Below are 123,981 nucleotides of genomic sequence, written 5' to 3'. Positions count from 1 at the left end.
TTATTTTTTATGAAAATTAGATTAACTTAACTTTAATTGAATCACCTTCAATTAAGGAATTTGATTAAGATTATATTTATTGTGTAAGCTCTATTAAATAGTCTTTTGTATTGTAAACTCATCCATTGAATAAAGGCAAATGTAGCACTTAAGGATTTATCGTGCGGAGGTAGAACCACATAAAATCATAGACCGAAGCACATAAAATCTTTTGAATTATTTATTTTATTCTGCTATTTATTTATTTTCACAATAGGATAAAATTCATTATTCATGGTTCTCCAATTTTGTGCACTCCTTTCATCGCATGTATGTATGCGCCAGATCTGTTCGGTAGTGACGGGAAGAGATGAAAATCAGACGAAATTGCAAACACCCACTAGATGAAAATCAAACGAACAAGACGAAAATCAGACGAACGAGCAGAGACGAAAATCAAACGTTCGAAATCACAACTAAAAAGTCAGACGGAAATCAGCACTGATGTTGTATTTGGTAGCGACTGATGGGCAGAGGAAATGGTCTGGTAAGAATTAAGAAAGAGAACATTAAATTGTATTAAAAAAAAGAAAAAGAAAGTGTGGTGGCCGTTCAAGACACCCCCACCTCTATTTTTTTAAACACGAAAATCTGGTTTTTTATATTTTGGAAATTAGTTTTTGTTTTTTTGGGTTGTTTATTGATGTTTTTATTTTAAGAATAGAATACAAAAGATAGAAAATAAAGAGTTTAACCGCAAAAAAAAAAAAAAAAAAAAAAAAAAAGCTAAAAAAAAAACCATAAGTCTGTTTTTTTTAAAAAAAAACCATAGGTTCACAAGTTGATCAACGTTCAGGACACCCTAACTCTGTTTTTTTTTTTTTTTTATAATTGTGTTTTATACTTTGGATAGTGTTTTACGCTTTTTAAGGAGTACGTATATTTTTTTTTTATTGATGTTTTTATTTTAAGAATATAATACAAAAGACAGTGGACAAAGAGTTTAAAACAATCAATCAGTTTGTGAGGCATTATGTATTAGTAGAACTATATTTATCTTTAGAGTTATCATATATGAATAACTTATTTTGTGTAAGCATGAGTGTTTTGGATCACCACTATTTAACTCATACCTGTTCTAAAAAAGTCTTGGCATTTTGAATTGTTTGTTGACACAAAAAAAGTCAAGACAAACCTTAAAATTATTTCAATATTGGACCTTGGACATATAATAGTTCCCAATCAAAATATATATGAATAATAAATATTAAGGTAAAGTCCACTTAACTTCCTCAAATTACCACCACAATGACGGAATAAGATCTTCTCCATTTCAAAATTCCTCAATTTCCTCTATTTAGTGCATTTTGAAGGGTATTGCATTTAATGCACTACCATTATTAAAATTTTTGGACAACACTACCCTTCAAAATGCACTAAATGGAGGAAATTAAGGGATTTTGAAATAGAGAGGATTATTTTCCCACAATGACAATCTACTTTTCAAACTACCAATTGCGACAATTTACCTCCCAAACTACCAAAACAATGACAATGTACCCCCAATTTTAATAAAATGACAAAATTACCCTTATTAAAATTAAAAAAAAAAAACTAAAATTTAATTTGTTTCCAAACTTTTAAGGGTATTTTTGTCTTATTGAAAATTTTATAGGGATAATTTTGTTATTTTGCAAGCATTAGGGGGTACATTGTCATTGTTTTGGTAGTTTAGGAAGTAATAGGGGTGTCAAAAAATACCGGGGAACCGGAACCGGAACCGAAAAACCGGGAAACCCGGTTCCGGTTCCGGTTGGAAAAAATCAAAAACCAGGTACCCAGTTTCGGTATCCGGTTTTAGGTACCCGGTTTTTACCGGGTTATTGGGAACTGAGATAATTTTATATATATTTTTATATTTTATGTTTTTTTTAAGGTTTACTCCCTCTGCCTTCTTTTTTTCTTCTTCATTTCTCACACACGCCGTCGCCCATTCCATTCTGCCTCTGCCCTCTTTTCTAGTTTTCTCATTTTTCTCTTCCAACACCCGGCCTCTCTCTCTGACTCTCCTCCGTGCAGATCTACCCCTTGAGCTGTAGGCAGTTGGGGAAGGGACATTTTTGACAGTGGAAGAGAAAGTTTGGTTGGTCTAACAAATGCTGACCCTTTTGGTTAGAACGTTTGGTTGGTCCTCCCCTGCCTTGTACACTCTGCCTCTGATCCCTCTCATAGAGAACACAGAATCTACCAGTCAATCCAAACAAAATCCTATAACCCATCTTTCACCTTCTCATCATTGGTGGTACACATTTTCATCATCCAAGATATGAACTACACGTGTCCATTTCTGCCTGGGAAAGACATGGGGGCATATACATAAGTCAGGCTGCAGAATAATGAAAAAGAATTCTCAACTTTCTCATACTTGAAAAGCTTTCTTTATTTAGTCTAGATTTCCATGACCCCATTTGATGATCATTGGGGGTATTCATAGAGCAATGCATTATGTGGAAAGAGCTCAAAGAAGATTTCCTGCAGGTAAGTCAATCTCAGCCTTACTGCTTTTCCTTCTTATCCTCTTCTTTTTCATGCTTTTAAAAACCGGTTACTGGATCGGGTAAAACCAGAACCGGCCGATAACCGGGGTACCTCGGATCCGGTCCATAGTTTTGGCCAAAAACCGAAAATCGGATTGAGTTGACAAACCTAGGGGTAAATTGTCGTAATTGATAGTTTGATGGTAGATTGTCATTGGGGTAGTAGTTTGAGGAGGTTACTTATCCCCAAAGTTGAAACTTTTATAACAAGTGATAATTTAACATAGTATGAAAGCAAAAGTATTTAGTTTGAACCTTGATTCCGTCATTTATTCTCATTTTAATTAAATATTCATTGTGTTAAATATCACATATTAAAAGAGAGTTTGAATCCAAATGAGAGAGGGTGTTAAAATAATGATTAAGTGAAATTTAATAAATTTAATCACCTATTAAAATTGGTAATTTAACATGTAATAAATACTAATGCGGCGTATTTCTTTTGAAAACGTAGTTGATAAAATTTAAGGAATTTTATATAGTATAATACTCTAAAAATTGTAGGGATCCTAATTCAACAAATTAAAAATCTGCTAGAGGACATTCTGTAAAATTATCCTTTCTTATTTTTCAGAGATGTTCATTAACATTCAATTCTTTATATATATATATATATTATTTTTGGGGCTTTCTTGTTCTTGGGCATGTTTATGGTAAGGCCCATAATTATCCCAGACCCATATCCGCAAAAAAAAAAAAAATGATATCCATTTTTGTTTTCCTCAAAAAAAAAAAAAAAAAAAAAAAAAAAAAAGAGGGTGGTATCCATCTTTGTTTTCCTCCAATGGCTGTTTGTTTGGCAGTTCACATTTTTTGCAAGCATATTGATTGGTAGACACTACAGCTGACGATCTCTTTGACAGGCAACAGTTTGGATTGAGGTTAGATGCAATACCTATTATATATTTGGACCCTTCATTTAAGATAAACTCCCAGATTGTGACAGTAAATAAAAAGAAAAAAACAAAAAGTGGTTCGAGGGTGGCCAAATTAACCCCTTAGCCATGAGGGGGACTCGGTCATCCCCATTGTCCAATTTTGAGGTGGCCAAACCACCCTTGTGGTTAAAGGGGTGGTTCGGTCACCCCAACAGTTACACATTATACTGCAAGTCACTTTTTTTTTTCTTTTCTTTTTTTTTTATTCATTTAAATGGACAGTCCAAATAAAAAATATTGCACCAAATCTTAACCCTTATAGTTTTACCTCATATGGTTTAATGATTGTATGGGTAAAGATGCTCTTAGCTACAGTTTTGTGCGCACTATCCCTTACAGGAATAGCAACTCTGTAGGTGTAAGTTTAATATCCCAAACCCGTTTTATATTGAGAATTTATTCCAACACCAATGGAAGAAAATGGTTATTGCACTACTCGTTATCATACTATCGATAGACGTGACGTGTTTTAAATGATTTATCATACTAATTACCTTTAAAAAAAAAAAAAAAAACTGCCATTTAAAACACACAACGTCAATCAATATAAAATGAGTGTGAATAATAACAATAGTCTTTTGTTCTTTTATCGTTTTGTAGATAAGCAAATAGCTGATGACCTTAAAACTGAAAGTAAATAAATAAATACATACCCTACCGCTTGCCAATTTACCAAATATCATTTTCCTAATAGCTCGCAACTGAGATTGGGCTTGGGCCCGACGTCGGGTTGGCGATTGTGGATGTTGAAATTCAAGCTAAACCAGAGAACACACTAGCTTACTAGATTGGTGTTTGGGTTGCCTTAGGGCCGAAGGAAATAGGAATCAAATTAATAGCAAACATATGTAGATTATATGAGATTGAGGTGTTACAAGTACTTTATTTGTGAGGTAGACGATATTTTTTGGGAGCAGAAAATTTGTATTGATATTATATGATATTCTTTTAATAGTTAACATTCTATTGTATAATTTGTATTGATTAATTGGTTTTATAATTTTTGTTTTTCTACTATCAAGTAAATTCATTACCGTTCATTTTGTTTAATTAATTTGAGTACATTTTATACAACTCATTTGTCTAAAAACAAATAATTAATAAACAAACTGGATAAATACAAGAAATACGACATTAGTGCATTACCAAAATCAAAGGCATTTAAACAAACAAAAAAAAAAAAAAAAAAAAAAGCGGCATTTATGAAAGCTTCACTATTTCTGCAAAATAATGGGGTGGTTTTTTTTTTTTTTTTTTTTAGAAAATGTAAATCTTACAAATTCAATAGTAAATTTCTATTTATAAAAGAATGAAAACAAACTGTTTTTTTTTTTTCACCGAACATGTAAAGAAATATGTGACTAAGAATACAACGCTAAAAGGAAAAACATATAAGCTAAAAACATATAATTTATAAAGACTTTAATTTCTCAGTTTCAAACATTCTACAGAGTTGTTTTTGTTTTTGCACTAGTTGACTTTAAGATAGAGGTTGTAGTAATTATTTTCTAAACGCATCATGCATCTCAAAAAATCTAGTTCACTAGAAGATGGCTCCTAAAGTGACATTTCTTTGGATGTTATCATGCATCCTTTTTTCTTAATTAGCTGTCTTTTATTTGTCCAGTAGTTCTCCTTTTTCTCTGATCTGGTACGAAAATTCCACATGATACAAAACTGTCCAATCTTAAAACACGCCTTCTATCTTTGAAATGCCAGCAAATTATTAGTTGTAAAGAATGGTGTGACAAGTCTCAGTTGATTGAAGAAAAAGTTGTGGAGGACCACCCCCAATAATGTTAGCCAAAATAGAAAAATTTCTATCCTCAGAGGTTAGGAAACTCATACAAATTTTCTTAATTAGTTGTTTCTTTTATTTGTCTAGTAGTTCTCATTATTCTCTAATCTGGTATGAAAATTCCACATGATACAAAAATGTCCAATCTTAAAACACGCTTTCTATCTTTGAAATGCCAGCAAATTATTAGTTGTAATGAATGATGTGACAAGTCTCAATTGATTGAAGAAAAAGTTGTGGAGGACCACCCCCAATAATGTTAGCCAAAATGGAAAAATTTCTATCCTCATAGGTTAGGAAACTCATACAGATTTTCTTAATTAGTTGTTTCTTTTATTTGTCTAGTAGTTCTCCTTCTTCTCTGATCTGGTATGAAAATTCCACATGATACAAAAATGTCCAATCTTAAAACACGCTTTCTATCTTTGAAATGCCAGAAATTATTAGTTGTAATGAATGGTGTGACAAGTCTTAGTTGATTGAAGAAAAAGTTGTGGAGGACCACCCCCAATAATGTTAGCCAAAATGGAAAAATTTCTATCCTCAGAGGTTAGGAAACTCATACAGATTTTCATAATTAGTTGTTTCTTTTATTTGTCCAGTAGTTCTCCTTTTTCTCTGATCTGGAATGAAAATTCCACATGATACAAAAATGTCCAATCTTAAAACACGCTTTCTATCTTTGAAATGCTAGAAATTATTAGTTGTAATGAATGGTGTGACAAGTCTTAGTTGATTGAAGAAAAAGTTGTGGAGGACCACCCCCAATAATGTTAGCCAAAATGGAAAAATTTCTATCCTCAGAGGTTAGGAAACTCATACAAATTTTTTTAATTAGTTGTTTCTTTTATTTGTCCGGTAGTTCTCCTTTTTCTCTGATCTGGTATGAAAATTCCACATGATACACAAATGTCCAATCTTAAAACACGCTTTCTATCTTTGAAATGCCAGCAAATTATTAGTTGTAATGAATGGTGTGACAAGTCTCAGTTGATTGAAGAAAAAGTTGTGGAGGACCACCCCCAATAATGTTAGCCAAAATGGAAAAATTTCTATCCTCAGAGGTTAGGAAACTCATACAGATTTTCTTAATTAGTTGTTTCTTTTATTTGTCCAATAGTTCTCCTTTTTCTCTGATCTGGTATGAAAATTCCATATGATACAAAAATGTCCAATCTTAAAACACGCTTTCTATCTTTGAAATGTCAGCAAATTATTATTTGTAATGAATGGTGTGACAAGTCTCAGTTTATTGAAGAAAAAGTTGTGGATGACCACCCCCAATAATGTTAGCCAAAATGGAAAAATTTCTATCCTCAGAGGTTAGGAAACTCATACAGATTTTCTTAATTAGTTGTTTCTTTTATTTGTCCAATAGTTTTCATTTTTCTCTGATCTAGTATGAAAATTCCACATGATACAAAAATGTCCAATCTTAAAACACGCTTTCTATCTTTGAAATGTCAGCAAATTATTATTTGTAATGAATGGTGTGACAAGTCTCAGTTTATTGAAGAAAAAGTTGTGGAGGACCACCCCCAATAATGTTAGCCAAAATGGAAAAATTTCTATCCTCAGAGGTTAGGAAACTCATATAGATTTTCTTAATTAGTTGTTTCTTTTATTTGTCCAATAGTTCTCATTTTTCTCTGATCTGGTATGAAAATTCCACATGATACAAAAATGTCCAAAACATGCTTTCTATCTTTGAAATGCCAGCAAATTATTAGTTGTAATGAATGGTGTGACAAGTCTCAGTTGATTGAAGAAAAAGTTGTGGAAGACCACCCCCAATAATATTATCCAAAATGGAAAAATTTCTATCCTTTGAGATTAGGAAACTCATACAGATTTCTTAATTAGCTATTTCTTTTATTTGTCCAGTAGTTCTCCTTTTTCTCAGATATGGTATGAAAATTCCACATGATACAAATATGTCCAATCTTAAAACACGTTTTCTATCGTTGAAATGCCAGCAAATTATTAGTTGTAATGAATTGTGTGACAAGTCTCAGTTGATTGAAGAAAAAGTTGTGAAAGACCACCCCCAATAATGTTAGCCAAAACGAAAAAATTTCTATCTTTTCTAAATGCTAGATACTCTCTAGGGTTTGAAGGAAAATAGGAAAAAAAACTCAATTTTGAGACTTCTTATTGATAAAAACTCATATATAATCAAAAGCTACGTTCTAGGGTCTATAAAGTATACATTTATAGGCCTCTAACCCTAAACCTAATAAAAGTACAAAATTAAGTCGAACTATAATTCTACGATACCCGTCCGGACAGAACATAACCCTGTTCAGACAGTTACTTAAATTAATGAAAAAAATTGGGAAATTACATAGGCGTTTAGACGGTCTCTGGACAAGGACTTCAGATGAGGCTCTCGGGTTTAGACCCGTCGAGACGGTTGCAGACGAGGCTCTCCGATACCAACTGATGCAGCGTGACTTAGTGGCTGTAAAGAAGAACATTAATAAAGAACAGATAGATATTTCTAGATCTTGATACGATCAAAGAATCTGAGAAATTTTCTTTAAATGCTAGATAGTACTCTAGGTTTTGAAGGAAAATAATGAAGAAACTCAACTCTGAGTAATCTTATTGATAAAAACTTATTCACAAACAAATACTCTGTTCTAGGGTCTATAAAACATGTATTTATAGGCCTCCAAATCCTAAACCTAATAATAATACGAAATAAAGTCGGTTTTAACAAATCTACGATGGCCATCCAGACGGGACATACCCTTGTTCGGACGGGCACCAAAGAAATAAATTAATGTAAAGCTAAAACATAGATGTGTCCAAACATGAGGAATCCAGGTTCGGACATGTGTTTCAGGGAGCTCTTTGCAACCCGTTTTGACCTAGTAAACATTGGAATTAGTCAAATCTTAGGAAATATGACTTTGTAGATATTTGAATTAGCTTTCCAATGCCATCAAACATGCTCCAATCCGATATCCGAAACTCAAGTTATAATCTTTATAATAAAGCTGGTCGAGTATCCGTTCTGCCCTACATCACAATCTCAGATTTTATTGGGACCATAAGATTTAAGAATCAATTCAAATGTGAAAGCTAACATGCAATTCTCAAAGTAACTTTGTGGTTTGGTTTAGACGTACATCCAAGTGGAATGAATTATGTTTTCTTTTCTACTTTTAGCGTCACTAGTTGATTGAAGCAAAAGGCCTCCAAAGGATCAACACTGATCGTTGGGATAATGTTTAAAAATAAAATTAATTAAAAATAAAAATTAATTAATTAATTCCTAACCTCCTAGATAAATGCACACGCCTTGACTAACCAGGCAACATCAAATATTTTTTTTTTTTTTTTTACCCATTTCTAGAGTTTTGCACTACTATCCATTATAGGAATATCACTATGTAGGTGCAAGTTTAATATCCCGAACCCTTTTATATTGAGTATTTATTCCAACACCTACTAAAAAAAACCAAGGTTTAGGGACACGTTCTATAATGAGGTCATTTTAATAAAACGACTACATTAGGGGTCGTTTCAATAATAAAATGATCCCTCTTAGAAAGATGGATCGTTTTACTGTAAATTAGGGGTGTAAACGAGCCGAGCTTGAGCGAGCTTCCCTTGTTCAGGCTTGGCTCGTTTAAATTTTAGTCGAGCTCAATAGGCGAGCCAAAAAAATTGAGCTCGAGTTAATAATAAGTCGAGCCGAGCAAGCTCGCGAGCTGGCTCTTATATTTAATGTTTTTGTTTTTTTAAAAAAAACTAACTTCAAGTACTCTTAAAATGGTTTAAGAATTTAGTTTGCATATGAGTATTTGCTTAACTTGGCTAGTCGAGTATGGAGTCTGAGTCAATACAGCAAGGCATTTGGTTTCAAAGAGAGAGGATATGCATCTTTTTATAGATAAGCAAACTTGGAGATTAATATTTTCTTAACAATATGGGACAAGTTAATAGGTTGCATTCAGACTGCATTGGGACAACGCCCCCTACAAAAAACTATTTTTTCAACGTCTCTCTCTCAATCCCCCTTACCAGTCACAACGCATCTTCCACCTGAACTCTCATTTCCCACTCTCTCACTCTCGCTCATCAAACAGGTAGTGATAGTGTTTGGGTCTGTATGATTCTTCAATAGTTTATGGCTTTTGCAATCTCCCTCAATAGTTTCTGCTTGATTCTTCTTTCTTTCGTTTGGGTCTGCTCTAATTTAATCGAGGTCTTTTTAATGATTGCTCTCTCTCTCTCTCTTTGATCACGAAGGGTTTAGAATTTTTCATTCTCTAACACTTAAATATAAATGCAATTTTAAGATTTTAATAATTATGAGATTTATAATTAATTATGTATTATTTAGTTTATATATATATATACACACACACGAGCTTATACGAGCTTATTCACGAGCCGAGCCGAGCTTGCTTCATTTAATATTCGAGCTAGGATTTGTGTTCATGAAGTGTTTCATTTAATATTCGAGTCGAGCACGAGCCGAGCCCGAGTTTGCTCGCGAGACGTATCGCTCACTTAATAGCCCTAACTGTAATAACGTTCCCACTCAGTTGGGGGGCGTTGTTACAGTGAAAAACACTCCCCTCCCTTGATCTATGTGCTCCAAACCACCCCCCTCTCCCTCGATCTCTCGTCCTCTCAGTTCTCTCTTTCTCTCACTCAGCTATCTTTCTTTCACATATCAGCTCTTTCACTCGGCTCTCTCTCTCTCTCACCTCTAGTAGCACCGCTCCTCCGTTCCCCGCCTTGTTTTTTAATAAAAAAAGGCTGGGTGGCTTCTGGTTTCCAAACCAGCAGCCACCCTTGAGGGAGGGGGTGGCTCATGGTGGCCAGTGCCGAGGGTGGCCTTCCGGGGTAGATTCGGGCCCGCGAGCCACCCTAGAGGTAGCCGAGGGTGGTGCCAACCACCTTTGGGGTGGCTAGCGAGCTACTCCCGGGCATATTCGTGGTGACCCGAAGGCCACCCCCAGCCTTAAGGGTAGCCCGCGAGCCACCCTAGAGGTGGCCATGGGTGGTTTGGCCACCTATGGGGTGGCTCCCGAGCCCACCCCGAAGGTGACCTCTGACGATGGGTAGCTACCCCTCTAATTTTTTTATTTAAAAATTTAATTTGAATTTGTTTTATTTTTATTTTTTTAAAAGGAAATTAATTTGATTTTATATATATATATATATTTTTGGGGAATTTTTTTTTTAATTTTTTTTTAAGATTAGGGACATTTTAACTGTACAAAACGTCCCCTTCTAAAAAGGGGACGTGCACTATACACGTACATGTATCCTTTTAAAATGGGACATGTTAGTGAAAATGTTCATTTTTTTCACTGTTTAAATGTTCATAATTTTAATTTTAGTCACTTTATTTGGAACATTTACAAATTGTCAGTATTTGAGCGTCGCTAATTAAATAAAGACGTTTTTTTTTCCCTTAAAATGTCACCTTAAAAATGTCTCTAACTCTAATTGAAGAAAATGATTATTGCACTACTCATTAACCTTCATATCTACTCTAAAACCTGAATATTAATGCATTTTGAAAACTATTTTGTTCTATAATCTTTGAAGACTATCAAATGTTGACTATAAGATATGAAAAGAATGTGAAAAATAACATGCAATTCAAAAAGTAACTTAGTGGTTTGGTCTGGAGGTAAATCAAACGGCATCAATTATGGGAGTTCCCACTTTCTTTAGGGTTTTCTTTACTATTTTTCTGTGTTTTGACTCACCACTAGCTAGGTGCACTCTTTGTTTACTTTAGGGTAAAGTCCACATACCTTCCTCAAACTACCATTCAATTGATAATGTCCCTCCCAAACTTTCAATTGTGACAATATCTCATCCAAATTACCAAAACATTGTTAATGTCTCCCACAATACTAACAATAAGATAATAATGCCCCTATAGATTTCTCAATAAGACAAAAATACCCCTATAAATTCAAAAAAAAAAAAGATTTTTTTTAAAAAATGAAAAATTTTAATTTAAAGATAATATTTTAAAAAAAATTTAAACAAAAATTTTTATTTTTTTTTTAAAACGGTTTTTATTTAAAAAAAAAAAAAACTATTTTTTTATTTAGTTTTAAAAAACAAAAAAAAATTCATTTTATTAAACGAAAATTTTATTTTTTAAAACGTAAGTTTTTATTTAAATAAAATTATAAAATGAAAATAAAAAATAATAATAAAATAAAATTAAAAATTTAAAAAAAAAAAAACGAAAATTTTCTATTTTTATTAAAATAAAATAAAAAATCGAAATTTTTTTAATTTTTTTCTTATAAAATTGATTAAAAATAAAAAATAAAATTGGCCAACGTTTGGATTTTTTTTTTTTTTTTGGTTAGTTTTAGGTTTTTTCTAGAAGTTTTAGTTTTTTTTTAAAAAAAATAAAAATTACTAAGGGTAATTTCGTATTGGGGGGAACATTAACAATTTTTGGTAGTTTGAGAGGGGCATTGAAAGTTTGAGGGGGACATTGTCAATTGAGTGGTAGTTTGAGGGAATTATGTGGACTTTCCTCTTTACTTTAAGTACGTTGATAAGTGGCACAAAAGGTAAAATTGTTTTTAATTTTTAATTTTGTTTTAATGTGATATAAAAATAAAAATCATTTAATTATTTTTATGTTTTGAGGAATGTTTTTAGACGTTTGAATCGGGATATATAATCTTTTAAGATTATTGGGAATTAATCTAAATTTCCTTCTAGAGAGGTGAAATACATTTTCTTGTCCCAGGAAAAGTTGCCTTCCTAGCTCTTTATGGTTGCTTTTGAATTATCTGAAATTAACTTTTGGGATTAAAAATTTGATTGAGTTGTCGTTACGTTTGGATGTTATTATGGTTGAAAAGTTAGACCATGTTTTAATTTTGTTATTATTATCCAAATGTATTTTTTGTTTTAATTGTGACCGTTTATAAAATTTGTATATAAAAGTGAATAACTATTTTATTTGGTTATAAATGAAAAAATAAAAATAAAAATAAAATAGTATTAGAACATTTTTATATTAATAAATAAAAAATAAAAAACCGCACTTGGTATATAATTTTCCTACCATGTCATTATTTTCTAAAAAATTATCTAACAAAGTCTTTAGTTCTTCTCTTTTTAAAGAATATCAAATGTTGTAAAAAGTGATTTAAAATATCAATATAAAATGAGTGTGAATAGTAGCATTATTCTTTTTTTTCTTTTATCATTTTGTAGATAAGCAAATAGCTGACAACCTTAAAACCGAAAAAACAAAGAAATAAATAAGTACATGCCGCTTGCCAATTTACTAGATATCATTTTCTTAATAGCCAACAACTAAAATTGGGTTTGGGCCTGGCGTTGGGTTGGCAATTGTGGACGTCGAAATTCAAGCTAAACTAGAGAACTCACTAGCTTACTAGATTTGGCGTTTGGGTTGCCTTTGGATCTGAGGAGATAGGAATCTACACTTCTACTTAACTTTTTTTTTTTTTTAATTGGAGATCGATAATATGACGAGGATTAGTATTCAATGCTAAAATAGTGAGAGAACGATAATTATTTAAAAAATGCAATTAGTCAAAAAGTGAAGTTTACTAAAATTACTTATAAAGTTGAGTTGTCTTACTATGTGGACTTAAACCATCTTCTTAATATGAGATTGAGGTGTTGCACGCACTTTATTTTGCATGACTTATATGATATTCTTTTTATAATAAGCATTCTCTTGTATAATTTGTATTGATTATTTGGTTTTATAATTTTTGTTTTTTCTACCATCGAGTAAATTTATTAGCTTTCATTTTTTTTTTAATTAATTTGAGTACATTTTATACAACTCATTTGTAAAAAATAAAATAAATTAAAAAAAAAACTGGATAAAAATAAGAAATACAGTGGCAATTTACCCAAAATAAGTGGCATTTATGAAAACGTAAATATTTCTGTAAAATAATGGTGTTTTTTTTTTTTAAAAAAAAAAAAACTGTAATAATAGAATTTTACATCTCTTGTAGATAAATGGATAAAAGATATAATTTTTTTTTTTTTACCGAAAATCTAAAGAAAGATGTGACTAGGAATACAACACGTAAAGGAAAGACTATAGCAAGCAACTGGAAGACATTTAAGTTAAAGACACAATCTACCGAGTTCTTTTTGATTTTGTCTCTAGTTGACTAATTTTATGTTATTATTTTCTAAAAATTTATAATTTTCTTACAATGTCATTATTTTTTAAGGGAGTGAAATGGTACTGTAACAAGTTTGATTGATATGAGAAAAAAAAGTAAGAATATTTTGTATAAAAAAGTAAAAAAATTTATTTTGTAGTGATTTTTTAATTTAAATAATAATAAAAAATAATTAATGTGATATAAAAAATAAACATATTAAAGTTGATTTTGAAAAAAAAAAATTTAGATTTTTAGATTCGATCAGGTCGGGCCCTTATCTAACAAAATCTAGTTGACTAGTTGACTAGAGAATGGCTCCTAAAGTGTGACATTTCTTGACGTTATTATGTATCCTCTTTTCTTAGCTGCTTCTTTTCTTTGTTTCTTATTCCTCTTTTTTTTTTTTCTTCCGACGGTATGAAAATTTCACATGATACAAAAGAGTCCAATCCTAAAACACGTTTTCTGTCTTTGAAATGTCAACAACTTATTAGTTGTATTGGTGTGACAAGTCTCATGACTTGCTAGTTGATTTCTCTTTTTCTTATTGGATCATAAAGTATAAAGTGATATTTCTTTGGATGGTGTGAAAATTCCACGAGTCAAAAGAGTGATTGATGGGTTAAGAGAGTAAAGAAAAGTTTGGGGTGTCTTCCCATGCCATTAACGTGGGGTCCTTTGCTTGTGTGGCGTGAGTGGTCGGACATTAACTCACAGGAATCTATCTATCAACAGTCCCTTTAAATGGGTTTGACACTAATCATAGTTCTGTCTGAAATTTTCAAAAATTTACCATTTCAGCGTCCTATATATCTCACATGGAGACATTCTTGTTTGGCTTCCTGCAAATTGTCATGTTCTAGTGTTTATAATTCATCAAATGGTATAAATTATTATACTTTGTTGTTTCAATGGTCTCAAAAATGTTTGTTAATACTTTTTTGGAAGGCATTCTTTTTTAATGTGTTTTTTTTTTTTTGGGAAAATGTGATATAAAGTGATATTTCTTTGTATGGTATGAAAATTTCACGTGATACAAAAAGTCCAGTTAAAGTTTCATCTATCATTATAGTCATCAATATAGATTATCCAGTAAGGATTCGATCTATTGTAAGTGGCTAATTTTATTATTGATATTTTTGTACACAAAAAAATCATATTAGAAAATGCGTGGATACTTAAAGGAGTAAAGTGTATTTTCCCTTAATTTTAAAGCTCACCCAATTTTAATTTTAATGCTCCAATACTTCGTTTAATGTCGATCGTCATTCGAACGCCCTTAGTTTTAATATTCACTACATCAGTTGGTTCATTAATTTTAAACCAATGATTCATTAAGGCTTACCAAACTTTATTTGGTTCGTGACTCATTATAGTACAAATCAAACAATTCATAACAGTTAAAACGAGAAATCAGTTAATTTCAACTGTATTTAAATTCCAAAATCTCTCAAAACAAGAAATCAATCTACAATAATATTGCAGTTAAAGTAATTTGTTTAAAATTTATAAAAAAAAATAATATTTAATTAAAAATTAAAAAATATATTGAGAGTTTGATATTTGGTTCATTCTAAAGATGGGATCCGAATCATCTCCGGTCTACAATGTACTAGAAAATATCCAATTCATCGTTAGGATTTCTTCAAAGAAATCTTAGGACCACAAATAAGACACGTGTCCTAATAATAATAAAAAAAAATCAAAATAAATTATTTAAGGATAAGAAATAATAATAATAATAATTAAATAATTAAAAAAAAAAAGAAAAAAGAAAAAAAAAAAAGAATGGATAGGGGTTGGCTTGAGCCACCCCCAATAGCCAACCAGGGGGTTCGACCACCCCCAACGATCAACCCATTATTTTTATTTTTTTATTTGGCCCTTGGAGGTGGTACGGCCGCCCCCAAGGGCCATGGGGTGGCCGAAGACACTGACAATTGAGACAGGCAAAAAAGCAGCTAAAAGAACAAAATAGGAAAAAGAAAACAACTATAGCGCACACTTTTTTTATAATCCTTGAATTGGTTATACATTGACTAAAAGGTTAATAAGTTCTAAGACTACAATATTATTGCAACTTATAAAGTTATTACATATGCCAAGTTCACATACAATTATTCTAATTCTGGAATGGCCTCCAACTCAAGGTTTAGACGTTTCGTAGGAATATTTGCATTAGTTTTTATGGAGCCTGCAGAGGCAAATGGATTAGGAGGCATAGTTAATTTATCTTCTTCTCCTTCCAACATTTGAACCACATTTTTCATGCAAGGACGATCCATTGGGTGCCATTGGATGCACCAGATTCCTACGATTGCAAGTTTCTTTGCAATTTTAGAATCTCCATCATCTTCAACATAGATTCGTATGTCTTCCTTTTGTTCTAAGAGATTATAGATCCATTCTGGAAAGTAGACTTTGCTAGTGTTCTCAACTGTAACATCAACATTTTTCCTCCCTCCAACTATTTCAAGTAACAACATTCCAAAGCTATAAACATCTGCTTTTGAAGATACATTTCCAAAATTTCTAGAGAACACTTCAGGTGCAATGTAGCCTATAGTCCCTCTAGCTGTGGTCATGGAAACTGCACTTTGATCCTTCGAACACAACTTGGCAAGACCAAAATCAGAAATTTTTGGATTGAAGTCTTGGTCTAGCAAAACATTACCAGGTTTGATATCAAAATGGAGGATTCGTTGGTTGCACCCTTGGTGAAGATATTCAATTCCTTTTGCTACGCCAATAGCAATATCTTGCAACTTATCCCAATTAAGGATACGGTTCTTGGTGGCTGTTGAAGATATGAACTTCTCTAGAGAATCATTTGGTAAGAACTCACAAACTAGAGCACGTCTAAATCCATCAGCGCAAAACCCAACCAAGCGAACCACGTTAACATGATGGATGGTACCCATTGTTCCTACTTCATTTATGAATTCTTCCCCATTTCCCATAGAAGAGTTAAGGATCTTCACTGCAACATGAATTTCATTGGAAAGCTTTCCTTTGAATACTGTTCCATATGCTCCTTCGCCTAACTTCTCACTAAATTGATTTGTAATCCTTTTAATATCCGCGTATGAATATCTTGTAGGTCTGAAATTTATGTAATCCTCCAAAAACTTTTCAACCTTCGCTTGATGTTCTTTTTCTACTTTATCATAAGAATAATAACAGTAGAGACCAAAGACACATGGCAGTAGAAATGACCCTAAGATGACACCTGCACCATAAACATTCATGTATCAATAACTTCCATGTCCACAAGAAGAAGAATTTCAAATACCCATCCAAAATAGATGACTCACCAACAATGGCTGACTTTGATAATGTACCTATCAAAGATTTAACACATTCAGCTTCTCATTAATATACATTTCAAAACATAAATAAACGGACAACTAATTAAGTTAATTGGAGAAAGGTTGATGAAATGAATTGGATAGATAGAATACCATGAGTATGTGTAGAAATAGAAATGCACTGAGGAGTTTCTGATCCATTGCTATTACTCCTCACACATCTCTTGCCTTTGATCATTTCACAGTATCTGCAATCTGGAGTGGACCACTCCAATTGGACATATTTATCATGATGGAGTATTATACCATCTGGAATTGATACAAGATTATACATCTTTGTACAAGATACGAGGGATGCGGTGATGTCAGTCGCAGGGTAAACTTGGTAGGTATGGTCGCTAAGACAAGAGATCAGATCATATTGGTAATCCATATCTTTTGATCTCGAGGAACAATTGAATAAGGCATATTTATAAAGGCCATAATCAGGGTCTTCGACTTTGAATCGGAAAGGAGAGGAAGACAAATGGAGCCACCGAAGCTTGCTTGGAAAGCAATTATCTGGATCATACAATTGAATTACCTGAGATTTGTAGTCAATATGTTTGACAAAAAGCTTCACTGAAATGGGCAGCTCGAGAACCGTATGTTTTCTATCAATGCAGGAGAGAGTAAACCCAGGATACCCACAGTCATTGGGCTGGGTGTTAAGTTGGAAAGGAAATCGGATGGCTGGGCCATGGCCTCCACACCGTGATTCATTAGCGCACACATTTTGGCCTTCTCCAACGTCGACTATGTTGAAAGCCAGAAACAAGAGCAAGTATGAGATTACCATTTCTAAGCAAATCTCTATCTCTGCTCTCAGCAATATTGCTTCTCAGCCTCTTAAATAGTTTGGATTTCTCCAGTGATTGCCTCTCACTGTGTTCAAGGAAATTTCGGGTGAACTTCTCAAGGACTTGGACGTCAATGGCTTATTTTAACTTTTAAGTCCATCTCACTCCCATTGTTACCGCAAATGCCCTCTTCTTTCTTTTTAATTTATAAAATGCCTATTTTTCAAATATCTATATGACGTAAGTGCTTACGCCTTGTAAATGTACATTATTTATAAAAGGCTTTTAGCTGTGGTTTAATGTGGAAACCCTCTCTCTCTCTTTCTCTGGCTCTCTCTCTCTAGATCTCTCTCCATGGCAAGAGGAAACATGGGACTCTCGGTCCTTATTGTTGTTGTTGTCCTACTACTTCATCAAAGTTGCAGTACTAGTGCTAAGCCTGATCATCACTGTCCTGCTTCTTCCTGCGGCAGTATTCGTAACATAAGCTATCCGTTTGGATTAACCAGCAATCCAAAAAACTGTAGCAATCCAAGGCATATTCTTTCATGCGAGAACAACCAAACAGTGTTGCAGTTATACGGTGGAAGATACTACGTACGGGAGATCGGTTACGACAACTACACAATCCGAGTTGTCGACTCAGGTCTTGTAAAGGATAATCACCCATTCATCCCTCGTTATCTTCTAGACAAAACTAATTTCAGTTCAGGGGATCTATTTCCGCTCCCCAGGACATCGAGTGTGGTATTCGTCAACTGTGAAAAGCCAGTGAATTCTTCGTATCATTTAAACATTTCTGCTTGCGTTGATGATGATGAGGATGATGGGATGTATTTTCCCAAAAGGTATAGATATGCTCTATTCCCCTATAGTATGAGTGCAGTGGAATTGGGGGACTTGTGCCAAGTAGACCAAATATCTCTCACATCTAATTTAGATGTTTGGTATGGTCGACAAGACTTACGAAGTATTTCTTGTAAGGACTTCTACAATGAATCCCTATGGAATTTTGAGCTTTCTTGGTACCGATCAGAAGGTGCGTATATAAAAAAAGAATGCATGCGCCCTAACATATGTTAACCATTAAATTTATATTTCTTTCTTTTCTTAATTCTTGGATTTCTCACTCTCATCACTAACCATTCTAAAATACCAAATGCTGACGTTATTCTTTCCTTTGTCACAGAAAGAAGCTTCGGACAACGTATACGTATACGTATACGGGAAGTATTAAGCGGTAAGCTTCGGACTAAAGGATATATGATAGAATATTTTATTTTAAACGAGAATTGAAATACAACTTCTACTTCTATCGAATCGGACAATAAGTCCTTTATTATTCCTACGAGAACTCTTTGCTTTATGAGCCAATATCCTAATTAATCCTATTGGGACCACTAGTCCCTACTTTAAGAGCAAGACTCTTTATGTAATTCTGGATTCTTCTTTGCCAACCACTTTCCACATGCCCAGCTGTGCAACTTCTTCTATAATTCTTTCCTTGACTTCTTTGACTCGAGACGTAGGGCGAGTTTAATTGGTGTAAAAAAGGACGTACGTGTTTGATAGGTTTAGTGTTGGGTTTTGCATTTTTTATTTTATTTTATATATATATATATATATATATATAATTTATTTGGGAATGATATTTTTGGTTGTTTAGGAGAACATTGATTCAATTTTTTTTTTTTTTTTTTTTTTTTAAGTTGACTCAATTTATAATTTGAGAGGAATCATTAACAATGAAGTAATAGTTTCACGAGTAGTGTATATGTACGTACTTTTTCCAATTCTAAGCTACCTAAAGTCTAGAGGTTTATAGAGTTATTTATATTTATTGTTGAGCATGGCCCAAGCCCAAAGTTGTTTATGCAATTTTATTAGGTCATAGACTTTTAAAATTATTCAAGTTACCTTTTCGATTAATTAATGATTTTTTTTTCCCTGTTGTAGGTATTTGGTGGATAATAAGACTACCAAGTAACTGCTTGCTACACAGCCTATACGGTAAGAACGTATTTATCTCTTTTGATTTTGATTATTTTTTCTTTCTTTCCCTTGCAATGTGATGTTATTACTGAACTTTGCATTAAAAAAATATATATATACAACAAATACTCTATTTTCAACTTTAAAATAAATGTTAAGTTTTCAAATTTAAAAGAAATACTGAGTTTTAATTTTGTTTCCAAACACTGATATATGTTATTCTTTTCTTTGTCAAAACAGCACTATCTCGAGGACGAATAGATTATTACGTAGGTGAAGGTGAGGCTTCAATCTCAAAAAGTTATTTGCAAGATACATGGTATTTAATAACACAATTATATAGAAATATTTGATCGATTATCCATTTTGTGCTTGGGGATCAAAATAGATGGTCTCAAACTTTTAGGTTTTATTTAGATTAATTATGAAATAATGAGGAAAATGAAAAATAGCTTAATTAAGTTGCCTTCTCCAGGCCAATGTTTGCTTGATAAGAGAGCTAAAGAGGGTTAGAGTATTTTTGAGATTCCATTAAGGAGCTTAAAATTTGGTTTTAGTGAATAAAAAATTGTGCCAAGCAAAAATTGGTAAAAAGAACTTAAGAAGCATTTCTTTGATGTACTTTTTTGCTTTTTTTTTTTTTTTTTAACTTTTTTTTTATAGATAAAAGTTTTATTTTCCAACGCAATCCCGAATACACTGTTAGTATTAATACTATACTTTCAAATTTAAAAGAAATGCTGAGTTTTAATTCTGTTTCCAAACACTGATACATGTTATATATTCTTTTCTTTGTCAAAACAGCACAATTTGGAAGATATGATCAATATTACGGTCCTTACGGAGGTGAGTCTTCAATCTCAAAAAGTTATTTGCAAGCAGAAACATAGTATTTAATGACACAATTACATAGAAATATTTGATCGATTATCCATTTTGTGCTTGAGGATCAAAATGGATGGTCTCAAACTTTTAGGTTTTATTTAGATTAATTATGAAATAATGAGGAAAATGAAAAATAGCTTAATTAAGTTGCCTTCTCCAGGCCAATGTTTGCTTGATAAGAGAGTTAAAGAGGGTTAGAGTATGTTTGAGATTCCATTAAGAAACTTAAAAATTGGTTTTATTATTTATATTTAGATTGCCAGCCTGAGGTTTTTATATGACCATCAACTGGGGTAAGAACCTTCTCTCCTTCGATCTTTTTTAATTTTTGTTTTCCTTTTTCGCATATCATTCTTTAGGATGTAAAGCATGAATTTGCCAAAATGAAAAAATAAATTAGAGCAAAGTACACATAACCTCCTCAAATTATCACCTAATTGACAATATCCCCTCAAACTTTCAATTGTGATAATGTCCTCCTTAAATTACCAAAACATTGTCAATATCCCCCCAAGACTAACAAAAAGATCAAAATGCCCCTATATATTTCTTAATAAGACAAAAATACCCTTATAAATTAAAAAAAAATTCTTATTATTTTTTTTAAAAAAAAATATTTCAAAAGAACAATTTTTTTTTAAAAAAAAAAAAGAAAAAAAATTAGTTTTTAAATGAAATTTTTTAATTTTTTTATAAGAATATTTTTTTAAGAAAAAAACGAATATTTTTTTTTTAAAACGGAAATTTTTATTTTAAAAAATTTATAAAACGAAATTTTTATAACAAAAAAAAAATAGAAATTTTATTTATTTTTTTTCTTATAAACAGGATTTTTTTTTTTATTAATTTTTAATTCTCTACCCTTTGGATTTTTTTAAAAAAAATATTAGTTTTAGGTTTTTTCTAGAAGTTTTATTATTTTTTGTTTTTATTTTATTAAGGGTAGTTTCGTCATTGGGGAGGAATATTGACAATTTTTGGTAGTTTGAAGGGGACATTGTCATAATTGAAAGTTTGAAGGGGACATTGTCAATTGGGTGGTAGTTTGAGGGGGTTATGTAGACTTTTCCCAATAAATTACTACCCATAAGAGCATTCCCAATGGAAGAGCCAAATTTTTATGTAAAATAGCTCATCAAAACTCATTTTTATCTAGTTTAGCTAATGAATTTTTAAATGCATTTACATCCTATTAGCTATATTTTTATCTATATCATTTAAATATTATTAAAAGTGAGAAAAGTTTTGGAAAAAAGAGAACATGTGAGAGAAAAAATGGGAAAAGTTTTGGGAAAAAGAGAACATGCAGAGAAAAAGTAGGAAAAGATTTGGGAAAAAGAGAAAACAGGTGAGAAACAATAAAAAATAAAATGGTTCCCTTAAAAAGTGTTGCTACATTTAGCTTTTTTTTTAGCTCTTCCAATCAAATATCAATTTTACATTTTCTTTTGGCTAATCCAATGTAGAGAGTTTTTTAAACATTTGAAGAGTCATTTTAGATAAAAGTAACATTTGGCTATTCCATTGGGAATACTCTAAAAGATAACAAGTATTGTACTTAATTACTAGGCTTTAAAAGGCAATTAGGTGAGCTTTAACTATACAAAATAATAATAATAATAATAAAATAAATAAATAAAGATTTACAGCAATGCAACATGTGTTGGCTTACAATCCATTTTGGTGATGTTCTTCCGTAGGAGTGCTCCATGCAGCAAAAATGATATTGGGGACTCCATTTGTGATTGCATTCTTGATGTATAAATGGAAGAGGAGGCATTTATCAATGTATGATGTTGTTGAAGAATTTCTACAAAGTCACAATAACCTCAAGCCAATAAGGTACTCTTATTCCGAAATTAGGAAGATTACCAAAAATTTCAAGGATAAATTGGGTGAAGGAGGCTATGGCACTGTATTTAAAGGAACGCTTCGAAGTGGTCGTCATGTGGCTATAAAGATGTTAGGTAAGTCCAAAGCTAATGGACAAGATTTTATAAGCGAAGTTACAACCATTGGAAGGATTCACCATGTTAATGTAGTGCAACTCATTGGTTTTTGTGTTGAAAGATCAAAACGGGCTCTAGTATATGAGTTAATGCCTAATGGTTCCCTGAATAAATTTATATTTTTGTCAGAAGAATGCACACTCCTAAGCTATAATCAAATGTATGATATAGCTCTAGGAGTAGCTCGTGGGATTGAATATTTACATCAAGGATGTGACATGCAGATTTTACATTTTGATATCAAGCCTCACAACATTCTTCTTGATGAGAATTTTACTCCCAAGGTTTCTGACTTTGGACTAGCAAAATTGTATCCAGTAAATGACAGCATTGTTTCTTTGACTGCTGCAAGAGGGACATTAGGATACATGGCTCCTGAGTTGTTCTACAAAAACATTGGAGGAGTTTCTTACAAAGCTGATGTTTATAGTTTTGGAATGTTATTGATGGAAATGGCTGGTAGAAGAAAGAACTTAAATGCATTTGCAGAACACTCAAGCCAAATATACTTCCCTACTTGGGTCTATGACCAATTGCACGACGGAAATGACATTGAAATGGAAAATGCCACAGAGGAGGAAAAGAAAATAAGCAAGAAGATGATCATTGTTGCATTATGGTGTATACAAATGAAGCCTAGTGATCGCCCTTCAATGACCAAAGTTGTGCACATGCTTGAAGGAGAAGTTGAATGCTTACAAATGCCTTCCAAGCCTTTCCTATCATCACTAGAGAGTACCATGACAAATGGTGGTGAGAATTTGAATGAATCAAATGAATCAAGTCAATCATCTCAATTTTAAATGCAAATTAAAATTTATGTGTAACAAATAAGAGTTTTTTTTTTTTTTTAAGATATATCTCCTTATTACATTATGTTTTCATGTTCGATTCTATTTTCTCATAATTGACCAATAAAATTGGCTTTTAAGTTTGAGAAGTTATGTTGCTATTCTTCATTCTCCACTAGTAATATGTTGCTTTGTGAATATCACATATTGGATGGGACTAGTCCTTGTCATTTGGAGATAATATTGTTGACATTCATGAACTCTTATTCTTGAATATGGAAGCCAACAAACTATTTGAGCAGTTGTTTCTTTGAAAGATTTGAAGGCATGGAATGTTAAAACAATGGTTAAATATTTAAATTTACCCTAGAGAGTTTTGGGTTTGATGTAAGTGTCAGGTGTGCATTGATTCAAGGAAAGTGCTTGATCAAATGGTAGACTATAATGTCATGTCTTGACAACAATAATTGTCATAGTATATTTGCAAAATGAAGGGCGTGGTAAGACGTGGGAGCTTCATGACTTTGACATTTTACAATATTCTATGTGTGTGGTCCATTTATAAAGGCACTTGGAACCTATTGGAATGGCCTAGTTTATTTTGTATTTGATGTTTTAGCCATTGGGCATAAGCTATATGGTTTCTGGTCAAAAAATAAAATGTGCTAACCCTTGGATTTTTCAACTCATACTTGTATTTAATTGTCGATGTGGGGGTTGGCATCAAATGATTCATTTGCAACCTTTTTACAATTCCCACATGAACATCCTCTAACATTTCGAGTTGGCGATTGTATGTACCTCCAAAATCTTTTTAAAAGTGTGCGGTTTAGGTCATTTCCATTTTTTCACCTTACAACTAGCTCACTTGATTTTTCTTTCAAAAAATTTCTGTAATACAACTAGTCACATCGGATAAGGGAATGAGGGGGTAACTGTTGAAATTGGGCCGACAAACCCACACGACCCACAAAGCCTGCATACAAAAGCCCGAAACCGATCTCTTGGCCTAGTCCTATCGTACCAAAGTAGCACTCCTATGCCAATAAAGTGTGCTCCAAGGACAACGACCATGCTTAAATCCATTACATGGAATATACTTTTAACTTATGAAATAATGGGTGCTGCAGGGTGCATAAGCCTAAGCCATCATGGGAGGTACTCACACGGAAAAGCTAGAACATGATACGAAGATAGTTACTTCGGAACCACTATAAAAGCTAAGTCCAAGCAAGGTAAAATAGACTTTAGGCTCCTAACTCAAAACTTTTGCTCAAATCAATTCTATTTCATGTCTCAAACATTACTAACTTAAGCATCAGAGTAATCCATTGCCAACACCCTCAACAGGTTTTCCTCTTTTGCAAGTCCAACTTAATCGAGTATTTGGCACAAGAAAATTGTTCTAACAAAAATGATTCACATGGTAGTAGAATTAATTTTCCAATATACATATGGCACTTTTTTCAAAGATCGATGCATCGCCAAGTTTTGAAAACTTGATTCTCCTCAAAGTCGCATGTTTCAAAGGAAAATGCTCATAAGGAATCAGTACCACCAAGAATGACTCGAAATAAAAAAGCGTCATTTTTATCATAATTAAGTATCTAAATCATAAATACCTCATGTACAATGCCATGCACACATACATTAATTCTCAAAGCACGACTAATTAAGTTTACAAGATGTCACATGTTGAAATCATGGTCTTCTTTTCCATAGAGATAGCAAAATAGAGATATAGGAATAGTAATAACAGCAACCAGTGAATAAAATTGATGCCTTTAACCTCTGCCAAATGAAGTTGCAATTTTATGACACTGAAGCTTCACTGAAAATTCCATTGCTTTTTTACTTATTGCAGTATATAGGAGGAGATGTAGAAGTGTAAGGCCAAGAACATTAATCCAGTCATAAATGTAGATCCAAAACTCGTTCAGTCATGAGACCGATGCCACTCAGATGTCCAAGTCAATATCTTTGAGCTTGAGGGGAGAAATGGAGAGAGATACAGGGAGATCCTCATATGGGGAGAAGTCTAGTGTTTGTTTTGGGCATACCTTGTTATGGAGAGAAATGAGACATTAAAGGAGCTTTTCTTGGGCTCCTCTGGGGCCTTAGTTGGAGTTGGCCTTATTTTCGGTTGTTTTAGGCCTTAGTGGAAGTGGCCTTGTGATAATTACTTAAATGTGCACAATTTTTTTTATTAAATTAAGCATTATCATCTTTATTTTGTACTAATCTTGCCTTTTACAATTGATTTTGCCAATATTGCTTAATTATTGATCTTGAGCTTAAATGATAGATTAATACAAGGAATAGTGTTGCCAAGTTAAGAACAAAAGCATTCTTCCGCAAAGCCTGATTAGTATTAGTCACATTGGTTCCCAGTAATGTCCTAGTGGGACTGGACTAAACTGTGGCTCAGCTAGTCTTAAGTGTGCGTCAGTGGTTTTTACTGTCTAGGCCCCTCATGAGTAGTGTACAACGGGTGGGTTCTACTATGATCACGCCTAGGTCGGATAGTTATAGTTGGTCTTCCCGACCTACTCTTTGGCTAAGAGGAAAACACAAAAAAAAAAAATAGAAAAAGGGCAACAAAGTTTATGTACACATATTAGACTTAATCCAAAGTTGTGCCTTAAATGAGAACAAGGGCAACAAATTTGATTTCCCCAAAATTGTCTCTTAAATGAGCCACGAAAATTAAAGACAAGGGGAGGTGCGTGGAACAAAAGACGAGGAATTTATCCCCTCATGACTCGGCGCATGACATGAAAAAGGAAGAGGCTGAAGGCCTGAACACCTGCGGAGAGAAAAGTAAAGAAGAAACAGAGCTGCAGAGAAACAAAACAAGAGTTCACCCCTCGACTGTCTGGGACCCGTTCGACTGTTCTCGCCAACGCCATCGTCCTTGGACCCTTAATCAGTGAAAAAAGTGATTCAAACGAACTGGGTACTTTGCAATTGTTCCACACGGTCCTTTCGCCGATCTGAACGAGTTTGAGGTGATTCTCCCCAAATTAGTGCATACCTATATAATTTCAACTCTGAAAGTGAATATCTTTTTGCTTTTTCCCTTCAGGCTGTAACAGCTGTAAAAGAGCTGTCATGGATATTTTATCATGGGATGGAACCCTCTCATCAGGCGATTTTCGTCTTGCTGCTTGTGCTTTTATGCAGAAATGGAAAAGCGTTATGTCAACTTTCCCTCCGTGGTCATGGGTCCCTTGTCCAAAACAACCTTGGGGTGCTTCAGCTTCTCATGATGTTAGTGTTGTCAACCGTTTTCTTAGTCTCCCTCCGTTACAATCAGTTCGTTTTCAATACTTGATGTTATTTTACTTCTCTCTCTCGCTCTTAGGTGGAAGGATACTTATCATTGGAGAACATAATTCTCAGGTCAATTGAGGTTTGTCCTTGATGTTATAATGAAGCAGTTCTAGCTATTTAATTGGTCGATTGATCTTAGCATTATTATAGTTGCTATGCACAGGAAGAACATGATGAAATAAGTTGCCCTCAGAAAGAAGAGACAAGTTGCTCCGAGAAAGAGGAGCTCATTGATATTGCCACCTTAGTATGTCTTTTAACTGATATCCTTGTCTCTGATTCCTTTGTTTGATATCAATCTTGAAGTGTATTAAAGGACACATAGATATCGCTCATGAAAGTTGCATGTTTTTCTGTTACCTGTTGATTCTTGTCTCTTTTACTACATTGATCAGATCTTGCTCTTATTGCAAGGTCCAGAGCAATTGCAGCAAAGTACCTTACTATGATCTTCATATAATATATAGTGCTTCATACAGAGTTCCAGTGCTATTTTTTCGTGCTTACTACAGTGGTATGTTCATCTCTATTTAATCAGATCATAAACAGAATGCAGAGTATATATGTACACACACACACACACATGCATAGATACACACACAACAGTATGATATATTTACACATATATGTCTATGTATGGATGACGCACGCACAAATGACAGTATGATACAAGAAATGCTTGCATATTCTTATTTATGTCCGGCAGAAACCAATTATGTCTTTGATAATGTTAAGTACATAGAGAATTTTTTCCACAAACAAGCACCTTCATAAATTTGGTCATTAGTACCACATAACATGTATGGTAAGTATGTGAGCTTATGTTTGGGCTTTGGTTGGATCTATTTCGGCCTCTTGTGGGTGCTCCTTGTGAGCTTAGGGTTTTTCTTGGGTGCTTCTTATACCCCTTGTCTATTTGTGTTGCGCCCTTTTGGGTTTTTTGATATATACATTTTTACTCATCAAAAAAAAAACATGTATGGTAATAGGATTTTGTTGTGTTTTATTTCTTGTTTTCATTGACATAATGTGCATCCCGTCTTTCAATTTTTCTCTTTTTAAGAAACACAGTATAGTTTGTTTTAACTCGACATACTTCTATAAATGATTGAAATGCATCCACATTAGTTAGATTGGCCAGATTTGTTATTTCAATCAATGAGTTTGCTGGTGGTTGTTTGCAAGTTTATTGTGTGTTCACTTTTTGGTTCTCTATTCTTGGTTGATCCATAAGGAGTTTTCAGGGAATGCTTTAAATCCCTCTTCCTTAGATCACTTTTTGATGTCTTCTTTTTGTGGTAAGTTATTTTATTTTATTTTTATATTTAAAAGAAAAGAAAAAATGTGGATACAGAATGATGCAGGACATCATTTAATTAATTGTTTCTAAGATTGTCTTGACAGGAAGGTTGAGTGGCGAAGGTTAGAAAAGAGAAATAGAATCATAGGTGGGATATAAAGAGGGGAAAAAATCATATTTTTGTTTGGGATCAATTATGTGAGAAAAAAGAGATTAGATTTCTAAGAATTGCAGCAGGAAAGAAGGAAAGAACTGCTGAGAATATCAACAAGAAAGAGAATTGAGAAAGAAGATTAGATAGGAAGAGACGAAGGAGGGAAGGGATTCCAAAGTAAAAAATTAAACAACTCAACTTTCAATTTATTGAATCACTGCCAAAAGAGTTTAAGTAACATCCTTTTGTAGCCAAGGTTACTTCTTAAGGAAGTACTCACATTTCATTGAAAAGTAAGTAGGACAGCTCATTAGATCCAAGGAATTTAATGGACAGCAGCTTCCAGGGAGAAGTATCTGACTTTCTTCACCCATAAGTTCCTTCAAAGCAAAGTACTATCATCATTAGTAACTAGCTCCTATTTGAATTCTGGGAAACTTTCATTTAAAAAATGAAATACTTTGCTCATAATTACTAGCTAAGTGTTCAACTACCCCATTATGCTAATTTGGGATTCTTCTAGGCAAAAATTTCAAAATAGGCTGCTGGGAAAGAGATATGTAATAAAAAATAAAGCAACTCAACTTTCAATTTATTGACTCACTGCCAAAAGAGTTCAAGTAACATCCTTTTGTAGCCAAAGTTACTTCTTAAGGAATTACTCACATTTCATTGAAAAGTAAGTAGGACAGCTCATTAGATCCGAGGAATTTAATGGACAGCAGCTGCCAGGGAGAAGTAACTGACTTTCTTCACCCATAAGTTCCTTCAAAGCAAAGAACTATCATCTTTAGTAACTAGCTCCTATTTGAAGTAATTCTGGGAAACTTTCATTTAAAAAATGAAATACTTTCCTCATAATTACTAGCTAAGTCTTCAACTACCCCATTATGCTAATTTGGGATTCTTCTAGGCAAAAATTTCAAAATAGGCTGCTGGGAAAGAAATATGTAATATCGAACCCACAGTGCTATGTTCTTTTGTTGGCCTAGCAAGCACACCATTGGAGGAAAAACATCGCATTGCATTGTATCTATGAATTTGCAAATCAGATAGGCAAGCAAACATCTCTTATGGATATTTAAATTCGTGTTGGTTACCCAAGCAACCTTGTAAGGATTAGCATGTGTTAAGTTTTTAAACCCTGAGCATCCTCTGGCGCAACATTGGTTCAGCTGCTCTTATCAATGACCATAGTACTAGCTGACTCTTGCATCTTACACATGTTTGAAATATGCTATTTTGTTTCCAGTCTTCTTCATCCTTTTAAGTTGATAGTACTTGCCAGAGTGCTTGAGATAGTTGCTAATCATCACTATTAGCTCCATCATCTCCTCTTTCTTCTTCTGGTTCAAAGTTTGCCATCTCTTTTTGTTGTGCTGCACTAGTAAAGTTATGTTGCAGGGAGAAAGAAGCTCCCTTAAGAGCAAGATTTAAGATCAAAATTCTTCAGAAATATGGTTAATTTTGATGTGGGGCCTAATCGGCACCCTCCGTAGGCTACATTAGCAAGTATTGACTCTTATTATTTGCGTTAGAAAGTTGTTGGCTTGGTTTATTTGTTTTATTTTATTTTAGGGGCCAAGGATGCTTCTTAGAACATCTTTGGATGCTAGTCAAATTTATGGTTGAACATTTTCAAATCTTGGGAATTGAAAATTCATGCTCCGAATTCTTAGGTGATGATCAGCCTTTTTTTTTTCCCCCATTTTTCTGATTTTATTTCAAAAAAAAATTCCTGTTATTAATTCTCATGTTGTGCATTTGTCATGATTAAAACTAACTTTGAACCATTGAAATAATGCAACACCTAGCCATCAGGCAGGAACAAGTTGTGAAATATGTATGGATGACAAGGATTACTTCGAATTCTCCATCTGCATTTCTAACTATTATGGAATCTTGGAAATCCAAGTTAGAGGGGAAGAAAGAGAGGCATTTTGCTGCCTTCATCCACTTTTATATTTATGTGAGCATGTAAATTGAATTTTGCATGGATTGAAAATTTAAACTTGAAGATGAACTCTTCTCCTTATGTGAATCCTTGCCATGCTGGAAATAAACTTTACATTGTTTTAGTTTTAGTAGACTTTCTTGTTTCTCGATCTTTTGTCTTTTTCTAGTTAGGTGTTTCTTTCTATACTTCATGTGTACTTGGGTTGCACACTTTCGCTCTTAATAAATTTTGATTACTTATATAAAAAAAAATGGTTTGACTGGACTTAGAAAACTGAAGGCAATGTTATTCTTTGTAATGCTTGGGGTTTACATGGGGTTCTGGTGTGATTTTTTATTTTTTATTTTTGCATAGTTTCTGGTTTTCTCTTTGAGCCTTGTTTTTTGTTGGTCCTCTGGGTTGGTTTGTATATAAGCTAAAGTTGCTTTAGTTTTGCTAAAGCTTTCTTTGTACATAGATACGTAGATAATGAAAAGTTACTCATTCATCAAAAAAAAAAAAAAAAGGTTTGACTGGACTTGCTTCCATCATTTGATGTATTGCATAGAGGTTTGAACCACTGAAGGAGGTTATTAATCTACTCAACTCAATTAAACCTTTATCTCAATTAAATGAATATAGGCTATTGAATGTATTAATGAATGAAATAAGCTGTCATTTTCTTCGTGAAGATTCAAGCATAATATAACTGGTATAGTGATGGTTCAGACCCATCTAGAGGAGAATTGTGAGCCTGTCTTTTTTCAAGTTCTCTCTCTCTCTCTCTCTCTCTCTCTCTCTCATGTATACAGGAAGTTTATACGATAATCCCCTAATGATTTTTTTTTTAATTAATCGAAATTTCATTAAAAGCGTAAGGTGGCCCCATGTACACAAGTATACAAGAGAAGCCACCTAGGAAGTAGGGGGCAAAAAGAACAAGAAAATTCTCTAATGAATTACAATACGAAATTCATACAATCAAGCGAATGAAGAAAGGAAACGGAGAAGACACATTGCCAACAGCAGACATCTAATCATACAATCCTCACAAAACTGAAAATTTAAGGAACAACATCATCCTATGCTCAACACTATTAAAGGTCCGATATTTCCATTCCCCATAATGAGAACACTTCTAACTCTCTAGTGATGAAACATTGAAGTAAAAGATGATTAATTGTTTGTCCCAAGTTTACGAGCAAACATAGGATTCTAAACACAATCCTGCCATTATCTGGACAGAAATCTATTCATTTGATTCAATGCGAGGTAACATATCTGATATGTCTTTAATTGCTCCTCCTTGGGAGGCATGCTTCTTGAGTGTGAGTTTCACAGAGAGAGAGAGAGAGAGAGAGGCCACCAAAATCTATGTATGTGAATATGTTGGAAGTTCAGGTCTGACTTCTGACTTGCTATCTAACTTTGATCTTGATAGATCTACCATTATGTGGCTAAAGTATAGCTAAAATATACTACATTTTGATCTAGTCTGATTGTGAAGTTGTTCTATACTGGTTATACAAAATGCAAGCATTTTTAACATCTATATCTACAATGGTGTTAATAAGCTCCAACAAAGCATTGATGTTGTTCAATTATATAGATGGAGAACCTTTAGGGTTTAATGCAATCGAAAAAGACCTTCCTGCTCACTCTGCGAAAGCATTGTTGGATTCAAAATGGACGTTCATAACCCAGGAGGTATGTTTTTTGTTCCAATTTTCTCTTAATTTGGTGTTCTTTTTGGGTTTCTGTTATGATTATTATGATCATAAGTGATAGTAATATATGTGCTTTTTATAATTTGGATTAAGACACAGAACTGCTGTTATATTTTCTCAATGGATATTATGAAACTTAAATCAAATTGTCATGCAATCTCTATCAAAGGTTGTGGGGGCACCTGGTGGTACAAGCTTTTACCTTTCCCAAGAATAGAGCATGATCTAACCTATTTATTATTAGAAAATTAGCATAAGCTTTTTGGTAGATCTCAAGTTGACATTGAATGCCACTTTTGTGCTCAGTTTTATATTACATAAAATATGCCATAGGCATATATGTCATAGGTCTGTACATTTGCTGCTTTGTGTTTTGCATGGATAAAGGTATTTATGCTGGTTCATTGAGCGGCATAATCTATATGACATAATAATGGTTGACACGTAATATAGGTTACTCCTACCATACAAATAGGACTATAGGAGTGTAACTTATAAAAAAAAAACAAATAGGACTATAGGAGTGTACGGTTCAGTTTGGATAAGGTTTGGGATAAATCTGAAACTGAATCAAATTTGGTTGGTTTCTAAGTAAACTGGAATATATTTGATCGCCAAAAAAAGCCAAAGATAAATTAAACCAAAATAAGCTTGGGTTAGATTAGTTTCGATCTTTAGATTTGGGGCCCTACCATTGTCTATTTTTTTTTTCTTACAGTTGTTGGGAGGGGTTTGAGGGTGGTGGCAGTGGCCATGGTTGTGGTAGTCATGACTAAGGCCATGAACATTGGTGGCGAACTTGTGAAGGTGATGCTGGGGATTTTCTTATATTTGTGGAAGGAAAAAGTTTTGGTCATGATGAGGCAATATATATATATATATATATATATATATATATATATATATGTTGTACATGGATGAGTTTGTAGCAGTGGACACTCTGCAATGTAGGGAGGATGAGTGCAAGTACATTTTATAAGGTGAAATAACTGTAAATGAATGCCTACGTAATGAAATATACAAGGCTTCTAAAATATGAACATCAACCTTGAGATTTTTTTTTGTCCTGGTTATGGTGCTTCTGTTTTACTTAGATTTTGTGCATCTATTCCATAGAATCTCCCATTGCTCAGATCAGATCCCTGATATTCTGATGAATCAGGACAAGACTTCTGGTAGTAATCATATTGTACATCAACTTAGTTGTTCCCAGTGAAACCAAACTACTGTCGTATATCTTCTTGTAAATATGGTTCTTGCTGTCTAATTATGTTTAATGAATCATTAGACTGAAGCATCTAGTGAAGAACCTTGTATTCATCTTGCATGTGTAGTTTTCTATGCTTAGCTTTTGTATGCAAAGCAGATGTTGAATCATCGCTTGTCAACTTTACTTGTGAGAGCTTTATGTTTCATGAAGAATTTACTATTTATACCTTTGGTGTTGACTTAAAGCGGTGAGAAAACTTTGACAACATTGACTTTCTCAATTTAGGAGCATCCATACTTGAACAGGCCATGGTTCAAATTACATCCATGTGGGACAAGTGAGTGGATGAAGCTGCTTTTTCATGTTGATGTTTCTGTGGCTAAAAATGGAGTGACAATTGAACTCTATCTGCTTTCATGGCTATCAGTCGTTGGGCAAGTGGTTGGTCTTAGAATTCCTCTTGAAATGCTGAATCAGCCATAATGACTTGTTGATAACAGTTTCTTTGATTATATCTGCACATGATTTCTTTTTTCTACGTTCCACTAAATGAACATACTGGAAACCCTCTTTATGATGAAATAGAAAAGGTATTAATTTTAGTTTTTTAATGGATGAAATTGCGGGATCATGAGAGGAGCCAGTTAATGGGTAGGATTTTCTCAAAAAAATGTCCCTAAAAATTGCATGTTATAAAGAAACAAACAAATAAAAGAAATAGGTGTAGTTTGCTAGATCTAAGGCATGAGAACGTGCTCAGTAACGTAGACATGCACCATTTCTTGCACTTGGTGATGGCAAAAGGGACTATTCATGGTGCTCAAAAGAAAAGCAAATAGGGGAAGATTAGAAAGTGCACGATGGAGGCAGTTGAATTACTTACATGGGTGGTTACAAATGAATGTGGGTCTTGGAAAATTGAGCTCTTCTATCTGGGTGTGACCATAGTAATAACTGCTTGTTAGAAGCTACACATGAGAAGCTTAGATGGTCAGAACCATAGGCACTCTCACCCTAATACTTGCCTAACCACTTTGAGAATTCTTTGAGATCACTGATTTACCATCATTGATAGCCTTTATCTGTGCTTTTAGTCACAACACAAGATATCATGGTATAAAATTCCTTCACTTTAGTTACAATTATAACCATGTTTGTAAGTATTGTGTTTCTGGAACGGACATGCTGTTGCATAAAAATAAACGATGTCACCTATTGAGTGCCTTAAAAAGAATAAACACCACAACCTTGTATTGTGTAAATATACATCCAATTCACTAAGTTGGGGGATGAAATGTACTATGTAGCTCAATCATTGGTACTCGTTACATTTCTCTTAATTAATTGTTTTATTTTTCTCCAATGAATAGACTATACAGACTACACATAAGTTTAGTAAGCCTCCGTTAGTAAAAGATTTAGTACTCTTAACATTTTTTTAATAGCTAATTTATTTAGTAGGTGTGAGTTTAAGTATGTTTTGTAAGTAGACTTTACGGCTTGCTTGAGTCAAGGGCTTTGTGGGTCCTTGTCTTTATGGGAAGTTAAGAACTAGTAGTAGGCGGTTATTGTGAACTAGAATCCCATTTAATATTGGCCCAACCCTTTATTTTGGTGCTTATGGGGCCACCACTTTAGAAATGCTATTGAATCAATTTTCTAGACTGTTAGATGGTGATATCATATGGGGCTAATTTCTCTTAAAAGTATGTTTGAGATTGTGTTGAAAATTTAAGCTTTTTTTTTTTTTATAAAAAAAAAAAAAAAAGAGTTTTGATCATTTTTAGAGTAAAACAGTCAAATAAGTATAAACTTTTTTACTAAACATGACAAATTGTTGTTTGGCACAGTTTTTTAGGCATTAAAAGTATTTTTTTACGTTCTTTAACGCAATCCCAAACAAGCTTTAAAGAGAAATTTGTATCATCATGATAATTTGAGGCAATCGGTCCACGAAAAGTCAGAGTCATTTCTTGGTCGATAATTTATTTTGTTTCATTCAATTCAAAGGTGTATATAGAGCCATGTGGTAAATATATTGTCACATTATTTAAAAATTTTAAATAATGTGACATCGTATACACAGTTTAATAAAACAAAATAAGCTATTGATTCGGAAATAGCTCATTTCCATTTAAAATGAAATAGAGCGAATTCTTGTCCACTTTCACAACCTTAGCAAGGTTTCAAATAAGAGTATTACAGAAAACTACATTTTAATTTCACAATTATCTTACAATACTAACGTGATAGTCCCAACCAACCTTTGAATCAATCTTTACTTTTTCACATCGGCATTGTAGAATGAAAATACAGTTTCTCGCATTTCTCTTTAATATCAGATACATAAAACAAACTCAAGGCAGCCTTTGCTAGAGAAATCAAAATTCTCTACAACCTTCATGATCTTTCCAAGAACCTGGACAACAAATGCAAATCAGTAGAGCATGTCTTCTTGGAGATTTATTCAAATTCAATGGCAATTTGTGTTTTATCTCATTTCCAAGCAATCAAAACGGAGCCTTGAGGTACAAGTAATAGAAAAGCCATGCAAATTAACAAATAATTGAATGGGTCCTAATCAAGAAGTATACGGAAAGTTGAGAAGATGGAGATAATAAAACTAAGTAAAACATACAAGAAATTAAGGCCAGGACTTGACTTAGAGTCAGAGCACCATTATCGTGCCCAAACATTTTGGCTATGTTTGGCAATGAAGTGGACTTAGGAAGTGTGTCGGAACTGTATCAGATTTGATTGATGTAAGAGAAAAAAGTAAGAATATTTTGTATAAAAAAATGAAAAATTTTGTTTTATAGTGATTTTTTTTATTTGAATAGTAATAAAAAGTGATTGATGTAATGTAAAAAGTAAGAATGTTGGAGTTGATTTTGAAAAGAAATTTTTGGAATTTTGGGTCCGATCCAGCCCACTCCTTTGCCAAAGACAGCCAAATTGGTAGTCTATAAGTTTGAGTTTTAGAGATCAAATTACAAATTGGTTGATAGTTTGAGGAATAAAAGTGTAATTTATCTATATGTAATTAAGTTACAATTTGAGCTTTTTATAATTACTTATAAATAATCAATGTAAAACTTAACACCCATAACACCTCGGCACATGATTCTCTCATGTTCAAATAAATTGAAAAGTATCCAGTTAATTCTATTTGAGAGGTATTTTTGTCTTTCCACTTTTTGATTGAACAAAAATACTCATCCACTATAATTAACTAGATATTCTCTAGTTCAAATGAACTAGAGAGTATGCTAATTCTAACACCTCTATGATTTACTGAATGTAAACAATTCATTTTTTCAATGTGTTTCAATGTGTGACTAACTTTTTGAGGTGCTACAGTATATATATATATATAGAGTAGACTACCATACAAACGTTGCACTGAAAATTAGTTCTTTTTATTTTATTTATTTTTTTATTTTTTACAAGTGCTAGTCCAAAGGGCTAACATCATCAAATTGTATGATAGTCATATAATAGTTTAGTAAATAACATTATTCATGTAATAATTATTGAAATCAAAATATCTTTTGTCATATTTCTTTATTATATAGGAACTATGGTTTTTTTTATTTATTTTTTTATCCCAACTTATAGATAAGCACATAAATACATATAGTTTCTGTATATGGGTGCGCATTTATGTATAGTAAAACAGAGAGTAAAAATATAAACATGTACCAAAAAAATTTGTGCTTAAAATAAAAACAGTGCTATGATATAAATAAATAAATAAATAAAAAAGAGAAGTATTTTTCTTTAATAATTTTAAAAACATTTTGAGTTACCGAAACCCTCCAAATACCAATTCAAGTCATAAAGCATGATTGAGATTTCTAATAATTTATTGTCTAGCAATTTAATCTGTATGGTTGAAAGATTTTTTTTTTTTTTCTTTTTATCATTTCTTTTTTCCATATAAAATTTATTTTTCGAAATAAATTTTAAACTATCTGTTTATCTTCTCGACAAATGAGTTTCATGTGATTTCCATTAAGATAATTTGGAGTTCTATTGTAGATTTTTTTTTTTTTTAATAGCAATAAGAAGTAATTAATGTGATATAAAGTAAAAATGAATTTTGAATTTTTTTTTAAAAGAAAAATAAAGAAAATTGTTTGACAATAATTTTAAAAAGAGGTTAACTTTTTTTTTCTTTTTTCTTTTTTTTTTTTTTTTTAAAAAAAGAAGAATTGTTTGGCACGTTAAATTGAATGGCAAAATGTTAACTTAAAAAAAGCTGCCATTTTTCAGGTCATGCAGAGCAAAAACAAATAATATAAGAAAAAAATAAAAAAAGAACTTGGAATTACACTGCCATTATTGGCTTGTTTGGAAGTGCCAATTACTATTCATAAAATAAATTCAGTTATTAAATATTTTTACTTTTTACATTACAGTAATTACTTTTTATTACTATTTAAGTAAAAAAAATTACCACAAAATAAAGTTTCTTTACATTTTCATATCAAATACTTTTACTTTTTTCTCACATCTATTAAATCTTGCTATAATTTTTGCTATAGTTTCAGGTCACTAAACAGTAACGATCCAATGGGGTTGTTTGCCAATGAAAAAAACAAGAAAAAAAAAAAGCCACGTACTATTCATCTCAAATTTCACTCTCAATATTATTACTTTTTACATCACATCAATCATCTTTTATTACTATTTAAATAAAAAAAATCACTATAAAACAAAAATATTTTTTTTCACTTTTTATATCAAATATTCTTATTTTCTTCTATACTAGCCCAAATTCCAAACAGCCCCCACAGAGACCCACCAACTTTTTCTGATTTTGAATTTTTAAAAATTAATTAATATTTTATTATTTAATTTAAGTGAAACATGTAACATCGTATGAGCTTTTGGATAAAAATGAATGGCCAGGATTAAATGTTGGAGATTTTCCAATTCTCCCAATAATGGGAGGGGATCCTAATCCTTTCTTGTAATACTTTTCCGGGTATTTCATTGGTCCACCCTCCTATTGCTTTTTTTCCTTTTTCGTGTTCTTAGGAGCAACTTTTTTTTTTCTTTGTTCTTAGGAGCAACTTGTTTGTTGGTCCGGATTACAAATCATTATGGTGGTCCATATCTTTTCCAAACAGCAATCCTCCCATCACGGAGGAGAATGGAGACTACGGTGAATGCAAGGCCAAAAGAGACACCTTTTATGTGATCTTATTTGTTTGCGCGAGTCCGCGAGATATTTGAAACTTTTGGTTACGTGAGTTGTTACGATCTTTGTGTTTGATTATACGATCGTATGTATATAAGTTTAATTTTAATTTTAATTGTGTGTATATAAGTTTTATGACACTCTCTTTCTATAAGTCGGTTTTTTAGAGTAAATTATATTCAAGATTTGTATCATCTTATATCAGAGTCAAACACCATATCGTGAGTTCAAGTCACAAAGGAGATGATGCAGGATGAAAGGAGAACAACTGAAAATAGATAAAGAATAACATAAAAGGATAAATAAACCACGTTGATCAAAGGCTCACCGATCAACAATGGAATTTTGGTAGAATCTCACTACCAAGAAGAAAAGAACAATTATGTTTCCAAGAAAACATATTTTTTCTTTAATCATAATGTAATCTCCATAGGAGTACAAAGAGTATTTAAATAGACACGGTAAAATAAACTTTAACCCTAAATTGACTGCTCATTATTAAATAACAAAAATCCTAATTTAACAGACTTTAGGCCAAACCCATAACAATAACTCTTAAATACTAATTTAAATGCAAATAACCTAATTAACTAATAAAATTCAAATAAAATATGTCAAAAATACTCTACTATAGGTACTCTCATCGCTAACCATTAATGCATACCCCATGACCCATAGCATTCCAAATTAACGCTGATCAACGTTATTCTTTTCTTTGTCACAACAGTGGACTATGTCGGATATTAGCATGTAAGATTTCTATCTCAAGGAGTAAAGGATATATGGTAGACTATCTTATTGTCAATGTTCTGCCAAATTATTAATTTGGTCAATGTTCCACTTAAACTATTAAAAATTTTCAATGTTCTTCAATCCTGCAAAAAGGAAAAAAATGACATTAAAATTATTTTAATAAGTCAAAAATACTTTTATAAATTTTAAAAATAAAAATTAAACCGCATTTGTGTAAGTGAAGAGTTTGACAGAAGCTAGATTGTGGTTATGCTTGCTATATACGAATACTCAATGCCGCGATTCTCTTATATATAAAAGTGGACGCAGCCCATTAGCTTAAGCTTTTGGGCTAGTGTGATGTCAAAATATGTATATTAATATACTCTTAGTAAAATTACATAACCGCTTTATCCAGTGGCGGCGGCAAGATTTTGGTTGATGGGGGTCAAATTTTTATTTTTTTTATTTTATGAATGAAATTAAAAAAAAAAAAAGTTAATTAAAAATATTTGAAAAAGTATAACTAATGAAATAAATAAAGAATTCAACAAAATTTATATATATATATATATATATATATATATATATATATATATATATATATATATATAAAATACAATTTATGTTGTCAAGCTCTTAGAATTTAGTCTTTATTAATTAGAATTTAGTCTTTATTAATCAGAATTTTTTTTTAAAGAAAGCATCTACTAATAGATTTGCCAAATCTATTTCAATATGAGCTCATTTAGAATTTGATTGGAGGTCAATAAAATTATTGTTATTCTTCATATTCTTAGGTAACTACAATTACATATTTTATACAATTAAAATCTGTAACAAAAACTATATATATTCATAAATAATTAATCCAATTGAGCAATATAAATATAAAAACTTAATCAATATTAACGTTTGATTATATAACTAAAATATTTTAGGAAAAGAAAATTGTCAAAAAGCAATTGATCCGAACGGTTGAGGGCTTCAAAAAAAAAAAAAAAAAAAAAAATTGACAGACTAAAAGAAAGACTTTAAAATTTTGTAGAATTCTAAATTGCAATTAGTGATTTTACTTTTTACTGTAAATGCCTTTTTGTCTCTTGTTTTTAATTTAACATCTTAGATGAGTCACTTTTAAAATGAGTCAAACATCAAACTCTCTGTATCTTTTTCTACTTTAGTTAAATATTATTATTTTATTAGTTGTAAACCAATCAAGAGAGAGAAGGGTAAAAAATAAGCTTAAAAATTATTAAACTTGAATTTTTGGAATTTTGAGAGCATCTATGACAAGAGTTAAATATAAAGTAGAGAAGTGAGATTGTTAAATTAGTGTTTTCATAAGTTTTGTTAAATTTTAAAAGAAAATCTAAATATAAAAAGCTCATTGTAAATGCTTTTTTATCTATGGAAACCTATAGAACTTTAGGGCTTTTTTTTTTTTTTTTGTATGATGTGTTGTGCTGCTACACAGGGAGTGGTTTGGATTGATTTCGAGGAAAAAAAAAAAAAAAGAAAGTTGTTTGGACTAACGTTTTCTATTTTTTATTTTTAACTATATAGACTTTTGTTTTTAGAGTTGGCCCAGTACTACACATTGTTTTTTATTTTCTAAGCCCACCAACACGTTAAAAGCAAGAAGGGACTTGGCCTTAACTGCACGCCAGCGTGGTCCACACAGTCAAACAAAGAAAACTAGAAAAGTAATTTAAACGGTGCGTTTAGTAAATGTCATCTTTTCACCATCTTCTTCACTCTTTTCATCTAACCTAACCCTAAAAGCTTGAAAAGTTGTAACTATGGCAGAAGTAAAAACACACCAGACGTCTTGGTGTTACTTGCGAGTGTTGCCTCTTGTCTGTGGCTGAGGGTGGGCAAACAGGGAGCCAATGGTTTTTTTATTGCGGTAAGAACAAATTTTAGAGGTTGAGGGGGGCATTTGACCCCTCTCAACCCCCCCTCCCTCCGCCCCTGGCTTTATCTCCCATCACGGTGCACTAGCTGTAACCCTATTCCTTTAATCCTGCACACACAAAATAAATTAGTCAATATTATAATACTACCAAGTAGTTTTAGATCCAATTATTGGAAAGCATGCATGTCTTGGGAAGTTGGCTGTGACAGTGGGTCTTCACCATTGGTCACTTTTGCCTAATTTTTTGAGATCAAGTGGATCTAGGAGATTGAGAGAGTATGCTGTAGTTTAATCAATGGTCAAGATTGAATTTTTCAAAATCTATTTTTATTTTCTCTCTCCTATTAAATGCTTCTAAAAATACTGTCAACTTTAAAATTCAATCTTGACTGGTGGGAGGCCCAAGGCGTAGGCGAGCTTGGTGTAGGGTGCGTTTGGCATTTTCATGGACAATAATTGCGATTATAATGATTATAAACCAAATTGTAGAAAATATATTGTATGATATTGCGTGTTTAAAAAATTGCGATTTGAAAAAATTGATTTATGCAAAAAATTTGTGTTTTCAAATTGCAGGTAAACGAGGTATTTTTTTGAAAACACAATTTTAAAGTCTAAACTACGATTTCTTAAAAGCCAAACTACGATTTTGCCATTCGCTTTAATTGTGTTTTTAAAATTATGTTTTCAAATAACACATTTTAAAATCATTATTTTTAATCGCACTTTTTAAAATCGTAATTTCAAACAGACCCGTAAATAGGAACGTGTTCGATAGGTTTAGTGTTGGTTTTTGCATTTCTAGTAAGCTTGCTGCCGCATGTAAGGGTCATGATGCAGCCCCTAACCATGCCCATGATTGCTTTCTCCTTGCCCACCTCGTTTAGATACAAACGAAGAGACAAATTGTATGAGCCCGTGGCCGAACTACCCTATGGCCGGAAACCTCTTTTTTTCTCTTAATTTTTTTTATGAAGGGTATTTTTATTATTGAGATAATATTGACCATTTTTAGTAGTTTGGGGGACATTGACTCAATTAATAATTTTAGGAGGATGAGGAAGGAGTGAACATTGATAATAAAATTATAGTTTGAAATCTAGAAGTTTATAGAGTTATTTATCTTTATTGTTAAGCATGGCCCTAGTGGAAAGTTGTTTATGCCATTTTACTTGGTCATAGACTTTTAAAGTTATTCGAGTCACCTTTTCGATTAATTAATGTTTCCTTTTTCTTCATGTTGTAGGGATTGCGGACATAGCAAGACTACCAATTTACTACTGTAAGAACCTTCTCTTTTGATTTTTGATTTTCTTGCAATGTGATGTTATTACTAAAGTTTACATTAAAAAATTACGATAAAAGAAATGCTAAGTTTTAATTTTATGTTTCTAAACACTGATGCATGTTATTCTTTTCTTTGTCAAAACAGTATCAAATGGACCAGATTATGATCCGCTATATTACCTAGGTGCGGTTTCAATCTCAAATGAGACAATGACATAGAAATGGTTAAATTTGTTTATGCAATTTTATTAATTAATTAATTTTTTTTCATATTTCTTGCAGATATTCCAATCAAATTACTGACATACTTGACCATAGATTACGGTAAGAACCTTCTCTCCTTTGATCTTCTTTAATATTTTCCCCTTTTAGCATATTATTCTTCACACTATAAAGCATGAATTAAACTTGCGGCCAAAATGAAAATATTAATTATTACCTTAAAATGATAACAAGTATTGTACTTAACAATGATCTAAAAGGAAAATTAAATGAGTTATAACATGTGCCGGCTTACAACTTATTTTGGTGATGTTCATCCACAGGACTATTCCAAGCACCGAAAATGATATTGGGGACTCCATTTGTGATTGCATTCTTGATATATAAATGGCAGAGGAGGCATTTATCAATGAATGATGTTGTTGAAGAATTTCTACAGAGTCACAATAACCTCATGCTAATAAGGTATTCTTATTCCGAAATTAAGAAGATTACCAAAAGTTTCAAGAACAAATTGGGCGAAGGAAGTTATGGCTCTGTACTTAAAGGAACGCTTCAAAGTGGTCGTCTTGTGGCCGTAAAGATGTTAGGCAAGTCCAAAGCTAACGGGCAAGATTTTATAAGTGAAGTTGCAACTATTGGAAGGATTCACCACGTTAATGTAGTGCAACTCATTGGTTTTTGCGTTGAAGGATCAAAACGGACTCTTGTATATGAGTTCATGTCTAATGGTTGCTTGAATAAATACATATTTTCTCCAGAAGTATGCACGCTCCTAAGCTATAATCAAATGTATGATATAGCTCTAGGAGTGGCTCGTGGGATTGAATATTTACATCAAGGATGTGACATGCAAATTTTACACTTTGATATCAAGCCTCCCAACATTCTTCTTGATAAGAATTTTACTCCTAAGGTTTCTGACTTTGGACCAGCAAAATTGTATTTAGCAAATGACAACATTGTTTCTCTGACTGCTACAAGAGGGACATTGGGATACATGGCTCCTGAGTTGTTCTACAAAAACATTGGAGGCGTTTCATACAAAGCTGATGTTTATAGTTTTGGAATTTTGTTGATGGACATGGCCGGTAGAAAAGAGAACTTAAATGTATTTGCAGAACATTCAAGCCAAATATACTTCCCTACTTGGGTCTACGACCAAATGCACGACAGAAATAACGTAGAAATTGAAGATGCCACAGAGGAAGAAAAGAAAATAGGCAAGAAGATGATCATTGTTGCATTATGGTGTATTCAGATGAAGCCTAGTGATCGCCCTTCAATGAATAAAGTTACAAATGCTTGAAGGAAAAGTTGAAAGCCTACAAATGCCTTCCAAGCCTTTCCTATCATCATTAGAGAGTATCGTAAAAGCTGGTGGTGAGAATTCAAATGAATCAAGTGAATCATTTCAACTTTAAATGCAAATTAATTTATATACGAGTCTTTTCATGTATTATATCCCCATTGAAGAAGGAAATTAGTTTTCTCATATATATTTGATAGTAGTGCAAAGATGCTTAATATTTATGTGTAACAAATAAATGTTTGTTTGATTTAAGATATGTCTCTTATTTCATAACTTTTTCATGTTTGATTGTATTTTCTCATAATTGACCAAGAAAATTGGGTTTTAAGTTTGAGAAGATATGTTTCTATTCTTCATTCTTGACTAGTAATCCTCTGCTTTGTGAATATTGCATATTGGATTGGACCAATCCTTGTCATTTGGAGATAATATTGTTGACATTCATGAACTTTTATTTTTGAATATGGAAGCCAACAAACAATTAAAAAAGTTGTTTATTTAAAAGGTTTGGAGGCATAGAATGTTAAAACAATGGTTAAATATTTAAGGTTACCCTGAAAGCTTTGGGTTTGATGTGTGTGAGGTGTGCATTGATTCAAGGAAAGTGCTTGATTGGACAGTAGATCATAATGTCATTATTGAGACTAGTGTCCTAAACTACAATTGGTTGTATGATTTTTTTGCTGTAATTGAATAAAATTAGTTATTCCATGATTTATTAATGAACATTGAGCATATGTATTACTGTTTACATGTATACCTCTGATTGCATATTATCCTTGCTTAAGGAAATTTATCATGAAAAATTCCAATGAAAAAACTACAAAAAAATAATAATTTTTTAGTTGATCCAGGACTAGCTAGACTTTAAATTTTAAATGAGCTTGTGACAAATAGGTTTAACAAATTTGTCAATAAATCCTTGCTTAAGGAAGTCTTTTTTTTCTTTATTTCTTTTTTTTATTATCATCCTATTCTTTATAGGTTTTAAATAATAATTAAAATTTGTTGAATTGTTTATTTATTTTGTTAGCTATATTTTTTAATATTTGTTAATTAATTTTTATTTATTTATTTTTCATTCATTCAAAAAAATTGTTGACCCCCGAATAGTTGGCTCTGCATGCCATTGAGATTTAAGTTAGCAACAACCTCTTTTGATTGGGGACAATTCTCACCTTAAAGATAGTATTCACACGCCCCTCAAAGTCGCATTGATTTTTTTGGTTTTCCACTCAATTTTCCTCAACAATTTTAAGGTAATAATTCACAATGGGATTAGAATCTAACATGGAGACTATCAAAACGATGAGCGATGAAGATTTCATGCATTTTGGATTTGAATCTTGTAGTAGGAGTTCCACTCCTATGCAGGTAAATTGTGCTCCAAGGATAACAATCGTGCTCATCCACGGCATGCATGGAATATACTCCTAATTTAAGGGATAATGGGTGCTTAAACGTACATAGGCTATCATGGGGTACTCCCACGCAAAATTTGAAATGTGATACGAAGACAAATACATTGGAATGAAGCAAAAGGTAAAATGAACTTCTAGTCCCTAGTTCAAAACTCTTGGTCAGAGCATTAATATTTCCTTTCCCAAACATTATTGACTTCAACATCAAAGTCATCGTTTACATTTTTGCAACTTAGTCAAGTATTTGGCATAAGGAAATTGTTCTAACAAAAACAATTCACAAGGTGGTATACTTAATTTCCCAATTATATATGTGGCATTTTTTCAAAGATGCATTGACATGTTTTGAAAACTTGATTCTCCTTGAAGTTGCATATTTCAAAGAAAAATGCTCATAAGGAATCAACCACCAAGAATGACCGGAAAACTATAAAGCATCATTTTAATTACAATTACGCATCTAAATCATCCATAACTCGTGTACAAATTACAATGCCATGCATGCATGCATCAACTCTAAAAGCACGACTAATTAAGTTTACAAGATGCAACATGTCGGAATTATTATCTTATTTTCCGTAACAATTTTAGAAGCGCAAGGCCAAAAACATTAATACTCTAGTTATAAACACATTAAATATGATAAACAAGTGATTTAATTCTCATGATGTAGTACATGCTTGAGCTGGTCTATAATAAATGAACGATTCAACATGAATTCTCTTCAAAATTTATTATTAAGTATAGGTTTTCTATCAAATTAATTGGTTCATAACCATAATGGATTTGAAATAGAGCTGGGAGTTCGGAGAAAGATAATTGTTTTTTGGACAGAGTTTTCTTTTAAATTGGGTTTGAGAAAGTTCTTCCAACTTAGTCTATAAAAACGACATGTACGTGTCATTTGCATATGAAAAACACACGTGTTTTTTTAATTGTAAAGAGAAATTTGAAAGAAATTTTATTCAAAAAGCATGTGTTTCTCAAATGCTATTTAGAAAGCATATGATTCTCAATTATTTCACTATATATATATATATATATATATATATATATATATATTGTATTTTATATTTGAAGTTATTTTTTAATATATTTATTTTGGACCTTCGACATATATATTTTGATTGGGAACTATTATATGTCCAAGGTACAATATTGAAATAATTTTAAGGTTTGTCTTGACTCTTTTTGTGTCAACAACAATTCAAAATGCCAAGACTTTTTTAGAACAGGTATGAGTTAAATAGTGGTGATCCAAAACACCTATGCTTACACAAAATAAGTTATTCATATATGATAACTCTAAAGATAAATATAGTTCTACTAATACATGATGCCTCACAAACTGGTTGATTGTTTTAAACTCTTTGTTCACTGTCTTTTGTATTATATTCTTAAAATAAAAACATCAATAAAAAAATTTACATACTCCTTAAAAAGCGTAAAAAACTATCCAAAATATAAAACACAATTTTTTTTTTTTTTTTGGTTAATCTTTTGTATTCTATTCTTAAAATAAAAACATCAATAAACAACCCAAAAAAACAAAAACTAATTTCCAAAATATAAAAAACCAAATTTTCGTGTTTAAAAAAAATAGAGGGGGGGGGGGGGGGGGGGGGTCTTGAACGGCCACCACACTTTTTTTTTTTTGCTTTTTGTTTCTTAATTTTGTTTTTATAATTAATATATATATATATATATATATATATATATATATATATATATATATATTTTATTAAAGGAAACACGTGCCGATTGGGTATGATATTGTCACAGCATTTGTAAAAAATTTAAAAGGAGGAAGTAGGAAGTTCTTCCAATCTAGTCTATAAAAACATGTGTCCTCTGCATATGATCAATATGATAATTTTTTATTTTTATTTTTTTTGGAAGAAATTAAGTATGATAAATGGGTGTGAAAAGTAGTATTACTCTCTTTTTTTTTTTTTTTTTTTTTTAAAAAATGAATAATAAATATTAAGTTGAGAAAAGTAATGTTAAATCACCACTTATCCATAAAGCTTAAACTTTTATGACAAGTAGTGATTTACCATAGTATGAAAGGAAAAGTATTTAGTTCGAGCCTTGATTCCGTCATTTATTCCCATTTCAATGAAATATTCCTTGTGTTGGATATCACATATTAAATGGAAATTTGAGCACATAAGTGAGAAAGAGTGTTAAAATAATGATTAAGTGAAGTTTGATAAATTTAATCACCTATTAAAAGTGGTAATTTAACATGTAATAAATACTAATATGGCGTATTTATTTTCAAAACGTAGTTGTTAAAATTTAAGGAATTTTATATAGTATAATTACTCTAAAAATTGTAGGGATCCTAAGTCAACAAATTAAAAATCTGATAGAGGACATTCTGTAAAATTAACCTTTCTTATCTTTTCAGAGATGTTCATTAACATTCAATTCTTTATATATATATATATATATATATATATATATATATATATTGGGGCTTTCTTGTTCTTGGGCATGTTTATGGTAAGGCCCATAATTATCCTAGACCCATATCCGTAAAAATAAAATAAATAAATAAAAGAAACAGAGGTGATATCCATTTTTGTTTTCCTCCAATGGCGGTTTGTTTGGCGGTTCGCATTTTTTGCAAGCATATTGGTAGACACTAGAGCTGACGATCTCTTTGATAGGCAACAGTTTGGATTGAGGTTAGATGCAATACCTATTATATATTTGGGCCCTTCATTTAAGATGAACTCTCAGATTGTGACAGTAAATAAAAAGAAGAAAAAGGTGTGGTTAGAGGGTGGCCAAATTAACCCCTTAGCCATGAGGGGGACTCGGTCATCCCCATTGGCCAATTTTGAGGTGGCCAAACCACCCTTCTGGTTAAAGGGGTGGTTCGGCCACCCTGATAGTTACACGTTACACTGCAAGTCACATTTTATTTTATTTTTTTGTCCATTTAAATGGACGGTCCAAATAAAAAATATTGCACCAAATCTCAACCCCTATAGTTTTACCTCATATGGTTTAATGATTGTATGGGTAAAGATGCTCTTAGCTAGAGTTTTGCGTGCACTATCCCTTACAGGAATAGCAACTCTGGAGGTCTAAGTTTAATATCCCAAACCCGTTTTATATTGAGAATTTATTCCAACACCAATTGAAGAAAATGGTTATTGCACTACTCGTTATCACACTACCGATAGACGAGACGTGTTTTAAATGACTTATCATGCTAATCACCAAAAAAAAAAAAAGCGATTTTAAATACACAACGTGAATCAATATAAAATGACTGTGAATAGTAACAATAGTTGATGACCTTAAAACTGAAAATAAATAAATAAATACATACCGTACTGCTCGCCAATTTACCATATATCATTTTCTTAATAGCCCGCAATTGAGATTGGGCTTGGGCCTGGCGTCAAGTTGGCGATTGTGGATGTTGAAATTCAACCTGAACCTGAGAACACACTAGCTTACTAGATTTGGTATTTGGGTTGCCTTTGGGCCGAAGGAAATAGGAATCAAATTAATAGCAAACATATGTAGATTATATGAGATTGAGGTGTTACAAGTACTTTATTTGTGAGGTAGACGATATTTTTTGGGAGCAGAAAATTTGTATTGATATTCTTTTATGATATTCTTTTAATAGTTAACATTCTATTGTATAATTTGTATTGATTAATTGGTTTTATAATTTTTGTTTTTCTACTATCAAGTAAATTCATTACCGTTCATTTTGTTTAATTAATTTGAGTACATTTTATACAACTCAATTGTCTAAAAACAAATAATTAATAAACAAACTGGATAAATATAAGAAATACGACAGTAGTGCATTTCCAAAATCAAAGGCATTTAAAACATAAGAAAAAAAAAAAAAAAAAAAAAAAGCGGATAAATATAAGAAAACTTCACTATTTTTGTAAAATAATTGTGTTTTTAAAATATATATATATTTCATTACCCACATGTAAATCTTACAAATTCAATAGTAAATTTATATTTATAAAAGAATGAAAACAAATTAACTGTTATTTTTTTTCACCGAACATGTAAAGAAATATGTGACTAAGAATACAACACTAAAAGGAAAAACATAAAGCTAGAAACATATAATTTATAAAGACTTTAATTTCTCAGTTTCAAACATTCTACAGAGTTGTTTTTGTTTTTGTCTCTAGTTGACTAGTTGACTAGAAGATAGAGGTTGTAGTAGTTATTTTTGAAAAGCATCATGCATCTCAAAAAATCTAGTTGACTAGAAGATGGCTCCTAAAGTGACATTTCTCTGGATGTTATCATGCACCCTTTTTTCTTAATTAGCTGTTTTTTTTTTTTTTTTTTAAATTTGTCCAGTAGTTCTCCTTTTTCTTTCGGTATGAAAATTCCACATGATACAAAAATGTTCAATCTTAAAACACGCTTTCTATCTTTGAAATGCCAGCAAATTATTAGTTGTAATGAATGGTATGACAAGTCTCAGTTGATTGAAGAAAAAGTTGTGGAGGACCACCCCCAATAATGTTAGCCAAAATTGAAAAATTTCTATCCTCAGAGGTTAGGAAACTCATACTGATTTTCTTAAGCGGCTGTTTCTTTTATTTGTCCAGTAGTTCTCCTTTTTCTCTAATCTGGTATGAAAATTCCACATGATACAAAAATGTCCAATCTTAAAACACGCTTTCTATGAAATGCCAGCAAATTATTAGTTGTAATGAATGGTGTAACAAGTCTCAGTTGATTGAAGAAAAAGTTGTGGAAGACCACCCCCAATAATGTTAGCCAAAATGGAAAATTTTCTATCCTCAGAGGTTAGGAAACTCGTACAGATTTTCTTAAGGGTTAAATACTAAATACCTCCTGGGGTTTTATTGCTTTATTCTTTTCTCCTAGGGTTTGATTTTTATTACAATAGGTCTATGTGGTTTTGATAATAGACCAAATTAGTCATTTTGTCAGTTGACCATTAGTTGACTTAACGGAAATCCACGTGTACAAATCAAATGTTGACACGCGGCATTTACTTAAATTTTATTTAAATTAAAAAAAAAAATGTATTTTTTTAAAAAGAAAAAAAAAAATTGGGGGTGGTCGTTGGCCATCAGCCACCCCCAGTGGGTACTGGGGGTGGAGCCTAGGGGGTGGCCGAAACCACCCCCAATGTTGGTTGGGGGTGGTTTCGGCCACCCCCTAGGCTCCATGGGGGTGGCCGAGCCACACCCAGTGGGTACTGAGCCACCCCCATGGGCACCAAGGGGGTGGCCGGCCACCCCCTCGCAGCCAAGGGGGTGGCCAAAACCACCCCCAACCACCATTGGGCGTGGTTTCGGCCACTCCATAGGCTCCATGGGGGTGGCTTGCCACCCCCAGTACCCACTGGGGGTGGTTTCGGCCACCCCCATCCAACCAGATGGGGGTGGCCGAATTTTTTTCTTTTTTTTTAAAAAAAAAAAATTAAGTAAATGCCACGTGTTAACATTTGATTGGTCCACGTGGATTTCCATTAAGTCAACTGACAGAGAATTAATTTGGTCTATTATCAAAACCACAGGTACCTCCTGTGATAAAAATCAAACCCTAGGGGAGAAAAAATAAAGCAACAAAACCCCGGGGGGGTATTTAGTATTTAACCATTTTCTTAATTAGCTGTTTCTTTTATTTGTCCAGTAGTTCTCCTTTTTCTCTAATCCGGTATGAAAATTCTACATGATACAAAAATGTCCAATCTTAAAACACGCTTTCTATCTTTGAAATGCTAGTAAATTATTAGTTGTAATGAATGGGGTGACAAGTCTCAGTTGATTGAAGAAAAAGTTGTGGAAGACCACCCCCAATAATGTTAGCTAAAATGGAAAATTTTCTATCCTCAGTGGTTAGGAAACTCATACAAACTTTCTTAATTAGCTGTTTCTTTTATTTGTCCAGTATTTCTCATTTTTCTTTAATCTGGTATGAAAATTCCATATGACACAAAAATGTCCAATCTTAAAACATGCTTTCTATCTTTGAAATGCCAGCAAATTATTAGTTGTAATGAATGGTGTGACAAGTCTCAGTTGATTGAAGAAAAAGTTGTTGAAGACCACCCCCAATAATGTTAGCCAAAATGGAAAAATTTCTATCCTCAGAAGTTAGGAAACTCATACAGATTTTCTTAATTAGCTGTTTCTTTTATTTGTCCAGTAATTCTCCCTTTTCTCTGGTCTGGTATGAAAATTCCACATGATACAAAAATGTCAAATCTTAAAACACGCTTTCTATCTTTGAAATGCCAGCAAATTATTAGTTGTAATGTATGGTGTGACAAGTCTCAGTTGATTGAATAAAAAGTTATGGAGGACCACCCTCAATAATGTTAGCCAAAATGGAGAAATTTCTATCCTCAAAGGTTAGGAAACTCATACAGATTTTCTTAATTAGACGTTTCTTTTATTTGTCTAGTAGTTCTCGTTTTTCTCTGATCTGGTATGAAAATTCCACATGATACAAAAATGTCCAATCTTAAAACACGCTTTCTATCTTTGAAATGCCAGTAAATTATTAGTTGTAATGAATGGTGTGACAAGTCTCAGTTGATTGAAGAAAAAGTTGTGGAGGACCACCCCCAATAATGTTACCCAAAATGAAAAAATTTCTATCCTCAAAGGTTAGGACACTTATACAGGTTTTCTTAATTAGACGTTTCTTTTATTTGTCCAGTAGTTCTCATTTTTCTCTGATCTGGTATGAAAATTCCACATGATACAAAAATGTCCAATCTTAAAACGCGCTTCTATCTTTGAAATGCCAGCAAATTATTAATTGTAATGAATGGTGTGACAAGTCTCAGTTGATTGAAGAAAAAGTTGTGGAAGACCACCCCAAATAATGTTAGCCAAAATGGAAAAATTTATATGTTCTCTAAACGCTAGATACTTTCTAGGATTTGAAGGAAAATAGGAAAAAAAAAACTCATTTCTTAGACTTTTTATTGAGAAAAACTCACATATAATCAAAAGTTACGTTCTAGGGTCTATAAAGTATGCATTTATAGGCCCCAAACCCTAAACTTTATAAACGTATGAAATTAAGTCGAACTATAATTCTACGATACCTGTCCGGACAGAACATAACGCGGTTTGGACGGTCACTTAAATTAAAGACAAAAATTGGGAAATAACATAGGCGTCTATACAGTCTCTGGACAAGGACTTCAAACGAGGCTCTCGGGTTTAGACCTGTCGGAACGGTTGCAGACGAGCTTGCAGACGAGGCTCTCTAATACCAACTGATGCAGCGTGACTTAGTGGTTGTAAAGAAGAACATTAATAAAGAACGGATAGATATTTCTAGATCTTGATACGATCAAAGAATCTAAAAAATATTCTCTAAACGCTAGATACTCTTTAGAGTTTGAAGGAAAATAATGAAGAAACTCAACTCTGAGTAATCTTATTGATAAAAACTGATTCATAAATAAACGCTCTGTTCTAGGGTCTATAAAACATGTATTTATAGACCCCTAAATCCTAAACCTATTAATAATACGAAATAAAGTCGGTTTTAACAAATCTACGATGGCCGTCCGGACGGGCACCAAAGAAATAAATTAACGTAAGCTAAAACATAGATGTGTTAGACATGAGGAATTCGGGTCTAGACATGTGTTCCAGGGAGCTCTTTGCAACCCGTTTTGACTTAGTAAACATCGGAATTAGTCAAATCTCATGAAATATGACTTTGTAGTTATTTGAATTAGCTTTCCAATGCCACCAAACATGCTCCAATCCGATGTCCGAAACTCGAGTTATAATCTTTATAATAAAGCTGATTGAGTATCCGTTCCACCCTACATCACAATCTCAGATTTTATTGGGACCATAAGATTTAAGAATCAATTCAAATGTGAAAGCTAACATGCAATTCTCAAAGTAACTTTGTGGTTTGGTTTAGACGTACATCCAAGTGGAATGAATTATGTTTTCTTTTCTACTTTTAGTGTCACTAGTTGATTGAAGCAAAAGGTCTCCGAAGGGTCAACACTTATCGTTGGGATAATGTTAAAAAAAAAAAAAAAAAAAAAAAAATTCCTAACCTCCTAGATAAAATGCACACGCCTTGACTAACCAGGCAACATCAAATTTAATTTAATTTAATTTAATTTTTTTTTTAACCCATTTCTAGAGTTTTGCACTACTATCCGTTATAGGAATATCACTATGTAGGTGCGAGTTTAATATCCCAAACCCTTTTATATTGAGTATTTATTCCAACGCCCACCAAAAAAAACTGAGGTTTAGGGACACGTTCTGTAATGAGGTCATTTTAATAAAACGATTACATTAGGGGTCATTTCAATAGTAAAATGATCCCTCTTAGAAAGAGGGGTCATTTTACTGTAACAACGTTCCCACTCAGTTGGGGGGCGTTGCTACAGTGAAAAACACCCTCCCCCCCTTGATCTACGTGCTCCAACCCACCCCCTCTCCCTCGGTCTCTCGCCCTTTCAGCTCTCTCACTCAACTATCTTTCTCTCACATATCAGCTCTCTCACTAAGCTCTCTCTCTCTCTCTCTCTCTCTCTCTCACCTCTGGCGGCATTGCTCCTCCGATCCCTTCCTTTTTTATTTTTTTATAAAAAAAGGCTGGTTGGCTTCCGGTTTCAAAACTGGCAGCCACCCTTGAGGGTGGGGGTGGCCCGCAAGCCACCCCATAGGTGGCCGGTTCGGGCCACCCCAGGGTAGATTCGGGGTGGCCCGCAAGCCACCCTAGAGGTAGCCGAGGGTGGTGCCAACCACCTCTGGGGTGGCTCGCAGGCCACCCCCGGGCGGATTCGAGGTGACCCGAAGGCCACCCCCAGCCTCAGGGGTGGCCCGCGAGCCACCCCAGAGGTGGCCATGGGTGGTTTGGCCACCTATGGGGTGGCTCCCAGGTCACCCCTGAAGGCCACTTCCAATGATGGGTAGTCACCCCTCTAATTTTTTTTATTTAAAAATTTAATTTGAATTTGTTTTATTTTTATTTTTTATTTTTTTTAAAAAAAGAAATTAATTTGATTTTATATATATATATATATATATATATATATATATATATATATATTTGGGAATTTTTTTTTTTTTTTTTTTTTTTTTTTAAAGATTAGGGACATTTAAACTGTACAAAACGTCCCCTTCTAAAAGGGGACGTGCACTATACACATACATGTATCCTTTTAAAAGGGGACATTTCAGTGAAAATGATCATTTTTTTCACTGTTTAAACGTTCATAATTTTAATTTTAGTCACTTTATTTAGAACATTTACAAATTGTCAGTATTTGAACGTCGCTAATTAAATAAAGACATTGTTTTGCCTTAAAATGTCACCTTAAAAATGTCTCTAACTCTAATTGAAGAAAATGATTATTGCACTACTCATTATCCTTCACGAATCAGGCCCTCACCTCACGACTTTATCTTTCTGCCTTAACAAAAAATATAATTTTCGTACAATGTCATTATTTTCTAAAAACATCATGCATCTAATAAAATCTAGTTGACTAGTTGACTAGAAGATGGTTCCTCAAGTGGCATCTCTCTAGATGTTATCATGCATCTTCTTTTCTTAGCTGCTTCTTTTCTTTGTTCCCTAGTCCTTTTTTTCTTGACGTTTCTCAGAGGATGTCTGATGGTATGAAAATTTCAAATGATACAAAAGAGTCAAGTCTTGGAACACGCTTTCTGCCTTTGAAATGCCATCAACTTATTAATTGTAATGAGAAACGTCGTGGGGGTTCGGCCATCCCTAACGACCAACCTATTATTTTTATTTTTTCGTTTGGCCCTTGGGATGGTACGGCCTCCCCAAGGGCCATGGGGTGGCCGAAGACACTGACAATTGAAACAGGAAAAAAAACAGCTAAAAGAACAAAATAGGAAAAAGAAAACAAATATAGCGCATACTTTTTTTATAATCCTCGAATTGGTTATACATTGACTAAAAGATTAATAAGTTCTAAGACTACAAGATTATTGCAACTTACAAAGTTATTACATGTGCCAAGTTCACATACAATTATTCTAATTCTGGAATGACCTCCAACTCAAGATTTAGACGTTTCGTAGGTATATTTGCATTAGTTTTTATGGAGCCTGCAGAGGCAAATGGATTCGGAGGCATAGTTAATTTATCTTCTTCTCCTTCCAACATTTGAACCACATTTTTCATGGAAGGACGATCCACTGGGTGCCATTGGATGCACCAGATTCCTACAATTGCAAGTTTCTTTGCAATTTTAGAATCTCCATCATCTTCAACATAGATTCGTATGTCTTCTTTTTGTTCTAAGAGATTGTAGATCCATTCTGGAAAGTAGACTTTGCTAGTGTTCTCAACTGTAACGTCAACATTTTTCCTCCCTCCAACTATTTCAAGTAACAACATTCCAAAGCTATAAACATCTGCTTTTGAAGACACATTCCCAAAATTTCTAGAGAACACTTCAGGTGCAATGTAACCTATAGTCCCCCTAGCTGTGGTCATGGAAACTGCACTTTGATCCTTCGAACACAACTTGGCAAGACCAAAATCAGAAATTTTTGGATTGAAGTCTTGGTCTAGCAAAACATTACCAGGTTTGATATCAAAATGGAGGATTCGTTGGTTGCACCCTTGGTGAAGATATTCAACTCCTTTTGCTACGCCAATAGCAATATCTTGCAACTTATCCCAATTAACGATACGGTTCTTGGTGGCTGTTGAAGATATGAACTTCTCTAGAGAATCATTTGGTAAGAACTCACAAACTAGAGCACGTCTAAATCCATCAGCGCAAAACCCAACCAAGCGAACCACGTTAACATGATGGATCGTACCCATTGTTCCTACTTCATTTATGAATTCTTCCCCATTTCCCATAAAAGAGTTAAGGATCTTCACTGCAACATGAATTTCATTGGAAAGCTTTCCTTTGAATACTGTTCCATATGCTCCTTCGCCTAACTTCTCACTAAATTGATTTGTAATCCTTTTAATATCGGCGTATGAGTATCTTGTAGGTCTGAAATTTATGTAATCCTCCAAAAACGTTTCAACCTTCGCTTGATGTTCTTTTTCTACTTTATCATAAGAATAAAAACAGTAGAGACCAAAGACACATGGCAGTAGAAATGACCCTAAGATGACACCTGCACCATAAACATTCATGTATCAATAACTTCCATGTCCACAAGAAGAAGAATTTCAAATACCCATCCAAAATAGATGACTCACCAACAATGGCTGACTTTGATAATGTACCTATCAAAGATTTAACACATTCAGCTTCTCATTAATATACATTTCAAAACGTAAATAAACGAACAACTAAGTTAATTGGAGAAAGGTTGATGAAATGAATTGGATAGATAGAATACCATGAGTATGTGTAGAAATAGAAATGCACTGAGGAGTTTCTGATCCATTGCTATTACTCCTCACACATCTCTTGCCTTTGATCATTTCACAGTCTCTGCACGCTGGAGTGGACCACTTCAATTGGACAAATTTGTCATGATGCCGTATTATACCATCTGGCATTGATACAAGATTATACATCTTTGTACAAGATACGAGGGACGCCCTGATGTCAGTCGCAGGATAAACTTGGTAGGTATGGTCGCTAAGACAAGAGATCAGATCATATTGGTAATCCATACCTTCTGATCTCGAGGAACAATTGAATAAGGCATATTTAGAAAGGCCATAATCAGGTTCTTGTTGGCCATAATTATGAGGGTCTTCTACTTTGAATCGGAAAGGAGAGGAAGACAAATTGAGCCACCGAAGCTGGCTTGGAAAGCAATTATCTGGATCATACAGTTGAATTACCTGAGATTTGTAGTCAATATGTTTGACAAAAAGCTTCACTGAAATGGGCAGCTCGAGAAGCGTATGTTTTCTATCAATGCAGGAGAGAGTAAACCCAGGATACCCACAGTCATTTGGCTGGGTGTTAAGTTGGAAAGGAAATCGGATGGCTGGGCCATGGCCTCCACACCGTGATTCATTAGCGCACACATTTTGGCCTTCTCCAACGTCGACTATGTTGAAAGCCAGAAACAAGAGCAAGTATGAGATTACCATTTCTAAGCAAATATCTATCTCTGCTCTCAGCAATATTGCTTCTCAGCCTCTTAAATAGTTTGGATTTCTCCAGTGATTGCCTCTCACTGTGTTCAAGGAAATTTCGGGTGAAACAATGGTTTATTTTAAGTCCATCCCACTCCCGTTGTTACCGCAAATGCCCTCTTCTTTCTTTTTAATTTATAAAATGCCTATTTTTCAATATATGACGTAGGTGCTTACGCCTTGTAAATGTACATTATTTATAAAAGGCTTTTAGCTGTCGTTTAATGTGGAAACCCTCTCTCTCTCTTTCTCTGGCTCTCTCTCTCTCTCTCTAGATCTCTCTCCATGGCAAAAGGAAATATGGGACTCCCGGCCCTTATTGTTGTTGTTGTCCTCCTACTTCATCAAAGTTGCAGTACTAGTGCTAAGCCTGATCGTCACTGTCCTGCTTCTTCCTGCGGCAGTATCCGTAACATAAGCTATCCGTTTCGATTAACCAGCGATCCAAAAAAGTGTGGCGATCAAAGGTATACTCTCTCATGCGAGAACAACCAAACAGTGTTGTACTTATACCATGGAAGATACTACGTACGACTGATCGATTACTCCAGCAATGCAATCCATGTTGTCGACTCAGGTCTTGTAAAGGATAATCACCCATTCATCCCTCGTTATCTTTTAGACGGAACTAATTTTAGTTCAGGGGGTCCATATGATCGTTACTCAGGGACATCGAGTGTGGTATTCGTCAACTGTGAAAAGCCAGTGAATTCTCCGTATCATTTAAACATTTCTGCTTGCGTTGATGATGATGAGGATGATGGAATGTATTCTCCCAAAAGGTATAGATATGCTCTATTCATGGTTAGTGCAGTGGAATTGGGGGACTTGTGCCAAGTAGACCAAATATCTCTCACATCTAATTTAGATGTTTGGCTTGGTCGACTAGACTTGCGAAGTATTTCCTGTAAAGACTTCTACAATGAATCGTTATGGAATTTTGAGCTTAACTGCATGTACTGGTACCAAGAAGGTGCGTATATAAAAGAACGCATGTGCCCTAACATATGTTAACCATTAAATTTATATTTCTTTCTTTTCTTAATTCTTGGATTTCTCACTCTCGGGTCTCATCACTAACCATTAATTCATGCATACCCCCATATTACCATGCCTATGTGATAACTTATTTCTAATTCTAAAATTCCAAACGCTGACGCTTTTCTTTTCTTTGTCACAACAGGCTTCCGACTACAGGACCTATTAATGTGTAAGGTTTCTATCTCAAGGACTAAAGGATATATGATAGAATATTTTATTTTATTTTTGAGAAAAATATATGATATTGAATAACACAATGAAATACCCTCTGAAACAAGGAAACAGATTCCCGAAATGAAATGGAGAGGAACCATTTAGGTTAAAGGGTTAGGACATAATTCTCTTAAAGGATAAGGTAATTTTGTCTCAATTTTAACACATTTTTCACTAAATGCCTCATTCCCATTTCATTTGAAATGAAGAGGATTTATTTCCTTGAAACTATCACCTTAGTATTAATGTTTTCTTAAACTATTGATAAAGCCAATGTCTCTAGTAAACTACCAAAAACTATTAATATTTTTTAGATTAGCAAAAAGACAAAAATATCTTAAAATCTTTTCTATAAGACTAGCTAACATACCTTTATAAATTTGAAAAAAAAAAAAAAAAAAAAGGATCTGATTTGGTGAATTAAAGTTGTTTATGCAATTTTATTAGGTCATAGACTTTTAAAATTATTCAAGGTACCTTTTCGATTAATTAATGATTTTTTTCCCCATGTTGTAGATATTTGGCGGATAATAGCACTACCAGGTGACTACTTGCTATACGGTAAGAACGTATTTATCTCTTTTGATTTTGATTATTTTTTTTTCTTTCCCTTGCAATGTGATGTTATTACTGAAGTTTGCATTAAAAAAAAAAAAAAATACAACAAATACTCTGTTTCAACTTTAAAATAAATGTTAAGTTTTAGTTCTATGTTTCCAAACACTGATTGATGTTATTCTTTTCTTTGTTAAAACAGTACAAAATATTGGAGGATTTTATGAACAGCTGTCTTACAAAGGTGCGGTTTCAATGAGGAAACTGAAAAATAGCTTTTTGCCTTCTTCCACTGTTTCCTTGATAAGATAGCCTGATTTGTTTATGCAATTTTATTAATTATTTAATTTGTTGCAGCTTTGCCAATCAGAGTATTGACGTACACGGTCATCGACTACGGTACGTAGAAACCTCTCTCCTTTTATCTACTGTAATATTTTTTCTTTTAGCAAATTATTCTTTGCATTGTAAAGCATGAATTAAAGATGGGGCTAAAATTAAAATACTGATTAGAAAAAAATATACTTTAACCCTCCGAACTATTATTCTTTTTGTACTTATAACTCCAAACTTTAAAAAATGACTTTAATTAGGGCCTCACTTACTATCAGCATATGTCAAATTAGATACTTTTGCATTTTTCTCCCGAAAATACTTTCAAAGTTACTATATATATATATATATATATATATATAAGAACAACAATTTGAAAAAAAAAATGAAGAGGGAAAATATGAAAAGGCCACCCTTTTTTGGCGTTTTTACTTTTTTTTTTTTAAATAATTTTAATTTTTCAAATGGTTTAAATAAGTTTAAGGGTATTTTGAGAAAAAAAAATGTAAAAGTGACAAATTTGACACACAATGATAATATGTGGTGCCTCGATGTCACTTTTTATAGTGTGGAAGCATAATTACAAAATGAGTGATAATTCAGAGGGCTAAAGTATACTTTCTCCTATTAGTTACTACAGAAAAAAGATAACAAGTACTGTACTTAATTACTAGGATCAAGAAGATTACAACAATGCAATGACATGTGTTGGCTTACACTCAATTTTGGTGATGTTTTTCCATAGGACTATTCCATGTAGCAAAAATGATATTGGGGACTCCATTTGTGATTGCATTCTTGATATATAAATGGCGGAGGAGGCATTTATCAATGTATAATGTTGTTGAAGAATTCCTACAAAGTCACAATAACCTCATGCCAATAAGGTACTCTTATTCCGAAATTAGAAAGATTACCAAAAGTTTCAAGGACAAATTGGGTGAAGGAGGCTATGGCACTGTATTTAAAGGAACGCTTCGAAGTGGTCGTCTTGTGGCTATAAAGATGTTAGGTAAGTCTAAAGCTAACGGACAAGATTTTATAAGCGAAGTTGCAACAATTGGAAGGATTCATCATGTTAATGTAGTGCAACTCATTGGTTTTTGCGTTGAAGGATCAAAACGGGCTCTTGTATATGAGTTCATGCCTAATGGTTCCTTGAATAAATACTTATTTTCTCCAGAAGTATGCACGCACCTAAGCTATAATCAAATGTATGATATAGCTCTAGGAGTGGCTCGTGGGATTGAATATTTACATCAAGGATGTGACATGCAGATTTTACACTTTGATATTAAGCCTCACAACATTCTTCTTGATGAGAATTTTACTCCCAAGGTTTCTGACTTTGGACTAGCAAAATTGTATCCAACAAATGACAGCGTTGTTTCTCTGACTGCTGCAAGAGGGACATTGGGATACATGGCTCCTGAGTTGTTCTACAAAAACATTGGAGGCGTCTCATACAAAGCTGATGTTTATAGTTTTGGAATGTTATTGATGGAAATGGCTGGTAGAAGAAAGAACTTAAATGCATTTGCAGAACACTCAAGCCAAATATACTTCCCTACTTGGGTCTATGACCAATTGCACGACGGAAATGACATAGAAATCGAAAATGCCACAGAGGAAGAAAAGAAAATAAGCAAGAAGATGATCATTGTTGCATTATGGTGTATCCAGATGAAGCCAAGTGATCGCCCTTCAATGAACAAAGCTGTGCACATGCTTGAAGGAGAAGTTGAATGCTTACAAATGCCTTCAAAGCCTTTCCTATCATCAGTAGAGAGTACCATGACAAATGGTGGTGAGAATTTGAATGAATCAAATGAATCAAGTCAATCATCTCAATTTTAAATGCAAATTAAAATTTCTGTGTAACAAATAAGAGTTTTTTTTTCTAAGATATATCTCCTTATTACATAATGTTTTCATGTTCGATTCTATTTTCTCATAATTGACCATTAAAATTGGGTTTTAAGTTTGAGAAGTTATGTTGCTATTCTTTATTCTCGACTAGTAATATGCTGCTTTGTGAATGTCACATATTGGATGGGACTAATCCTTGTCATTTGGAGATAATATTGTTGACTTTCATGAACTCTTATTCTTGAATATGGAAGCCAACAAACTATTTGAGCAGTTGTTTCTTTGAAAGATTTGAAGGCATGGAATGTTAAAACAATGGTTAAATATTTAGATTCACCCTAGAGAGTTTTGGGTTTGATGTAAGTGTCAGGTGTGCATTGATTCATGGAAAGTGCTTGATCAGATGGTAGACCATACATAATGTCATGTCTTGACAACAATAATTGTCGTAGTATATTTGCAAAATGAAGGGCGTGGTAAGAAGTGGGAGCTTCATGACCTTGTTTGACATTTTACAATATTCTACGAGTTTGGTCCATTTATAAAGGCACTTGGAACCTATTGGAATGGCCTAGTTTACTTTGTATTTGATGTTTTAGCATTGGGCATAAGCTATATGTTTCTGGTCAAAAGATAAAATGTGCTAACCCTTGGATTTTTCAACTCATACTTGTATTTAATGTGTCGATGTGGGGGTTGGCATCAAATGATTCATTTGCAACCTTTTTACGATTTCCACATGAACATCCTCTAACATTTCGAGTTGGCGATTGTGTGTACCTCCAAAAACTTTTTATAAGTGTGTGGTTTAGGTCATTTCCATTTTTGCACCTTACAACCAGCTCACTTAATTTTTCTTTAAAAAAATTTCTGTTATGCAACTAGTCACACAGAATGAGGGGGTTAACTATTGAAAATTGGGCCGACAAACCAACACGACCCACAAAGCCTGAATACAAAAGCCCGAAACCGATCTCTTGGCCCAGTCCTATCATACCCGAGTGAGATCCACTCCTATGCCAATAAAGTGTGCTCCAAGGATAATGACCATACTCAGACCCACTACATGGAATATACTTTTAAATTATGAAATAATGGGTGCATAAGCCTAGGCCATAATGGGAGGTACTCACACGGAAAAGCTAGAACAGGATACGAAGATAGTTACTTCGGAACCACTATAAAAGTTAAGTCCAAGCAAGGTAAAAGAGACTTTAGGCTCCTAACTCAAAACTTTTGCTCAAAGCAATTCTATTTCATGTCTCAAACATTACTAACTTAAGCATAAGAGTAATCCACTCCCGACACCCACAACATGCTCTATCACTTACATTTTTTTTTTTTTTTTTTTCTCTTTTGCAAGTCCAACTTAATCGAGTATTTCGAACAAGAAAATTGTTCTAACAAAAATGATTCACATGGTAGTATAATTAATTTTCCAATACACATGCATTTTTTTTCAAAGATCGATGCATCACCGAGTTTTGAAAACTTGATTCTCCTCAAAGTTGCATGTTTCAAAGGAAAATGCTCATAAGGAATCAGTACCACCAAGAATGACTCGAAATAAAAAAGCGTCATTTTTATCATAATTAAGTATCTAAATCATAAATACCTCATGTACAATGCCATGCACACATACATTAATTCTCAAAGCACGACTAATTAAGTTTACAAGATGTCACATGTTGAAACCAAGGTCTTCTTTTCCATAGAGATAGCAAAATAGAGATATAGGAATAGTAATAACGGCAACCAATGAATAAAATTGATGCCTTTAACCTCTGCCGAATGAAGTTGCAATTTTATGACACTGAAGCTTCACTGAAAATTCCATTGCTTTTTTACTTATTGCAGTATATAGGAGGAGATGTAGAAGTGTAAGGCCAAGAACATTAATCCAGTCATAAATGTAGATCCAAAATTCGTTCAGTCATGAGACCGAAGCCACTCAGATGTCCAAGTCAATATCTTTGAGCTTGAGGGGAGAAATGGAGAGAGATATAGGGAGCTTTTCTTTAAGGAGCTTCTCTTGGGCTCCTCTCGGGCCTTAGTTGGAGTTGGCCTTATTTTCGGTTGTTTTAGGCCTTAGTGGAAGTGGTATTGTGATAATTACTTAAATGTGCACAATTTTTTTTTATTCAATTAAGCATTATCATCTTTATTTTGTACTAATCTTGCCTTTTACAATTGATTTTGCTAATATTGCTTAATTATTGATCTTGAGCTTAAATGATAGATTAATACAAGGAATAGTGTTGCCAAGTTAAGAACAAAAGCATTCTTCTGCAAAACCTGATTAGTATTAGTCACATTGATTCCTAGTAATGTCCTAGTGGGACTGAACTAAGCTGTGACTCAGCTAGTCTTAAGGGTGCGTTTGCGGTTCTTGCCGTCTAGGTCCCCCATGAGTAGTGCACAACAGGTAGGTTTTATTATGATCACGTCCAGGTCGGATAGTCACACTTGGTCTCCCTGGCCTACCCTTTAGCTCAAAAAAAAAAAAAAAAAAAGCATTCAATGCAGAAAAAGAAGTCAACTAAGAGACAAAAGAATGTAAATGATCTAAACCTTGGGTAGAACTCAACCTTAAAAACTGGCTTAAAAAAAAAAGATAAACAAAAATTTATATACACATAGTTAAAATTAGACTTAATCTAACACCAAAGTTGTGCAAAGTTGTTCTAGTGTGAGAACAAGGGCAAAAATACTGATTTCCCCAAAATTGCCTCTTAAATGAGCCACGAAAATGAAAGACAAGGGAAGGTAGGTGGAACAAAAGACAAGGAATTTATCCCCTCTTGACTCGGTGCATGACATGAAAAAGGAAAAGGCTGCAGGCCTGAACACCGCGGAGAGAAAAGTAAAAAGAAACAAGAGTTCACCCCTCGACTGTCTGGAACCCGTTCCACTGTTCTTCCAACTAAATCTTCTATTAATTTCCTCAAATGTTCCTAAACCCACAACTGGATGCAAAGATAGCCTGGGTCCCCTGCCAGCCCCGTAACCCAAACCTTGTGTGTTGTCTTTATCCATAACCACCATCTCCAACTCTTTGGATTCCACGGACCATCTTCTCGTCGTCCTTGGACCCGTAATCAGTGAAAAAAGTGATTCAAACGAACTGGGTACTTTGCAATTGTTCCACACGGTCCTTTCGCCGATCTGATCGAGTTTGAGGTGATGCTCCCCAAATTAGTGCATACCTATAATAATTTTAACTCTGAAAGTGAATATCTTTTTGCTTTTTCCCTTCAGGCTGTAACAGCTGTAAAAGAAGCTGTCATGGATATTTTATCATGGGATGGAACCCTCTCATCAGGTGATTTTCGTCTTGCCGCTTGTGCTTTTATGGAGAAATGGAAAAGCGTTATGTCAGCTTTCCCTCCTTGGTCATGGGTCTCTTGTCCAAAACAACCTTGGGGTGCTTCTCATGATGTTGGTGTTGTCAACCGTTTTCTTAGTCTCCCTCTGTTACAATCAGTTCGTTTTCAACACTTGATGTTATTTTACTTCTCTTATTTGTTTCTCTCTCTCTTAGGTGGAAGGATACTTATCATTGGAGAACATAATTCTCAGGTCAATTGAGGTTTGTCCTTGATGTTATAATGAAGCAGCACTAGCTATTTAATTGGTCGATTGATCTTAGCATTATTATAGTTGCTATTCACAGGAAGAACATGATGAACTAAGTTGCCCTCAGAAAGAAGAGACAGGTTGCTCCGAGAAAGAGGAGCTCATTGATATTGCCACCTTAGTATGTCTTTTAACTGATATCCTTGTCTCTGATTCCTTTGTTTGATATCAATCTTGAAGTGTATTAAAGGACACATAGATATCGCTCATGAAAATTGCATGTTTTTCTGTTACCTGTTGATTCTTGTCTCTTTTACTACATTGATCAGATCTTGCTCTTATTGCAAGGTCCAGAGCAATTGCAGCAAAGTACCTTACTATGATCTCCATATAATATATAGTGCTTCATACAGAGTTCCAGTGCTATTTTTTCGTGCTTACTACAGTGGTATGTTCATCTCTATTTAATCAGATCATAAACAGAATGCAGAGTATGTACACACACACACACGCACACACATGCATGCATAGATACACACACAACAGTATGATATATTACATATATATGTCTATGTATTGATGACGCACACACAAATGACAGTCTGATACAAGAAATGCTTGCATAGTCTTATATATGTTCGACAGAAACCAATTATGTCTTTGATAATGTTAAGTACATAAGAGAATTTTTTCCACAAACAAGCACCTTCATAAATTTGGTCATTAGTACCACATAACATGTATGGTAAGTATGTGAGCTTATGTTTGGGCTTTGGTTGGGTCTATTTCGGCCTCTTGTGGGTGCTCCTTGTGAGCTTAGGGTTTTTCTTGGGTGCTTCTAGGCACTTGCTTCTGTATACCTTGTGTATTTGTGTTGCGCCCTTTTGGGTTTTTTGATATATACATTTTTACTTATCAAAAAAAAAAACATGTATGGTAATAGGATTTTGTTGTGTTTTATTTCTTGTTTTCATTGACATAATGTGCATCCCGTCTTTCAATTTTTCTCTTTTTAAGAAACACAGTATAGTTTGTTTTAACTCGACATACTTCTATAAATGATTGAAATGCATCCACATTAGTTAGATTGGCCAGATTTGTTATTTCAATCAATGAGTTTGCTGGTGGTTATTTGCAAGTTTATTGTGTGTTCACTTTTTGGTTCTCTATTCTTGGTTGATCCATAAGGAGTTTTCAGGGAATGCTTTAAATCCCTCTTCCTTAGATCACTTTTTGATGTCTTCCTTTTGTGATAAGTTATTTTTTTTATATTTAAAAGAAAAGAAAAAATGTGGATACAGAATGATGCAGGACATCATTTAATTAATTGTTTCTAAGATTGTCTTGACAGGAAGGTTGAGTGGCGAAGGTTAGAAAAGAGAAATAGAATCATAGGTGGGATATAAAGAGGGGAAAAAATCGTATTTTTGTTTGGGATCAATTATGTGAGAAAAAAGAGATTAGATTTCTAAGAATTGCAGCAGGAAAGAAGGAAAGAACTGCTGAGAACATCAACAAGAAAGAGAATTAAGAAAGAAGATTAGATAGGAAGAGACGAAGGAGGGAAGGGATTCCAAAGTAAAAAATAAAACAACTCAACTTTCAATTTATTGAATCACTGCCAAAAAAGTTCAAGTAACATCCTTTTGTAGCCAAAGTTACTTCTTAAGGAAGTACTCACATTTCATTGAAAAGTAAGTAGGACAGCTCATTAGATCCGAGGAATTTAATGGACAGCAGCTGCCAGGGAGAAGTATCTGACTTTCTTCACCCATAAGTTCCTTCAAAGCAAAGTACTATCATCATTAGTAACTAGCTCCTATTTGAATTCTGGGAAACTTTCATTTAAAAAATGAAATACTTTGCTCATAATTACTAGCTAAGTGTTCAACTACCCCATTATGCTAATTTGGGATTCTTCTAGGCAAAAATTTCAAAATAGGCTGCTGGGAAAGAAATATGTAATAAAAAATAAAACAACTCAACTTTCAATTTATTGAATCACTGCCAAAAGAGTTCAAGTAACATCCTTTTGTAGCCAAGGTTACTTCTTAAGGAATTACTCACATTTCATTGAAAAGTAAGTAGGACAGCTCATTAGATCCGAGGAATTTAATGGACAGCAGCTGCCAGGGAGAAGTAACTGACTTTCTTCACCCATAAGTTCCTTCAAAGCAAAGAACTATCATCATTAGTAACTAGCTCCTATTTGAAGTAATTCTGGGAAACTTTCATTTAAAAAATGAAATACTTTCCTCATAATTGCTAGCTAAGTGTTCAACTACCCCATTATGCTAATTTGGGATTCTTCTAGGCAAAAATTTCAAAATAGGCTGCTGGGAAAGAAATATGTAATATCGAACCCATAGTGCTATGTTCTTTTTATCAAATAACCGTGGTTGGCCTAGCAAGCACACCATTGGAGGAAAAACATCGCATTGCACTGTATCTATGAATTTGCAAATCAGATAGGCAAGCAAACATCTCTTATGGATATTTAAATTCGTGTTGGTTACCCAAGCAACCTTGTAAGGGTTAGCATGTGTTAAGTTTTTAAACCCTGAGCATCCTCTGGCGCAACATTGGTTCAGCTGCTCTCATCAATGACCATAGTACTAGCTGACTCTTGCATCTTACACATGTGAGAAATATGCTATTTGTTTCCAGTCTTCTTCATCCTTTTAAGTTGATAGTACTCGCCAGAGTGCTTGAGATAGTTGCTAATCATCACTATTAGCTCCATCATCTCCTCTTTCTTCTTCTGGTTCAAAGTTTGCCATCTCTTTTTTTTGTGCTGCACTAGTAAAGTTATGTTGCAGGGAGAAAGAAGCTCCCTTAAGAGCAAGATTTAAGATCAAAATTCTTCAGAAATATGGTCAATTTTGATGTGGGGCCTAATTGGCACCCTCTGTAGGCTACATTAACAAGTATTGACTCTTATTATTTGCGTTAGAAAGTTGTTGGCTTGGTTTATTTGTTTTATTTTATTTTAGGGGCCAAGGATGCTTCTTAGAACATCTTTGGATGCTAGTCAAATTTATGGTTGAACATTTTCAAATCCTGGGAATTGAAAATTCCTGTTATTAATTCTCATGTTGTGCATTTGTCATGATTAAAACTAACTTTGAACCATTGAAATAATGCAACACCTAGCCATCAGGCAGGAACAAGTTGTGAAATAAATATGTATGGATGACAAGGATTACTTCGAATTCTCCATCTGCATTTCTAACTATTATGGAATCTTGGAAATCCAAGTTAGAGGGGAAGAAAGAGAGGCATTTTGCTGCCTTCATCCACTTTTATATTTATGTGAGCATGTAAATTGAATTTTGCATGAATTGAAAATTTAAACTTGAAGATGAACTCTTCACCTTATGTGAATCCTTGCCATGCTGGAAATAAACTTTACATTGTTTTAGTTTTAGTAGACTTTCTTGTTTCTCGATCTTTTGTCTTTTTCTAGTTAGGTGTTTCTTTCTATACTTTATGTGTACTTGGGTTGCACACTTTCGCTCTTAATAAATTTTGATTACTTATATAAAAAAAAATGGTTTGACTGGACTTAGAAAACTGAAGGCAATGTTATTCTTTGTAATGCTTGGGGTTTACATGGGGTTCTGGTGTGATTTTTTATTTTTTATTTTTGCATAGTTTCTGGTTTTCTCTTTGAGCCTTGTTTTTAGTTGGTCCTATGGGTTGGTTTGTATATAAGCTAAAGTTGCTTTAGTTTTGCTAAAGCTTTCTTTGTACAGGGATACGTAGATAATGAAAAGTTACTCATTCATCAAAAAAAAAAAAAAAGGTTTGACTGGACTTGCTTCCATCATTTGATGTATTGCATAGAGGTTTGAACCACTGAAGGAGGTTATTAATCTACTCAACTCAATTAAACCTTTATCTCAATTAAATGAATATAGGCTATTGAGTGTTTTAATGAATGAAATAAACTGTCATTTTCTTCGTGAAGATTCAATCATAAAATAACTGGTATAGTGATGGTTCAGACCCATCTAGAGGAGAATTGTGAGCCTGTCTTTTTTCAAGTTCTCTCTCTCTCTCTCTCATGTATACAGGAAGTTTATACGATAATCCCCTAATGATTATTTTTTTAATTAATCGAAATTTCATTAAAAGCGTAAGGTGCCCCCATGTACACAAGTATACAAGAGAAGCCACCTAGGAAGTAGGGAGCAAAAAGAACAAGAAATTTCTCTAATGAATTACAATACAAAATTCGTACAATCAAGCAAATGAAGAAAAGGAAACGGAGAAGACACATTGCCAACAGCAGACATCTAATCATACAATCCTCTCAAAACTGAAAATTTAAGGAACAACTTCCTATGCTCAACACTATTAAAGGCCCGATATTTCCATTCCCCATAATGAGAACACTTCTAACTCTCTAGTGATGAAACATTGAAGTAAAAGATGATTAATTGTTTGTCCCAAGTTTACGAGCAAACATAGGATTCTAAACACAATCCTGCCATTATCTGGACAGAAATCTATTCATTTGATTCAATGCGAGGTAACATATCTGATGTCTTTAATTGCTCCTCCTTGGGAGGCATGCTTCTTGAGTGTGAGTTTCACTGAGAGAGGCCACCGAAATCTATGTATGTGAATATGTTGGAAGTTCAGGTCTGACTTCTGACTTGCTATCTAACTTTGATCTTGATAGATCTACCATTATGTGGCTAAAGTATAGCTAAAATATACTACATTTTGATCTAGTCTGATTGTGAAGTTGTTCTATACTGGTTATACAAAATGCAAGCATTTTTAACATCTATATCTACAATGGTGTTAATAAGTTCCAACAAAGCATTGATGTTGTTCAATTATATAGATGGAGAACCTTTAGGGTTTAATGAAATCGAAAAAGACCTTCCTGCTCACTCTGCGAAAGCATTGTTGGATTCAAAATGGACGTTCATAACCCAGGAGGTATGTTTTTTGTTCCAATTTTCTCTTAATTTGGTGTTCTTTTTGGGTTTCTGTTATGATTATTGTGATCATAAGTGATAGTAATATATGTGCTTTTTATAATTTGGATTAAGACAGAACTGCTGTTATATTTTCTCAATGGATATTATGAAACTTAAATCAAATTGTCATGCAATCTCTATCAAAGGTTGTGGGGGCACCTGGTGATACAAGCTTTTACCTTTCCCAAGAATAGAGCATGATCTAACCTATTTATTATTAGAAAATTAGCATAAGCTTTTTGGTAGATCTCAAGTTGACATTGAATGCCACTTTTGTGCTCACTTTTATATTACATAAAATATGCCATAGGCATATATGACATAGGTCTGTACATTTGCTGCTTTGTGTTTTGCATGGATAAAGGTATTTATGCTGGTTCATTGAGCGGCATAATCTATATGACATAATAATGGTTGACACGTAATATAGGTTACTCCTACCATACAAATAGGACTATAGGAGTGTAACTTATCAAAAAAAACAAATAGGACTATAGGAGTGTACGGTTCAGTTTGGATAAGGTTTGGGATAAATCTGAAACTGAATCAAATTTGGTTGGTTTCTAAGTGAAACTGGAATATATTTGATCGCCAAAAAAAGCCAAAGATAAATTAAACCAAAACAAGCTTGGGTTAGATTAGTTTCTATCTTTAGATTTGGGACCCTACCATTGTCTAGTTTTTTTTTCTTACAGTTGTTGGGAGGGGTTTGAGGGTGGTGGCAGTGGCCATGGTTGTGGTAGTCATGACTAAGGCCATGAACATTGGTGGCGAACTTGTGAAGGTGATGGTGGGGATTTTCGTATATTTGTGGAAGGAAAAAGTTTTGGTCATGATGAGGCAATATATATATATATATGTGTGTGTGTGTGTTGTACATGGATGAGTTTGTAGCAGTGGACACTCTGCAATGTAGGGAGGATGAGTGCAAGTACATTTTATAAGGTGAAATAACTGTAAATGAATGCCTACGTAATGAAATATATAAGGCTTCTAAAATATGAACATCAACCTTGAGATTTTTTTTGTCCTGGTTATGGTGCTTCTGTTTTACTTAGATTTTGTGCATCTATTCCATAGAATCTCCCATTTCTCAGATCAGATCCCTGATATTCTGAGGAATCAGGACAAGTCTTCTGGTAGTAATCATATTGTACATCAACTTAGTTGTTCGCAGTGAAACCAAACTACTGTCGTATATCTTCTTGTAAATATGGTTCTTGCAGTCTAATTATGTTTAATGAATCATTAGACTGAAGCATCTAGTGAAGAACCTTGTATTCATCTTGCATGTGTAGTTTTCTAAAATCGTTTATAAAACTTAGTCTTACTTACTATATACTTTCAATTCACTAAAATCGTTTATAAAGCTTAGTCTTACTTACTATATACTTAATAAGGAACTAATGTAGAACTTAATACACTCATAAGTATGAACTCTATGTAGACTTTTCAAGCACTTTATATGACATTGATATGAAAATTTGCAAGCACTTTATTTGCCGGATGTGCTATGATTTTTTAGGAGATGAAAATTTGTATTGATAAGACTTATATGATATTCTTTTTATAATTAACATTCTATTGTATAATTTGTATTGATTAATCGGTTTTATAATTTTTGTTTCACCTACTATCGAGTAAATTCATTACCTTTCATTTTGTTTAGTTAATTTGAGTACATTTTATACAACTCATTTGTCTAAAAACAAATAATTAATAAACAAACTGGATAAAAATAAGAAATACGGCAAAAAAATAGCGGCATTTATAAGAACTTCGCTATTTCTGTCCTTCTGTAAAATAATGGTGTTTTTAGAAAATGTTTTTTTTTTTTTTTTTTTTTATCCACGTGTTAATTTTACAAATTCAATAGTTAATTTATATTTATAAAAGAATGAAAAACAAACTTTTTATTTTTTTTATTTTTACCGAAGATGTAAAGAAATATGTGACTAGGAATACAACACTAAAAGAAAAGACATATAAGTTAAAAACATATAATTTATAAAGACTTTAATTTCTAACTTTCAAACAGTTTACAAAGTTGTTTTTGTTTTTGTCTCTAGTAGACTCGTTGACTAGAAGATAGAGGTTGTAGTAATCTAGCTAGTCCCCTCACGTCATTCACATAAGAATCAAAACAAATGTGAAAACTAACATGTAATTCTCAAAGTAATAAGTTTGTCCTTTTTTTTTTCTTTTCTTTTCTTTTTTTTTTCTTTTTTGTCTTGTAGCCCCCTTTTTCCGAGTGAATCATAAAGGGAGATTTCTTTGGATGGTATGAAAATTCCACGACACAAAAGAGTGGTCGGACGTTAAAGCTTAAATGAAAGTGTCTTTGCTTTCTTCGTGAAATTAACCCACAGGAATCTATTTATCAAGAGCCCCTTCAAATGGGTATGACACTCATAATTCTGTCTGAAATTTTCAAAAATTTACCATTAATTTAGCATCCTGGCTCACATGGAGACATTCTTGTTTGGCTTCCTGGAAATTATCGTCTTCTAATGTTTATAATTCATCTAATGGTATAAATTATTATACTTTGTTGTTTCAATGGTCTCAAAAATGTTTGTTAATGCTTTTCTTAGAGGCATTTTTTTTAAGTGTTTTTTTTAAAAATAAAAAAAAATGTGATATAAGGGTCAACATTGTTATAATTTTTTTTTAATTTTTTTTTTTGGTCTTATAGTCCTCTTTTTCTTAGTGGATCATAAAGTGATATTTGTGATATTTCTTTGGATGGTATGAAAATTTCATGTGATACAAAAGGTCCAGTTAAAGTTCATCTATAACTATAGTCATCATGTATCATTTTTTCTTAGCTGCTTCTTTTCTTTGTCTCCTAGTCCTTGCTTTTCTTTGATGCCTAATGGTATGTAAATTCCACGAGACAAAAGAGTTAGGTCTTGGAACCGGCCTTTTGTCTTTGAAATGTGAGCAACTTATTAGTTGTAATGGTGGTGTGAGAAGTCTCAGTTGATTGAAGAAAAAGTTGTGGAGGACCACCTCTAATAATGTTAGCCAAAATGAAAAAATTCATATCCTCTGAAGTCAAAAAAGTTATACAAATTGAATAAACAAGCACCCATCACATGAAGTCCTTGTTTATTGACTAGAAAAATCAACTGCAAATGGAGTATCCTCTCCTCTTAGATTCTATGACAACCCAAGATTAAGCTTTTGGCTCTATAGTGTTGACTGGTTGACTAAAAGATACAGGTGGTAATAATCTAGTCTCCTTATCAACTCACGACTTTATTCTTGTGCTTTAGAGCACTAGCAGAGTCTTTTTAGCCCATTTCATTTTCTATGTTTAGGAAAAATTTCAAAAAAATTACCAAAAAATATCCACATCAGAAGCCCTAAATATAACCAACACTAAAGGGCATCTACAGTGTTTTTCAATGCATTATTAAATTATAAAAAGTTGATTCCCTCTCATCTCTCATTCATATGTCCTAACAATTCTCTCGCCTTCCTCATTGGTTGCAATGATAAAAATAAATAATATTTAATTCAAATAGAAAAAAATAAGAGAATCTATTGTGAAGTGTTTTTTTTTATAAAGAATCAAAAAGTAGTTTTATTCTCTAAATTAAAAAAAAAAAAAAAAAAAAAAAAAAAAAAAAAAAGGGTTGGAAAGCTACCGTTAATTCTCTTAACTTCTAGAGAAATGCTCTTAACAAGCTACTGTCAATATTTATACTGTTGATGCATGATGTCATTATTTTCTAAAACATCATGCATCTAACAAAATCTAGTTGACTAGTTGACTAGAAGATGGCTGCTAAAGTGACATTTCTCTAGCTGTTTCTTTTCTAAAACATCATGCATCCTCTTTTCTTAGCTGTTTTTTTTTTTTTTCTTTTGTCTAGTAGTTCTCTATTTTCTTTGATGCTTGGTGGTATGAAAATTTCACATGATACAAAAGAGTCTGGTCTTGAAACAAGCTTTTTGTCTTTGGAATGCCAGCAACTTATTATTAGTTGATTGAAGAAAAAGTTGTGGATGATTACCACCAATAATGTTAACCAAAATGGGAAAAATCCTATCCTTATAGGTCAGGAAACTCATATGGCCTGATTGAATAAGCAAACATGCATCACGTGAAGTACTTGTCTATTGACTATAAAAATCAATTGTTAAAATATAAATAGACTCCAAATAACACTTATAAGGGAGTTCAATAAGTGTATATAAATAATAAAAGGAATTAAAAATGATCAAACTTACAAATATTCACCAAATATAATTGAAAGCGATAAATCAATTAGACACAAATATTTAGTGACAAGGTGAAAACATATAAGAAGATTCACGAGGGTCATTTTAGTTTTTTTAATTTATCCTTTTTTAAAAAAATAAATAAATTTTTTTAAACAGTAAATATTGGTTTTTTTAAAAACCAAGGGGTTCATTTTAATTTTTCTTTTATTTTTATAATTTTAATAATTCTTTACATAATTAATTTTTTCATTTTTTTTAAACAATTAATTTTTTTATTTTTATTTTTGTATATATATGTATTTTCTTTTTTTCTTTTTTCTTTTTTTTTTTCTTTTTTGTGAATTGCTTTCATTCTCTATATTGCTTTTAATGCACACACCAGTTTCTCTTAGGCCCCGTTTGGTTCGCGGATTAGACCCCTTGGATTGGATTAGCTAACACTAGGTATAGCTAATCCTTTGTTTGGTAACACTCTATTCCTGGGAATAATCTATTCCCATGGGATTACTAATCCTATACACACAGTGTTAGCTAAGCCACTAAAAAACGAGTGGCTTAGCTAATCCTTTCCTGTGGGATTAAAATTATCGTGTAAATTGCCCACAACAACCCCACCCTTTTAGCACCCACGTCTCTCAAAGAGACTCTGCAAAACGATCTCCATCTCTCAAAGAGCAACGATCTCTCTTCTCTGCGCAAGGTATCTCTCTCCCCCTCTCTTCTCTTCTATTTTTCTTCTTTGTTTCTTGGTTATTTCATTCTCTCTCTGTTTTTTGGATTTTTTTTTTTTCTCTGTATTGTTTCTCAGTTTTTTTTTTTTTTTTTTTTTCTTCTGTTTTTTTTTTTTTTCTTTTGATTCTCTGTATCGTTTCTCTTTGATTCTATTTAGGGTTTATTTTTATTATGTTTCTCCATCTCTCGATCTTTCTCTATACTTTCTCAGTTTGATTTTTAATTCAGTTATATATATATAACCTGTGTTCAAGCATGTATATATATATACACGCTTGAACATAGGTTTCAAGCGTACAACATGTGTTTCGAGCATACAACCTGTGTTCAAGCGTGTATATATATTTGTAGCGTAATTGTTTAAAAAAACAAAAAACCACATACATGACATAACTAAAAAAAAAAAAAAATTATAGTAAAGTTGTTTATGTTTCAAAAAAAAAAGAAAAGAATGAAAGTCCTTAATAATATAAATTGTATTTATATTATAAGGGTATTTTAGGAAATAAGATCACAATACGATTCTATTCACCAACATATTGCATTATACCGAACGAAAGAATAGGATTAGGTAGTCTATTCTAGCGTTACAACCAAACAAAGGAATAGGACTGGCTAATCTATTCCCAGTGATAGTTAATCCCAGTGGTAGCTAATCCTTTTCCAATGGAATAGACAATCCGCGAACCAAACGAGGCCTTAATGTTTTTTTTTTTTTCATATATATATATATATATATATATATATATATATATATATATATTTTTTTTTTTTTTTCTTTTTTGTGAATTGCTTTCATTCTCTATACTGCTTTTAATGCACACACCAGTTTCTCTTAATGTTTTTTTTTTTTTTTTCATTCCATTTCTTTGAATTGCTTTTTAATGCACATACCAGTCTCTCTGAATGTTGTTTCCGTCTTCTTTCTTTGAATTGCTTTTAACGCACATACCAATTAATTTTAATTTTAACACACAAACCAATTAATTTAAACTGCTTTGAATTGATCCGTTTTCTTTCTTTGAATTGCTTTTTTTTTTTTTTTTTGTAAGACTTTGAATTGCTTTCAACACACATACCATTAATGCTTTTGCCAACAGGGCATTATTAAACCAATGAAAGTTAAATAATATGATTTTAGAGAGCTGCCTCTCTCTTTAGAATTTCTTTTTCTTTCTTCTTCAAAATAACACCAAAAAAAACTTGAAGATGAGGGAAGATCTAGATTTAAATTTTTCCTTCTCCCCTTTCATGGTAACGTGTTTTCTCTGTAGATTTTACTCGTGTCCGTTTTTGGCAGGTTGCTTTAGATTTAGTTTATAGATCTAGATGATCTAGATCTATCTTTAACCTTAGATCTAATCATCTTCCTCGGTCAAGGTATCTTCCGAAAGGATGTCTACGATGCCGTGCTCCTTCGCTGCTCTTGAGGTTTTGTTTTTTGTTTGTCCTGACCTTCGGGTTTATGATGAATTTGTTGTCTCGACTTTCGGGTTGAGAATATAGAAGATCGGTATCAGGGCATAGATCTCACAGCTAGATTTTTTATTTCTAGTTGTCTTTTATTTTTATTTTGTATTTGAGTTACCCATATCTTAAATCTTATCTCCAAGAAGCAGATCTAATTCTAAATAATCACAATCCAACTAAATATACATTTTAAAGAGCACATTGTTGGTGCTATTAGTTTCTCTGAATTGCTTTCATTCAATGTCATTTAATTCTCACCAACTTTCATTAAGGCTTACCTGTGCATCACTTTATAATTAATTGATATCGTGCAATTAAAGTTTTTTTTTTTTTTTTTTTTGGACATATATCTCAATAGATCATTGAACCTTTTATTTGGTCAACTATGGAGTGTTGGACCAGTCAAAAATAGTAAAAGAAAGCAGTAGTCGGTGGGACTTCCCATATTTCAATTTTCATGCCGTGTGATGTACGTGAAGACTAAAAATTGGGATTCTCTAAAATTGTAAAATTTTGCTGTTTGAATTTTTATAAATTTAAATAGTCTAACAAGTAAATCAGACAACGTCCGACTAGGTGATCTAATTAGTTATATTAATTATAGTGAAGAAGTATTTTAATTTTGTGTTTTTAAAAAGTAAAAAGATAAAAATATTCATCCATTATAACTAATAGAATATTATTCAATTAATTTAAAATTGAGAGATGCTATTCCATCTCTTTAATCCCCTCTTCTCTCAATCCATTCAAATTTTTGTAAAATTCTTCTAATTTCGAACTATTTCACATGTACCCTCAGTATATGTCATTTATAGGTTGTTCATTCAATTAAATGCAATAAATTCTAAACATGAAACTGGTGTGTGCATTCAATTGACTCAACCAATGCTGTGGTATTTCATTGAATGTTGTTATGTTTTATTTAATTAAAATGTGAATCAATGTTGTTTCCGTTCTCTTTCTTTAAGTTGCTTTTAATGCTCGCACCAATTTTTTTGAATTCTGTTTCCGTTCTCTTTCTTTGAATTGCTTCTAATGCACAAACTAGTTTTTCTGAATTGCTCTGGATCGATATCTCTTTCAATTATTTAAAATTGAAAATTCTTATGTTACAAAATTGTGACTCTTTATTTTAAATTGAATGGTTTATTAAATTATTTAAATTTCAGTAAAACAAAAGTTAATTTAAAATCAAAATTTAATTTCTCGGTTATACAAAAACAGTTAGTATTTTATAGACCATTAAATTTAAAATGAAGGACAACGATTTCTTAACATAAGAATCTCCAATTTTGAATAATTGGAAGGATCTCAATCCTTCTCCTAAATTGTATGTCACTCAATTTCAATTAATGCTAACCTAACTTCATTAATGTTCATCTGTGCAAATGAACTTGATATTTTATATTGGAGGAATATTGGTGGTGGTCCGACCACCCCCAATGGGGTGGCCAACCACCTTTTTTTTTTTTTTTTTTTATATATTATTTTTATTATTTTTTGTTAGTGGGACATGTGTCTCATTTGTGGCTCTTCTTAGGAATTCTACCCATGAACTGAATATTCTCCAATCTAAAATGGACTAGAGAGAATCATTGGGTGGCCGAAGCCAACCCAACCCCAAACTAAGGCGGTTCGGCCACCTCTTAATATTTTATTATTTTGTTTTTTTATTTTTATTTAAATTTAAAATAATATTTTATTATTTTTTTTAGTTAGTGGACAGGTGTTCTATTTGTGGCTTTAGAATTTCTAAGAAAAAATCCTAGCCATGAACTGGATATTAGTTAGTGACCAACCATCCCTTATTTTTTTTTTATTATTTTTTTTTTAATTTTTTTAAAAAACTATTAATGATATTTTATTTATTATTATTATTGTAGTGGGACAAGTGTCCCATTTGGGGCCTTAAAATTTCTAGAAAAAAAATCTTAGCCTTTAACTGGATATTCTCTATTATTAAAGGGACTGGAAATGATCCGTTTTCGCATTAGTTAGAACATGATCTTCTCCAGTTCATTTAAACCAGATAATATCCAGTAAGTTATCTGGTTTACATTAGTTGAAATTCTAAAATCAAGCAATTAAGAGCATTAAATGAATTTTCTAAATCTCTCAAATTAATTAGAGAGGGTGATCATTCTAGGCTCTTGACAGTCCCATTTAAGATAATGTATGTAGCTTGGATACTAAATGAGTAAACGTAATGGCAAATATATCATTCAAATTCTAAGGTCATGTTTTGTCGGCAAAATCGGCCTTTGGAATGGAATTAAAGTAACTGTTCTATTGTTTGGTGAGAACTTATTCTTAGAAATAGTTATTCCCTTGATAATAACTTTTCTCTTACGAAAATAAATACCTATTCTTCCAAAAAAAAAAAAAATTAGAAGAATAGCTATTTTTTCAAGGAATAGACACAATTTAAAAAATAAAAAATAAAAACGAAAAAACATTTTTATATATTTTTTTTTTTCAACCCCTCAACCCTAAAAATAAAAATAAAAAAATTGTTAAACTTAAAGGTGACTGGTCACCTTTGAACGAGGGGCGGTCACACCGCTCCCAAAGGACTGATATATATATATAATATCTCTTCGTTTTTAACCCATATGGCTGAACTACCGTACATAGTGTGCAAAAGTTGGTGCCCATCGCACCATGCTAGCTGGGCAGGCCTATCACATGTTTGTGCATATCAACCACGTGGGTTGTCATAGATTTGCATTTAATTTGTAGCGGAGCTGCAGGTGAAGCTCACCGGCATGGTGGCCCACCATTTGACCAGGAAATGAAGACCACATTCATGGACCTCAAGTCTCGGATCAACATCTATTTTCTACTTAATTACTATTTTTTTATTCATTCTTATCTTATTTTTTACATTATTATTTTCTAACCCATATGGCTGAACTACCGTACATAGTGTGCAAAAGTTGGTGCCCATCGCACCATGCTAGCTGGGCAGGCCTATCACAGGTTTGTGCATATCAACCACGTGGGTTGTCATAGATTTGCGTTCAATTTGTAGCGGAGCTGCAGGTGAAGCTCACAGGCATGGTGGCCCACCATTTGACCAGGAAATGAAGACCACATTCATGGACCTCAAGTCTCGGATCAACATCTATTTTCTACTTAATTACTATTTTTTTATTCATTCTTATCTTATTTTTTACATTATTATTTTCTAACCCATATGGTTTGTGCATATCAACCACGTGGGTTGTCATAGATTTGCATTCAATTTGTAGCGGAGCTGCAGGTGAAGCTCACAGGCATGGTGGCCCACCATTTGACCAGGAAATGAAGACCACATTCATGGACCTCAAGTCTCGGATCAACATCTATTTTCTACTTAATTACTATTTTTTTATTCATTCTTATCTTATTTTTTACATTATTATTTTCTAACCCATATGGTTTGTGCATATCAACCACGTGGGTTGTCATAGATTTGCATTCAATTTGTAGCGGAGCTGCAGGTGAAGCTCACAGGCATGGTGGCCCACCATTTGACCAGGAAATGAAGACCACATTCATGGACCTCAAGTCTCGGATCAACATCTATTTTCTACTTAATTACTATTTTTTTATTCATTCTTATCTTATTTTTTACATTAAGGCTTACCTGGGCATCACTTTATAATTAATTGATATCGTGCAATTAAAGCTTTTTTTTTTTTTTTTGTGACATATATCTCAATAGATTATTGAACCTTTTTATTTGGTCAACTATGGAGTGTGGGACCAGTCAAAAATAGTAAAAGAAAGCAGTAGTCGGTGGGACTTCCCATATTTCAATTTTCATGCCGTGTGATGTACGTGAAGACTAAAAGTTGGGATTTTCTAAGTGCTTGTTTGGCAATAAAAATGGAATAAAATGGTACTGTAGAAGATTTGATTGATATGAGAGAAAAAAAAATAAAAAAGTTTTATATAAAAAAGCGAAAAAAATTTATTTTGTAGTGATTTTTTTATTTGAATAATAATAAAAAGTGATTGATGTGATGTAAAAAGTAAAAATATTAGAGTTAATTTTGAGAAGAATTCTTTTGATTTTTGGGTCAGGTCCGATCCGGCCCTTTGCCAAACATAGCCTAAAATTGTAAAATTTTGCTGTTTGAATTTTTATAAATTTAAATAGTCTAACAAGTAAATCAGACAACGTTCGACTAGGTGATCTGATTAGTTATACTAATTATAGTGAAGAAGTATTTTAATTTTGTGTTTTTAAAAAGTAAAAAGATAAAAATATTCATCTATTATAATTAATAGAATATTATCCAATTCATTTAAAATTAAGAGATGCTATTCCATCTCTTTAATCCCCTCTTCTTTCAATCCATTCAAATTTTTGTAAAATTCTTCTAATTTCGAACTATTTCACATGTACCCTCAGTATATGTCATTTATAGGTTGTTCATTCAATTAAATGCAATAAATTCTAAACATGAAACTGGTGTGTGCATTCAATTGAGTCAACCAAAGCTGTTGTATTTCATTGAATGTTGTTATGTTTTATTTAATTAAAATGTTACTTTTTTATTCATTCTTTCGATTCCGATCTTATCTTATTTTTTACATGCTCGCACAAGAGGAAGAAATTACAGAAATTCAAACTAGTGATATTTATTTTATAAAACGTAATTCTCAGCCGATTGAGCTTAATTTTTAGGACTTATTTGAAATCCAATAAATCCAAAAAAATAACGTTACCTTGGGACTTATTTGTTACTAATTAACACTACTACTAATAAAAAATTTGGGCAAAAGAAGTGCAGATTGCTAGCAATTTCATTCAGTACCATCATCATCACAAAAATCATTTTGATCAGGCAAATCGTATGTTCAATTTTTGGATGATGGGTTTGGAGTAATATGGTGTTTTCAACTTAAATTATTTTGGTCTTTCAATTTATTGTGACGAGATGTTATTAGATCATGCTATAAAATGGTAGAAGTTAAACTCATCTCAAAGTAGATAATTGATAGTCCTCAATACATGCATAAGTTAAAAATGAGAGAAATTTAAATAACAGTTGAGTACTCAATGTGTTATATAAATATATAGTTTACCTTAAATCCATAATGTGTTCTTATTAACTTGCATGCTCCATTTTTGTGGCTATCGAACATGCCTATGATGCAACTAAAAACAAATTAATTCTTTGGGGAAAATGCAGTTTACCCCCCATGAAGTTTCAGGAGTTTTTCAATTTTAACCCTAAAGTTCAAAAATTGGCAATCTACCTCCCTGAAGTTTCAAAAATTGGCAATTTAAACCTTCCGTTTAATTTTTCCGTCAAAATGGACGGAAATCTATGAAATTAGATCATTGTCCTTAGGCTTTTTTAAAAAAAATTTCATCCAATTTAACGGAAAAATTAAACGGAAGGTTTAAATTGTCAATTTTTGAAACTTCAAAGGGGTAGATTGCCAATTTTTGAACTTTGAGGTTAAAATTGAAAAACTCCTGAAACTTTAGAAGAATAAACTGCATTTTTTCCTGATTCTTTAGATTACATAACAACCCAAGACACTGACAAGTGAAACAGGAAAAAAGACACCTAAAAGAACAAAAAGGTAAGAAGAAAACAAATATAACGGTACTTTTTTATAATCCTCGAATTGGTTATACATTGATATAAGAAAAAACTTGAAGTGCCAACATTGACTAAAAGGTTAAATAAGTTCTAAGACTACAAGATTAGTGCAACTCATAAAGTTATTACATATGCCAAGTTCACATACAATTATTCTAATTCTGGAATGACCTCCAACTCAAGATTTAGACGTTTCGTAGGTATATTTGCATTAGTTTTTATGGAGCCTGCAGAGGCAAATGGATTAGGAGGCATAGTTAATTTATCTTCTTTTCCTTCCAACATTTGAACCACATTTTTCATGCAAGGACGATCCATTGGGTGCCATTGGATGCACCAGATTCCTACGATTGCAAGTTTCTTTGCAATTTTAGAATCTCCATCATCTTCAACATAGATTCGTATGTCTTCCTTTTGTTCTAAGAGATTGTAAATCCATTCTGGAAAGTAGACTTTGCTAGTGTTCTCAACTGTAATATCAACATTTTTCCTCCCTCCAACTATTTCAAGTAACAACATTCCAAAGCTATAAACATCTGCTTTTGAAGATACATTTCCAAAATTTCTAGAGAACACTTCAGGTGCAATGTAGCCTATAGTCCCTCTAGCTGTGGTCATGGAAACTGCACTTTGATCCTTCGAACACAACTTGGCAAGACCAAAATCAGAAATTTTTGGATTGAAGTCTTGGTCTAGCAAAACATTACCAGGTTTGATATCAAAATGGAGGATTCGTTGGTTGCACCCTTGGTGAAGATATTCAATTCCTTTTGCTACGCCAATAGCAATATCTTGCAACTTATCCCAATTAAGGATACGGTTCTTGGTGGCTGTTGAAGATATGAACTTCTCTAGAGAATCATTTGGTAAGAACTCACAAACTAGAGCACGTCTAAATCCATCAGCGCAAAACCCAACCAAGCGAACCACGTTAACATGATGGATGGTACCCATTGTTCCTACTTCATTTATGAATTCTTCCCCATTTCCCATAGAAGAGTTAAGGATCTTCACTGCAACATAAATTTCATTGGAAAGCTTTCCTTTGAATACTGTTCCATATGCTCCTTCGCCTAACTTCTCATTAAATTGATTTGTAATCCTTTTAATATCGGCGTATGAGTATCTTGTAGGTCTCAAATTTATGTAATCCTCCAAAAACTTTTCAACCTTCGCTTGATGTTCTTTTTCTACTTTATCATAAGAATAAAAACAGTAGAGACCAAAGACACATGGCAGTAGAAATGACCCTAAGATGACACCTGCACCATAAACATTCATGTATCAAAAACTTCCATGTCCACAAGAAGAAGAATTTCAAATACCCATCCAAAATAGATGACTCACCAACAATGGCTGACTTTGATAATGTACCTATCAAAGATTTAACACATTCAGCTTCTCATTAATATACATTTCAAAACATAAATAAACGGACAACTAATTAAGTTAATTGGAGAAAGGTTGATGAAATGAATTGGATAGATAGAATACCATGAGTATGTGTAGAAATAGAAATGCACTGATGAGTTTCTGATCCATTGCTATTTCTCCTCACACATCTCTTGCCTTTGATCATTTCACAGTCTCTGCACGCTGGAGTGGACCACTTCAATTGGACAAATTTGTCATGATGCTGTATTATACCATCTGGAATTGATACAAGATTATACATCTTTGTACAAGATACGAGGGACGCCGTGATGTCAGTCGCAGGATAAACTTGGTAGGTATGGTCGCTAAGACAAGAGATAAGATTATATTGGTAATCCATATCTTCTGATCTCGAGGAACAATTGAATAAGGCATATTTATAAGGGTCTTCGACTTTGAATCGGAAAGGAGAGGAAGACAAATTGAGCCGCCGAAGCTGGCGTAGAAAGCAATTATCTGGATCATTCAATTGAATTACCTGAGATTTGTAGTCAATATGTTTGACAAAAAGCTTCACTGAATTGGGCAGCTCGAGAACCGTATGTTTTCTATCAATGCAGGAGAGAGTAAACCCAGGATACCCACAGTCATTTGGGTGGGTGTTAAGTTGGAAAGGAAATCGGATGGCTGGGCCATGGCCTCCACACCGCGATTCATTAGCGCACACATTTTGGCCTTCTCCAACGTCGACTATGTTGAAAGCCAGAAACAAGAGCAAGTATGAGATTACCATTTCTAAGCAAATATCTATCTCTGCTCTCAGCAATATTGCTTCTCAGCCTCTTAAATAGTTTGGATTTCTCCAGTGATTGCCTCTCACTGTGTTCAAGGAAATTTCGGGTGAACTTCTCAAGGACTTGGACGTCAATGGTTTATTTTAAGTCCATCCCACTCCCATTGTTACCGCAAATGCCCTCTTCTTTCTTTTTAATTTATAAAATGCCTATTTTTCAAATCTCGATATGACGTAAGTGCTTACGCCTTGTAAATGTACATTATTTATAAAAGGCTTTTAGCTGTGGTTTAATGTGGAAACCCTCTCTCTCTCTCTCTCTCTCCATGGCAAGAGGAGGAGGATTCACGACGGCCCTTATTGTTGTTGTTGTCCTCCTACTTCATCAAAGTTGCAGTACTAGTGCTAAGCCTGATCATCCCTGTCCTGCTTCTTCATGCGGCAATATCCGTAATATAAGCTATCCGTTTCGATTAAACAGCAATCCAAAAAAGTGTGGCGATCAAAGGTATAATCTCTCATGCGAGAACAACCAAACAGTGTTGCAGTTATACGGTGGAAGATACTACGTACGACTGATCGATTACTCCAACAACACAATCCGAGTTGTGGACCCAGGTGTTGTAAAGGATAATCACTCATTCATCCCTCGTTATCTTCTAGACGTCAATAATTTCAGTTTAAGTGATTCATATTACTATCCTACCTCCTCAAGTACAAAAGTGGTATTCGTCAACTGTGAAAAGCCAGTAAATTCTCGGTATCATTTTAACATTTCTGCTTGCGTTAAGGATGATGGAATGTATTCTGGATCCAAGAGATATAGATATGCTGTATTCACGGAGAGTGCAGTGGATTTGGGGGACTTGTGCCAAGTAGAGCAAATATCTCTCCCATCATCGTCGTACTTGTATGGTGATCAAGACTTAAGAAATATTTCCTGTACAGAATTAGTATGGGATTTTGAGCTTTCCTGGGATAGAAATGGTGCGTACATAAAACATTAAATTTATTTTTCTCTCTTTACTTGATCCTTGGATTTCTCACCCCATAAACGCTGACGTACGTTATTCTTTTCTTTGTCACAGCAAGGATTGGCAGACTGGCGAAGATATACAAAAGTATGATTTCAATCTCAACGACTAAAGGATATATATACAAAAGTAAGGTTTAAGTACCTTTTTATTTATTTATTAATTATTGATTTTTTCTTTTCATCTTGTAGCTATTCTGGGAATACTCGGACAACCAACGTGGTCATGTAAGTGATATTATCTCTCTCTTTTGATTTTGATTTCTTTCTTCTTTTTTTCTTTTTTCCTTTTGTTATAAACGGATTATTCATTGCGCGCAATGTGATATTATTACTATGTTTACATAAAATAAAAATAAAAAAGACAAATACTATACTTTCAAATTTAAAAGAAATACTAAGTTTTAATTTTGTTTTCAAACACTGATACATGTTATTCTTTTCTTTGTCAAAACAGCACTATCTCGAGGATACATATCTTATTCCAAATGTAAGGCTTCAATCTCGATCAAAAAGTTACTTGCAAGCAGATACATAGTATTTAATGACACAATTACATAGAAATATTTGATCGATTATCCATTTTGTGCTTGGGGATCAAAATGGCTGGTCTCAAACTTTTAGGTTTTATTTAGATTAATTATGAAATAATGAGGAAAATGAAAATTAAATAGCTTAAGTTTCTTTCCTTGACTTCTTTGACTTCTTTGAAAAATAGAGGTTTATAGAGTTATTTATATTTATTGTTGAGCATGGCCCAAGCCGAAAGTTGTTTATGCAATTTTATTAGGTCATAGGCTTTTAAAATTATTCAAGTTACCTTTTCGATTAATTAATGATTTTTTTTTTCCATGTTGTAGATATTAGGTGGATAATGAGACTACCAAATAGATTTCTAAACGGTAAGAATGTATTTATCTCTTTTGATTTTGATTATTTGTTTTTCCTTCCCTTGCAATGTGATGTTATTGCTGAAGTGTGCATTAAAAAAAAAAAAAGACAACAAATACTCTATTTTCAACTTTAAAATAAATGTTAAGTTTTAATTCCGTGTTTCCAAACACTGATGCATGTTACTCTTTTCTTTGTTAAAACAGTACAAAATATTGGAGGATTTATAATTTGAGAGGAATCATTAACAATGAAGTAATAGTTTCATGAGTGCGTATGTACTTTTTCCAATTCTAAGCTACCTAAAGTCTAGAGGTTCATAGAGTTATTTATATTTATTGTTTAGCACGGCCCAAACCGAATGTTATTTATACAATTTTATTAGGTCATAGACTTTTAAAATTATTCAAGTTACCTTTTCGATTAATTAATGATTTTTTTCTTTTTTATAATGTGATATTATTACTATGTTTACATAAAATAAAAATAAAAAAGACAAATACTATACTTTCAAATTTAAAAGAAATACTAAGTTTTAATTTTGTTTCCAAACACTGATACATGTTATTCTTTTGTTTGTCTAAACAGTACTATTTCAAGAAGGAATATCTTATAACGGAGGTGAGTCTTCAATCTCAAAAAGTTATTTGCAAGCAGATACATAGTATTTAATGACACAATTACATAGAAATATTTGATCGATTATCCATTTTGTGCTTGGGGATCAAAATAGATGGTCTCAAACTTTTAGGTTTTATTTAGATTAATTATGAAATAATGAGGAAAATGAAAAATAGCTTAATTAAGTTGCCTTCTCCATGCCAATGTTTGCTTGATAAGAGAGCTAAAGAGAGTTAGAGTATGTTTGAGATTCCATTAAGGAGCTTAAAATTTGGTTTTAGTATATAAAAAATTGTGCCAAGCAAAAATTGGTAAAAAAACTTAAGAAGCATTTCTTTGACTTTTTTGCTTTTTTTAATTTTTTTTCCAACGCAATCCTGAATACATTGTTAGTATGGATAGCTTGTTTACAAGCCTCGATAAGTAAATAATGCATCCACTGCTACATATTTAATTAGCTCAAGGTCGTTGAGAAGTATATATATATCGAATCGAGCTCAATCTAATTGAAAGCCTGGACACATAAAGTAGAGATTTATGGTTTTTTTTTTTTTTTTTCAATGCTGGAAGGGGTTTATCGTGTTGCTTTTATTTCTTCTTAACCATGGCCCTAGGTGAGATTTTTTTATGCAATTTCATTAATTAATTAAATTTTCTTTTCATAATTTTTGCAGTTGCGACAATCGCGTTTCTACTGTATATGACCATCAACTGGGGTAAGAACCTTCTCTCCTTCGATCTTTTTTAATTTTTGTTTTCCTTTTTCGCATATCATTCTTTAGGATGTAAAGCATGAATTTGCCAAAATGAAAAAATAAATTACTACCCATAAAAGATAACAAGTATTGTACTTAATTACTAGGCTTTAAAAGGCAATTAGGGGAGCTTTAACTATACAAAATAATAATAATAAAAAAGATTTACAGCAATGCAACATGTGTTGGCTTACAATCCATTTTGGTGATGTTCTTCCATAGGAGTGCTCCATGCAGCAAAAATGATACTGGGGACTCCATTTGTGATTGCATTCTTGATATATAAATGGAAGAGGAGGCATTTATCAATGTATGATGTTGTTGAAGAATTTCTACAAAGTCACAATAACCTCGTGCCAATAAGGTACTCTTATTCCGAAATTAGAAAGATTACCAAAAATTTCAAGGATAAATTGGGCGAAGGAGGCTATGGCACTGTATTTAAAGGAACGCTTCGAAGTGGTCGCTATGTGGCTATAAAGATGTTAGGTAAGTCCAAAGCTAATGGACAAGATTTTATAAGCGAAGTTGCAACCATTGGAAGGATTCACCATGTTAATGTAGTGCAACTCATTGGTTTTTGTGTTGAAAGATCAAAACGGGCTCTAGTATATGAGTTAATGCCTAATGGTTCCCTGAATAAATTTATATTTTTGTCAGAAGAATGCACACTCCTAAGCTATAATCAAATGTATGATATAGCTCTAGGAGTGGCTCGTGGGATTGAATATTTACATCAAGGATGTGACATGCAAATTTTACATTTTGATATCAAGCCTCACAACATTCTTCTTGATGAGAATTTTACTCCTAAAGTTTCTGACTTTGGACTAGCAAAATTGTATCCAGTAAATGACAGCATTGTTTCTTTGACTGCTGTAAGAGGGACATTAGGATACATGGCTCCTGAGTTGTTCTACAAAAACATTGGAGGCGTTTCATACAAAGCTGATGTTTATAGTTTTGGAATGTTATTGATGGAAATGGCTGGTAGAAGAAAGAACTTAAATGCATTTGCAGAACACTCAAGCCAAATATACTTCCCTACTTGGGTCTATGACCAATTGCACGACGGAAATGACATTGAAATGGAAAATGCCACAGAGGAGGAAAAGAAAATAAGCAAGAAGATGATCATTGTTGCATTATGGTGTATACAAATGAAGCCTAGTGATCGCCCTTCAATGAACAAAGTTGTGCACATGCTTGAAGGAGAAGTTGACTGCTTACAAATGCCTTCCAAGCCTTTCCTATCATCACTAGAGAGTACCATGACAAATGGTGGTGAGAATTTGAATGAATCAAATGAATCAAGTCAATCATCTCAATTTTAAATGCAAATTAAAATTTCTGTGTAACAAATAAGAGTTTTTTTTTTTTTTTTTTTTTGAAAGATATATCTCCTTATTACATTATGTTTTCATGTTGGATTCTATTTTCTCATAATTGACCAATAAAATTGGTTTTTAAGTTTGAGAAGTTATGTTGCTATTCTTCATTCTCCACTGGTAATATGTTGCGTTGTGAATATCACATATTGGATGGGACTAGTCCTTGTCATTTGGAGATAATATTGTTGACATTCATGAACTCTTATTCTTGAATATGGAAGCCAACAAACTATTTGAGCAATTGTTTCTTTGAAAGATTTGAAGGCATGGAATGTTAAAACAATGGTTAAATACTTAAATTTACCCTAGAGAGTTTTGGGTTTGATGTAAGTGTCAGGTGTGCATTGATTCAAGGAAAGTGCTTGATCAAATGGTAGACTATAATGTCATGTCTTGACAACAATAATTGTCATAGTATATTTGCAAAATGAAGGGCGTGTAAGACGTGGGAGCTTCATGACTTTGACATTTTACAATATTCTATGTGTGTGGTCCATTTATAAAGGCACTTGGAACCAATTGGAATGGCCTAGTTTATTTTGTATTTGATGTTTTAGCCATTGGGCATAAGCTATGTAACGCCCCGATATTTGAACTAGCAAATATCGAAGTCGTGACGCTACAACTTTAGAAAATACAATCTTACAGCGGAGTATGTATATTTTTTTCTTTTCCTATGACCTAGGAATAACTTACACAACACAGTTGAGCTGACTGAAATACCTCGAGGTGATATATTATTAAATAAAATATAAACATGGTTTTCATTACAACATATGTACACATTAGGTGTACCAAATATATGCCACAGATGGCACCTAAATTAACATAGTAATATCTATTAAGTTTACACACATCACCATACATAATAAAAACGATTAACATAAATGAGACTTGCTCCATAGAGTAAGCATAAATCCTGCAGCAGATGGTCTATCAACCATCAAAACCAGTAAAAGGACCATCGTCCTCACTTTCTATCCCTGCATCAAGATCTATGTAAAGATGACGTTATCATATTTACATAGGCAAACAAGTGAGTAATCTATTTTCCTAGATATAAAGACTAAAAAGACTAGTTTGAACAAATAAGATTAAAGACTAAAATATATAATAATGAATGAGTTGTGAATGCAGCGTAATGACAAATTAGTTTGTGTTTTATGATAATCTTTCTTCAGACCTCTTCTCATGAGCTCTCAGCCCGCTTACGTCCGTTATGTCGCTCACACTTTAGAGGTTTACCTGTTTGGTACTGGCAACTACACCGCCCCAGCTTAGTTATATATTAGGCCTTTTGGACGGTTATATACCCCCATCCATTGAGATACCGACAGTTCCTCGCGGCAATCCACCCAGCTTGTTCTTAAGGTGGCTATCTTATCAGCCCATTTTATTAGACACATTATGCAGCAGTTGTATTGCAAAATTATATCAATAAGACAAAATAAGAATTCCTATAACAATAAAACAAAGCTAGTACTCAGTAAGTATATCCATACTTACTCTCCTTAGCGTAGTATTCTACTCCACTTCTGCATATAATGCATACATACAAACAATACTTAGTTCATTTCTCCAATAATATCATTGTTTAAAGACCCTCATCTTTTTATATTTATTTATTATCCGTCACTTCATCTTTACTTACTCATTTTATTATATTAATCTAAGATAGTTATTTATAACTAGTTAAATGACTGAATGTAAATGTTAAATGCATATTTCGGGGATGAGATCAAATGGTCCTTACCGCCAGAAATATGAACAGAAATTTAAATGACATAAAAGAAATGACTGAATGTAAATACTGTAAAATAAATAATATATAGATAATATTATAAGTCCTTAATTGATTTTGTCCACTAACTCTTTATTATTAATTCACTTGTATCCATTACTTTATTTTACATTATACGCTTATTGGGTCTTTAAACAATTAAATGAGAATAAGTGATAAAAGCAATAAATCATGATATTTATACAAGAAACACTTACCCAATAATCCTTAGAAGTAAAACTCCACCAAATCTTCTCTAGGTAGCTAGTTTAGAAAAAACACTTGAACACTATAAGAAAGATCTAAGTTATATGGTATTTGGCTAGGACTAAGAAATAAAATGAAAGGAGGAGCAAACAATTTTACTTGTTCTAAGATTGTAAAAACTTAAGTGAAAGTGAATTTAGCTAAGGCTCTATTTATAAGAGAATGAATGGTTAGGATTTATTTTTACACATTGATCTAAGGGTTGAGATGTATTTAACCAAAAGAATGAACCTAGTCCATATTTCATGCTCTATACTAATTGATATTTTCGTCCAAAATGAGGGCAGTGTATTCCGATCCATTTTTCAATGTCCAAACATACTCCGATTGACATGAAATTTTGAGGGTAGATAGAGGACTCCAAAACAAACATTTTATATTTTTAGTTCGACTTCATCCGAGTTCGTTTGAGTCTACTTTAGGCCTGTACAAAGTTTCCTATTCAACTTAGGCTTTAATCTATTTGCATTCCCACTTGGCCACTTGCCTTATTAAATCATTATAATCATGATATTTACTATAATCATCATTACTAGAAGACTTTAAGCTTTCAACAAAGGTGTCTAGCCTTGGTATCTTTCTTAAGCAGTTTTAATCTCATTTAGACAGTATGAAAATTAAGACACTGCTTTTTAGGCTAAAAACTGAAAAGCTTCAAATTAATTTCTAACTTCACTAAACACCAATATAAATAATTTATTAACTAGATTGAGTTTAATTATGCCCATAAACATATTAATGAAGCTAAATTTTAGAATTGAAGTGATATACAAAAGATGTCAAAAATCAATGTAATATACCTTTAACACTAAATAGTTATTCAATATCATTAATCTACATATCATTGATCTAATTTATTCATTCATATTTTTAATCTTATTTAATATTATTTAAATAAGAGCTTTAAAATCTAGGTCGTTACAAGCTATATGTTTCTGGTCAAAAGATAAAATGTGCTTACCCTTGGATTTTTCAACTCATACTTGTATTTAATGTGTCGATGTGGGGGTTGGCATCAAATGATTCATTTGCAACCTTTTTACGATTTCCATATGAACATCCTCTAACATTTCGAGTTGGCGATTGTATGTCCCTCCAAAAACTTTTTAAAAGCGTGCGGTTTAGGTCATTTCCATTTTTTCACCTTACAACTAGCTCACTTGATTTTTCTTTAAAAAAATTTCTGTAATACAACTAGTCACATCGGATAAAGGAATGAGGGGGTAACTATTGAAAATTGGGCCGACAAACCCACACGACCCACAAAGCCTGCATACAAAAGCCCGAAACTGATCTCTTGGCCTAGTCCTATCGTACCAAAGTAGTAGGAGATCCACTCCTATGCCAATAAAGTGTGCTCCAAGGATAATGACCATGCTTAAATCCACTACATGGAATATACTTTTAACTTATGAAATAATGGGTGCATAAGCCTAAGCCATCATGAGAGGTATTCACATGGAAAAGCTAGAACATGATACGAAGATAGTTACTTCGGAACCACTATAAAAGCTAAGTCCAAGCAAGGTAAAATAGACTTTAGGCTCCTAACTCAAAACTTTTGCTCAAATCAATTCTATTTCATGTCTCAAACATTACTAACTTAAGCATCAGAGTAATCCACTGCCAACACCCTCGACAGGTTTTCCTCTTTTGCAAGTCCAACTTAATCAAGTATTTGGCACAAGAAAATTGTTCTAACAAAAATGATTCACATGGTAGTAGAATTAATTTTCCAATATACATATGGCATTTTTTTCAAAGATCGATGCATCACCAAGTTTTGAAAACTTGATTCTCCTCAAAGTCTGCATGTTTCAAAGGAAAATACTCATAAGGAATTAGTACTACCAAGAAAGACTCGAAATAAAAAAGCGTCATTTTTATCATAATTAGGTATCTAAATCATAAATAACTCATGTACAATGCCACGCACGCATACATTAATTCTCAAAGCACGACTAATTAAGTTTACAAGATGTCGAAATCATGGTCTTCTTTTCCATAGAGATAGCAAAATAGAGATATAGGAATAGTAATAACAGCAACCAGTGAATAAAATTGATGCCTTTAACCTCTGCCAAATGAAGTTGCAATTTTATGACACTGAAGCTTCACTGAAAATTCCATTGCTTTTTTACTTATTGCAGTATATAGGAGGAGATGTAGAAGTGTAAGGCCAAGAACATTAATCCAGTCATAAATGTAGATCCAAAACTCGTTCAGTCATGAGACCGATGCCACTCAGATGTCCAAGTCAATATCTTTGAGCTTGAGGGGAGAAATGGAGAGAGATACAGGGAGATCCTCATATGGGGAGAAGTCTAGTGTGTGTTTTGGGCATACCTTGTTATGGAGAGAAATGAGACATTTAAGGAGCTTTTCTTGGGCTCCTCTCGGGCCTTAGTTGGAGTTGGCCTTATTTTCGGTTGTTTTAGGCCTTAGTGGAAGTGGCCTTGTGATAATTACTTAAATGTGCACAATTTTTTTTATTAAATTAAGCATTATCATCTTTATTTTGTACTCATCTTGCCTTTTACAATTGATTTTGCTAATATTGCTTAATTATTGATCTTGAGCTTAAATGATAGATTAATACAAGGAATAGTGTTGCCAAGTTAAGAACAAAAGCATTCTTCCGCAAAGCCTGATTAGTATTAGTCACATTGGTTCCCAGTAATGTCCTAGTGGGATTGGATTAAGCTGTAGCTCGGCAAGTCTTAAGAGTGCGTCAGTGGTTCCCACTGTCTAGGTCCCTCATGAGTAGTGCACAACGGGTAGATTCTACTATGATCACGCCTAAGTTAGATAGTTATAGTTGGTCTTCCCGACCTACACTTTAGCTCATAAGAACACACAAAAAAAAAAAAAGCATACAATGCAGAAAAAGAAGTCAACTAAAAGACAAAAGAATGCAAATGATATAAATCTTGAGTAAACCTCAACCTTGAAAATTGACTTTCAAGAAAAAGATGCTCAAAAACTTATATACATGGCTGATTAGAGTTTAATCCATGTGAAACATTATCCTCGTAACACCAAAGTTGTGCAAAGTTGTTCTAGTGTGAGAACAAGGGCAACAATACTGATTTCCCCAAAATTGTCTCTTAAATGAGCCACGAAAATTAAAGACAAGGGGAGGTGCGTGGAACAAAAGACGAGGAATTTATCCCCTCATGACTCGGTGCATGACATGAAAAAGGAGGAGGCTGAAGGCCTGAACACCTGCGGAGAGCAAAGCAAAGAAGAAACAGAGCTGCAGAGAAACAAAACAAGAGTTCACCCCTCGACTGTCTGGGACCCGTTCGACTGTTCTCGCCAACGCCTCGTCCTTGGACCCTTAATCAGTGAAAAAAGTGATTCAAACGAACTGGGTACTTTGCAATTGTTCCACACGGTCCTTTCGCCGATCTGATCGAGTTTGAGGTGATTCTCCCCAAATTAGTGCATACCTATATAATTTCAACTCTGAAAGTGAATATCTTTTTGCTATTTCCCTTCAGGCTGTAACAGCTGTAAAAGAGCTGTCATGGATATTTTATCATGGGATGGAACCCTCTCATCAGGTGATTTTCGTCTTGCTGCTTGTGCTTTTATGCAGAAATGGAAAAGCGTTATGTCAGCTTTCCCTCCGTGGTCATGGGTCCCTTGTCCAAAACAACCTTGGGGTGCTTCAGCTTCTCATGATGTTAGTGTTGTCAACCGTTTTCTTAGTCTCCCTCTGTTACAATCAGTTCGTTTTCAATACTTGATGTTATTTTACTTCTCTCTCTAGCTCTTAGGTGGAAGGATACTTATCATTGGAGAACATAATTCTCAGGTCAATTGAGCTTTGTCCTTGATGTTATAATGAAGCAGTTCTAGCTATTTAATTGGTCGATTGATCTTAGCATTATTATAGTTGCTATGCACAGGAAGAACATGATGAACTAAGTTGCCCTCAGAAAGAAGAGACAAGTTGCTCCGAGAAAGAGGAGCTCATTGATATTGCCACCTTAGTATGTCTTTTAACTGATATCCTTGTCTCTGATTCCTTTGTTTGATATCAATCTTGAAGTGTACTAAAGGATACATAGATATCGCTCATGAAAGTTGCATGTTTTTCTGTTACCTGTTGATTCTTGTCTCTTTTACTACATTGATCAGATCTTGCTCTTATTGCAAGGTCCAGAGCAATTGCAGCAAAGTACCTTACTATGATCTCCATATAATATATAGTGCTTCATACAGAGTTCCAGTGCTATTTTTTCGTGCTTACTACAGTGGTATGTTCATCTCTATTTAATCAGATCATAAACAGAATGCAGAGTATATATGTACACACACACACACACACACACACATGCATAGATACACACACAACAGTATGATATATTTACATATATATGTCTATGTATGGATGACGCACGCACAAATGACAGTATGATACAAGAAATGCTTTCATATTCTTATATATGTCCGGCAGAAACCAATTATGTCTTTGATAATGTTAAGTACATAGAGAATTTTTTCCACAAACAAGCACCTTCATAAATTTGGTCATTAGTACCACATAACATGTGTGGTAAGTATGTGAGCTTATGTTTGGGCTTTGGTTGGATCTATTTCGGCCTCTTGTGGGTGCTCCTTGTGAGCTTAGGGTTTTTCTTGGGTGCTTCTAGGCACTTGCTTCTTATACCCCTTGTGTATTTGTGTTGCGCCCTTTTGGGTTTTTTGATATATACATTTTTACTTATCAAAAAAAAAAACATGTATGGTAATAGGATTTTGTTGTGTTTTATTTCTTGTTTTCATTGACATAATGTGCATCCCGTCTTTCAATTTTTCTCTTTTTAAGAAACACAGTATAGTTTGTTTTAACTCGACATACTTCTATAAATGATTGAAATGCATCCACATTAGTTAGATTGGCCAGATTTGTTATTTCAATCAATGAGTTTGCTGGTGGTTATTTGCAAGTTTATTGTGTGTTCACTTTTTGGTTCTCTATTCTTGGTTGATCCATAAGGAGTTTTCAGGGAATGCTTTAAATCCCTCTTCCTTAGATCACTTTTTGATGTCTTCCTTTTGTGATAAGTTATTTTTTTTTATATTTAAAAGAAAAGAAAAAATGTGGATACAGAATGATGCAGGACATCATTTAATTAATTGTTTCTAAGATTGTCTTGACAGGAAGGTTGAGTGGCGAAGGTTAGAAAAGAGAAATAGAATCATAGGTGGGATATAAAGAGGGGAAAAAATCATATTTTTGTTTGGGATCAATTATGTGAGAAAAAAGAGATTAGATTTCTAAGAATTGCAGCAGGAAAGAAGGAAAGAACTGCTGAGAACATCAACAAGAAAGAGAATTGAGAAAGAAGATTAGATAGGAAGAGACGAAGGAGGGAAGGGATTCCAAAGTAAAAAATAAAACAACTCAACTTTCAATTTATTGAATCACTGCCAAAAGAGTTCAAGTAACATCCTTTTGTAGCCAAGGTTACTTCTTAAGGAATTACTCACATTTCATTGAAAAGTAAGTAGGACAGCTCATTAGATCCGAGGAATTTAATGGACAGCAGCTGCCCGGGAGAAGTAACTGACTTTCTTCACCCATAAGTTCCTTCAAAGCAAAGAACTATCATCATTAGTAACTAGCTCCTATTTGAAGTAATTCTGGGAAACTTTCATTTAAAAAATGAAATACTTTCCTCATAATTACTAGCTAAGTCTTCAACTACCCCATTATGCTAATTTGGGATTCTTCTAGGCAAAAATTTCAAAATAGGCTGCTGGGAAAGAAATATGTAATATCGAACCCACAGTGCTATGTTCTTTTTATCAAATAACTGTGGTTGGCCTAGCAAGCACACCATTGGAGGAAAAACATCGCATTGCACTGTATCTATGAATTTGCAAATCAGATAGGCAAGCAAACATCTCTTATGGATATTTAAATTCGTGTTGGTTACCCAAGCAACCTTGTAAGGATTAGCATGTGTTAAGTTTTTAAACACTGAGCATCCTCTGGCGCAACATTGGTTCAGCTGCTCTTATCAATGACCATAGTACTAGCTGACTCTTGCATCTTACACATGTTTGAAATATGCTATTTTGTTTCCAGTCTTCTTCATCCTTTTAAGTTGATAGTACTTGCCAGAGTGCTTGAGATAGTTGCTAATCATCAATATTAGCTCCATCATCTCCTCTTTCTTCTTCTGGTTCAAAGTTTGCCAGCTCTTTTTGTTGTGCTGCACTAGTAAAGTTATGTTGCAGGGAGAAAGAAGCTCCCTTAAGAGCAAGATTTAAGATCAAAATTCTTCAGAAATATGGTCAATTTTGATGTGGGGCCTAATCGGCACCCTCCGTAGGCTACATTAGCAAGTATTGACTCTTATTATTTGCGTTAGAAAGTTGTTGGCTTGGTTTATTTGTTTTATTTTATTTTAGGGGCCAAGGATGCTTCTTAGAACATCTTTGGATGCTAGTCAAATTTATGGTTGAACATTTTCAAATCTTGGGAATTGAAAATTCATGCGCCGAATTCTTAGGTGATGATCAGCCTTTTTTTTTCCCCCTTTTTTCTGATTTTATTTCAAAAAAAAATTCCTGTTATTAATTCTCATGTTGTGCATTTGTCATGATTAAAACTAACTTTGAACCATTGAAATAATGCAACACCTAGCCATCAGGCAGGAACAAGTTGTGAAATAAGTATGTATGGATGACAAGGATTACTTCGAATTCTCCATCTGCATTTCTAACTATTATGGAATCTTGGAAATCCAAGTTAGAGGGGAAGAAAGAGAGGCATTTTGCTGCCTTCATCCACTTTTATATTTATGTGAGCATGTAAATTGAATTTTGCATGAATTGAAAATTTAAACTTGAAGATGAACTCTTCTCCTTATGTGAATCCTTGCCATGCTGGAAATAAACTTTACATTGTTTTAGTTTTAGTGGACTTTCTTGTTTCTCGATCTTTTGTCTTTTTCTAGTTAGGTGTTTCTTTTTATACTTCATGTGTACTTGGGTTGCACACTTTCGCTCTTAATAAATTTTGATTACTTATATAAAAAAAAAATGGTTTGACTGGACTTAGAAAACTGAAGGCAATGTTATTCTTTGTAATGCTTGGGGTTTACATGGGGTTCTGGTGTGATTTTTTATTTTTTATTTTTGCATAGTTTCTGGTTTTCTCTTTGAGCCTTGTTTTTTGTTGGTCCTCTGGGTTGGTTTGTATATAAGCTAAAGTTGCTTTAGTTTTGCTAAAGCTTTCTTTGTACAGAGATACGTAGATAATGAAAAGTTACTCATTCATCAAAAAAAAAAAAAAGGTTTGACTGGACTTGCTTCCATCATTTGATGTATTGCATAGAGGTTTGAACCACTGAAGGAGGTTATTAATCTACTCAACTCAATTAAACCTTTATCTCAATTAAATGAATATAGGCTATTGAGTGTATTAATGAATGAAATAAACTGTCATTTTCTTCGTGAAGATTCAAGCATAATATAACTGGTATAGTGATGGTTCAGACCCATCTAGAGGAGAATTGTGAGCCTGTCTTTTTTCAAGTTCTCTCTCTCTCTCTCTCATGTATACAGGAAGTTTATACGATAATCCCCTAATGATTTTTTTTTTAATTAATCGAAATTTCATTAAAAGCGTAAGGTGGCCCCATATACACAAGTATACAAGAGAAGCCACCTAGGAAGTAGGGGGCAAAAAGAACAAGAAAATTCTCTAATGAATTACAATACGAAATTCATACAATCAAGCAAATGAAGAAAAGGAAACGGAGAAGACACATTGCCAACAGCAGACATCTAATCATACAATCCTTTCAAAACTGAAAATTTAAGGAACAACATCCTATGCTCAACACTATTAAAGGTCCGATATTTCCATTCCCCATAATGAGAACACTTCTAACTCTCTAGTGATGAAACATTGAAGTAAAAGATGATTAATTGTTTGTCCCAAGTTTATGAGCAAACATAGGATTCTAAACACAATCCTGCCATTATCTGGACAGAAATCTATTCATTTGATTCAATGCGTGGTAACATATCTGATATGTCTTTAATTGCTCCTCCTTGGGAGGCATTCTTCTTGAGTGTGAGTTTCCCAGAGAGAGAGAGAGAGGCCACCAAAATCTATGTATGTGAATATGTTGGAAGTTCAGGTCTGACTTCTGACTTGCTATCTAACTTTGATCTTGATAGATCTACCATTATGTGGCTAAAGTATAGCTAAAATATACTACATTTTGATCTAGTCTGATTGTGAAGTTGTTCTATACTGGTTATACAAAATGCAAGCATTTTTAACATCTATATCTACAATGGTGTTAATAAGTTCCAACAAAGCATTGATGTTGTTCAATTATATAGATGGAGAACCTTTAGGGTTTAATGAAATCGAAAAAGACCTTCCTGCTCACTCTGTGAAAGCACTGTTGGATTCAAAATGGACGTTCATAACCCAGGAGGTATGTTTTTGGTTCCAATTTTCTCTTAATTTGGTGTTCTTTTTGGGTTTCTGTTATGATTATTATGATCATAAGTGATAGTAATATATGTGCTTTTTATAATTTGGATTAAGACACAGAACTGCTGTTATATTTTCTCAATGGATATTATGAAACTTAAATCAAATTGTCATGAAATCTCTATCAAAGGTTGTGGGGGCACCTGGTGGTACAAGCTTTTACCTTTCCCAAGAATAGAGCATGATCTAACCTATTTATTATTAGAAAATTAGCATAAGCTTTTTGGTAGATCTCAAGTTGACATTGAATGCCACTTTTGTGCTCACTTTTATATTACATAAAATATACCATAGGCATATATGACATAGGTCTGTACATTTGCTGCTTTGTGTTTTGCATGGATAAAGGTATTTATGCTGGTTCATTGAGCGGCATAATCTATATGACATAATAATGGTTGACACGTAATATAGGTTACTCCTACCATACAAATAGGACTATAGGAGTGTAACTTATCAAAAAAAAACAAATAGGACTATAGGAGTGTACGGTTCAGTTTGGATAAGGTTTGGGATAAATCTGAAACTGAATCAAATTTGGTTGGTTTCTAAGTGAAACTGGAATATATTTGATCGCCAAAAAAAGCCAAAGATAAATTAAACCAAAACAAGCTTGGGTTATATTAGTTTCGATCTTTAGATTTGGGGCCCTACCATTGTCTATTTTTTTTTTCTTACAGTTGTTGGGAGGGGTTTGTGGGTGGTGGCAGTGGCCATGGTTGTGGTAGTCATGACTAAGGCCATGAACATTGGTGGCGAACTTGTGAAGGTGATGGTGGGGATTTTCTTATATTTGTGGAAGGAAAAAGTTTTGGTCATGATGAGGCAATATATATATATATATGTTGTACATGGATGAGTTTGTAGCAGTGGACACTCTGCAATGTAGGGAGGATGAGTGCAAGTACATTTTATAAGGTGAAATAACTGTAAATGAATGCCTACGTAATGAAATATATAAGGCTTCTAAAATATGAACATCAACCTTGAGATTTTTTTTGTCCTGGTTATGGTGCTTCTGTTTTACTTAGATTTTGTGCATCTATTCCATAGAATCTCCCATTTCTCAGATCAGATCCCTGATATCCTGAGGAATCAGGACAAGTCTTCTGGTAGTAATCATATTGTACATCAACTTAGTTGTTCGCAGTGAAACCAAACTACTGTCGTATATCTTCTTGTAAATATGGTTCTTGCAGTCTAATTATGTTTAATGAATCATTAGACTGAAGCATCTTGTGAAGAACCTTGTATTCATCTTGCATGTGTAGTTTTCTATGCTTAGCTTTTGTATGCAAAGCAGATGTTGAATCATCGCTTGTCAACTTTACTTGTGAGAGCTTTATGTTTCATGAAGAATTTACTATTTATACCTTTGGTGTTGACTTAAAGCGGTGAGAAAACTTTGACAACATTGACTTTCTCAATTTAGGAGCATCCATACTTGAACAGGCCATGGTTCAAATTACATCCATGTGGGACAAGTGAGTGGATGAAGCTGCTTTTTCATGTTGATGTTTCTGTGGCTAAAAATGGAGTGACAATTGAACTCTATCTGCTTTCATGGCTATCAGTCGTTGGGCAAGTGGTTGGTCTTAGAATTCCTTTTGAAATGCTGAATCAGCCATAATGACTTGTTGATAACAGTTTCTTTGATTATATCTGCACATGATTTCTTTTTTCTACATTCTACTAAATGAACATACTGGAAACCCCCTTTATGATGAAATAGTAAAGGTATTAATTTTAGTTTTTTAGCGGATGAAATTGCGGGATCATGAGAGGAGCCAGTTAATGGGTAGGATTTTCTCAAAAAAAGTCCCTAAATTGCATGTTATAAAGAAACAAACAAATAAAAGAAATAGGTGTTGTTTGCTAAATCTAAGGCATGAGAACGTGCTTAGTAACGTAGACATGCACCATTTCTTGCACTTGGTGATAGCAAAAGGGACTATTCATGGTGCTCAAAACAAAGGCAAATAGGGGAAAATTAGAAAGTGCACGATAGAGGCAGTTGAATTACTTACATGGGTGGTTACAAGTAAATGTGGGTTTTGGGAAATCAACTGTAGCTATTCTATCTGGGCGTGACTATAGTAACACCTGTCCATTAGAAGCTACACAAGAGAAGCTTAAATGGTAAGAACCGTAGGCACTCTCACCCTAGTACATGCTTAACCACTTCGAGAATTCCTTGAGATCGCTGAACTACCACCATTGATGGCCTTTATCAGTGCTTTTTGTCACAACACAAGATATCATGGTGTAAAATTCCTTCACTTTAGTTACAATTACAACCATGTTTGTAAGTATTGTGTTTCTTGAATGGACAGGTCGTGGCATAAAAACAAACGTTGTCACCTATTGGGTGCCTTAAGAACAAACACCACAACCTTGTACTGTGTAAATATACACGCAATTCACTAAGTTGGGGGATGAAATGTGCTATGTAGTTCAATCATTGGTACTCATTACATCTCTCTTAATTAATTGTTTTATTTTTCTCTAATAAATAGACTACACAGTCTACACATAAGTTTAGTAAGCCTACGTTAGTAAAAGATTTAGTACTCTTTGTATTTTTCTAATAGCTATTTATTTAGCAGGTGTGAGTTGTAAGTATGCTTTGTAAGTAGACTTTATGGCTTGCTTGAGTCAAGGGCTTCGTGGGTACTTGTCTTTGTGGGAAGTTAAGAAGTAGTAGTTGGTTGTTATTGGCAACTAGAATCCCTTTTAATATGGGCCCAACCCTTTGTTTTGGTGCTTATGGGGCCACCACTTTAGAGATGCTATTGAATCAATTTTCCAGACTGTTAGAGATAGTGAAATCATATGGGGCTAATTTCTCCTAAAAGTATGTTTAGGATTGTGTTGAAAATTTAAGCTTTTTTTAAAAAAAAAAAAAGAAAAAAAAGAAAAAAAAAAAGAGTTTTGGTCATTTTTAGAGTAAAAAAGTCAAGTAAGTAGTTAAAATTTTTTTTTACTAAACATGACAATTTTTGTTTGGCACAGTTTTTTAAGCGTTAAAAGTATTTTTTTACCTTTCCTAACGCAATCTCAAAGAAGCTTTAAAGAGAAATTTGTATCATCATGATAATTTGAGGCAATCGGTCCACAAAAAGTCACACCAAGAGTCATTTCATAGTCGATAATTTATTTTGTTTCATTCAATTTCAAAGGTGTAGCCATGTGGTAAATATAATGTCACATTATCTAAAATTTTTAAATAATGTGACATCATATACACAGTTTAATAAAACAAAATAAACTATTGATTGTGAAATAGCTCATTTCCATTTAAAATGAAATAGAGCGAATTCTTGTACACTTTCACAACCTTAGCAAGGTTTTAAATAAGAGTACTATTACTAGAAATTATATTTTTATTTCACAATTATCTCACAATACTAACGTGATAATCCCAATCAACCCGTGAATCAGTCTTTACGTTTTCACATTTGCATTGTAGAATAAAAATACAGTTTCTAGCATTTTTCTTTAATAACATATACATAAAACAAACTCAAGACAGCCTTAGCTAGAGAAATCAAAATTCTCTACAACCTTCGTGATCTTTCCAAGAACCTGGACAACAAATCCAAATCAGTACAGCGTATCTTCTTGGAGATTTATTCAAATTCAATGGCAATTTGTGTTTTATCTCATTTCCAAGCAATCAAAACGGAGCCTTGAGGTACAAGTAATAGAAAAGCCATGATAGTTTGAGGAATAAAAGTGTAATATATATATATATAAGTTACAATTTGAGCTTTTTATAATTACTTATAAATAATCAATGTAAAACTTAACACTCATAACACCTCGGAACATGATTTTCTCCGGTTCAAATAAATTGAAAAGTATTCGGTTAGTTATATTTGAAGGGTATTTTTTGTTTTTTCACTTTTTGATTGGACAAAAATACCCATCTAATATAATTAACTAGATATTCTCTAGTTCAAATGAACTAGAGAGTATGCTAATTCTAACACCTCTATAATTTATTGAATGTTAACAATTCATTTTTTCAATGTGTGACTAACTTTTTGAGGTGTTACAGTATATATATATATATATATAGTAGACTGCCATACAAATGTTGCACTGAAAATTAGTCCTTTTTTTTTTTTTTACAAGTACTAGTCCAAAGGGCTAACATCATTAAATTGGATAGTCATATAATAGTTTAGTAAATAACATTATTCATATATAACAATTATTGAAATCAAAATATCTTTTGTCATATTTCTTTATTATATAGGGACTATGGTTTTTATTTTTTTGATCCCAACTTATAGATAAGCACATAAATACATATAGTCTCTGTATATGTGTGCGCATTTACGTAAAGTAAAAACAGACAGAATAAAAATAAAAACAGGCAAGTCTTAGACTCGAGAAAAAATAGACAAGTCGTAAATTTAATTTTATATTAATTTGTACATTATAACTGTCAAAAGTTGTATGTTTATAAAATCATCTTAAAAGAAAACTTGCTTTCCGAATACAAAGATTTTCTTTTTTAATAGAAATAAGATGTAATTAATAGAATATAAAGTAAAAATGGGTTTTGAATTTTATTTTTCTTTTAAAGAAAAATAAAGAAAATTGTTTGACAATAATTTTAAAAAGAGGGTAACTTTTTTTTTTCTTTAAAAAAATAAAAATAAAAATAAAAATAAAGAAGAATTGTTTGGCACGTTAAATTGAATGGCAAAATGTTAAATTAAAAAAAGCTGCCATTTTGCAGGTCATGCACGGAGACTGGGAGTGGACTGCAGAGCAAAAACAAATAAAGAAAAAAAAAAAAAAAAAAAAAAAAACTTGGAATTTGACACTGCCATTATTGGCTTGTTTGGAAGTGCCAATTATTGTTACAAAAAAAAAAAAAAAAACAAATGCCAATTACTATTCATAAAATAAATTCAACTATTATTACTTTTTACATTACAATAATTAATTTTTATTACCATTTAAATAAAAAAAATCACGATAAAATAATTTTTTTTTATATTTTCATATCAAGTATTTTTATCTTTTTTTTTTTCTTCATATTTATTAAATCTTGCTATAGTTTCAGGTTACTAAACAGTAATAATCAAATGGGGTTGTTTGCCAATAAAAAAAAAAAAAAACCACTTGTTATTCATCTTAAATTTAATTCTCAATCTTTTTACTTTTTACATCACGTCAATAATTTTTGAAGACTATCTAAATTAAAAAAATAACTACAAATTTTTGTTATTATTTTTTTCACTTTTTATATCAAATATTCTTATTTTCTTGCTATACAAAACAAACAAAGCCCAAATTCCAAACAGCCCTACAGAGACCCGTTACCTACCCACCAACTTTTTCTGTTTTTGACTCCTTAAAAAATAATTAATATTTTATTATTTAATTTAAGTGAAACACGTCACATCGTATGGTTAATGAATAAACATGAATGGCCAGAATTGGAAGCTGGAGATTTTCCAATTCACTCAATAATGAGAGGGGATCCTAATCCTTTCTCGTATACTTTTCTACTCTTCTCGATATTTCATTGGTCCACCCTCCTTGTTGCTTTTGTCCTTTTTCTTGTTCTTAGGAGCAACTTTTTTTTTTGTTCTTTGTTCTTAGGAGCAACTTGTTTGTTGGTCCGGATTACAAATCATTATTATGGTGGTCCATATCTTTTCCATACAGCAACCCTCCCATCATGGAGGAGAATGGAGACTAGGGTGAATGCAAGGCCAAAAGAGACACCTTTTATGTGTTCTTATTTGTTTGGGCGAATGGGCGAGATATTTGAAACTTTCAATTACGTGAGTTGTTACGATCTTTGTGTTTGATTATACGAGCGTATGTATATAAGTTTTATGACACTCTTTTTGTAAGTCCATTTTTAAGAGTAATTTTTATCAAAGACTTGTATCATCTCATATCAGAGTCAGACACCATATTGTGAGTTCAAGTCACAAAGGAGATGACGTAGGACGAAAGAAGAACAACTGAAAATAGATAAAGAATAACATAAAAGGATAAATAAACCACATTGATCAAAGGTTCACCGATCAACAATGAAATTTTAGTAAAGTCTCATTACTAAGAAGAAAAAAACAATTATGTTTCCAATAAAACATAGTTTTTCTTTAATCATAATGTAATCTCCATAAGAGTACAAAGAGTATTTAAATAAACACAGTAAAATAAACTTTAACCCTAAATTGACTGATTTTTGGGCTAAGCTTATTATTAAATAACAAAAATCCTAATTTAATAGCCATACTATCATGTCCATCCTTAAAACACCCACTTTACAGCATCTAATTATCATCTGACACATCATCAATTTGAAAAAATACAAAAAATGAAAATGAGAACAACCACACCAAAACAAAAAAAAAAAAAAAAAAAAAAAAAAAAACGTAGCTAGCGAGGCACTGCTGGAATCTAGGCCGCCGAAACATCGCTCCCGCTGGGTTGTCGGCTTGATCTAGTGACTCAGCGTGGGTCACAACCAGATCCACGATGGGTCAGGCCGGCAACCCAGCCGTGGGTCTGCAGACCCACGGTGGGTCTGTGGCGATGCTTCGACGACTTGGATCTCAGCGATGTCGTGACGCTCTGGATGCCTCAAAATCTGTTTCTAATGCTCCAAAATTTATTTCTAATGCTTTAAAACCCGTTTCTAATGACTCAAAACTCTTTTTGTATTCAAAACTACAACCTAGATGTGGGAGGTTAACCCTTTATGAATTTTATCACTTTAAAATATTGTGTATTTTGGTCCAAATTATTTTTGTACACTTTTTATGTTTTTGATTATATGTTGGTTATTAATTAGGGGCTGTAAAAATGGGGTATCAGGAACCTGATAAAAAGTTTTTCCTAACAAAAAAAAAAAAAAAAAAACTTAAAAGAAGTTAAGTTAATATTATTAAATAAGTAAAATAAATATACGTGAAGAATAGAAAATCTAATTTTATCTTCGTGGAAGCCAGCTGGAGGTACCCAAGAGCTGAATTAGGTTCCTCCCTAAATAACTTGTTATGGTTATCAAAGCTTTGACATGTTCAAAGAATAACCGACGTCAATTTAGTTCTCAAATATATATATATATATATATATATATATAGTCCACTTGAACCAGATTTTTTTTTTTGGAAAAAAATACAAAGTTAGTCTATACGGTTTACCTGATTTATAATTAACTTCCAATGGTATCAAAATGAATTCAGAGGTCTTTAAGATATGTCAAAAAAATAATTTACTATTTTTAGAGTCAAATTTTATCAATTGAATTAACAAATTTTTTAGTGTGACATTGACTTAAATATGATATATGTCACAATTTTATTGGCTCTAACATATTACATCATCAAAAATTAATTTTTTGACATATTTCCAAAACATCTGAATTCATTTTAATACCACGTAAAGCTAACTGATTTTACAATTTCTTCTTTTAAGCACATGCAATGTTGACCAAAAGCACATGTGAATTGTTATAGTTAATGTGCTATATATATATATATATATATATATATATATGTGTGTGTGTGTGTGTGAAAAAAAGTAACAAACATTTTACTTTGATGCATTAAAAGTTAGAAGAGAGATTAACGGCTCTTTTTATGTGTTTGAGAGAGAATACCTAGAAGTTAAAAGAAGAGAGGAGTTAATTGCGGCACTAATAACTCTATTAAGTATGTTAAAAAAGAGAAATGTTATTTGTTTTTTTAGTGTTCTCTTGGTTTCAGGTTAATATTATTATTTTAAAAGGCAAAAAAAAAAAAAACCCTTATTTTTCTCATTAGGTTTTTAGAAAATAAACATCCACATAAAACTAAGACAACACTGAGCATTTCCCTTATATATATATCACTTAATTATTTATTTATTTTTTGATATGTCTATACTAAAAAATGTAGAGAGACAATTCGAACTGATAACCTCTATTTTATAAGACGTAATCCACGTCCGTTTCAGCTACCATTTTTGGACTATACCTCTCACTTATTATTAGAATGACATTTAGCAATTTATTAGATTATTTCTTAAGAGTTTTAACAACTGTAATTTGAGGATTTATTTTATAATCTTTAAAATATGAAAAGCAGAAGCTTTTGGCGCCTCTCGAGTCTCGAGGGAGCTGAGTCCCATCATGTGACTATGTGAGGACTACTTTTAAATGATTGCCGTCTGGCAACCCTTTTTATTTTTTTTAAATTTTTTGATTTTTATCATTTGAGAAAAAAGTAAACGTGTTTCACGTAAAAAGAAATAAATGTGTTTGGGTAAAAATGTCATTTCCTACCATTTCAGCCTTAATTTTAATGAGAAGCATAATTTTTTTTCTTAAAAGCTAGCTTTTTCCTTTTTTTTTTTTTTTTTTTTTTTTTTTTTTTTAACATATCATACTCATTCATTGATAAAAGTTGCGAGCCTAAAGCTCTTACAAACAGAGCAAAAAGCTCTGAAGTAAATCATAGCCGAAGCTAAAGATACAGTCATCAACAACAGACCAAATCAACCAAAACATAGCATCCGCTAACCTATGACTAAATATCAGGTTGAAAACTCAGATCTGCATCAAACAGACACCATCTAATGCATAGGTAGCACTTATTCCTCGGCCTTGAGAGCAAAACCCCCAAACCGATACTTGTTCCTCGGCCTTGAGAGCAAAACCCCCAAGCCGATACTTATTTGTCGGCCTTGAGAGCAAAACCTACAAGCCGATACTCATCCTCCTCGACTCGAAAGTCAGGATAAGTTTTACATCCACAACCCAAAGGTTTGGACCAGTAATATTGGGCAGCAGCCGGGCGCAACAAAGCAGGAGGAGAAAACCTTATTACAAGCATAAATAAAACCATACAGGGAAATAAAGGGAACAATAAAACTAATGCAGGAAAAGAAATTACAGCAAATAAAACCAAATACAGGGGAGCTCAAAAGAAATACAAAACTGAAAAACAACAAAACAGGAAAATAAATGCGAAAAACACTCAAAGCGGGTCACTGCAGCCGGAGGAGGCCGATCGCGAGCTGGCCGGAAACCGCCGCGGAAGGTGGCACAAAAAGCTTGGCGCGGGAGGGGCGCGTGAAAAGACCCGACAGCGAGCGGTGAGCAGCGAAGCGAGCGCGGAGGAGATCGGCGGCACACACAAACAAACAGGGAGGAAGAGAGTTTGAGTGAACACCCCCAAAAGCAGTACCCACCGAGAGAGAACACAAGCACAACAGAACAGAAAACACCAAAGACAGAAACAAACCTAAAACAAAAATCGGGAAGCAAGGAAGGGAGGAGGGATGCAGGCAACGAGCATCCCTCCTCCCCTGAGGCGGCGGCGCTCTGAAGGGGAGCTTAAGGTTTCACAAGGCTTAGGGTTTCTCGAATACCACTCAAGAATAATAACTCAACTAATTAAAGCTAGCTTTTTCATGATCACATCAATGAAGCCATTTTATCCACGTGCGAACTTATCTTTTCAAGAAATCTGGAAGCAATTATAAGAGCATTTACCATGAATGAGTTAAATGTTACTTTTATAAAATGACTAATTAGATTTATAAAAAACCTTTCACATTGGACTAGAGCACTCATAATATATAGAAGGTCAAATGGTACTTTTATCTAAAATGACTAATAAGATTTGTAAAAAACTCTCCACATTAGATTAGCCAAAAAAAAAATTACTACATGTAGCGACACTATTTATGAGTCATTTTATTTCTCTATGCACTTCTTTCTTTTTCCAAAATTGAAAACTTTTTTTTTTAATTTTTTTTCTCTCTTAAAAATATTATTTTAAAAAATGTAGAAAGTTTAACACATAATTTATTTGAGATTGTATTAAAAAGATAGTAAGTAAAATAGAAAAAAAAAATATTTTGAATAATTAAAATAGTTACTATTGTCAAAAATGCTCTAAACCTTTGTTTCAAGTCTGCAAATTAGTAGGTCTTCTGTTTTGTGTAGGAAGTTGGTAATGGTATTAAGATAGTAAAATTTTGATATAACTCATAAACTTAATACAAAATTATAGTGTAATGGTTTGACATTAAGGGTAGAACAATGCACCTCAACAGACAATTAAATAACATATCTAGAAAGAATAAAAATTAAAAACTAATTTTTAATATTAAGTCATCTTATTATTCCTCTTGATCCAATCATGCACGTGACACAGTATTAATATAAAATAAAATCAATAAAACGTCATTTCTACGGTTACCTGTTTGATTTGCCTTTCTCTTTCTTGTTCATTGGACAGCGTAGTAGACCACCAGTTTTTTTTTGTTTTTTTTTTGTAATTTTATAAATGTAATAATACACCAAACAAGCCTTTTCAGTTGTCCTTCTCTTTCTTCCTTGTTCCTCCGCCATTTATGAACATGAACGTCAATGTCGGCCTTTTCAAAAAAAAAAAAAAAAAAAAAAAAAAAAACGTCAATGTCGGCATTAATAACATTTTTTGTCGTGTTTCTCTTTATTGATGCTCATTGCTCTGTCTCATGACGCATGCCATGATGCCAGATGGACATGATGAGCCATACAAAACAACATCTTTCTCCATCCTTGTTTAAATTCTTCCCCCATTCACTCACTCAGATCACCCTCTGAGAACTCTTGATTCATCTCTTCTTCATGCATGGTAACCTGATGATCATCAGCTCAATTCCCTTTATATTTGTCAATATACCATAAGAATAATCATATTAATGTTGATGATGAACAGGTTTGGGGAGCAGAAAATCATATTGGTAAAAGGGTAGATCAGTTTGAAGATTGAAGAAGTTTTGCAGGGGTGGATCAACAACGGCAGAAGGTTGCAGAGAGGGGCTTTTGAAGAAGAAGACTTACTATGAGAATTGTCCTGGCTGTAAAGTAGACCAATATAAAGAGTTGCAACGAGGTTTACCCATCAGAGAGCTTGTTTCCACATGGATTGTTGTGCTTTGTACTGGAAACCATTCTCATCTCCATACTCTTAGATTTCATGGTTATCTCATAGAAACCATTATGTGTAAGTTTCAACCAATCTTTCGATCCGTTAATTATTAAGAAGACAAAAGTAGTAAATTATGTGTTAGTTTCAACCATTCTCTCGATCAGTTGCTAAAGAGATGAAAATAGTTTTTTTTTTTTTTTTTTTTACATATCTCCATAAGAGAGGAAGGTGATTCGAACTAGTGACCTCCGTTTTATTAGACATGATTCTAAACTATATTTATTTATTTTTAAATATACGTGCTTTGCATTTTTTTTCTGCGTACAATGTGATCCCAATGTATTTATTTTACTCTTATAAAACAGTCTATTTTTCATAGATTTTATTTTTTTCTTTATATGTCCCACCAGTTATTCCTATGTTGTCTAGATACACGCAGACAGTGAATGAATGTTTTGGTATAGGCTTGGAAAATAAATCTGGGTCCATTTGTTTCGGTTTTAAATTTTTTTTTTTATATATATTTAGAGCAGATTCATAAAAGTTGAAAGGATGTTGTTAATGTTCTTTGATAAGACACCTCACATACCATGTTGTCTTTTGTCTGGCACACTTTATTTACCATCTTAATAATTTCTTCCACTGTACTACCATATAATAAAGTAATTAAATAATTAAAAGATATAAGGCATGGATCTCTAAAACTGACTTTACAATTTGTTTTGTCTCCTAGGTCTTTCTTTATTCTGGAAAAGATTTTCTTTATATTATATTATTGGGTTAAACATACTTTGGCTACTTCAATTATCAATTATTTTCAAAAACGTCCTAGAAATATTTGATAGGTGTGACGCTTAGATACATTAAATTACAATTTTGTTATAATTAAGCTACTTTTTTGTTATTCTTTGAAAAAGATCCTTATTTTCTTTTAAAAAAAAAAATTAAATTAAATTTTGATTAAATACTAAAATTAAATTAAATTAAATTTATTCCTTTGGTGTTGACTTAAAGCGGTGAGAAAACTTTGACAACATTGACTTTCTCAATTTAGGAGCATCCATACTTGAACAGGCCATGGTTCAAATTACATCCATGTGGGACATGTGAGTGAATGAAGCTGCTTTTTCATGTTGATGTTTCTGTGGCTAAAAATGGAGTGACGATTGAACTCTATCTGCTTTCATGGCTCTCAGTCGTTGGGCAAGTGGTTGGTCTTAGAATTCCTCTTGAAATGCTGAATCAGCTATAATGACTTGTTGATAACAGTTTCTTTGATAATATCTGCACATGATTTCTTTTTTCTACATTCTACTAAATGAACATACTGGAAATCCCCTTTATTGCACTTTAGTAGTTAGTACTCGTTGGGTATGATTTTTAGTGGATCGGATGAAATTGCGGGATCATGAGACGAGCCAGTTAATGGGTATGATTTTCTCAAAAAAAAGTCCCTAAAAATTGCATGTTATAAAGAAACAAACAAATAAAAGAAATAGGTGTAGTTTGCTAGATCTAAGGCATGAGAACGTGCTCAGTAATGAAGACATGCACCATTTCTTGCACTTGGTGATAGCAAAATGGATTATTCATGGTGCTCAAAACAAAGGCAAATAGGGTTAGATTAGAAAGTGCACGATGGAGACAGTTGAATTACTTACATGGGTGGTTACAAGTGAATGTGGGTCTTGGAAAATCAATTGTAGCTATTCTATCTGGGTGTGACCATAGTAATACCTGCCCATTAAAAGCTATACAGGAGAAAGCTTAGATGGTGAAAACCGTAGGCATTCTCATCTTAGTACATACCTAACCACTTTGAGAATTCCTTGAGATCACTGAACTACCACCATTGATAGCCTTTATCAGTACTTTTAGTCACAACACGATATAAAATTCTTTCACTTTAGTTACAATTACAACCATGTTTGTAAGCATTGTGTTTCTTAAACAGACAGGCTGTGGCATAAAAACAAACGTTGTCACCTATTGGGTGCCTTAAGAAGAACAAACACCACAACCATGTACTGTGTAAATATACACGGAATTCACTAAGTTGGGGGATAAAATGTGTTATGTAGCTCAATCATTGGTACTTGTTTTATTTTTCTCCAATGAATGGACTACACAGTCTACACATAAGTTTAGTAAGCCTCCATCACTAAAAGATTTAGTACTCTTGGCATTTTTCTAATAGCTAATGTATTTAGTAGGTGGGAGTTAAAGTATGCTTTGTAAGTAGACTTTATGGCTTGCTTGAGTCAAATGGCCTTATGGGTTCTTGTCTTAATGGGAAGTTAAGAAGTAGTAGTGGGCAGTTTTCGGAACTAGAATCCCATTTAATATGCCAACCCTTTATTTTGGTGCTTATGGGGCCACCACTTTAGAAATGCTATTGAATCAATTTTCCAGACCGTTAGAGATAGTGAAATCATATGGGGGTAAAAGTAAGTTTGGGATTGTGTTGAAAATTTCAGTTTTTTTTTTTTTTTTTTTTTTTTTTAAAAAAAAGAGTTTTGGTCATTTTTAGAGTAAAAAAGTCAAATAAGTAGTTAAATTGTTTTTTCTAGACATGACAAATTTTTGCTTGGCATAGTTTTTTAAGCATTAAAAGTATTTTTTTTTACTTTCTCTAATGCAATCCCAAACAAGTTTTAAAGAGAAATTTGTATCATCATGATAATTTGCGGCAATCGGTCCACGAAAAGTCACACTAAGAGTCATTTTATGTATGATAATTTATTTTGTTTCATTCAATTCAAAGGTGTATATAAAGCCATGTGGTAAATATATGGTCACATTATTTAAAATTTTTAAATAATGTGACATCATATACCCAGTTCAATAAAACAAAATAAACTATTGATTGTGAAATGGCTCGTTTCCATTTAAAATGAAATAGAGTGAAAGCCTTGTCCACTTTTACAACCTTAGCAAGGTTTTAAATAAGAGTATTATTAAAAACCACATTTTTATTTCACAATTATCTCACAATATTAACGTGATAGTCCCAACCAACCTTTGAATCAGTCTTTTACTTTTTCACATCAGCATTATAGAATAAAAATACAATTTCTACTATTTCTCTTTAATAACATATACATAAAACAAACTTAAGGCAGCCTTTGCTAGAGAAATCAAAATTCTCTACAACCTTAATGATCTTTCCAAGAACCTGGACAACAAATCCAAATCAGTAGAGCATATCTTTTTGGAGATTTATTCAAATTCAATGGCAATTTGTGTTTTATCTCATTTCCAAGCAATCAAAACGGAGCCTTGAGGTACAAGTAATAGAAAAGCCATGCAAATTAACAAATAATTGAATGGGTCCTAATCAAGAAGTATACGGAAGGTTGAGAAGATGGAGATAATAAAACTAAGCAAAACATACAAGAAATTAAGGCCAAGGCTTGACTTAGAGCCAGAGCACCAATATCGTGCCCAAACATTTTGGTAGTTTATAGGTTCGAGTTTTAGAGATCAAATTACAAATTGGTTAATAGTTTGAGGAATAAAAGTGTAATTTATCTATATGTAATTAAGTTACAATTTGACCTTCTTATAATTACTTATAAATAATCAATGTAAAATTTAACACCCATTACACCTCGGAACATGATTATCTCTGGTTCAAATAAATTAAAAAGTATCCAGTTAGTTATATTTGAAGGATATTTTTGTCTTTTCACTTTTTGATTAGACAAAATACTCATCTAATATAATTAACTAAATATTCTCTAGTTCAAATGAACTAGAGAGTATGCTAATTCTAACACCTCTATAATTTACTGAAGTAAACAATTCATTTTTTTAATGTGTGACTAACTTTTTGAGGTGTTACAGTATATATATATATATATATATATATATAGATAGTAGACTGTCATACAAACGTTGCACTGAAAATTAGTATTTTTTTTTTTTTTTTTACAAGTGCAAGTTCAAAGAGTTAACATCATTAAATTATATGATAGTCATATAATAGTTCAGTAAATAACATTATTCATATAACAATTATTGAAATCAAAATATCTTTTGTCATATTTCTTTATTGTATAGGAACTATGGTTTTTGTTTTTTTTTTTTTTTTTTTGGATCCCAACTTATAGATAAGCATGTAAATACATATAGTCTCTCTATATGTGTGCACGTTTATGTAAAGTAAAAGTAGACAAAATAAAAATAAAAACAGGCAAGTCTTAGACTCAAGAAAAAAAAGACAAGTCGTAAATTTAATTTTATATTAATTTATACATTATAGCTGTCAAAAGTTGTATGTCTATAAAATCATCTTAAAATAAAACTTGCTTTCCGAATACAAAGATTTGCTTTTTTAATAGAAATAAGAAGTAATTGATAGAATATAAAGTAAAAATGAGTTTTGAATTTTTTATTTCTTTTATTGAAAAATAAAGAAAATTGTTTGACAATAATTTTAAAAAGAGGTTAACTTTTTTTTTCTTTAAAAAAAATAAAAATAAAGAAGAATTTGTTTGGCACGTTAAATTGAATGGCAAAATGTTAAATTAAAAAAAGCTGCCATTTTGCAGGTCATGCCAGGGAGACTGGGAGTGGAATGCAGAGCAAAAAAAAAAAAAAAAACTTGGAATTTGACACTTGTTTGGTAAATTCAACTATTAAATATTCTTACAGTAATTATGTTTTATTACTATTTAAATAATAAAAAAATTATTACAAAATATTTTTTTTTTCTTTTTATATTTTCATATCAAATATTTTTCCTTTTTTTTTTCACATCTATTAAATTTAAACAATAACGGTCCAATGGGGTTGTTTGCCAATAAAAAAAAAAAAAAAAGCAACGTACTATTCATCTCAAATTTAACTCTCAACAATCTTATTTTTTATATCATATTAATCATCATTTACTATTATTTAAATAAAAAAATAACTACAAAACAAATTTTTTTTTTTTAACTTTTTATATCAAATATTCTTATTTTCTTCCTATACAAAACAAACAAAGCCCAAATTCCAAACAGCCCCTACAGAGACCCGCCACCTGCCCATCAACTTTTTCTGTTTTTGACCTTTTAAAAATTAATTAATATTTTATTATTTAATTTAAGTGGGACACGTGTCATCAATTCGTATAGACTATTGAATAAACATGAATGGCCTAAATTGGAAGCTGGAGATTTTCCAATTCACTCAATAATGAAAGCGGATCCTGATCCTTTCTCGTATGCTTTTCTCGTTTACTTTTCTACTTCTCTCGGTATTTCATTGGTCCACCCTCCTGTTGCTTGTGTCCTTTTTCTTGTTCTTAGGAGTATCTTTTCTATTCTATTTTTTTTCTTTTTTTGGTTCTTGTTCTTAGGAGCAAGTTGTTTGTTGGTCCGGATTACAAATCATTACTATGGTGGTCTATATCTTTTCCAAACAGCAACCCTCCCATCATGGAGGAGAATGGAGACCAGGGCGAATGCAAGGCCAAAAGAGACACATTTTATGTGTTCTTATTTGTTTGGGCAAGTGAGCGAGTTATTTGAAACTTTTGGTTACGTGAGTTGTTATGATCTTTGTGTTTGATTATACGACCGTATGTATATAAGTTTAATCTTAACTGTATGTATATAAGTTTTAGGACACTCTTTTTGTAGGTCCATTTTTAAGAGTAACTTTTATTAAAGATTTGTATCATCTTGTATCAGAGTCAGACACCACATCGTAAGTTCAAGTCATAAAGGAGATGAAGCAGGACGAAAAAATAACAACTGAAAATAGATAAAGAATAACATAAAATGATAAATAAACCACGTGGATCAAAGGCTTACCGATCAACAATGAAATTTTGGTAGAGTCTCACTACCAAGAAGAAAAGATCAATTATGTTTCCAAGAAAATATATTTTTTCTTTAATCATAATGTAATCTCCATAAGAGTACAAATAGTATTTAAATAAACATGGTAAAATAAACTTTAACCCTAAATTGACTAATTTTTGGGCAAAGCTCATTATTAAATACCAAAAATCCTAATTTAATAGACTTTAGGTCAAACCTATAACAATAACTCTTAAATACTAAAAGAAAAAGAGCCCCTACTATCAGGTCTATCCTTAAAACACCAACTTTATAGCATTTAATTATCATGTGACACATCATCAATTTGATAAAAATATAAAAAATGAAAATGAGAACAATCATACCAAAAAAAAAAAAAAAACCGTAGCTGGCGAGGGACCGCTGGAATCCAGGCCACCGAAGCACCGCCAGAGACCCGCTGAGTCGCTGGCTTGACCCAGTGACTCAGTGTGGGTCACGACCAGATCTATGCTGGGTCAGGCCAAGACCCAAGCTGGGTCTGGCCGGCGACCCAGTGTGGGTCATGGCCAAACCCACGCTAGGTCAGGCTAGCAACCTAGCCGTGGGCTCGTAGACCCACAGCAGGTTTGTGGCGGTGCTTCGGCGGCTTGGATCCCGGCGACGTTGTGACTCTCTGGATGCTTCAAAATCTATTTCTAATATTCCAAACCCCGTTTCTAATGCTTCAAAACCCATTTCTAATGCCTAAAAATTATTTTTTGGATTCAAAACTAAAACCTAGATATAAAAGGTTAACCCTTTAGGAATTTTATCACCTTAAAATCTAGTGTATTTTGGTCCAAGTTATTTTTGTGCACCTTTTATGTTTTTGCTTATGTATCGGTTATTAGTTGGGAGCTGTAAAAAGAGTATATCAGGATGGTCCATAAAAGGTTTTTCCTTAAAAAAAAAAGAAAAAAAATCACTTGAAAGAAGTTAAGTTAATATTATTAAATAAGTAAAATAGATATACGTGAAGAATAGAAAATCTAATTTTATCTTCGTGGAAGCCAGCTGGCGCCTTGAGGTACCAAGAGCTGAATTAGCTTCCTCCCTAAATAACTTGTTATGGTTATCAAAGCTTAGACATGTTCAAAGAATAACCGACGTCAATTTGGTTCTCAAGTATATATATATATATATATATATATATATATATATATATATAGTCCACTTGAACCAGATTTTTTTTTTTTTTTTGGAAAAAAATATAAAATTAGTCTATACAGTTTATCTGATTTATAATTAATTTTCAATGGTATCAAAATAAACTCAAAAGTCCTTGAGATATGTCAAAAAAATAATTTACTATTTTTAGAGTAAAATTTTGTCAATTGAATTAACAAATTTTTTTAGTGTGACACTGACTTAAATAGGACATGTGTCACAATTTTGTTGGCTCTAACATATCACACTATCATAAATTAATTTTTTTTCTTTCCATATCTCTAAAATATCTGAGTTCATTTTGATACCACATGAATCTAACTAATTTTACAATTTCTTCTTTTAAGAACATACAATGTTGACCAAAAGCACATGTAAATTATAGTGTAGGCAAAAATTCCAAAATCTTACAACTAAATTGTTATAGTTAATGTGCTATATATATATATATATATATATACATATGTGTGTGTAAAAGTAACAAACATTTTACTTTGAAGCATTAAAAGTTAGAAGAGAGATTAACGGCTCTTTTTATGTGTTTGAGAGAGAATACCTAGAGGTTAAAAGAAGAAACAAGAGAGGAGTTAATCGTGGCGCTAATAACTCTATTAAGTATGTTAAAAAAGAGAAATGTTAGGTGTTATTTTAGTGTTCTCTTAGTCGCAGGTTAAAATTATTATTTTAAAAAGCCAAAAAAAAAAGCCCTTACTTTTCTCATTAGGTTTTTAGAAAATAAACATCTACATAAGACTAAGACAACATAGAGCATTTGTGCACACTAATAAATGAGGAGGATAATTCAAACTAGTAACCTTTATTCTATAAGATATGATTTACAACTAATTAAACTATTCTTTGTGGACTATACCTCAAACTTATTATTAGAATAACATTTAGCAATTTATTAGATTATTTCTTAAGAATTTTGACAACTGTAATTTGAGAATTTATTTTATGATCTTTAAAATATGAAAAGCAGTAGCTTTTGGCGGCTCTCGAGTCTCGAGGTCGAGGGAGCTGAGGCCCATCATGTGAGTACTGAGGTCTACTTTTAAATGATAGCCGTTTGGCAACCTTTTTTATTTTTTTCATTTGAGAAAAAAGCAGACGTGTTTCACGTAAAAAAAAAAAAAAAAGTGTTTGGGTAAAAATGTCATTTCCTACCATTTCAGCCTCTTAACTTTTATGAAAAGCATAATTTAAGGGGGGGAAAAAAAAAAATTATGAGAAGCTAGCTTTTTCATAATCACATCAATGAAGCCATTTTATCCACGTGCGAACTTATCTTTTCAAGAAATCTGAAAGCAATTATAAGAGCATTTACAATGAAGAAGGTAAATGTTACTTTTATAAAATAATTAATTAAATTTATAAAAAATATCTTGCATTGAATTAGAACACTTACAATGAAAGAGTCAAATAGTATTTTTATTTAAAATGATTAATAAAATTTATAAAAAAAACTCTCTACATTAAATTAACCACAAAAAATAAAAATAAAATGATTTGACATAAATGAAATTATAGTGTATGGTTTAACATAAACGTGGTGAACATGACACATCCACTGACAATTAAATAACATTTATAGAAAGAATAAAAATTACAAACTAATTTTGACATGTTTACATAAAAAAAAAATTAAATTAATAATTTTTATTTTATAAGACGTGAAGTATCGATTCACTTAATTTTTAATATTAAGTCATCTTATTATTCCTCTTGATCCAATCATGCACGTGACACAGTATTAATATAAAATCAAATCAATAAAACATCATTTCCACAGTTACCAGTTTGATTTGCCTTTCTCTTTCTTGTTCATTGGGCAGCGTAGTAGACCACCAGTTTTTTTTTTGTAATTTTATAAATGTAATAATACCCCAAAGAAGCCTTTTCAGTTGTCCTTCTCTTTCTTCCTTGTTCCTCCGCCTTTTATGAACATGAACGTCAATGTCGGCATTAATAACATTTTTTGTCGTGTTTCTCTTTATTGATGCTCATTGCTCTGTCTCATGACGCATGCCATGATGCCAGGTGGACATGATGAGCCATACAAAACAACATCTTTCTCCATCCTTGTTTAAATTCTTCCCCCATTCACTCACTTAGATCACCCTCTGAGAACTCTTGATTCATCTCTTCTTCATGCATGGTAACCTGATGATCATCAGCTCAATTCCCTTTATATTTGTCAATATATCATAAGAATAATCATTTTAATGTTGATGATGAACAGGTTTAGGGAGCAGAAAATCATATTGGTAAAAGGGTAGATCAGTTTGCAGATTGAAGTAGTTTTGCAGGGGTGGATCAACAATGGCAGAAGGTTGCACAGAGGGGCTTTTGAAGAAGAAGACTTACTATGAGAATTGTCCTGGCTGTAAAGTAGACCAATATAAAGAGTTGCAACGAGGTTTACCCATCAGAGAGCTTGTTTCCACATGGATTGTTGTGCTTTGTACTGGTAACCATTCTCATCTCCATACTCTTAGATTTCATGGTTATCCCATCGAAACCATTACGTGTCAGTTTCAACCAATTTTTGAATTCGTTAATTATTAAAAAGATAAAAATAGTAAATTATATGTCAGGTTGAACCAATCTCTCGATCAGTTGCTAAAGACATGAAAATAGTTATTTATTTATTTATATTTTTTACATGTCCGCGTAAGAGGGGAGGGAGATTCAAACTAATGCCCTTCGATTCATTAGGCGTGGTTTGAGCGGATTCGAACTATATATATATATATATATGCTTTGCATTTTTTTTTTTTCCTTGAAGCGAAAAAGTTAGCTGATTGACAATAACACTCCATTATTGTGACAGAGAAAACTTAAGTTTAAGGAGTAAATAAAAAAATCGTATCAGGCAAAAAAGGTTTGTTTGGTTAAAAAAAAAAAAAAAAAAACTTATTTGACCTTTTTTGCTTTAAAAAGGCGTTTTGGGGAGAGCTTAAAAATACACATTTTTCTAAAAAATTCCAATGCAATTCTAAACAAGCTATAAGTAAGTACTTCAAGTGTTTGTTTTATGATGTAATTAATAATAAAAATTATCATTAACATGTTTATAATATAATAATAATTTTCATTATTGTTACATCGGAAACTAAACACTTGGGAGTAAAAATTGGAAAGTGTTCTCTTTGTGACATTGAATTCACTGTTCCCTTTATAGCCTGTTCTTATCTTTGTAAAATTTTTATTTTTTATTTTCAAAATAAATATATTAACAAATAATTCAAAGGTGAATTGACTAACTAAGAATTATTTAATAAGATGAGATTTTTATTTGAAAATGATTTTCAATTGGAAACCAGTGGATTTATTAATTTCCTGCTTTGAAAGAAAATGAGATTTTTATTCAACCAAATGGGTAGGTGTACTCGGTACAATAACATGCAGAAATATTCTACATGAAGATTCTCTTTGAAAAAGCATACAATGTGACCCCATTAATGTATTTATTTTACTCTTATAAAACAGTCTATTTTTGCATAGATTTTATTTTTTTTCTTTATATGTCCCACCACTTATTCCTATGTTGTCTAGATACACGCAGACAGTGAATGAATGTTTTGGTATAGGCTTGGAAAATAAATCTGGGTCCATTTGTTTCGGTTTTAAATTTTTTTTTTATATATATTTAGAGCAGATTCATAAAAGTTTAAAGGATGTTGTTAATGTTCTTTGATAAGACACCTCACGTACCATGTTGTCTTTTGTCTGGCACACTTTATTTACCATCTTAATAATTTCTTCCACTGTACTACCATATAATAAAGTAATTAAATAATTAAAAGATATAAGGCGTGGATCTCTAAAACTGACTTTACAATTTGTTTTGTCTCCTAGGTCTTTCTTTATTCTGGAAAAGATTTTCTTTATATTATATTATTGGGTTAAACATACTTTGGCTACTTCAATTATCAATTATTTTCAAAAACGTCCTAGAAATATTTGATAGGTGTGGCACTTAGATACATCAAATTACAATTTTATTATAATTAAGCTACTTTTTTGTCATTCTTTGAAAAATATCCCTATTTTCTTAAAAATAAAAAAAAAATAAAAATTTTGATTAAATACCAACATACATAGACTAAGGTTCTATTAGTATAAAAAGAGTTTACAAGAAATTTTGATTTTTGATTTTAGTTTTTAATTAAAATTTAATTTTTAAGAAAATATGGGTATTTTTGGACAAAAGACAAAAAAATAGCTTAATTACAATAAAATGATAATATGATATATCCAAGTGTCATAGTTGTTAGTCAGTTTATGGGGCAAAATGAAAATGACGAGTAGTTAAGGAGGCCAAAGTATATTTATCTATATATTATTTTATTCCTATTTTATCAAATACAATGTAATGGTCAATTTGGTTGTTTAGTAGTGCAATACACATTCTTACAATTGCACTTTTATTTTTATAGATGTAATTTTTGAAATTATTATTAAATTTTAGATGAATAATAGTAAGTTATGTCATAAAATGTGAGAATAAAAGTATGAGAGGAAACATGAACAAAAATTTCTAACAATTTTGTTGTTCAAATAATTTTTATTGTTGGAATTGCTTATCATTCAAGTAGTAAATGTGAGGAAATTCTTACAAAGCTCACTTATCTGCTATTAAAAAAATATGTACGTATCACATGTTTAAATGACACATATTATTTTTATAGATTGAATTGGAAAAAATTCTTCCAACCCAGTTTATAGGAAAATTTTGTCCATTTTGAGCCGTCCAGCCCCTTTTTGGACAAATGATCTACTTACAATTTAGGTAATAAATATGGGAGAATTGTTAGGAAGCTCACTTGTCTGCTTATTTTCGAGCAGTCTGTCACTTTTTTGGACAAATAGACTGCTTATAATTTTGGTAATAAATATGGGAGAATTCTTACGAAGCTCACTTGTTTGCCTAATTTTGAGCTGTCCATCCATTTTTTGGACAGACGGACTTAGGTGTGTTAAGTGAGCGAACCCCTCACGAGTGAGCTCGGACTTGGCTCGTACTCGACTCGATTATTAAATAAGACGTTTCGTGAACACAAATACTGGCTTGAATATTAAACGAAGCAAGCTCGACTCGACTCAGTTAAGTTCATGAACAGCTTGTATAAGGCTCGAATTAGTAGTTATTCACATAGTTGCTCATATTAATATTAAAAATTGATTAATTATTATTATTATTATTTTTCTCTAATAGCATCATTTTATTATAAAATGATGTATATTCTCTCTTCGAAACCAAGTGCCTTGTAGTATTGACTCAGGCTCCATACTCGGTTAATCAGACTAAGCAAATGCTCATATATAAGTTGGTTTCTTGAGTCGTTTAAGAGTAATTGAAGTTTAAATTTATAATTAAATTAAATTAAATATAAGAGCTCTGCTCGGTTCAACCTATTATGATCTCAAGCTTAATTTTTTGGTTCATCCTTGAGTTCAAGTAAAATTTAAATGAGCCGAGCCCAAACAAGAAAGCTTGCCCCTTATCTGTTTACACCCCTAGAAGAACTGCTTGCGATTTAAGTAATAAATATGAGAGAATTCTTAATAAGCTCACGTTTCTGGGTAATTTCGAGCCAAAAATTCTTACCAATTAAGCTCACTTGTCTAGGAACCTATTTTTGGACTGATGGCTTCATAAGAACTTTCTTACTAATAATTGGGATAATAAATTGCTGAGAATCTGACACATGAAGGTTTTCTTCCTACGTAATCCTTGGAAATATCATACGACTCTGTTTGCATTAGTGTTATGCTCACTCTTTTCTGGAGTCTCGCTCCAAGCAAAGTTCAACGCGAGGATTTGAGGCTTCTTGCACTCAACTGAATCAGCTTCTTCGTAACTCCGCCTCTGTATACATCAAACATCGATGTTATGGATCGATGGTCGTGGGTATGCGAAATGGGTCGGCCTCGGGAGGCCCAGATTGTGTTTGAAGAAATGCGCGTGAGAGGGCTGAAGGCGTCGCGATTTGAATCTGTTTTGTTCGTGTATGGGAGATTGGGATTGTTTGGAGATATGTCGAGAATCGTGCACCAAATGGAGGACGAAGGTTTGGGTATCGACAGTCTGTTCGAACATGAGAAGCTGGCAGTCTATCATGATCTAAAAGCGAGAAGATTGGAGATTATTATAACACAACAGTATTCCAAACCACAGTGCTGCGGCGTCTGTCGAGTTTTATGGAAGATGTTGATGAGTTTTGGGCAGCCCCTGTGATTGCTTGGCTCATGTACACACTAGGGACACAATGCGTGAACTACATTATTATAGTGTAAGGACTACTCCTAACGTTAATATTATATACAAAGGTGGCAGGAAAAGATTGGAGATTCCTTGCATGAAGTTGCTCTCGTTAAGTTATGTCAGTATGTCTGTATTGGATTTGAGCCTTCTGCTCACTGCATGTCCAAGACATGAGATTTTGGCTCTTGTTAATAGGATATTGCAATGGAGCTGAGATGCACAGGGTACTATGGAACTGAGCTGTCCCTCGTTGAAGGATCTATAAGTTGAAGCAATCAGTTTGGATAAGTTTTTGTTGGAGGCTGATGATAGCCTTGAGATGCTGCACATGTACCCTTGAGTTTTTTGATTTATTTATTTATTTTTTTCAGTTGTTTTTATTTTTTTTTAATTATGTTTAGAGGGTATTTTGGAAAATTTAAGCAAAAAAGTTCATATGCATTTTCCATCCAATTTGACAGAAAATGCTAATAGACGTCTTAGCTATAATAGAGTGGTAGCGGGAGGGGGTCGAGGGTCAC

General features: G+C 32.7%; 10 protein-coding genes and 1 pseudogene across 23 annotated transcripts in view; 8 read left to right on the top strand and 3 right to left on the bottom strand.

Moving 5' to 3' along the window:
- Positions 1–15,458: 15,458 nt before the first annotated feature.
- On the bottom strand, positions 15,459–17,835 carry LOC148587187 (rust resistance kinase Lr10-like). Its single transcript, XM_088513568.1, has 3 exons — positions 16,939–17,835; positions 16,792–16,818; positions 15,459–16,706 (listed from the first exon to the last, which is right to left on the bottom strand). Exons 1-3 carry the CDS (start codon positions 17,621–17,623, stop codon positions 15,595–15,597), a joined length of 1,824 nt encoding a protein of 607 aa, XP_088369694.1. The 5' UTR covers positions 17,624–17,835; the 3' UTR covers positions 15,459–15,594.
- A 71-nt stretch (positions 17,836–17,906) lies between these two features.
- On the top strand, positions 17,907–23,356 carry LOC132173993 (rust resistance kinase Lr10-like). Its single transcript, XM_088513733.1, has 4 exons — positions 17,907–18,663; positions 18,814–18,864; positions 20,771–20,794; positions 22,202–23,356. The coding sequence occupies exons 1-4, from the start codon at positions 17,979–17,981 to the stop codon at positions 23,311–23,313; spliced, it is 1,872 nt and encodes a 623-aa protein (XP_088369859.1). The 5' UTR covers positions 17,907–17,978; the 3' UTR covers positions 23,314–23,356.
- A 2,640-nt stretch (positions 23,357–25,996) lies between these two features.
- On the top strand, positions 25,997–33,499 carry LOC132180975 (ubiquitin-like-conjugating enzyme ATG10). Of its 3 annotated transcripts, none has more exons than XM_059594015.2 (7): positions 25,997–26,309; positions 26,387–26,571; positions 26,666–26,703; positions 26,785–26,881; positions 27,055–27,148; positions 31,634–31,731; positions 33,247–33,499. In XM_059594015.2, exons 2-7 carry the CDS (start codon positions 26,413–26,415, stop codon positions 33,442–33,444), a joined length of 684 nt encoding a protein of 227 aa, XP_059449998.2. In that variant the 5' UTR covers positions 25,997–26,309; positions 26,387–26,412; the 3' UTR covers positions 33,445–33,499. The 3 variants fall into 3 exon arrangements, with proteins under 3 accessions (XP_059449998.2, XP_059449981.2, XP_059449990.2); XM_059593998.2 differs by having other exon boundaries at positions 27,049–27,148; XM_059594007.2 differs by having other exon boundaries at positions 25,998–26,309; positions 26,666–26,713; positions 26,798–26,881; positions 27,049–27,148.
- Positions 33,500–42,391: 8,892 nt separating this feature from the next.
- Positions 42,392–43,839, top strand: LOC132180967 (rust resistance kinase Lr10 pseudogene; annotated as a pseudogene). Its single transcript, XR_015911567.1, has 2 exons — positions 42,392–42,428; positions 42,650–43,839. The product of XR_015911567.1 is annotated as a rust resistance kinase Lr10 pseudogene (transcript).
- An 11,144-nt stretch (positions 43,840–54,983) lies between these two features.
- LOC132180943 (rust resistance kinase Lr10-like) lies at positions 54,984–57,247 on the bottom strand. Its single transcript, XM_059593956.2, has 3 exons — positions 56,438–57,247; positions 56,295–56,321; positions 54,984–56,209 (listed from the first exon to the last, which is right to left on the bottom strand). The coding sequence occupies exons 1-3, from the start codon at positions 57,144–57,146 to the stop codon at positions 55,098–55,100; spliced, it is 1,848 nt and encodes a 615-aa protein (XP_059449939.2). The 5' UTR covers positions 57,147–57,247; the 3' UTR covers positions 54,984–55,097.
- A 229-nt stretch (positions 57,248–57,476) lies between these two features.
- LOC148587186 (rust resistance kinase Lr10-like) lies at positions 57,477–61,509 on the top strand. Its single transcript, XM_088512962.1, has 6 exons — positions 57,477–58,164; positions 58,375–58,401; positions 58,962–59,006; positions 59,203–59,244; positions 59,358–59,399; positions 60,079–61,509. Exons 1-6 carry the CDS (start codon positions 57,477–57,479, stop codon positions 61,188–61,190), a joined length of 1,956 nt encoding a protein of 651 aa, XP_088369088.1. The 3' UTR covers positions 61,191–61,509.
- Positions 61,510–64,297: 2,788 nt separating this feature from the next.
- Positions 64,298–100,997, top strand: LOC132189074 (ubiquitin-like-conjugating enzyme ATG10). Of its 9 annotated transcripts, none has more exons than XM_088513040.1 (7): positions 64,298–64,382; positions 64,461–64,524; positions 64,744–64,781; positions 64,876–64,959; positions 65,127–65,226; positions 69,634–69,731; positions 100,681–100,997. In XM_088513040.1, the coding sequence occupies exons 2-7, from the start codon at positions 64,488–64,490 to the stop codon at positions 100,876–100,878; spliced, it is 555 nt and encodes a 184-aa protein (XP_088369166.1). In that variant the 5' UTR covers positions 64,298–64,382; positions 64,461–64,487; the 3' UTR covers positions 100,879–100,997. The 9 variants fall into 9 exon arrangements, with proteins under 9 accessions (XP_088369166.1, XP_088369167.1, XP_088369168.1 ...); XM_088513041.1 differs by having other exon boundaries at positions 64,863–64,959; XM_088513042.1 differs by having other exon boundaries at positions 64,744–64,791.
- On the bottom strand, positions 81,792–84,147 carry LOC132189188 (rust resistance kinase Lr10). The gene is made up of 3 exons (XM_088512960.1): positions 83,305–84,147; positions 83,158–83,184; positions 81,792–83,072 (listed from the first exon to the last, which is right to left on the bottom strand). The coding sequence occupies exons 1-3, from the start codon at positions 83,975–83,977 to the stop codon at positions 81,961–81,963; spliced, it is 1,812 nt and encodes a 603-aa protein (XP_088369086.1). The 5' UTR covers positions 83,978–84,147; the 3' UTR covers positions 81,792–81,960.
- On the top strand, positions 84,301–84,984 carry LOC148587185 (uncharacterized). Its single transcript, XM_088513318.1, has one exon. It carries the CDS (start codon positions 84,304–84,306, stop codon positions 84,982–84,984), a length of 681 nt encoding a protein of 226 aa, XP_088369444.1. The 5' UTR covers positions 84,301–84,303.
- Positions 87,077–88,660, top strand: LOC148587184 (rust resistance kinase Lr10-like). The gene is made up of 2 exons (XM_088512961.1): positions 87,077–87,238; positions 87,500–88,660. Exons 1-2 carry the CDS (start codon positions 87,223–87,225, stop codon positions 88,609–88,611), a joined length of 1,128 nt encoding a protein of 375 aa, XP_088369087.1. The 5' UTR covers positions 87,077–87,222; the 3' UTR covers positions 88,612–88,660.
- An 18,298-nt stretch (positions 100,998–119,295) lies between the features above and the next one.
- LOC132166686 (protein ZINC INDUCED FACILITATOR-LIKE 1) overlaps positions 119,296–123,981 on the top strand; it is a 22,622-nt gene continuing 17,936 nt past the window's right edge. For 2 of the 3 annotated variants that reach the window (XM_059577554.2, XM_088513190.1), the window contains exons 1-2: positions 119,296–119,347; positions 119,432–119,659. In XM_059577554.2, coding sequence (XP_059433537.2) covers positions 119,512–119,659 — 148 coding nt within the window. In that variant the 5' untranslated portion in view covers positions 119,296–119,347; positions 119,432–119,511. Of the gene's footprint in view, positions 119,348–119,431; positions 119,660–122,900; positions 123,489–123,981 lie in introns of those variants that run through there. The other variant, XM_059577562.2, reaches the window with a different exon arrangement.

The sequence above is a fragment of the Corylus avellana genome, chromosome 2 (assembly GCF_965113065.1).
Source record: "Corylus avellana chromosome 2, dhCorAvel1.hap1.2, whole genome shotgun sequence".
Classification (NCBI taxonomy): Eukaryota; Viridiplantae; Streptophyta; class Magnoliopsida; order Fagales; family Betulaceae; genus Corylus; species Corylus avellana.
This window is presented reverse-complemented; position numbering and strand designations above follow the sequence as displayed.

Excerpts from the sequence above, each read along its gene's own strand:
- LOC148587187 (XM_088513568.1), bottom strand. The coding sequence starts at position 17,623 with ATGGTAATCTCATACTTGCTCTTGTTTCTGGCTTTCAACATAGTCGAC. Across the intron at positions 16,819-16,938 it reads TATTTCTACACATACTCATG|GTACATTATCAAAGTCAGCC; the intron begins GTATTCTATCTA and ends AATCTTTGATAG. Across the intron at positions 16,707-16,791 it reads ATCAAAGTCAGCCATTGTTG|GTGTCATCTTAGGGTCATTT; the intron begins GTGAGTCATCTA and ends TTTATGGTGCAG.
- LOC132173993 (XM_088513733.1), top strand. The coding sequence starts at position 17,979 with ATGGCAAGAGGAAACATGGGACTCTCGGTCCTTATTGTTGTTGTTGTC. Across the intron at positions 18,664-18,813 it reads TTCTTGGTACCGATCAGAAG|AAAGAAGCTTCGGACAACGT; the intron begins GTGCGTATATAA and ends CCTTTGTCACAG. Across the intron at positions 18,865-20,770 it reads TATACGGGAAGTATTAAGCG|GTTTTTATATGACCATCAAC; the intron begins GTAAGCTTCGGA and ends TGCCAGCCTGAG.
- LOC132180975 (XM_059593998.2), top strand. The coding sequence starts at position 26,413 with ATGGATATTTTATCATGGGATGGAACCCTCTCATCAGGCGATTTTCGT. Across the intron at positions 26,882-27,048 it reads TCATTGATATTGCCACCTTA|GTCCAGAGCAATTGCAGCAA; the intron begins GTATGTCTTTTA and ends TCTTATTGCAAG. Across the intron at positions 31,732-33,246 it reads GGACGTTCATAACCCAGGAG|GAGCATCCATACTTGAACAG; the intron begins GTATGTTTTTTG and ends TTCTCAATTTAG.
- LOC132180943 (XM_059593956.2), bottom strand. The coding sequence starts at position 57,146 with ATGGTAATCTCATACTTGCTCTTGTTTCTGGCTTTCAACATAGTCGAC. Across the intron at positions 56,322-56,437 it reads TATTTCTACACATACTCATG|GTACATTATCAAAGTCAGCC; the intron begins GTATTCTATCTA and ends AATCTTTGATAG. Across the intron at positions 56,210-56,294 it reads ATCAAAGTCAGCCATTGTTG|GTGTCATCTTAGGGTCATTT; the intron begins GTGAGTCATCTA and ends TTTATGGTGCAG.
- LOC148587186 (XM_088512962.1), top strand. The coding sequence starts at position 57,477 with ATGGCAAAAGGAAATATGGGACTCCCGGCCCTTATTGTTGTTGTTGTC. Across the intron at positions 58,165-58,374 it reads CATGTACTGGTACCAAGAAG|GCTTCCGACTACAGGACCTA; the intron begins GTGCGTATATAA and ends TTGTCACAACAG. Across the intron at positions 59,400-60,078 it reads GTACACGGTCATCGACTACG|GACTATTCCATGTAGCAAAA; the intron begins GTACGTAGAAAC and ends GTTTTTCCATAG.
- LOC132189188 (XM_088512960.1), bottom strand. The coding sequence starts at position 83,977 with ATGGTAATCTCATACTTGCTCTTGTTTCTGGCTTTCAACATAGTCGAC. Across the intron at positions 83,185-83,304 it reads TATTTCTACACATACTCATG|GTACATTATCAAAGTCAGCC; the intron begins GTATTCTATCTA and ends AATCTTTGATAG. Across the intron at positions 83,073-83,157 it reads ATCAAAGTCAGCCATTGTTG|GTGTCATCTTAGGGTCATTT; the intron begins GTGAGTCATCTA and ends TTTATGGTGCAG.
- LOC148587185 (XM_088513318.1), top strand. The coding sequence starts at position 84,304 with ATGGCAAGAGGAGGAGGATTCACGACGGCCCTTATTGTTGTTGTTGTC.
- LOC132189074 (XM_088513033.1), top strand. The coding sequence starts at position 94,245 with ATGGATATTTTATCATGGGATGGAACCCTCTCATCAGGTGATTTTCGT. Across the intron at positions 94,536-94,616 it reads TTGGAGAACATAATTCTCAG|TTGCTATGCACAGGAAGAAC; the intron begins GTCAATTGAGCT and ends GCATTATTATAG. Across the intron at positions 94,714-94,880 it reads TCATTGATATTGCCACCTTA|GTCCAGAGCAATTGCAGCAA; the intron begins GTATGTCTTTTA and ends TCTTATTGCAAG.